Source organism: Schistocerca nitens, chromosome 9 (assembly GCF_023898315.1).
Source record: "Schistocerca nitens isolate TAMUIC-IGC-003100 chromosome 9, iqSchNite1.1, whole genome shotgun sequence".
NCBI lineage: Eukaryota > Metazoa > Arthropoda > Insecta > Orthoptera > Acrididae > Schistocerca > Schistocerca nitens.
In genome coordinates this window covers 294574309-294718487 of record NC_064622.1, presented here as the reverse complement: position 1 = coordinate 294718487, position 144179 = coordinate 294574309, and positions in this window count along the sequence as shown.

The window sequence follows — 144179 nt, the reverse complement described above, 5'->3', positions numbered from 1 at the left end:
TGAGGAAGGGTTGGACTTCTGTCAAATTGAACGGTTCTCTTCAGTCGTCGGTGGTCTTGTTCTTGCAGAATCTTTTCCCAGTCGCAGCGAGTCTGAGATTTGATGTTTTTCCGGATTCCTGATGCTCAAATACTGCAAGGCGAAATGACTGCAAAGAGATTGTACAACTTTGTCTAGAGAGTGAGTACTTAATTTACTAGCGCAACGATTTAGAACTGCCATAGCGAAGTTAGAATTGACGCAGCAAAAGGAAAGTTGAATTTAAGTGAACGCGAGCAGTCGTGCCATATATCTCTCGAAGCATAAAAGAGTAAGTAACTTGGCTTCTAGCTATTTGCAGTGTAAATATGTATGTGTACCCAGTCTGTTATGGTACACAAATAAAAGGCATTGAATAAATAGTCTGTCCATAGAACAATCTGTGATCTCCTGCCTCAGAACCGTAATGTATCTTTTCTGCTTGAAAGCACGCTCGGAATCGTGAAATATAAATTAAGGGCTGACAGCAGCGTAGGCAGCCATAAGGATTTGCGCGCTGTATGTGGATAATGCCATTGGACAGAGCACGGCGTGAAAGTTGTTTTCTGGTTTTATGGAGGATTGTTTTGACTTTACCGATTCTCGATGTTGAGGAAGACATTTGGAATTAGATGATGATCTTTCAACGCATTAATGCACAATGATCCTCGTCATTGTCCTAGAGAACTGTCAAACGTGATGAACTGTGATCATTCCACAATGGTGCGACATTTGCATGCAATGGGGAAGGTTCAGAAGTCGGGTGTGTGGGTACCGCATACTCTGAGACGTAATCACGAAAATCAGAGGGTCGCCATACATGCATCTCTGCTTGCTAGTCATCAATTGACTCGTGAACAACACCGATCATTTCTACGCTGTATCGTTACTGGTGGCAAGAGATGGCGTCTTTATCCTAACGTAAGGATAAAAAGGAATGGTTGAGCCCAAACTAAACAGCATCTCGTCGTATAAACACCAGCGCTCATCGACAAAAGACAATGTTATGCATCTGGTGGAACAGTGACGTGATGTATACTACGAATTGCTACGTCGACGTGTAACCATTACTGCTGATATTTATTGTCAACAACTGAGACGTCTTGTACACGCAGTCCAAGAACAACGACCGAGAAGACTGGGCGAAGTGTTGTAACTCCACGATAACGCCCGCCCGCATTCTGCTACACTGACAATAAATACTATGAAGGTGTTGGGTTGGGAAGTCGTTCTTCACGCACATTATTAACATGATCTTTCACTCAGCTTTTCCACTATCTATTGAACAACGTTCAAGGAACTTACTTTGAAATTCGCTCGATGAGTTCTTCGCCTGAAAAATAAATGATTTCTGAAGTCAAAGAATCGAAAAGTTATCCCACGGTTGGCAGACTGTTCAAATGGCTCTGAGCACTATGGGACTTAACATCTGACGTCATCAGTCCCCTAGAACTTAGAACTACTTAAACCTAACTAACCTAAGGACATCACACACATCCATGCCCGAGGCAGGATTCAAACCTGCCACCGTAGCGGTCGCGCGATTCCAGACTGTAGCGCCTAGAACCGCTCGGCCACCCCAGCCGGCCATACTTAAACAATCATATAAACCGTTCGCTCGACGAAGTATCCGTACCTAAAGAGTGGAAAGTTGCACAAGTCACACCAATGTCCAAGAAAGGTAGTAGGAGTAATCCACTTAATTACAGACCATATCATTAACGTTGATATGCAGCAGGATTCTTGAACATATATTGTGTTCGAACATTATGAATTACCTCGAAGAAAACGGTCTATTGACACATTCTCAACATGGGTTTAGAAAACATCGTTCTTGTGAAACACAACTAGCTCTTTATTCGCATGAAGTGTTGAGTGCTACCGACAGGGGATTTCAGATCGATTCCGTATTTCTGGATTTCCGGAAGGCTTTTCACACTGTACCACACAAGCGGCTTGTAGTGAAATTGCGTGCTTATGGAATATCGTCTCAGTTATGTGACTGGATTTGTGACTTCCTGTCAGAGAGGTCACAGTTCGTAGTAATTGACGGAAAGTTATGTTTCATTATGGAGGCGAGTACGAATATCTTCCGGGCGCGGATAGTGAGGTAAGCATATTGGAATGGGTGTTAACAAGAGAGGAAAGGCGAAAATGTGGAAGGCAAATAGCGCTGAGCTCACCAGAGCTGGTGGCCGCTGGGGAGATAATGGCGAAAGGGTTCGGGATCGGCCAGCGCGCAGCGCCGCCCACGATGGTCTTTGTGATACTCGGGGCGCGGTCGGTGGCCAGTGGCCAGCGGCGGGGAGCACAGACCACGATTAATGCAGGTGCGCTGACCCGTCCGGCAAACACTGGCTGCAGCCTGATTTTGTGCAGCCGATTACGGTAGAGTTCCGTCCCCCGCTAGCAGGTGGCCCACTGCCGCTAGCGTGGCCCTTGCCTCGGACAACCGATAAATCTCCGCCTGCGAAACTGCCAGCCAACGGAATTTTGCGCAATGCTCCATAAAAGGGCAGCCGTTGTGTTATTGCCGTGTAGAACGTTATATGAAAAGCTGTTATAATCGTACTGAAATGCGCTGCTTAACCCACAGGTCAGGACAGTTCGAATAAATTGTGGAAAGGGGCCAAAATACACTACTGGCCATTAAAAATACTATACCAAGAAGAAATGCAGATGATAAACGGGTATTCATTGGACTAATATATTATACTAGAACTGACATGTGATTACATTTTCACGCAATTTGGTTGCATACATCCTGAGAAATCAGTACCCAGAACAACCACCTCTGGCCGTTGAGTCAGAGCTTGGATGGCGGGTACAAGTACAGCTGCCCATGCAGCTTCAACACGATACCACAGTCAATCAAGAATAGTGACTGGAGTATTGTGATGCACCAGTTGCTCGACCAACATTGACCAGACGTTTTCAATTGGTGAGAGATCTGGAGAATGTCCTGGCCACGGCACCAGTCGAACATTTTCTGTATCCAGAAAGGTCAGTACAGGACCTGCAACATGCGGTGGTGCATTATCCTGCTGAAATGTAGGGTTTCGCAGGAATCGAATGAAGGGTAGAGCCACAGATCGTAACACATCTGAAATGTAACGTCCACTGTTCAAAGTGTCGTCAATGCGAACAAGAGGTGACCGAGACGTGTAACCAGTGGCACCCCATATCATCACGCCGGGTGATACGACAGTATGGCGATGACGAATACACGCTTCGAATGTGAGTCCGCCGCGATGTCACCAAACACGGATACGACCATCATGATGCTGTAAACAGAACCTTGATTCATCAGAAAAAATGACGTTTTGCCATTCGTGCACCCAGGTTCGTCGTTGAGTACACCATCACAGGCGCTCCTGTCTGTGATGCTGTGTCAAGGGTAACCGCAGCAATGGTCTCCGAGCTGATAGTCCATGCTGCTGCAAACGTTGTCGAACTGTTCGTGCAGATGGTTGTTGTCTTGCAAACGTCCCCGTCTGTTGACTCAGGGATCGAGACGTGGGTGCACGATCCGTTACAGCCATGCGAATAAGATGCCTGTCATCTCGACTGCGAGTGATACGAGGCCGTTGGGATCCAGCACGGCGTTCCGTATTACCCTCCTGGACCCACCGATTCCATATTCTGCTAACAGTAATTGGATCTCGGTCAACGCGAGCAGAAATGTCGCGATACGATAAACCGCAATCGCGATAGGCTACAATCCGACCTCTATCAAAGTCGGAAACGTGATGGTACGCATTTCTCCTCCTTACACGAGGCATCACAACAACGTTTCACCAGGCAACGCTGGTCAACTGCTGTTTGTGTATGAGAAATCGGTTTGAAACTTTCCTCTTGTCAGCACGATGTAGGTGTCGCCACCGGCGCCAACCTTGTGTGAATGCTCTGAAAAGCTAATCATTTGCATATTACAGCATCTTCTTCCTTCGTGGAGTAGCAATTTTAATGGCCAGAAGGGTAAGGGGCAGTCAACCTTATTATTTGATCAAACCTTAGAAGAGCCCAAAAAAGTTTTTAAACACGTATCTTCGATCTTTGGGACTTAATTACCGGTTGAATGCCACTTGAATTATAAACGGCTGAAGGCCAATAACTTAAAACGCAAGCATAATCAGAAATTTAGAAGGCAAGCTTTATCTGAAAACAGTTCTTTAGTTGGGGTGAAGTGAACAAGTTGAATTTAGATCGGCTGAAGGCCGAAGACTTAAAACTCCGAAACATTAATTTTTTTTTTTAAATACCAAAGTCCTTACGTGAAACAGTTCTTTAATTTAGGCTGAAGGCCTTAAGAACAAACAACTGGAACTCAAACCGGCTGAAGGCCGAAGACTTTAAAATTCAATAGGTTGAAGTAAAAAAGTTAAATTCAAATCGGCTGAAGGGCGAAGGCTTAAGAATTCTAAAAAATTTTAAAATGCCTAAGGGCTTACGTGAAACAGTACTTTAAACTAGGCTGATGGAATTAAGAGTAAAACAACTCTAATTTAAAACACAAAACCAGCTAGAAGTCATACAAGTACCAACAACAAACACAAAAAAAAAATAAAATAAAATAAATAAGGCAGTCCACACAAGGGCGCCCAGATGTTCGAGGGTCGGCCTTTAATTCAAAGACTAACGCTCACTTAGGTGAGACAGGCAGTCGGGCCAACCATTCACAATCCGACGACAACCCAACCGACCTACAGTCAGCGGACCCACCGACAAGATAACTTCCGCTTCACCCGACCAGGGCACAACAAGGAGTTCAACGGAACAACGTAGAAGATATTGGCACCCACAACCAATCATACACGGAGCTGACAAACTACACACCGTGCTGGACAGCAACAACACGATGAGGAAACTACACTGCCTGAAATTTACCTCAACGGCCAGGGCAGGTAACCGGAACGTTAACGGCCACAAGGCAAAAGATTCCGCTGGTGCACTTCAATTCAAATAACCAAATACAGTGAAACTCCACCGGTGGGTGGCTAGAATTTTCCAACTTGAAAACCACGTTGTTGCTCGCGGGAATATCCCACCAGCCGACAACGAACTCCAAACGACACAATGTGAACAGTGTTCACTTGCTGATAGGTGAAATCAAAACTCAACTTTCGTGTCCAGGGTCGGTGAGCCACGGACCTCGTAGCAATGGGAACAGCGCCACACACTCCGACACCTCGTAGAGACCACCAGCGGGTCCCGGCCCAACTACACCCCGCCGAGAATTCCTCGCTGCTCCACGCCAACCGACCGACTCCTCGCACACCGTCCAGTCGGAAACTATAAGCGCCAGGTCAAAGATAGTCCAAGGTGCGAATATCGATACACACCGCTGCTGCCACCCGAGGAAGGAGAGGATAATAGCATAATCGCGATAACCGCGAGAGACTAAAGACAGAATCGAAATGAAGGTTTAATCCAGCGCATAGCGTGAGCCACCCACGGCTCACTTACATTGTATCTTTCTCCCGTTGTTATTTGGTACAACGATCTACAATGATGGGTAAAAATCGCAACACCAAGAAGGCGTTGTGTAAACGGAAGTCGTTAGCGGTGTTTGTACCTCTGAAAGGTGTTATCTATTAAAATTTCGCGCCAGTCGCATGAGAGTTGCGTTAGTAGCACCATTAGGAGGACACGCTGTAGTGGTCGCGAGCGTTAGTAACTTTTGAGATTGGAGGAGATGAATTGATGTTAATCAAAAATGCCTTTACGGCGGCGACAAAGATGCCATTTTCAACACTTCACTGAGTTTGAACGAGGCCATGTAATACTGATACAAGAAGCTGTATGTTCCTTCTGCGTATCTGGAGAAAGACATGGAAGGAACGTACCGGCAGCGGCGGTTACGAGAATGTACGGCCGCAAGAAGTCAGGGCTCCGGAATACCACGTAGCACTACCGAGAGGGAAGAACATCGTGTTCGGCGTATGGTTCCTGCGCGTGGTACTACACCTGCAGCAGCACTGTGAGTAGCAGTTGACACCACAGTGACACAATGGTTACTTGAAGGACAGCTCCGAGAAAGACCCCTAGTAGGGCGCATTTCACTGACCTCAGACCACCGCCGTTTACGACTTCAGTGGTGTCAAGCAAGAGTTCACAGGCGGCCAGCGTGGAGGTCTGTTTATAGTGAAAGCTGATTCGGCTTCGGTGCCAGACATCGCCGTGTGTTGGTTAGAAGGAGGTCAGTTGAGAGTCTGTAACCAACCTGTCTGCGTGCTAGACACACTGGATCTACACATGGAGTTGTGGTCTGTGACGTGGTGTTCTATGACAGGAAGAGTTCTCTCTTGACTATCCCATGCCCCTTGATTGCAAAATTGTACGTCACACTGGTGATGCGACCTGGTGTGTTATCATTCATGAACGGCATACTAAGGCGTGTTTTCCAGCAGGATAACGCTCGCCCACTTCCAGCTGTTGTAACCCAACGTGCTGTACAGAGTGTCGACATGTTGTCTTGGCTGCTCAGTCACTAGATCACATATGGGAGATCATCGGACGGGAACTCCAGCGTCGTCCACAGTCAGTATTATCCGTCCCTGTATTGACCGACTAAGGGCAACAGGCATAGAACTCCATCCCACAAACTGACATCCAGCACCTCTACGACACAATGCATGCACGTTTGCATGCTTGCATTCGGCACTGTGGTGTTTACACCTATTATTAATGTACCAGCATTTCACATTTGTAATGGCTTATCTAGCACTTACATTATCTATGATCTTCCAATGTTGATCACTAAGTATTATATGCAGACAAATGTATTCGTGGAATTTTATTACTCTGCATTAATTATTTTTTGATGTTGCGACTTTTTTCCGCCAGTGTATTTTACTCCACGGCTAACGCGGAGCACAATTTCTGTTTCAGGTTGCTTATCAAATGGCTTCCAGGAGCAATAAGAATTTGATCTCCAATATTTCACACAATTACTGACCGAATTTTAACAATTTTAAATACTGACATTCTACTCAGTAAGAGCTATGATTTAATGTTAAAGGTTTAACATAAAAACTCAAGTAGTACTCCAGTGGTTGAAAATGCCACTTCAGTTGTACATTACCTTTATTACACTACCGGTTTCGGGTTCTCATAAGCCCATCTTCAGGCGTCATAACTGTGCTCTGGCCCCAGAACGCCGCGGTGGACGTGTACTAGGAGCGGTGTGCTACCTATGTGCACAGAATATATTCATTCAATATTTGACAATGAGAGTATCTAGTGAATTGCAATAAACTTTACACAAAACTGCAAACCTTTATAAAAGTTTCTCCTCGGTGACACCCCTCTGCCGCCTCCTCCACCATCCCCACCTCCAAAATAACGAAAGTCAGGACATGTATCGCTTACTGCATTTTCGCTGTTCATGCAGTAAAACCGCGGGATTAGGCATGGAGTGTAATTTATTAATTAATTTCTTATAATTTTATTCGCAGCACATTTTGCACTCAGTTTCCACACATGCGACTGAGCACAGCTGCAAAATTCATTGAAAGAAATGTCTCAGAAATTAAAAGAAACAAGAGATACAAACAAAATACATTTACTGCCCTTCAAAATAATCACCATTAGGTACTACACGCTCCTGACATCGATCGTAAAACTGTTAACTGTCGGCAAATGCTTGTTGTGGAATGGCTGGAAGTACCGTGGTCACGAATTATTAGATATCCACGTCGTTAAAGGAGGCGAGACTTGTTGTCAACAGTACGATCCGGAGACCAAGCAACAATCAATGGCTGACGAAGTCTAAGATTAAGACGATGTTGATCACCTTTTTCGTCAAGAGGGGCTTGATCAATCATGAATTTCTACACAAGGAAGACGAACACTTTGCAGATGGCTATCGCTTGGTGTCTGGATCGTGTTGGTCGCAACAGGTCTCATCTTCGATAATGATGCGGGTATTCAACAATGTGTGAACACGACGCTTCGAACGATTACATAAGAAGCTTTTGCTGACAGTATCCAGAAGTGTGCTGGTGCTAAAGGTGATTTCTTTGAAGGCTAGTACAGGGGTTTTGTTTATAACTCTTGATTCCTTTATTTTCTAAGACAATTCACTGAACTTTTCAGACGCGTTATCAGTATGAGTGTACCACCTACATTTTGGGAGACATGACGTTTCATACGTGGGAGATTATTTGAAGAACAAAAGGTGGGTGTTTACTTGTTTAATAACTAAACGTGTGTTGTTGCGGTATTCAGTCCAAATGCAGCCTTCCACGCCAGCTTCATCATCTCAGCGTAACTACTACATCACATATCCATGTGAACCTACTCTGGTCCAGCCGTGTTCTCCGACTACAATTTACACCTTCTCCATTCATCGTATTTGGCTGCATTACCCAACTGATGATTGCTCGATGTCACAGGACTCTACCGTCATCCGATCCCTTCTCTTAATCAATATATTTCTTTCCCCCCGAATTCGATCTAGTACTTCTTCATTAGTTATCCAATCTATCCATGTAACCTACAGAATTCTCCTGCAATACAACATTCCCTTCTTAGCTTAAGTGTTTGTCATCTGCGTTTCACTTCCGTGTAAGATTGCACTCCACATAAATACCTTCAAAATAAGACTGGCCGGCCCTTAAATTTATATTAATTATAAACAAATTTCTCTTTTGCAAAAGCAAATGTCTTGATATTTCCTGTCTGCATTTTATGTCCTCCTTACTTTAGACACTATCAGTTATTTTGTCACCAAATTAGTAAAACTTGATTATTATTTTAAACGTCTCGTTTTTCGTAATCTAATTCCAACTCCCCTCCCCCTCTTCTCCCAAATTATTCTTGTTTTTCTTTTATAATGTCTTTTTATTACACTATACACATGATCTCGATCTTACAGGTCCTTTGCCATCTCTGACAGAATTAAAATGTCATCGGTAAACCTCAAAGTATTTATATCTTCTCCTTGAACTTCAATTCCCTCTCCAAATTTAACCACAAGTTTCCTTTAATGCTTGCTTAGCGTACAGATTGAACATCACAGCGCATAGTTTACAATTCTGTCTCACTATGTTCACAGATACAACATCTCTTTCGTGTTCTTCGACTCTCACAACTGCTGTCTGGTTTCTATTTAAGTCGTTGAAAATTTTTTCTTGCCTGTATTTTTTACTCACAGCTTCATTATTTCAAATAACGTGTTCCGGTCAACGCTGTCAATAGTTTTCTCTAAATTAAACATAAAACACAAATCTGTGGAGCTTCTCGTGTTATCTACAATGTGTTTCATAAGCTGCCGTGTACAACCGTGGTGACACTGATAGCATTCAGCGCTATCAGCGACTTATTCATTTACCTTGTGTTAGTCCCGTATCTTCACGGTGTCGGCATGTCAATTAAAACATCTGCCAGTGTTTGTGGATGAGGGTGACCGGTCGCCTTTCCTGTCACCACCACGGCGGTACTGATATACGTCACGACCGGTTTCGTTCAAAAGGACACCATCAGGTTACCCTGCCAACAGTCTTCATAAGAAATCCTCCCAGCGGTCTACCGGTATCATGACTGGAGCTGTCTAATTATCTTACGTAACGATAAATGCAAATTCTGGAAGCAAACGATCAAATTAACACACTCCTTCGACCGCCTACCACGGCAAGCAGTGAGCGCAAGCAACATGATATTCCGCGTAAGCAACGCAAAACCGAGGCTCGTCGCACCATACTGCACTCTTCCAATCACTCACTGTCAGTTTAGTGCAATGTCTGGTCCATTCAGAACCTGCAGCTTCATGTTGGGTCTGCCAGGAGAAGAATAATAACATACTTTCACTGCCAAGAAGCATCAACATTTAAGTTCATGCTCCATCAAACCAGCGAATGAAGCACAAGAAGGGGTATTGACTGGAGAAATTAGCAGTAATGAAATGATCAGCTCTCAAGTCGATGAAAAAAATCTGTAAATCGCTGGAGGTCAATTGCTGCACAGTAAAATTCCTGCTGGATATTGATGGAACTTATTCACTGATAAATGTGGGTACTTACGAATTGCTGCAATCACCAGAATGCTGCAGGTCAAATTAAACATTCAATAGAGCCCTGACTGACCTAATGGGAAAAATGCCATCGGATCGCCACATTGTGTGCCGTGATTCGTCACTCCACACAACGTTTTTCCACTGTTCAATCGTCCAATGTTTACACTCCTTACACCAAGAGAGCAGTCGTTTGGCATTTATCGGCGTGATGCGTGGCTTATGCGCAGCCACTCGACCATAAAATCCAAGTTTTCTCACCTCCCGCCTGTCATAGTACTTACAGTGGATACTGATGCAGTTTGGATAGATGTCTGCCTATTACACATTACGGCCCTCTTCAACTCTCGGCGGTCTCCGTCAGTCAACAGACGAGATCGTCCTGTACGCTTTTCTGCTGTACGTGTCCCTTCACGTTTCCACTTCACTATCACATCGGAAACATTAGACCTACGGATGTTTATGAGTGTGGAAATCTCACATACAGACGTATGACACATGTGACACCCAATCACCTGACAGTTTCGAAGTCCGTGAGTTCCGCGGAGCGCCCCATTCTGCTGTCTCACGATGTCTAATGACCACTGAGGTCACTGATATGTAGTACCTGGCAGTAGGTGGCAGCATAATGTATGTAGTATAAAAACGTACATTTTCGGGGGTGTCCGGATACTTTTGATCACGTATGAAGAACAGACATGTAGGATGTGAATAACTTTTGTTTTAGTTACAAAGATTTAAGAGTTTTCACAAAAGAATTCGGGTCATTACTTTCCAGCACTTCTAATTTAAAGGAGGAAAATCGACAGATTTAAAGACAATTTCAGAAGCATCCGAAGGAAATATGATAGGACCGTCAGTGATTACAGTACATGTAATCATCTAGTGAATAATAACGGAAGCTCTATGAGGCTTTTCGCGCATGATGTTTTTGTCTTTAAGAAGGTAGCAACGCTAGAATACATCAGTGAGTTGCAGGAAAACCTGCAGAGGATCAATGAACAGGGCAGGGCGAGGCAATTAACCCTTGACGTAAGTAAATGAAACGTAATGGCGTACAAATAGGTGAATAAATCCAGTACTGTACGATTACAATATTGGTGATAAATTACTGGGAAAAGGAACTACCGGAAAACACCTAGGACTAACCATCTGGAGCGTCCTAAGATGGAATGACCCACATACAAAACTGCAGGAGAAGCAGGTGTCAGACTGAGAAACATCGGAAGAACCTGAAGGAAATGTAATCCATCCAAAACAGAAGTGTCTTACAAAAGTTCGACTGATTCTTGAGAGTTACTCATAAGTCACCAGGTTGGATTAACACAAGAGACAGGCAAGATCTGACGAGTAGCGGCGAGTTTAGTCCCTGGGTCGTTCAGTCGACGCGGGGACATGAAGGAGATGTTCAACAAACTCTCGTGGCACATGCTACAAGAGAGAAGTCTTGCATCTCTAAGAAGCTTATTGTTGAAATTCCAGGAGCGTACGTACGAAGAAGGACTGGGCAATGTATAACTTCCTCCTACATACTCCTCTCAATGTGAGCTACAACGAGACAGTCAGAGAAATTTGAGCTAATAGAGAAGTTTAGAGACAATCATTCTTCCCATACGCCATTCATGAATGGAAGAGTGAAAGGGGAAAAGATAATACAGGGAAACAAAAAAGAAATGTCTGCGGTATAAGATACATATTAGATATATACACTGAAGCCTCGAAGAAACTGGTATAGGCATGCGTTTTCGAATACAGAGATATATAAACATGCAGAATAAGGCGCTGCGGCCGGCAACGCCTGTATAAGACAACAAGTGTCTGGCGCAGTAGGTTGCTCGGTTACTGCTACTACAATGCCAGGTTATCAAGATTTAAGTGAATTTTAACGTGGTGTTATAGTCGGGGCACGAGTGATGGGACACAGAATCTGGCGATGAAGTGGGGATTTTCCCGTACGACCATTTCACGAGTGTACCGTGAATATCAGGAATCCGGTAAAACATCAAATCACCGACATCGCTGCGGCTGGAAATCCTGCAAGAAAGGGACCAAAGACGACTGACGAGAATGGTTTAATTTGACAGACGTGCAATCCTTCCGAAAGTTGCCGCAGATTTCAATGCTGGACCCTCAACAAGTGTCAGCGGACGAATCGTTCATCGAAACATCATCGAAAAGGGCTTTCGGAGCCGAAAGTCTAATTGTGTATCCTTGACGACTGCACGACACAAGGCTTTAAGCCTCGCCTGGGCCCGTCAACACCGACATTGGACTGTTAATGACTGGAAACATGTTGCCTGGTCAGATGAGTCTCGTTTCAAAGTGTATCGAGTGGGTGGACATGTACGGGTATGGAGACAACCTCGTGAATCCATGGACCCTGCATGCCAGCAGGGGCTTTTGTGAGCTGGTGGAGGCTCTGTAATGGTGTGGGGCGTGTGCAGTCAGAGTGATATGGGACCCCTGATACACCTAGATACAACTATGACAGGTGACACGTACGTAAGCATTCTGTTTGATCACTAGCATCCATTCATGCCCCTTGTGCATTCCGACGTACTTGGGCAGTTCCAACAGGACAATGGGACGGCCCTTTCCCCCGACCCCCCTCCCCCATCCAGAATTGATACAGAGAGGCTCCAGGAACACACTTCTGATTATAAACACTGGCCACCAAACTCCCCAGACATGAACATTATTGAGCATATCTGGGATGCCTTGCAACGTGCTGTTCAGAATAGACTTCCATCCCCTCGTACTCTTACGGATTTATTGACAGCCCTGCAGGATTCGTGTTGTCAATTCCCCCCCCCCCCCCCCCCCGCACTACTTCAGACAATAGTCTAGTCCATGTCAAGTCGTGTTGCGGCACTTCTGCGTGTTCACAGTGGGCCCTACGCGGTATTAGGCAGGTGTACCAGTTTCTTTGGCTCTTCAGTGTAAATTGATGATGTACATAGCCTAAAATGATTTTGTTTGAATAGACTCTGGTTCTCATGATAAACAGTTCTATAAAAAATACACTTTTTATTTCCATTGTACCCTCATTAACGCGTCTTTTTCGAAGTAAGGTAGCTGTACTCAATTTGGCCTGTGACTCAGTATCGCGTATTGCCTTTATCTTGGTAGCTGTGACAGGTATAAGAAAAATGGCACCTCAGGCGCATTTGGCAAACTACGTTAACTATCTCTGCTTCTCACAGAAGGCGCCGTGACTGTCAGCCATTTCACAGGTGAGCTTACTTTTTTGCCATTCAGTCGTTATTATTTTGCGCAGGTAAACTTAACTCATCACAGTTTTTTTATAAACGTGATACTATTTAGTTACTTCATGTAACTGTCCTGTTTGGACGTTTTTGTTACAGAAAATATGAGTTCTTCACGGAAGTCATGTGTTAATAACCTCGACGATTTCTGCTACATATTTTGTAAATATTATCAAGAAAAGCAACGACGAAACATAGATGATTTTGTAAAACAAAGCTATCGAACATATTTTTGAAAACTACCTGGACAGCAAGATAATTGTTGGGCCCGACACAACGTTCGAAAAACTTGGGTGGAGTCACTTCGACACTGGAGTCTTGGAGAACGAAGAGGCTTCCGTTTGGAATACCGCGAACCTGGACAGAGCCAAGAGATCACCTCGATGGTTGCTAATTTTGTGCTGCGAATGTAAAAGGTATGAATCGATACAAAAAGCGCTCTTAGGTTTATCCAAACGTACAATTTCACTAAGCCACCAGTATTGTATAGTGGAGATTTAAGAATGCCAGTATTTACTCTTTATCAGACAATTACTGTGGCGATGTCGAAATGTTAGACAGTCAGAGTAAAAGCATCAGTGAAAGTGAATCCGAAGAATGCACTCCTACACTGCAAGGCTTTTCTGAGGGCGAGCTAAACGAGTTGATTCGAGATTTAAATTTATCTAAGAAATCAGCTGAGCTTCTTGCTTAAAGGAAAAGAAAAACATTGTCTTCAGCATGGCGAATCAATAACATCTTATCGAACTAGAGATCGCAACATTCTTCCATATTTTAACGAGACGAATGGTATAGAATATTGTAGTGATATTTCTGGGCTTATTTAATGGGTCTTCCAGTATACCAACCAAAAGACTTTCTTAGGTAGGTCAAAAAAAAGTTTTGAATATGTATTACTGCATAATGAAAATAAATTAGCTTCGATCCCGATAGCTCGTTCAAATACTCTTATGGGAGAATATAAAAAAGTTAAACTTGTTTCACAGACAATTTCATTTCATCATCATCAGTGCTCAGTGTGTGTAGATTTCAAAATGGTGAACTTTTTATTGGGTCAGCAAATGGTTCCACTAAATATCCCTGTTTTCTTGTCTGTGAGACAGTCATGTGGAAAATGAACATTGGAGCAGGAATGATTGGTCGCTGAGAATGAATCTGGCTATATGAAAAGACAACACCGTTCATAAACCGTTCTTCAGCTGGGAGAAAAGATTATCGAGGAAAAATATCAAGGCCGCTAAGATCGGCATATGATATTAAACTAATGCTTGAACTTGATGAGAGACTGCCTGGATCAAAAACACCGAAGAAAAACCCGTACAGAACATTTTTCTTAATTCTTATTGATATATTTAAGTTTTTTTGATTAATTTATTATTAATAACACTTTTTTGTTTGAAATTATCTGATAACTCTGAAATAAACTTTTAAGAAATATACTACTCTTTTTTATTATAATTTAATTACCAATATAGATAGATTGTCTTTATCTCGAAAAGTATACTCAATTCAACAAAAAAATTATTTTCGTATTCAGTAGACCAAAATTACCTGAAACTGATTAGTAAATCCCATGCCACAGAATCAGTGTTACCCTGTGTAATGTTGCCGAAGGTACCCTCCGCCACACATTACAAAATTTCTTGCGCAATGTGGAAAATGGGGCTTAGAGTGTTTCATTAGCAAAAAAGGATACTAAATACAAAAGAAATTAAGTTTTGTTTCAGTAAAATAAGCTAAGTAAAACAGTAAGTAAATTCAAGCAACAGTGTTTCATACTAGCACTGGATTGCTGGCGTGAAGATGCGTGTTCATCGCCGCAGTAAATTGAAATACATACCGTTTGCGTCCCGACGGAGTCAGCAACAATGCAGTACCAAAAGAAAGCAGATGTCAGAGAAGTAAGTTACGGGACTTGTATATCTCGTGCACATTATATGAGCAGCATATATGATCAGAGAAAGACACAAAATTGTCTTAACATGCCACGTCCGGGTTGCTTGACGAGATGTTATAAATTACATCTCATTTACATAGCAAAAATCTGTTTGCTTTGTCTCTAGTAGCTCTCTGATGTCAACCTGCCAGAGGACTGTTATAGCTCTGAATTACGATGAGATCGTAAGTGATCCATACCACCTTGGGTCAATTTTTATTGCGTACTGCTGTATGTAATAAAATTTATGGCTCTGCACATATATTATGTAAAATGGTAATTCAAGACATTTGAATGAAAGATTGTGAGAGTTCTGATAAAACTCATCTTTAGTTACTTACTAAAAGAAATCTCCGCCCGAACAGGCCATGAAGGCCCAACGGTACCGACCGACCGCCTTGTCATCCTCATCACTTAGGGCGTCACTGGATGCGGATATGGAGGGGAATCTGGTGAGCACACCACTCTCCCGGCCGTATGTCAATTTACGAGACTGTACCGCTACTTCTCAGCCAAGTAGCTCCTTAGTTTTTCTCCCAAGGACTAAGTGCACCCACCTAGCCAACAGTGCTCGGCAGACGAGATGATAACCCATCGAAGTGCTATCCCCAGTCCGACATCGCTTAACTTACATTATCTGACGGGACTCGTGTTACCACTGCGTCGAGGCCGTTTCAGTTACTTAGACTGCAGAATAAGTAAAAAAAAAAAAAAAAAAAAAAGAATCTTCTCAGCATTCAGAATGTAATGGGTAATCGAGTGCTGGGCGAGAACTGGCATCATGAATCCTCCAGGGCTGTCCATAAATCCGTAAGAGTACGAGAGGGTAGAGATCTGTTCAGAATAGCTCGTTACAAGGGAGCCCAGATATGCTCAAGCGGAATTGTTTAAACTCAGAAGAGTGTTCCTGCAGCCACTCTGTGGTCGTGTGAGGTGTCGCATTGTCCTGCTGGAATTGCCCAAGTCCGTCGGAATTCACAATGGACATGAGTGAATGCAGCTGATCAGACAGCATGCTCACGTACGTCTCACCTGACAGAGTCGTATCCAGACGTATCAGGGGTCCCGTATCACTCCAACTGCACACGCCCCACACCGTTACAGTGCCTCCACCAGCTTGAACAGTCCCCAGCTGACATGCAGGGTCCATGGATTGATGAGGTTGTCTCCACTCACGTACACATCCATCCGCTCGAAACAATTTGAAACGAGACTCGTCCGACCAGGCAACATGTTTCCAATCATCAACAGTCCAATGTCGTTTTTGGCGAGACCTGGTGAGGCGTAAAGCTTTGTGTCGTGCAGTCATCAAGGTACAAGAGTGGGCCTTCGGCTCTGAAAGTCCATATCGATGATGGTTTGTTGAATGGTTCGCACGTTGACACTTGTTGATGGCCCAGCATTGAAATCTGCGGAAGGATTGCACTTCTATAATGTTGAAATATTTTCTTCAGTCGTCGTTAGTCCATTTTTGCAGGATGTTTTTCCGGTCGCAGTGATGTTGGAGATTGTATGTTTCACCGGACTGATATTCACAGTACACCCTTCAAATGATTGTAGGGGAAAATTCGCACTTCATCGCTATCTCGGAGATACTGTGTCCCATCGCTCGTGCGCTGACTATAACACCACGTTCAAACTCACTTAAATCTTGATAACCTGCCATTGTAGCAGCAGTAACCGATCTAACAACTGCGCCAGACACTTGTTGTCTTATATAGAAGTTTCCGACCTCAACGCCGTATTCTGCCTATTTACATATCTCTGCATTTGAATACGTATGCCTACAGCAGTTTCTCTGGCGCCTCAGTGCATACGTTTGATCACAACCCCATGTGTGAACCCAAAGTTACCTGCAAACGCCTCATAAATTTTATGAAGTGTGCTTAGCTAAAGAGCGTTATATTACCAGCTGAGGTGACTGCAATATACCGACTGGATTGCATGTTTCACTCTGTGCAAGACCATTCAGGTGTTTTTATAAATAGCAGTCAGTATTTACAATCTGCTTCCCTGCACTCTCCATCAATCACAGCCTTGCGGTATCAGCTAACAAATGCCTTACAGAACAGTTACTGTATAGTTTTTTAAACAAAATTCTACTGTATATCTAATGAGGTAATAGTGATACATCCAGCTTGACTGCTGTCATTGATATTTTCTGGGAAAAGAGATTAATCTGCCTTTAAGTTGATATGGACCTTCGTTAAAGATTAATGGAAAATAGATGGAGCGGTCAGTTGAGAGGGGTTGTAACTAGGCATGATTTAATGGTAGATTGATGATGCATTCTACAGAGACGGAGACGTTGCTGCAGGTCATTTATAGCACATTTAACCATTTTTTCCGTTGCTCTCTTGGGGTGCATCAGTTGTGTGGTATAACTTGCGATCGACTTATTTACAACTGCGTATTCTGTGGGTGATTTATAGCGCTATCTACCTGCAAACGTTAACAGAAAACGTCACCATAGCACTGCTAGGAGAGCGCTTCCAATACATATGTGATGAATCATGTTCATCGATGGGAAAACCTATTTCAACACCCCCCATCGACGAATGAAGATGTACGCGAACTACTCCATTTCTCTGTCACATCTTGGACATAAATCGAGTCTTCAGTTACGTATAGGTACGAAGCGACTGTTACTATAATTTTCATGTTCGTCCTATCCAAAATGCATGTATGTGGATCATCGAGCAGAGGGCAAGTCTTAGGATTTTTTAGTAGGTTGCTGTATAAGATGCGCAAATATTCTCGTAGAAAATCAAACAGCAATCGGTATGTCAGCAATATGACCATATACATGAGGAAAACTATGGAAGAAATGTGAAAAATGACATAAAATCGGTAAAATTAGAGGAGAACTTGGAATAATCGCTGAAAATTGATGGAAAAATACGCAGAAATTGAGGGAAATACGATGAAATATGTAGAATTGCGAAATCCTAGTAAATTTCTGAAAGCCGACTGAGAATACATAAAATTAGAGAAAAATACCGTGAAATGAATAGTGAGCAAAATCAGTAAAACTGCCTTTTCTGGAGGAGCAGGGAGCAGACTGATGCTACTTATACACACTTTAATAATGGAAAGAGAAGGCCTTCTTCTAGAGACGTGGCGTCAAGGTGAAACGGCTATATTACCCACACATTAGCAATACAACCTAACAACGGACCATGATTTCTGTGTGCAAGAGGAAGGTTACCAGTGTTGGTGGTGAACTACGGTAAGACTGTTACAACTACTCTGACTACCGATCGTGGTCTTTATGTCCTTGTAAGATGTCACTGTTTCTTTGTATGCATTTTCGGCTGCCAACGATTATTTTATAGGACTGTCGTGAACATATTATAATTTTCGAACAGTAATCAGTCTTGCACTTTGTAAACAACAGGCTTCGTACACCTCTGGAAACCTACGTAGTGTTTGTGTTACAAAGAATCGATGTTTTCTTTCGTGTGGAAGGTAGTAGTTTTATCACTTTACGGTTTGTCACCATAGTTTATTGAAGAGGAACTTGCAGGGAGAATGTATGTCATGCGCTGGAGATACATTTCTTACATTGGAATATTGACAACGTTGCATTCCACACGACTATTAGGCCAAAAACCGTACCGCTCTAGTATTATAGTATGTTAACTGCAGGGCCGTTTAGCCTTTGATATGTGTTTACATTCTTTGATAATTTCTTCCTTTCCAATATCTTCTTGGTATGGACACAGAACACCAGAACAATACTTCAGAATCGATAGCACACTTAATTTACGTAAAATGTTTCAAATACATCTTTCTGCAGCTCCATCATTCATAAACCATACGTTTCTTCTTAACCATCTGTTATTCTTAACCATCTGTTATTACCACAACGCTCGCATATCTACTATACTACGATAATGAGTGATAACCTCCTCGACATGCGCGCATCTGGAAATATCTTGTGCATTTGGATGGGTGCTGCGAGTTAAGACTGGTGTAGAACAATTTTCGCTGACACAGCGATTATGGTTTCGCTTCACGAAACGTGAAATCCAGCGCGTGTAGTGGCCTCCTACTTCTGAACAGCTGCAAATTAAATCGAGGACAGTGTTGCAGGCAAATTTGGTCAAAGACATTGTGGGGAGATCTTTTCTATCACATCCATCCACTGGTATGCAGTTGATTACCACATAATGATTGACTGATGCCACCTGTCTGAGTTGGACAGAGTGTCTTGGTGGTAGCAGCACCCTCTGGGGATGACCAGCATCGAAACAGCGATCGTACACTTTGCTGCAGTATGAGAAATCAGTCGAAATGGAACACTGAAACATCTGCTACCCCATAATCTTGGATCTGAAGTTAAATGTAGAGGTAATCGTGCCATAATACAGCACACAATTCCTATTTCCATATGTTGCGATGTCTTCCACGCTTTTTTGTCAAAGAAATACAGCATCTGTCTTTTATTTCCATCATCCTGTGTGTTTTGAGAGCAGCAGCAGCATAATTTATTCTCTGCGATGTCCAGCTTTCACCCAGAGCCAACGGATGGAAACATACTAATGTCAATTTAGCACCTGACACACACCTTCATGTCATGGTAAAAAAAAAAAGAAAACTGTGTGGTTGTGTACATAGCTGATGCATACACCACTCACCACTTCAATATGCTACAGCAAGTGTATCAAACAACAGCACAGGTATCTCTATTGTGACTGATAGTCTGCGGGGTATGGCCCTCCTACGGGTGGTAGAACGCTACACCAGTCCGTGGAAGCGACTTCGATCACTTGTTGCCTGCTCCAGTGGGCCAATACATGTGTATTTGATGGGATCATCACATATGGTCAATGTCAACATGAGGACTGTATTTATTTCCCGGAATATAGGAAGACACGGATGGAATAAAGTCCTATTGACTTCACAAGGGAGTTTATCGGAGTTTTTATAGTTTGTACTTTTGTCAGTTGGATGGTGCATAAGAACGATGATAGAGACTATCCTGAGAGATTCAGAATCCTTTCAGACTGCAGTACCTGTATGTAGGTTGGAGACACACCGCAACGCAGTAGCAAAATCCTCGTCCTTCTTCCAGTTCCTGTATGATATGGAGTCTTACTAACTTTCCCAACAAGAAACTGCTCTTACTGTCTTTTCTAACACCTCTTGTTGTAGGAGAAAGCTTCATCTAGCGCTGGCCTTATACATCGTACACGATTGGCGGAGCTATGACAGTATGTTCCCATTTCCACGAAGTGGTCAAAACATGGCCCTCTTGCATTAGCTCAGCTCATCCTGTTTCTCTACGGGATGCAGAAAGTCTTACATATAGTGCTCTCCGACTTCTGCTGAGTTCTGACTTACATTGGAACGATCACATGCACAAAGCTGCATGGAGGGCGGAGCAGAGAGAGTTACACGACAGTTACAAGATGCAGAGGAACTGACTAAAAATCACTCTGCAGTCTTGCTGTATGGGATCCTTAGCAAACAGGTTCGAAAAAGGTGACTTGTTTCGAAATACGAGAGTGGTACGAACATGATTCACCAGTGACTGTAATCAGTAAATGAGGTCTCCATAGCATCCAAGACAAGTATGTGGTTGAATCGATAGACTTAATTCCAAATCACAGACGGCGTTTCTACCAGAAAGCTTCACACTATCAGCGACACTTGTGTGTGCCTGTAGAAGCAAGACCGCTTTTTATGCAGGGTGAGGGTAACATAGTTGTTGTGATAGTTTTTTAGTACCGCGGTCCTTGCGCGAAATGTATGTTGCTGATGACAGAATCCGTCTGCAGTCAGCATCAAATGTCGGTTGTCAATTGTGTTCCTCAATTGAACGTTGTCTTCGCTCCATAAATTCCCATTTTAATTACCTGGTGAGTGTAATCCTACTGCTGAATAAAAAAAATTACTCGCAATGCAAAATTATTTTCATGATCAATTTAATTAATTAGACTTTCAATCTGATACCATTGACGTACCGCCTGGCAGATGGAAGCGATGGCTATGGTACCATGGACATGATTGTTTACTTGGGTCGGTAATCACGATTTTTTCGTTGCAATAACATCTTTTAACGAAATTGCAGTCTCCCACGTACATTTCGGGAGACGGCTATCCTAATAAAATCAGATGTATTACCCAATTTATGAAGTGATACATAGCACAAACTTGATACTTAGCACTTCTGTCTGCAGTTACCTTAAGAGACTTCGTATGTGGCGAGGCATTTGGATACTTTAAAAGTGTTCGAAAGTGAGAAGGCATCCTGTGACAGAGGCAGATCTTAGAACTCCGTCGTGAATAAAAAATGAGTTTAATATTTTAGTCCTGTGATGCATGACGTAACAGATATTGAGCTGATTATAATGGATTTTGTTCTGACTGATGAGAAAATAATTAGAGGAAATGTAGCCTATGGGATACTGTTGCATGATTTTCACAACTAACGACACTTAAGCAATGTGAAAACACGTGTATGTCCCGATTCGTTCTGTCTTCGAAAATAACTTGTACAAAAGGAAGAGTCCCACATTTCATGTCAGAATTTCGAGGCGTATGGGAAACAACATCGCTGTCTCGATTTGGGTTAAGTGGGCTTCTTAAACTGGGAGTCTACGTCAAGGTGGAATTGGTTAGAATTACTGTATATATTCAAGAAACAGCTGTTTGTTTCGTACTGCACAGTGGCTTGTGATAGGGGTGGTCGCGAGGAGTTGGTGACCAGAAGTATCGGCTTAGCTCAGCCTGTGATGGGTAGTTAGGTACAATGAATGCGCCGACCTGCCTGTTCTTGCCCGCGGTAGCGGGGGCTAGCGAATGAGCAGTGTGATGGGTGAGCGGCGATAGAAGTGGGCGTGTGTGTTGCGTGAACAGATTCAAAACGTCAGGTGTTTGCGCTGGATGCTTATTCCACCCATGCAAAGTGGTTGATTGCTTGGTGACGGTCTCTCTCTGACCTCTCTTTCGGTAAGGTGGGTGTGTGGATATCGGGGGATGAGCCTGCAGCTGCCAGCATAGAATATATGTCTGCCGATCTCTCCTCACTGGCCGTCCGCTGTGGCCGAGCGGTTCTAGGCGCTTCAGTCCGGAACCGCGCTGCTGCTACGGTCGCAGGTTCGAATCCTGGCTCGGGCATGGATGTGTGTGATGTCCTTAGGTTAGTTCTAAATTCTAGGGTACTGATGACCTCAGATGTTAAGTCCCATAGTGCTCAGAGCCATTTTTCTCTCCTCACCGGCGCTCACGAGACGTTGCGATGTTCCTACCGGCACCGGACGGCGCTACTGCTGCTCCTGGTAGTTGGCGGACGGGGCGCCCTTTGCGATCGTGAGTTTATGTGATCGCTTGAGTTTTTTCCACCTCATATATTTAATGGAAAAGTTATGGTGGAGGAGGGTGTGTGTGCTCTGAAATATCAGTGCATACAATACCTCAGGTAGGCGTACCGGTATGAAATGAGCGTTAAGATACAAATGTGTCGATAGGGAACATTTGTTGTGAACTAGCCTTAATTTTTTTTTGTTTGGTTGTTATGACATCTGTCAAAGATATTTAGTATACATCAAGTAATGGAACAAACAACATCATATGTTTTCATCGCTTTAACAATGTCGAATTTTGTAGCAGAAAGTGATGATTTGCGGAAAGCATTAATTTTTGTTTTCATTTTAAAAAAAGTGCTGCAGAGTTGCATCGAATGCTTGTCGAGCCATATGGTGATCATGCTCTATCAAAAGCAACATGCAAAAGATGGTTTCAATGGTTCAGAAATAATGATTTTGATGTAAGAAATGAAGAACGTGGAAGACCACCAAAAAAGTTCGTAGACGCCGAATTGCAAGCAATATTGGATGAAGATGATGCTTTGAGTCAGAAGCAAGTGGTAGCAATGCTAAATGTTGCACAACAAACAATTTCTGACCGTTTGAAAGCTATGGGAAAGATCCAAAAGTGTGGAAAATGGGTGCCACGTGAATTGAATAAAAGACAGATGGAAAACCGAAAAACCATTTGTCAAATTTTGCTTCAAAGACTTGAAACAAAATCAATTTTGCATCCAATTGATACTGGCGATGAAAAATGGATTTATCTTAAGAATCCTAAACGGGGAAAATCATGGGTTAATCCGGGACAACCATCAACATCGACTGCAAAACCATATCGATTCGGCAAGAAGACAATGCTCTGTGTTTGGTGGGATCAGAAAGGTGTGGTGTATCATGAGCTTCTAAAACCCGGTGAAACTGTGAATACTAATCGATGCAGACAACAAATGATCAATTTGAACTATGCATTGATCGAAAAAAGACCAGTGTGAGCCAGAAGACACGGCAAAGTATTTTTTTTACACAACAATGCACCTACACACAAAGCAAAATTGGTTCAGGATACAATCAAAACACTTGGCTGGGAGCTGATACACCACCCGTCGTATTCACCAGACTTGGCCCCTTCCGACTACCATTTGTTTTCATCAATGGGACACGCATTGGCTGAGGAACACTTCGATTCCTACGAAGAAGTCGAAAATTGGGTGTCTGATTGGTTTGCTTCAAAAGACGAACATTTCTATTGGCTTGGTGTCCACAAGTTGCCAGAAAGGTGGTCAAAATTTATAGAAAGCAATAGTCAGTACTTTGAATAAAATTTTTTTACTTTTCAATTCAAAATTAGTGTTTCATTTTCACAAAAAACGCCCATTTCATACCGGTACACCTTGTAGCCCTGCGACCTGTTTGTGGCAGAAATTTCATTATTTGATTTTAATAATGTTTGCGTGTGATGCTCAGACTTTGAAAATTTGTTTTATTACGAAGAAGGGTTATAATAAGGTGGAGCCGAGTGTTTCAAGCAATCTAAACAGCTAATTTGATAGGGTAGTGCAAATGTATTATTTCACTCTATTTTTTATATCGAAATTTTGTTAGTTCTCCCTTTGTCTCCAGCCTTAGTCAATAGGAAGACAGTATTCTGAGGAGAGATGAAAACCTCCGTCTGTGCGTTTCTAGAGTTTGTTTCACACAAACAAATAGTGAGTAGCCTCTTGATAAAGACAGGAGGCGAATCTGGAATTTTCCGATCAACCGAATGACGCCACTTGATGCTTTGTTTTGGGGCCGCGAGATCAAAGGAGGCCGATATCGGATCCGTGGTCCGCGTTCTCTGAGGAGAAAACTGGTGACTGAAACTTCATGAGAGCATGCTGCTGCAGCGAAAAACGTTTTTGTTTTAATGACTGCCACCCCAGTTCTTGCAACATGTCATTGACACTCTCTCCCCTATTTCACGATAATACAAAACGAACTGCCCTTCTTTTTCAATGTACTCCAACAATCCTATCTGATATGAATCCCACACCGCACAACAGTACTACAGAAGAAGACATAGTGTAAACAGTCTCTTTAATACACATGTCACATTTTCTAAGTGTTTAGCTAATAAATCGCAGGCTTCATTTTGCTTTCCCCAGAACATTATCTATGTGATAGTTCAAGTTTAAGTGATTCGCAATTGTAATCCCTACTCATTTAGTTGAGTTTACAGCCTTTGGATTTGTGTGACCTATCGTGAAATTGAAATTTAGAGGATTAATCTTAGTGTTCATGTGAATGACCTCATACTTTTCATGATTTAGTGTTAACTGCCACATTTTCACGAAACAGATAACTTGTCTAAATCATTTTGCATTTAGTTTTGGTCATCTGATGACTTTACATGACGATGGACGAAATTATCATCTGCAAACAATATAAGAGGACTGCTAAAGTTGTCTTGTAACACTTTTACTTAGATGAGGAACAACAGCGGTCAATAACATTTTTTTCTGGAACGCCAAATATTATTTGTGTTTTCTCGATGACTTTCTATCAGTTATTGCGAGTAGCAGGGAGATTGCAGCACCACCCCATTTATTATATGAAATTAAGATGAAAATTAATTAAATTGATCAATCAATTATCCTCCCACCACCCACCACCCAACCAACATGACCCACCTCCCACCTCTAGATGACGTCATGTGTTTTCCTGACCTTTCCCCCATCTACCCTATTGGCGCGAATTTCGAATTTATGGTGTGATTTTAGAATTTTGGTGGGAATTTCGAATTTTGGGGGAATTTCTTTGTCCCAGGGCTTTGATGACGTCCCACCCCACCTCCTGCCAAGAAATTGGCGGGAAATTAAAAATGATAGTACCCTTTCTGGGATTCGAACCGTGATCATTCTGGACAGAGAGCCGAAGCACACCTCTCAACACGTGGAAAACTGTACAGATGCAGGAGAGAAAGGTTAGGTTTAGTGTTCATTATTTGTTTTGGTTGGGACACTGAAGTAAAGATTGGTCCCAATTACGTAATTAATCATAAAGATAGGTCCTAGTTCCACAAGTATATGAGTAGCGCTACACAAGGAGGGCCTAAACTTGCAATACAGCTAAGGAAATTAACAATGCCATACAAGTGGCTTTACCCTGCTAGGGAAAAATTTCACAACACCACTCCACAATACGGGCAGATGCACTCAAACTACTCACCTACAAGCTGGCGGGAAAAGAGCTGGAGTGGAAGGCACTATCTTTATTATTCGGGTTGGAAATATATTCAACTGATGAGATGCTGGAGATGACAGAGAGCAATTTAAGAAGTGTATTACCTGTAAGCATACAGAAGAGGAATGTATCTATCGCTGCTTAACATCAGAGTTCGCTACAGACACTTGCACGACAACCGCCCTGCAGCCCAGGTGATCAAAGCCAATACACCATATCACAACTGAGGGAAAATGCTTCACTGCTCTAATTACACATCGAAATGGCCTTGAAAAAAAACCAACACTTGTAATCAACGAGTTATGATGCAACACATGTACTGCAGAAAATCATTTTCCCAAAAGATTGTAGACGGGGTGACAGTTGAATGTGCATTCTCCTTGAGATACAGTCGATAACCATTGGAAATATAGACAGTCCTACCTCCCCTCATCCTTCCCCCTTCCTCCATCCCCCCCCCCCCCTCCCGGCAGTTACAGTGGAGACACAGGACTTTTCAAGCAGCCAGCTGCACCCACTGCAGATCGCACCCTGCTTTACTGCCTACATCCGTAGCGCCGGCGGACGAGCTCGCGGTCGATGACTGCCTTGAGGCGACAGTCCATGCAATGGCCCTGCGACATCACAAAAGAAAAATTTAGTGGCACCAGTCAGCCGCCGTCCGCTGTGGCCGTGCGGTGCTAGGCGATGCAGTCCGGAACCGCGAGACTGCTACGGTAGCAGGTTCGAATCCTGCCTCGGGCATGGATGTGTGTGCTGTCCTTAGGTTAGTTAGGTTTGAGTAGTTCTAAGTTCTAGGGGACTGGTGACGTAAGATGTTAAGTCCCATAGTGCTCAGAGCCATTTGAACCACTCAGCCACACACGCTGCCCGCCAGTCGGAACACAGCTGCCTAAGACGACCACACACACACACACACACACACACACACACACACACACACACACACATACACTAGACCATCCCCAAACTGCCCCCGCAAGTGCCTACCATTCTGAATGTGAAAACACAGCACTATAAAAATTGAATTTACGTCAACGTATCTCTTATAATCGAGCATTTGTAAAAAAGGGAAACACACTTGCGACGATAATAACTGTTTTCTTCCCATGAAAATAGGTGTAGTCCACTTCTTTTAGTTTCATAAGAAAAATCACTATAGCTGCTGGTAAACCTTTCGGGAAGTGAGGTTGTAGTCCAAGAAACTCTTCTGTTCCTGACGTTTCGTCCAGGATTGCACTGGACATTCTCAGAGGCACTCCTCTGTTGACTCTTGCCGACTGACCGGTCGGAAGTCCGAGAACGACATATATACTGTAGGAAATGGGGCGTGTTCGAAGATGAGCAGAGATAGTACTCGTCACAGATAAAATCCAACTAGTTAAACTTAGCTAGTTGTCTCCTCATTTTGCAGTCATGTTCAAGATAACTCTTCTTGTCTTGACCATCGTCAGAAGGTGCTGTTCACAACATGTGCAAGGTAGTAGAAAGAAAAAGAGGTACGGTTATCTTATTCTACATCTACATCTACATTTACATCTACATGATTACTCTGCAATTCACATTTATGTGCTTGGCAGAGGGTTCATCGAACCACAATCATACTATCTCTGTACCATTCCACTCCCGAACAGCGCGCGGCAAAAACGAACACTTAAAGCTTTCTGTTCGAACTCTGATTTCTCTTATTTCATTTTGATGATCATTCCTACCTATGTAGGTTGGGCTCAACAAAATATTTTCGCATTCGGAAGAGAAAGTTGGTGACTGAAATTTCGATGGATTACGCTGCAACGAAAAACACCTTTGCTTTAATGACTTCCATCCCAACTAGCGTATCATATCTGCCACGCTCTCTCCCCTATTACGTGATAATACAAAACGAGCTGCCCTTTTTTGCACCCTTTCGATGTCCTCCGTCAATTCCACCTGGTAAGGATCCCACACCGCGCAGCAATATTCTAACAGAGGACGAACGAGTGTAGTGTAAGCTGTCTCTTTAGTGGACTTGTTGCATCTTCTAAGTGTCCTGCCAATGAAACGCAACCTTTGGCTCGCCTTCCCCACAATATTATCTATGTGGTCTTTCCAACTGAAGTTGTTCGTAATTTTTACACCCAGGTACTTAGTTGAATTGACAGCCTTGAGAATTGTACTATTTATCGAGTAGTCAAATTCCAACGGATTTCTTTTGGAACTCATGTGGATCACCTCACACTTCTCGTTATTTAGCGTCAACTGCCACCTGCCACACCATACAGCAACCTTTTCTAAATCGCTTTGCAACTGATACTGGTCTTCGGATGACCTTACTAGACGGTAAATTACAGCATCATCTGCGAACAACCTAAGAGAACTGCTCACATTCTCACCCAGGTCATTTATATAGATCAGGAACAGCAGAGGTCCCAGTACGCTTCCCTGGGGAACACCTGATATCACTTCAGTTTTACTCGATGATTTGCCGTCTATTACTACAAACTGCGACCTTCCTGACAGGAAATCACGAATCCAGTCGCACAACTGAGACGATAGCCCATAAGCCCGCATCTTGATTAGAAGTCGCTTGTGAGGAAAAAAGAAATGTTTAGGGCATCACAGCATATGGAAGTAGAACGAGTCTGCAGCATTGAGGAACACTGCGAAACAAATGTCTGAAGATGATGACCTGTACATGTAATCCCATGCTCAGCAGTGAGAAGTAGCAGATATTCAGTGTACTTCCAAGGCTGTCTCCTGCTCAGCCAAGTGGTGTAAGTCAATCATTATGTGATAATCAAGAGCATACCTGTGGACGGATGGGAAGAGAAAGACACCGTTGATACGGGACGATGTAATGCATTTGATAGTACAATCAATTTTAACAATTTTACCAGTGGTACCGTAATTTTAACGCCAGCCAATGACACAAGATATTGCTTTCCAGTTTATGTGTCATCGCTAAATTATCTCTCCAGTACGTTGCAAGTACCATGTACTAGATTGCAAATGCAAATAGACGACCGTGCAGTACCAACATTTGGCCCCATACATCAATGTATACCAGCTGTTCCATAATTTACACGGGAGCCCATGGCACAGCAGAATGCTTCCGAATTCTGTATCATGGCTAAATCACCCCTTCAATGTTTTGCAAGCACCATTACTAGATTGCGAGGGCAGATAGATGACTATACGCTGCGTCCATTTGGTAATATACATCAAAGTGTACCACTTGCTCCCTAATTTCAGCGCCTGCCAGTGACACAGCAGGTTGCATCTCAATTTCTGTATTATTGCTAAATCACTTCTCCACTACCTTGCAAGTACCATACACTAGTTTGCGAATGCAGATAGATGACTCTGCAGCACGTCCATTCAGCCATATACACCAAAGTACGCCAGACAGCGTCCTATACTGATGCAGTTAGGTTATTTACATATTCCCAGTGCAACGATCATAGTATAGAATTCACGACTGCCTATCTTTCCCTGTACGTATGGGCATCACAGAGTACTCTCGCATTCGTAGGATAAAGTCGGAGATTTACAGATCCCCTCACAATGTGCTTGACCAATCCTCCCTGCTACAGTAGTCTTACCCACGGCACCCATTTAAAGGCACAAAATCTCTCCAGACGCATGAATGTTTATTAGGGTAGCACCTCTTATCAGTGTATAATAGACATGAGAGTGATGCAGTGATATAACAGACGGTTAGGAAGAAATATATGGTTTTTACATGATGGAGCTCCAGATGTAAGGAATTTGAAACATTTCCTGTAAATCAACTGTGCTATCAATTCTGAAACATTATTCCACTGTCTGGGGTCAGTAACAGGAAGGTACCAGATTGAGTGAAATGACTGTAGAGCATAAACTCACAGTCTTATGGTTACATAGTTCGGCACCTAAAAATGCTATATTGTTAAAGCATTATGGTCTTTGAAGTATTAGTCGTGCAGAATGCAACGCTCTTAATACTCTAATGCAGGGTGTATTTGGCCAACATCAAATACACAACCATCCTACAATGTTCCTACCCCAAGCACTATAGTGACAAACTTTAAAATGATAAAACTACTTCCTTCTATACTATTCTGGTGTCCTAGGAAAGCATCATCAGTGTATACCCGGCGCTGGAGCTGCTTGTAAACCAACTAGAATGAAGTCAGGAAACTGCTGTACTGTCTTTTAGGAAATTAATGGATTTTATACGTCCTTTTACATCAGAAATGTACGTGCCCTCGATCACACTTCTCATGTTAGTCATGCTTATCATTAGTAGTAGCAGTATCGGTTTTGATGGATACGGCCTTGTCTCACTAGGAAATAGAGCGAGGAAAAAGCGACATGAATATTTTCGGTAGCTGAGGTACCACCCATGGCCTGCTGCACGAAAATGCACACCAAGAAGGGCAACTTACACTTGAGTAAGCACCACGATCAGTAGCCAAAGGGGGTGTAACAGTCTTATTTCAGCATAGCTCTGGTAGCATTCCTCTTGCACAAAGAAGTCCTGGTCTGATGTTAGGGAGTTTTGTTCATGTGTAGAATATTTTAACAATTTAATCCTAACATCACATCCGTCGAGCACACACTATTAAATGTGATACGTGTGACATCAGTCCACTCTCCTACAGAACACTGTAGGGAATGATAAATGCATTGATTCTTCTCCTTAATACTTGTTTGTAACAATCAACCATTAATTCGACAATACCTATATTCGACTTCATGTGTGAGAACGTAGTTACAGATTGGGATACACATGTTTTGCCTACATTAATATAGCGCCTAGGTGTAATACTTGCGTCGCCTTTGTTGAAGTGTGTGTCACAAAAACGCACGTAGTTTATGTGGGGAGGGTTAAAGGTGAATGCAGGCAGAGCATAATTTTCAAGTATTTCTTGGTTTTGAGTGTCCGAGTGTCACCGACGCACCTCAGTTCCCTGCATTTCATAGTACTTTTTCCCTAATTTTATACGTTGTCTGTCAATTTACGTAATTTTGCAAGTTATTTCGATTTTACGTATCTCGTCGTATTTCCCTCCATTTTTCGTATTTGCCAGGTTTTACTCGATTTTTACTGATTTTATGTCATTTTTTTCGATGTTTCTGTATGTATGTGGTCATATTGGCGGCCTATTCATGCGTTGTTTGATGTTGTACAAGAATATTTGCGTGTCTACTAAAAATCCTAAAAATTCACCACATCCCGGTGATCTACATGCATGCATTTTGGTTAGGAATCTCATGAAAAGTATAGTACACTCTCCTCGCACCTAGATAAGACTCAACGAGTGCTGCAGATTGGAAACTCTTAATCTGGAAACAAATTCGTTTACTGCTACAACACATCAGAGAGCTTGTCTGCAGACTCATGTAGCGATGGAAATTCAGAGTCTGGGACAGTTCTACGCGTTCATCTGATTTCCACTCTGCCATGCAGGGACCTGCAACAGAGTTAACTTGTGTTTAGAGTTGATTTCTGCTGCTGCTCTGATATTTTTTTCTTATAAGTATATGCTCTTATTGCTTACCAAATAAGCTTCTCTACTTTTGTTTATACTTTCCAACTCTGATGCATCCTCATAACCGTGTCAGGACAACTACAAACTGTAGATTTCAGGTATTTTTTATTCTAGTAATAAGTTATTCGTTAGGCGACAGTGTGTCGACAGCACTTAGTATTCTGGAAGATGAGAGGTTCCCCTTCCTATGCCTACAGAGTGCGCACCCCGTGCCATTGACAGCTCTACATACATAAATATAGGGACTATGCATGCATATTACAAATCGTGAAGTCTCGATTTCAACCAATTGTGTGTCATATTTGACAGTGTTGCAGCCCCGTAAACAGCAAAAAGTACTCGCAAAACGAATCTGTAGGGGATGTAAGCACATTTAAATTCATGTTGGTAAAGAGCATAACATCTTCGATGCAAGTTATGTAACTGATTTTTTATAACAATATTGTCTAGACTCTTCAGTAACAACAACAAATCAAGGTATCATGCTGCACCTATCACGCCTTCTTTTAAACTCTTAAAGATCCACAATGACAGCACATAATCATCCAGATTACACTATTTTATGTGCTAGATTAGATGGAAGGAGACAGTCATTCATGAGCATTATTCTCATGTGCGGTAAAGAACAGCACATTATTCGGAAAGTACAGCTCTGTACTCGAAAGCACCCGGGTGGTTTGGTACTGGTATACTTTGGTGTACACAGCTGAATGGACGCACTGCACAGTCATCTATCTGCATTCATAATCGAGTATATGGTACTTGCAAAGTAGCGGAGGGGTCACTGAGTGATTACGCAGAAATTGGGAAGCATTCTGCTGTGTCAGAATGAGATTTTCACTCTGCAGCAGAGTGTGCGCTGATATGAAACTTCCTGGCAGATTAAAACTGTGTGCCCGACCGAGACTCGAACTCGGGACCTTTGCCTTTCGCGGGCAAGTGCTCTACCATCTGAGCTACCGAAGCACGACTCACGCCCGGTCCTCACAGCTTTACTTCTGCCAGTATCTCGTCTCCTACCTTCCAAACTTTACAGCACTTGCCCGCGAAAGGCAAAGGTCCCGACTTCGAGTCTCGGTCGGGCACATATTTTTAATCTGCCAGGAAGTTTCATATCAGCGCACACTCCGCTGCAGAGTTAAAATTTCATTCTGGAAACATCCCGCAGGCTGTGGCTAAGCCATGTCTCCGCAGTATCCTTTCTTTCAGGAGTGCTAGTTCTGCAGGGTTCACAGGAGAGCTTCTGTAAAGTTTGGAAGGTAGGAGACGAGATACTGGTAGAAGTAAAGCTGTGAGGACCGAGCGTGAGTCGTGCTTCGGCAGCTCAGATGGTAGAGCACTTGCCCGCGAAAGGCAAAGGTCCCGAGTTCGAGTCTCGGTCGGGCACACAGTTTTAATCTGCCAGGAAGTTTCATTCTGCTGTGTCATTGGCTGACGTTGAAATTACGGAACAACTGGTATACTTTGGTATATATGGCTGAATGGACGTACTGAACAGTCATATACCTGCATTTTCAATCTAGTATATGGTGTATATGACCAAACAAACGTACCGCACAGTCGTCTATCTGAATTTGCAGTCTAATATTTGGTACTTGCAAAATAGTGGAGAGTTGATTTAGGATGACAAAAAAATTGGGAAGCAATCTGCTGTGTCATTGGATGGCATTAAAATTATGGAACCACTGGTAAAATTGCCAAAAATGATCATGCTATCAACTGCACTGTGTATTACAGTATGTTGTCCTATATCAATGGTGTCTTTCCTGTCCCATCCATCCACTGGTACTCTGTTGATTATCACATAATGATTGACTTACACCACTTGTTTGAGATGCAGAGAGCCTTGGAAGAACACTGGATATTTGCTTTTTTTTTTTAGCTGTAACATAACAGCACCTCCTTTTCTCTCTACTACCTCGCACATGTTGTGAACAGCATCTTCCGGCAGTGATCAACACAGGAACAGTAATCATATACATGACTCCAAAATGAGAAGACAATGATCTTCGAAATGGAACACTGAAACATCTGCTACGTCATCACTGTAGAAGATGAGATTAACTGTGTAGGTCGTAACTTTCAGGTAGCTGTAGGAAACACTCTAAAATGTCGCAAATTCTTCCAGTTTCCATTTGTTGCGATTTCTTCCACAGTTTTGTTGATCAGAAACATCGTCTCTGTTTTATTTCTACCAACCAGTGTCTTGGGGCAGCTGCATAGCTTATAACATGCGATGTTCAGCTTTCTGTGAGCATCAATGGATCAAAATATGTTAATGTCAGTGTAGCACATGAGACAGAGGTTAACGTAATTGTAGAAAAACAAATTGTCTGGTGGTGTACAAAGCTGAAGTCATACACTGCTTGGATGTGTTACAGCTGAAAAAACAATGTGTGAAACTGCTTATGAAGGAACAACATAGGGACACTCTCTTGTGATTGATAGTGTGTTGGATATGGTCGTCCTCCAGTACAATAGGATAACTCTACACAGGTCTGTGCAAGCGACTTCGACCACTGGCCACCTGCTCCAGTGGAGTGATACATGTATATGTAATATGCTCGATGTCAACATGTACACAGTATTTGTTTTTTTGGAAGAGAGAGATGTGGTTAAATACTATAGGAGGTTCTATTAGAAGGAGTGCTAAATGGGTTAAATTTTGGATGCAAATGGTTCTCTCAAAACTACACCGATTTTGCCCATAAAACTAACAGAAATCAGATGTATCCATTCTCTTGGAATTATGACTATTTATCTTATTATCGTATGGTTGAATGTTTAAAACTAGGTGTTATCGCAAGTTATGTGTTATTCCATACTTTATAGCCTCTAATTATAAAATAGACACCACTTGAATTATAGATTGTTGTGGAACCTAGTAATGATGGTGTTTTATCCCGACATGTGAGTACATTGTGTGAAACAGGGTGTGATGATCAAATTGCTTACAAAAGTAGAAAGCAAGAATCTGCTGCTATTGCGAATGATTGTTGTATGACAGAAATTTTAGATGCAGGTAGGTAAAGTTGGGTTATGGAGCAAAAATTTCAAATGTAAGCACGTATATGTTATTTGGTTTTGATGTAACTGTAGGTGGAGAGATACTCTAAAACTTTATGACAGCTTTTGTAAATGACAATGTGATATAGCTTCACTATGGCAAAATGATACTTGCCATAGTATACAAAATAGCACCGTTCTCTTGAATTATAACTTGTTGTTGTCAGATATAAGATAATTGTGTTTTTTCCTACATGTGTGCAAATAATGTGAAACACTGTACTCTCTCTAATGTTATTTCGCATGTCTCAAATGTTTGTAATACACACGTGCATGACAGTGTATTTACAGACACCCTCAGGACGTGTAACTTGTCCATCAAGTTGAAAGAACTTAATTTATCAATTTCATTATATTACATATCAATTTTATATCCATCTTCATATCACTATCACACACTGATTTAGTCACACAACTGAAATGATACTCCAGAGGCTCGCAATTTCATTAGAAGTCGTTTGTGAGGAAGTGTATCAAAAGCCTTCAGGAAGTGTAAAAATATGTAATTAATCTGAGGTGCCGTGTTGGTAACATTGATTACTTTATGATACTAAAGAGCTAGTTGTGTTTCACAGTAACCATGTTTTCTGAATCCATGTTGGCTATTTGCTTATAAATCGTTTTCTTTGAGGTGATTCATACTGTTCGAGAACAGTATACGTTCCAAAATCCCACTGCACACTGAAGTTAGTGATGTGGGTCCGTAACTCAGCAGGTTCCTCCACGAGGCTTTCTTTGGCATTAGTGTGACATGTGCAGGTTTCCATTGTCTTGGTATGGATCTTTCTATAAGCGAGTGGTTGTATATGATTGCTAAGTATGGTGCTATTATATCAGCATACTCTGAAAAGAACCTGACTAGTATACAATCTGGACCACAAGCCTTGCCTTTCTAAAGTATTTTAAGTTGTTTCGCTACACCGAGGATATCTAAGTCTAAGTTACTCATGACAGCAGTTGTTCTTTATTAGAATTCTGGAATATCTACTTCATTTTCTCTTGTGGAAGAATTTCGGAAAGCTGTGGTCAGTAACTCTGCTTTAGTGACGTTGTCATCAATGACATCAGTATTGTTATCCCGCTTCGAAGGTATTGATTGCGTCTTGCCACTGGTGTGCTTTACATACGACCGGAATCTCTTTGGATTTTCTGCGAGATTTCGAGACGGAGTTTCGTTGTGGAAACTATTAAAAGCATCTCGCATTGAAGTTCCCGTTAAATTTCGAATTTGTGTAATACTTCGCCAAGTCCGAGGATTTTGCAGTTTTTTAAAATTGTGCTTGCTTTTTTCGATGCTTCAGAAATAGAGTTCCCACCTGTTGTATGTACCATCTCTTATTAACTTATTTTGTTTATATCTCTCAACTGCCGTCGATACTATTTCTCTCAATTTAAACCACATCTGGTCTACGCTCACATAGTCATATTGGAAGGGTAGGAGACTATTTGAAAGCTATCTAGAAAATCTTTATATGCTTTTTTAAATAGATTTATTTCTCGTTTATTTTTGGGGGGTTTGGGTGTAATGGTGTTCAGTCTCGCTACCAGAACGTTGTGGTCACTTATCCCAGTATCTGTCGTGATGCTTCTTATTTGGTCACGATTACTCGTTGCTATGTTTTCGCAGCCACCTGATTCACAAAACTGCAATCCAAAATCCTTTACATCAGTTTGTTGCAGAATCCTAGAAAATGTTCTGAGCTCATATATAATGAAGTATTTTATCAAATAATTTTTTAGTGTAAAAATCTTGGTAAGCCTAGACCAAAATTTTCATTATACAGTTAACGCATGATGGGCAGTTTAGGTTGCTTTTCACAACTATATTCAGATCTGTAAACAAGTTGAGGAAAAGTAGCCTAAGAAAATTATGCACTATAGAGTAGGGTATAAAATACTATATTACAGCTGAATAAAACATGTAAGGAGAGCCAGTTCCAATAGTAAATGCACTTAAGACTGTTTTATAACTAATATGTTATTGCTTTTAACATCAGCTACCGTCCAAATCGTAAAAACCATCATCATTAACTAGTCGTGCAATTGCATCCATTAGTATTATGGACCAACAAAACTAGGTCGGTATGTGGTTGAAAGCTTCGTCGATAACGAGCCTGGCTGCGCCCATACTGAAAAAAATTCAAGACCAAGAATCTTAAAAATCTTGTCCCTAAATCCAAGTAACTTTAAAATTATAAAAATAATATGACAGTGCAGTTACATTTACAAGGGAGGCAACTGAGCCGTATCATCTTCATCTTTGCCTAGGTGTGGTGTGTCGTCTTCCGGAGCCTTGGCTTTGCTCTGCCGCGATTGGTCCGTTTGCTTTTAAATTTCGGAGGGCGCTGTGTTCTGGGGAGAGACCTGCTGACGACGAGAGTATCGAGTGCTGCTGCCGGAGTGAGACGGGGAGTTTAGTTTCCGGTTGTGTGGAAGCGCAATGTTGAGGGAAAGGTGGTACAACGTCCTCTGAACGCACGTGATCGCTACGAGCGTGTGTACTCCGGACGGCGGCAGTCGTTCTGGACGGGCTGTGTGATAAGGAAGCTCGGCGTGGCAACTGTTGACGCGGCGTGTCCGCGTTGCTGTGGCGGAACTGGGGCGATTGACATAACTCGAGTTGGTGCTGGTTGCAACCTGTCGCCGAATGTTTGTCTGCCTTCTGGACTAACGGTGAGAATTTCTTGCCTTGATGTGTCTCACTCAATTTATGCCCGTGTCGACGGCTGTGTTTGTCTCTAAGGTCGTGTGCCATGGTGTTTCGCAATTTTAGTAGGCTCAGGCGTGCCCGAAATCCCGATTCAATCATCTGCTGTTATATTGTCAAGTGTAACTATCAAAAAACGGCTCTGAGCACTATGGGACTCAACATCTTAGGTCATCAGTCCCCTATAACTTAGAACTACTTAAACCTAACTAACCTAAGAACATCACACATCCATGCCCGAGGCAGGATTCGAACCTGCGACCGTAGCAGTCGCGCGGTTCCGGACTGCGCGCCTAGAACCGCGAGACCACCGCGGCCGGCGTGTAACTATCACTAGAAAAGAGTGTTAACTCTATGAGCCTTAATAACTGAACCTAAAATATTATCTGTGGTTGAAATTTTATTCTGACCCAAGTGCAATAACGATCTTGTATTTTACAATTTGTTGAGTGGTATTATTATTTAGTACTGGCCGTCACATTTACTAAGTCGAAGATTTACGAAGACCAGTGGACGTCATTAACAGTTCCTGCCTAGATAGGCGTTATATTTTGAACCATGTGTTTCAATGTTTAGTAATTTTTATTTTATGTATTATAGAGAGTTGCTGTCATGCCCTATGTGGACGATTCGTCACGTTGGTGAAGTTTCTAGTTGTTCTGCTGGTCTGTGCCACATTGCTAAAGCAGGCAGTCCTAGCACAGCTGATTGAAAATTATTTTTCTAGCAGTGAGGAGCACGGGCTGGTTTTAAGTGCTAACTCACTAACTTCAACCATTCTCAAATATTTATTACTACTGACATTCAGGCCCTTCAGGCTTAGTGGCGACGTCACTACCCCTTTTTGGTTATTAATTTCATCTTGTTAGCTTATTTCATTAAAAAAAAAACTTATGGTATATGAATTTGTCTTTTGGTCTTTACTGCTCCTTTGGACGAAGTAAATTAACTGTTGGTTTTGCATTCTTGTAACATTATCAAAACAGCATTTGTGGTTATATTTGATTAGCCCTTCTGGCCGAATGATTAAAGTCATTCCTTTCAGTAACTTATTGTATTGGTAAATAATTAATGAAAGGTGTTGGGTCTTTCAGACCATGATTATCTCCTTATGTTGAATCTTAAGGTTGTCATTCTGACATTATAGTTGTGAATGTTCAGCGGCCCTTCAGGCCTGGAGTTTATAAATTTTTATTGTGTTTTGAACAAGTATTCAAAAGCAAGTGTTTTTTAATGTTTAATAAAATTAAATTGTGTTTCAAACTGTAACCTCATCTGGGTCTACGCTTTCACTCCCTGCAGCCTTTGAGCTCTGCTTACCTTACGTTTTGGTTAAGTTTTCCCATACCAAGACGTATCAGCAACAAGTCTTATACACTAACAAGCCAAAACATTACGACCACTGCCCAGCTCGACGTTGGATGCCGTCTGGTGGCATTGCGGCCACGTGATGCGGTAACTAATGTGTGTAAGTGGAGCAGACACGGACCTGGGCTCACCGTAACGAATACTTGGGATGCAAATGGGGAGATTCATTGGGACAAGCGACTTTGACAGAAGGCGGATTAGTATTAAGCAAAGTCTGCCAACGATTATTTGAAAACGGCGAAGCTGGTCGAATGTTCATATGCTAATGTCGTGAGCATCTACGGAAAGAACGTGGGGTTTGGAGGCTTGTATGCTCTCTAGAGTTAGGTAGATAGTGACCTGTGGCACCTCTGCCGAACGAGCACAGTGCTGGAGCACGCAGAAGTGTTTCGGAGCACACCATTCATCGTACATCGTTGAACATGAAGCTCCGCAGCAGACCACACCCACGTGTTCACATGTCGATCCAACGACATCGATAATTATGATTGCAGTGGGCGCGGGACCATTGAGATTCGACCATCGATCAATGGAAACGTGTCGGCTCTTCGGGTGAATCACAGTTTTGCTACAATAGGTCGAAGTGAATGGCGTCTCGAAATGTGCGGCGGTCCACGGACGCAGGCAGGTTGGGGTAGCTTTACGCTATGGGAAACATTCTTCTGCACGTGCATGGAACCTGTGGTAGTAATCTAAGACACGCTGATAGTTGCGAACCATTTGCATCTCTTCATGCGCGATGTCTTCCCCGAAGGCGATGTCATCTTTCGGCAGTATAGCCGTCCGTATCTCGGAGCAAGAACCGTGCTACAATGGTGTGAGGAACATTTAAGTGAACTCACGTTCGAATGTCGGCGATCAAATTCACGTGATGTAAATCCTATGGAACCCATCTGGGTCGCTATCGGGCGCCATTACCGTGTCTGCAAATCAGTGCCCCGTTATTTATACGCATTATATCACCGAACAATCAGTTTAATAAGCCACAGCTGCAAAATACTAACGCGAATTCTTTACAGACGAATGGAAAAGTTAGTAGAAGCCGACCTCGGGGAAGATCAGTTTGGATTCCGTAGAAATGTACACGTGAGGCAATACTGACCTAACGACTTATCTTAGAAGAAAGATTAAGGAAAGGCAAACCCACGTTTCTAGCATTTGTAGACTTAGCTTTTGACAATGTTGACTGGAATACTCTCTTTCAAATTCTAAAGGTGGCAGGGGTAAAATACAGGGAGCGAAAGGCTATTTGCAATTTGTACAGAAACCAGATGGCAGTTATAAGAGTCGAGGGACATGAAAGGGAAGCAGTGGTTGGGAAGGGAGTAAGACAGGGTTGTAGCCTCTCCCCGATGTTATTCAATCTGTATATTGAGCAAGCAGTAAAGGAAACAAAAGAAAAATTCGGAGTAGGTATTAAAATCCATGGAGAAGAAATAAAAACTTTGAGGTTCGCCGATGACATTGTAATTCTGTCAGAGACAGCAAAGGACTTGGAAGAGCAGTTGAACGGAATGGATGGTGTCTTGAAGGGAGGATATAAGATGAACATCAACAAAAGCAAAACGAGGATAATGGAATGTAGTCGAATTAAGTCGGCTGATGTTGAGAGAATTAGATTAGGAAATGAGACACTTAAAGTAGTAAAGGAGTTTTGCTATTTGGGAAGCAAAATAACTGATGATGGTCGAAGTAGAGAGGATATAAAATGTAGACTGGCAATGGCAAGGAAAGCGTTTATGAAGAAGAGAAATTTGTTAACATCGAGTATAGATTTAAGTGTCAGGAAGTCGTTTCTGAAAGTATTTGTATGGAGTGTAGCCATGTATGGAAGTGAAACATGGACGGTAAATAGTTTGGACAAGAAGAGAATAGAAGCTTTCGAAATGTGGTGCTACAGAAGAATGCTGAAGATTAGATGGGTAGATCACATAACTAATGAGGAAGTATTGAATAGGATTGGGGAGAAGAGACGTTTGTGGCACAACTTGACCAGAAGAAGGGATCGGTTGGTAGGACATGTTCTGAGGCATCAAGGGATCACCAATTTAGTATTGGAGGGCATCGTGGAGGGTAAAAATCGTAGGGGGAGACCAAGAGATGAATACACTAAGCAGATTCAGAAGGATGTAGGTTGCAGTAGGTACTGGGAGATGAAGAAGCTTGCACAGGATAGAGTAGCATGGAGAGCTGCATCAAACCAGTCTCAGGACTGAAGACCACAACAACAACAACATGACCTGTGCATACACATCTAATGCCACATATCTCCAAAGTCAACCTACAAACTGTCGGATCACTGATACGAAGAATCAGTGAAGTATTTCGTTTCAAATACGAACAAACAACCTGTTAAGCAGGTGGTTATAATATTTTGGCTCATCAGTGTATAGTTAATTGGCAATATGCTGTACATAGAAGACAAACCCTACGTAACTGCCAAATGCTAAAAAAACATCATATTAGAGTGTATCGCTAAAAATATGAACAACGTAACATAATCTCGCTTGATACATGTACTAAAAAAGGTAAATGGCCAGTTTCATTGGTAAAAAATTACATAAAATGACCAATATGTGCAACTGCGCTGCAGGTATTAAGTGAGAGAACTATCTGCAACAGTTGCAAGAACTGCCGACGGTTCTATAGCTGTGATCATAAAACCGAACAGTACGTAGTAGTTTAATGAACGAAGCTATGTGATCAAGAGTCATAAAACTAGAGAGAAATAGATCATCCTGGTGTAGAAAGGAATGATCCAAAATGGTTTATAAAATAGTCATCCTTATAAAATGTGCACAAGTTGAAGAGTAGAATTAAATTGTCGCAAGCCTAACCAGGTTGACAAGAGACGGCAAAACTAACTGGGTTATGCAAGGGCTCCTGCTTGCTGACCGGAGTAGCCAACAAGGCCGGCAAGTGGCGTGTGACCGCTTTCATTTACAAAGATTGACACAATAAATAATAAGTTGTTCCGTATGAGTAATTTCTGTCAGTGGAACATAGTAATAATTAGTAAAATTGAAGGTAATGTTCAGTTTATACCTGATGAAATACCACAGGGAATAATTATAAAAAAATGAGCAGAGATCGGATCATCATATAGGTGCGTATAAAAAAGTAAAATACTCTTGCAATGTTTTTCTTCATAAAAAATTTACAATGAAACGTAGAATATCCTTCGCGATGGGACGGCAGCTGATGTGACTGGCGCCACCTCACGTAAAGCGGGAGTTCGGCTATCAGCATTGCGGCTAGATGGCGGACGGCGACAGGTCGGAAGATATGCGGTCGCAGATTAGTAATGACTATTTTATTTTACAACATTTCATAGAAAATACCGAAAAAATATTTCTGACAACTGCAAAACCTTGTCAGGGGCCTTCTTCATACCGGAATAAATCAATAATTCTTCGAGGAAGTCAACTTTTCTTCTCTTTGGAGGGTGATGTAACATTGTCCTTGATCAATGTCCTGTACCATATGTCTTTCATTGGAAATATGCCAGCCAGAAGCTGTTTTAATAGTAGAATAGTTATAGTCCCTGAAACGTATATCAAACGAGGGGCCTGTCTGCCAAATATAGGAACTATCGCAGTCGTTGTAATTAATCTTGTAAACCGATTTATGGAACTTATTGTGCTTTTGGCCCATCCGATGACGTATGCGCGCCTTAAGCGTAGTAGTCTGCATATCAATCCTGTCTTGCTGAAACACTGACCAAATTTTTATGACCCATGACCATTATAGGTCACAGCTGTAAATTTAACTTTAGTTGTACGATTACTATTGACATTATAGACGGTCTTATTCTGGCCTGATTTTATTTTTTTATTTTTTTATCTTATAGTTCGTAACGTCAGATGCTTTGTAGCCATTGGCTACTGCTATTTATTTAAGGATGGAAATTTCCTTGTCAGCTACACACTGTTGTAACGGAAGCGACGATAACGATGAGTCATGGAACGCAAAAAAGACATTTTATATCTCTGTGGGTGTGGCGAGTGGACGTTAAGAATTATATCAGTAAACGCAGGTTTCCTGTGAATTCCAGGTATAACCTTGTGTTTTGTCTAGTAATAGTGAATTCTAAGTAGTTGATTCCAAATTTCTGTTCTATTTTCAATGTGAAACTGATTTTTGGATGTATGGTATAACTAATGATGCATAGTTATTAATGTCAGCCTCGTTCCCATTTATGAGAGAAGAATATCGTGTTCGTGTGACATTCAGTAGACTGTTTTCCTCTTCTAGTGCAGGGAATTTTAGTAGAACTTATTTCGAATATCCGTTAAGGTACCCTGTTAACACTATTTACACTATGAAGATCTCTATCAGATATCGTGTTAAACTTATTGATTTTAGTTTCTAAAATTATTTCTTTTAACTTATTTAACCGAAGTGTAGGGCAAAAACTCAGATCTTCGTGAAGTAACTCCTGTTCATCTCTAGAGAAATTCTACATGTGAAATTAACTACTCCATCATCACTGCCTCTTATGCTTAAACTGTAATCTAATCTATGCAGAAATTAGAAATATTTTTATCATGTAGTTCTTCATTTTTGTCATTACGAATAGGTTCAAGGTATCTTTCCACACGTCGACAATGTTAAGAACATCACGACTGAAATAGTCACGTGCTATAGTGTTCCGAAGTCGTCGTTCTAGCTGCCTGGGGTCCCTTGTCGAAATGTCTTTAATCTTATAGGACTCACGTATTTGACGTTTAAGCCTTATACGAGGGGCGTTCAGAAAGTAAGCTCCGATCGGTCGCGAAATGGAAACGACTATGAAAATCCGATAAAGCTTTGCACAGATGTGTTGGGTAGTGTCTCTAGTATAACCCCAGTTAGCATCACGTCGCTCTTCTCATTTCTGAGCTCGCAGTGAGTGCGTAAAGATGTCTAGAAAATAGTGTCTGCCGCCAAGTACGAGGGCCTGGTGAGAAATTTCGCCTGAAGCTATGCAGCTAACATTACATAACTGTCGTGCTGTTTCTTCTTCAAGACAATTCTCAGCCACATTCTGCAGGGGCAATGAAGATGCTCCTGCATCGTTTTCAAATGGAAATGTGAGATTACCCACAATACAGTCCGCAATTGTCTCCCCTTGCGTTTCATCTCTGGTCACATGAACCGCTGTCTTTGAAGACAACATTTTGACACAGACAACGAGGTGTAGGCCAGCGTGGAGAATTGGCGGAAAGCACTGGCGGCTGCCTTCTATGATGAGGCTATTGAAAAGTTGGTACAACGCTATGACAAAAGTCTAAGTCAGAACGGCGACTACGTAGAGAAGTAGCTGAAAGGTGTAGCTAATTGTTACAAGTAAAACATTTCTGATGTTCACTGTGGTTTCAATTTGGCAATCAATCGGAGCTTACTTTCTGAACAGGCCTCGTATGTGGGTAACGCCCAACATACTTGCCTTATTAAAATTACTTTTAGCACAGACAGCCGTCTGACAGTAATTTATAAGTTGGTGAGGCTTGTGAAATTTTTTAAAATCTTAAACTTGTCCATATTTTGTGTGGATGACTACTTTATACGCCATGATGGATCACCCCTTTGTAAGCCAAGATGTGGTACATCTCCTTAATTTTATGACTATTGATCACACAGCTTTATTTATAAAATTAATACGTACTGCTTGGTTTGTATGTTCACGGCTTTGGAACAGCTGACAGTTCTTGTAATCCTTGCATATATAGTCTAAGACACACACAAAAACACACACACACACACACACACACACACACACACACACACACACACACACACACACACACACAAATCTTTAAAATAAAAAGATCGTTAGAAGTGATGTACATGTACAGATAAACGAATGATTACAGCTTCAGAAAAACTGGATGATTTATTCAAGAGAAAGAGCTGCACAAATTGCGCAAGTCAATAAGGCGTTGGTTCACCTCTGCCCGTTACGCAAGCATTTATTCGGCTTAGCATTGATTGGCATAGTTGTTGAATGTTCTCCTGAAGGATATCGTGTCAGATCCTGTCAAATTTACGTGTTACATCGTCAAGACCCCGAGCTAGTTAGCGGCCCTGTCCAAAAGACTCCAATAATTTTCAACTGGATAGAGATCTGGCGATCTTGCTGGCAAAGGTAGGGTTTGGAGGAACGAAGACAAGCAGTAGAAACTCTCACCGTCTGTTGGAGGGCATTATCTTGCTGAAATGTAAGCCTCGAAAGGTCTGCCACGAGCCGGCCAGAGTGGCCGAGCGGTTCTAGGCGCTACAGTCTGGAACCGCGCGGGCGCTACGGTCGCAGGTTCGAATCCTGCCTCGGGCATGGATGTGTGTGATGTCCTTAGGTTAGTTAAGTTTAATTAGTTCTAAGTTCTAGGCGGCTGTTGACCTCAGGAATTAAGTCGCATAGTGCTCAGAGCCATTTGAACCATTTTTGTTTGCCACGAAGGACTGTGCTGTGATGGCGCCGTGGATGACAGCCAAACAACTCCCGGTATTAAATGAAATGGCACCCCAGTCCATGACTCCTGGTTGTCGAGCCGGTGACTGGTTGGTATCTCACAGCTATCCAGACCTGGCTTCGTTGGTCTTTGGGGCTCAGTTCGGGCTGGCCTCATGAGTGAAGACAATATTACCCCTGTCAATGAGTTTCCAGACCGAATGTGCCCGACATCATGGCAAACGGGCTAATTGGTGTACAGAGGTCAATGGTAGCCGGTGTAAAGGGCGCCGTCAGCCCTCCTTTCTGCGAGCAGCCTTTCATTGGTCCTTCTGGTCATTAAACCACCAGCTGCACGGCAGATAGGTGGTGATGATGAATCCGGGTCTCAGAGCGTCTCCCTGGCGGTTGCTCGTCCTGATTTCTGTCATATGTCTATGGCAACCACTTCCTTCTTGACGCAGTGTTAGGTCACTGTTCACCCATTCCTGTCAATATCATCGAATAGTGGCATCGCTTCTATCCAACCGCCGAGAGTTTTGCCATTTACTCCAACCGACAACTTTGAGCCCAACTACACGTCCTCTCTCAAATGCTGATATGTGCTTGTATTCATCTGACAGTGTGCCAATCTAAGTACACGGAATGAAATTCCCAAAGACTTTATTCTCTGACACGGACATGTCCCTTGTTTACTATCCTTGCCAGCTCCACCGGTCGCTGTGGCCATACGGTTCTAGGCGCTTCAGTCTGGAACCGCGCGACCGCTACGGTCTCAGGTTCGAATCCTGCCTCGGGCATGGATGTGTGTGACGTCCTTAGGTTAGTTAGGTTTAAGTAGTTCTAAGTTGTAGGGGACTGATGACCTCAGATGTTAAGACCCATAGTGCTCAGAGTCATTTTGAAATACATCTCGTTGTTGTTGTTGTGGTCTTCAGTCCTGAGACTGGTTTGATGCAGCTATCCATGCTACCCTATCCTGTGCAAGCTTTTTCATCTCCCAGTACCTACTGCAGCCTACATCCTTCTGCATCTGCATAGTGTATTCATCTCTTGGTCTCCCTCTACAATTTTTACCCTCCACGCTGCCCTCCAATACTAAATTGGTGATCATCCCTCAATGTCTCAGAACATGTCCTACCAACCGATCCCTTCTTCTAGTCAAGTTGTGCCACAAGCTCCTCTTCTCCCCAATTCTATTCAATACCTCCTCATTAGTTATGTGATCTACCCATCTAATCTTCAGCATTCTTCTGTAGCACCACATTTCGAAAGCTTCTATTCTTTTCTTGTCTAAACTATTTATCGTCCATGTTTCACTTCCATACATGCTTACACTCCATACAAATACTTTCAGAAACGACTTCCTGACACTTAAATCTACACTCGATGTTAACAAATTTTTCTTCTTCAGAAACGCTTCCCTTGCCATTGCCAGTCTACATTTTATAACCTCTCTACTTCGACCATCATCAGTTATTTTGCTCCCCAAATAGAAAAACTCCTTTACTACTTTAAGTGTCTCATTGCCTAATCTAATTCCCTCAGCATCCCCCGACTTAGTTCGGCTACATTCCATTATCCTCGTTTTGCTTTTGTTGATGTTCATCTGATACCCTCCTTTCAAAACACTGTCCATTCCGTTCAACTTTTCTTCCAAGTCCTTTGCTGTCTCTGATAGAATTACAATGTCATCGGCGAAGCTCAAAGTTTTTATTCCTTCTCCATGGATTTTAATACCTACTCCGAACTTTTCTTTTGTTTCCTTAATTGCTTGCTCAATATACAGATTGAATAACATCGGGGATAGGCTACAACCTTGTCACACACCCTTCCCAACCACTGCTTCCCTTTCATAACCCTCGACTCTTATAATAGCCATCTTCTGTCTGTACATATCGTAAATAGCCTTTCGGTCCCTGTATTTTATGTCTGCCACCTTTAGAATTTGAAAGAGAGTGTCCCAATCAACATTGTCAAAAGCTTTCTCTAAGTCTACAAATGCTAGAAACGTAGGTTTGCCTTTCCTGCCTCACGTGTTCCAACATTTCTACGGAATCCAAACTGATCTTCCCCGAGGTCGGCTTCTATCAGTTTTTCCATTCGTCTGTAAAGAATTCGCGTTAGTATTTTGCAGCTGTGACTTATTAAACTGATTGTTCTGTAATTTTCACATCTGTCAACACCTGCTTTCTTTGGTATTGGAATTACTATATTCTTCTTGAAGTCTGAGGGTACTTCGCCTGTCTCATACATCTTGCTCACCAGATGGTAGAGTTTTGTCAGGACTGGCTCTCCCAAGGCTGTCAGTAGTTCTAATGGAATGTTGTCTACTCCGGGGGCCTTGTTTCAACTAAGGTCTTTCAGTGCTCTGTCAAACTCTTGACGCAGTATCATATCTCCCATTTCATCTTCATCTACATCATCTTCCATTTTCATAATATTGTCCTCAAGTACATCGCCCTTGTATAGACCCTCTATATACTCCTTCCACCTTTCTGCTTTCCCTTCTTTGCTTAGAACTGGGTTTCCATCTTGATATTCATGCAAGTGGTTCTCCTTTCTCCAAAGGTCTCTTTAATTTTCCTGTACGCAGTATCTATCTTACCCCTAGTGAGACAAGCCTCTACATCCTTACATTTGTCCTCTAGATTTGCTTTGATTTGTTAAAAAATATTGTTAAAAAATAAACTGTTTTGTTAGTGTTAAGTCCCCTGTCCACTTTCACGACACTTCCCTGTAAGTAGCAATGAAGTTGATTGTTTCTCACGCTCGAGAAGGTGTTAGTCATAAATCAAACACGCTTCAACTTGGAAACTTCCGCTTCGAAAGGCAGAGTGAGATGCTGCAGCTCGGTAATTCTGTGATGAGCTGTTTACAACCATCTATCTGGCATTTATGACACTTTTGGGTGTTAAACTATGTCACAGTGATATGTAAACAATTAAGTATTAGCTGAAAAAGGTGATGCTTGCACTGTGAAACGATTATTTCCAGATGTATACAAACAAGTATGAAGTTTTATACTCATATGATTGTACACAGGGCTACGACAAGCTAGGAAATCATTGCGCGGACCTGAATATGTCAACATGTCTGCGTTGGCTGGAGCTTTGTCTGATAGTAATGTTGAGAAATAATTATTTTGCCTCGCTTTACTGGTGTGTCTGGGACCAGCCCTTGGCATATCTAAGACGACCTCAGTGCAGTGCTCATAAATCATAAGCACACATCAAAATACTCTTGTATTTAACATTTAAACAAGAATTTTGGCAACCTGCTTTGCAATGGAAATACCGAGACGAAAAAATTATAACTGCTATGGCTACATTTATTTTTTGAGGGTCGCGTAACCAGAAACAGTGGCAGGACAAAAGTTTGGTACTGAGATTCAAAGCAAATCTGAATTACATAAGTCATTTGTTTACTAAAAATCTCTACGTTTACCGCATTAAAATGAGAGAAAATACTGAAGAGACAAAGATACCGGTACGCCTGCCTAATATCGTGCAAGGCCCCCCAGGCACGCAGAAGTGCCGCAAAACAACGTGGCATGGACTCGACTAATGTCTGAAATAGTTCTGGAGGGAATTGACATCATGAATCCTGCAGGGCTGTCCATAAACCGTAAGAGTACGATGGAGTGGAGATCTCTTCTCAACAACACGTTGGAAGGCATCCCAGATATTCTCAATAATGTACATGTCTCGGGAGTTTGGCGGCCAGCGGAAGTGTTTAAACTCAGAAGAGTGTTCCTGGAGCCACCTCTACAGCAATTCTGCACGTGTGGGGCGTCACATTGTCCTGTTGAAATTGTTCTAGTCCGTCGGAATGCAAGTAATCAGACAGGAAGCGTAAATACGTGTCACCTGTCAGAGTCGTATCTAGACATATCAGGCGTCCCATATCGCTCCAACTGCACAGGAACCACACCATTACAGAGCCTCCATCAGCTTGAACAGCTCCTGCTGACATATAGGGTCCATGGATTGATGAGGTTGTCTCCATGCCGTATAGGTCCATCGACTAGATACAATTTGAAACGAGACTCGTTCGACCTGGCAACATGTTTCCAGTCCTTGTGTGTCCAATGTAGATATTGACGGGCCCAAGTTAAGCGTAAAGCTTTGTGTCGTGCAGTTATCAAGGTTACACGAGTGGGCCTTCGGCTCCGAAAGCCCATATCGATGACGTTTCGTTGAATGGTTCCCACGCTGACACTTGTTGATGGCTTAGCACTGAAATCTGCAACAATTTGCTGAAGGTTTGCACTTGTGTCACGTTGAACAGTTGTCGTTTGTCCCGTTGTAATCTCCCCACAATAATTTAAAAATCATTAATATAAATAAATATCGTCATTCAGTGTAACCTCCCCACAAAATAAAATAAATAATATGAATATGATTCTAATTTTGTAACCACAAAACAGAAAATATTAACATAAATAATATTCACATTTAGTGTAACCTCAAAACAGAAATATTCCTAAACCTCTCAAAGGTAAAAATTATAATTATGTCATTCACATTCAGCGTAACCTCCCAATAAAAAATGAATTCAGTAACCTGGTAATAAAACAATGTAACTAACCTCACAATTAAATTGTCGCTCACTTATGACTTTTCAATAATTCACTGTGAATTTAACCTGGTTAATTTTGGACGACAGCAGTGCTGCGTCATGGCCCTGAAAGATCATTCTGAATATAAAAAGGAAAAAATTCTTACCTCAATGAAGTCGCCGGATATATCTGCTCTTACAATAAATTTTTCCGGCGCAGGTCTGTGCAATGCTGGCCGAGCTATCTGTCATTTATGAAAGGAAGTAACTGATTTTTCTATTGCAATAATCGGGATGATCATGGATGGGAGAAATTAGTAAATTCTTTAAATTGAAATGAATGGTTGTTAAAAGTTACTTTTTATGAGGAAGATTATTATTACGGGAGTTTTAAAACATTGACATGCGACTTGAGATAACATTACTACATATGTGCGAGGCTGCTTTTTACCTTATACAATAATACTCAGGCTCCGACATCGCTGCACCGCGACCGGGCCAGCCAAGACGATACACCATACCAGACCAGAGCAGACTCCAGACTAGCAACAACTTACTGCTACAGCTACACAGTTCCTACTGCAGTCAACACTGCTCTCTGGTCAGAGATTTTCTTATGCCTTGAATATCGCAGGCAGCGCATGAACAATACATAGAAATTACATCTGCTCGGACCTCTTACATAACCCTCCACTGGGGGGGCAAAAATTTGGCAGCGATGGTGAGTCAATTGGACTTGCCATAAGCAACAAATTTTTCTAAAATCTACCAAATTAACTAAGTTTACATCACAGAGTATATACATAAATATATAAGTGCAGAACATGAAATGAAATAGAGTGCACATGCACAGAGTACAGAACATATCAAGCAATGACAAAATGTATACGCAATGAGTACAAAACTCATTAACAAATGACATAAACTGCACACGCACTGTATATATTTTTTACCTTTTTACAAGAACTAGGATACGCAATGAGTACAAAACATATTAATAAATGACATAAAGTGCACACGCACTGTATATATTTTTTACCATTTTACAAGAACTAGGATACGCAATGAGTACAAAACAAAGTGCACATGCACTGTATATATATATATACCATTTTATGAGAACTAGGAAAGGAAAGCGAAGGATTGCATCATGGTTGTAGCACAGTAGGTTGAACGTAGCTGCACTGAAAGTCCATATCTTTCTAAAGAAGCACAACACCAAGTGAGACAATCTGAAGTTCTCTTCCCTGAAGTATTAATCAGTGTAGCCAAGACACTGATGTCGTATTAATATTCAATGTTATCATTTTGGTAGTACATTAGGTACACCAAACAGTGGGACCATAATAACATCTCCATCGTTCAAGGTGGTGGACAGCATGATGTGTCAACACCACATTCTTGTAAGATACACCAACGTAGAATTAGTGCAAAAACCAAATATAGTGCTCCGTGATCATGAGGATAGACAGGACAAACGGATATTGCAGTAATTTCTGGTAATTAGGTCAGAAGGCGAAGGACATTATGTATTATGCTAGTCATCATAGAGAATTACACTAGTCTATCAACCGATTTGAGTAATTGTTGGCACTCATTGCCTAGTTACTAAACATTTCTGTACTATGTATGGAGTATTACAGAACATTATTCATAAGTCATCTGATTACACTAAATATTGGCACTCATTGGCCAGTTACAAACCATATTTATGCATTGTTCAGAAGTCATCATTCAAAGCAAGAGTTAATTAATGGCATAGCATTAACATAATTCTTCTAGTTATAGTAATCATTGGCACTCATTGGTCAGTTACAAACCATTTTATGCATTATTCAGAAGTGATCATTCAAATCAAGAGTTAATTAATGGCATACCATTTACATAATTCATCTAGTTATAGTAATCATTGGCACTTATTGGCCAGTTACAAACCATTTTTATGCATTATCAGAAGTCATCATTCAAAACAGGAGTTAATGAGTGTAGCATTAAGCTATTGGTATTCATATATGATATCATGTAAGTGATATAAGACAGATTTAAAAATATAAAAACACAGTGGCATTAATTGACCAGTTACAAAGTATTCATATACTTTTATAAAACATTATTCAGTATTATTCAGAAGTCATCATTAAAAATGAGAGTTAATTATTGGCATAGCATTTATAGAGTATAACAAAAATATTATTTACAGAAGTTATTGGCATAGCAGTTATGCATTATTACAAAACATCATTCAGTATTAAGACATATTTAAAATGCAACACACTGCAACTATTACTGAAGGTCTGTGGTCCAATAACACATAGACATAATGTATTCAATACATCTGAGAAATCTGCATTATATTTAGTACTATAAACATCTCTTAAACTAGTAGCATTATTTGGGACTGGTAATACTTTTTTTTGTGCAAGCAATGCATTGCTTTGGGATCGATAATTAATTGCTGTGGCATGAAAATATTTGCTTTTGACTTATTGCTGCAAATAAGGATTAATAACGTCATGAGTCAGCTGTAGCAAGGTTATGAAACAAGTGGAGTATATGTTATCACATTCATGAATGACACACACAAATGGGCAAAAAAATGCAAGTACTAGAACAGGTTTAATAACTAACTGCTTATAGCACATTAATTTCATGAATAGCTTTTCCTGGAAAAAATACAAAATGGATTTTTGAGCTGAAAGAAGAAACGCATATTATGCTGAAAAGTAGTGAACTTCGAATTAACAGGTAATGAAACGTGTACTCAATATGTATGTACTCTAGCTGTCCTTTCCAAAACATTCAGTCATTATACCATGCGATATAAGACATACTGTCAAAACGAACTGCAACAAATACTTAAATAACTACATAGCATCTCTTAACTAATATATAAACTTCATCATTATTCTCATCTGCAAAGAAAAACTTAAAAGTGGTGCGTTAAGTGGCCATATAAAATTCATCACTATCATCAGCTGCAAAGAAAAATTTTCATTATTCATATTAGCATATTCTTCATATAACTATTCATCATCATTCATTATCATCTGCAAAAAAGACACTTCATTATTCATTATTCATATTACCATTTACTTCATATAACTGTTCATAGTATAGAGTTTCTTATTTATGGCATATTTCATCACTAAAACTAAGATGTGTAGTCCTGTCTGACAGCCTGCATCAGTCGCCTCATATTCTGAAAGAAAAAAAATTAGTTAAGACTGCTATCATACGATGTGTATAGTATATTCTTGTTAATGCTTGTTAATTCTGATCCATTTACTCTTCATCACAAGGTATTCCATTTTCTTTTGTTCATTCCGAAGGTGAAATTCCCATTTCATAGTAATCCACTGTGGTTTGTTTATTTCTTTTACACGTTATTGCTTTCTGAAAATGATGAATAAGGATTAATATCTTGCATTTAAATCATATACTCATTAAATAAAAACTTGTTTCTAGTGATATAATTAAGCATACAGCATAGCATGACAGAAAACGTATTATGTCAAAAACATAGAGAGTGTTCAGGTGCAAAAATGTACACACAGTCTCATAATGCAGAAGCCAAAAGTGTAGAATACTCAAGATATTGAGATATCATAAGGAAAAATGTTAAAGTCAACTGGTGTTTGTTATATCTGAAAGATTTCGTAGTGCATACAAACAAAACAGGAAAACAATCATACATACACGAAAAATGGAAAATGTGCACGGTCTGATATATAACGACAAGAAATGACTTTCTTTGTGTTCAGCTTGTATGTTGTGTAGTTGATAGAGGCGAGAGTTGAAGACCTTAATGGAGAAAGAATTTGATAAAATTAATATGTCACTAGATAGAATTGCATGATTGGTCATAAAATATGTAAGTTTATCTGGAAAAATGTGCAGGGTCTGATGTGTAACGACAAGAAAAGCGACCTGCTAACCTTACCTTGCCGGGCACTTGCCAAGAAAAAACACGATTATCAAGTGTTCATATAAATATCTGCAAATGGCATTACAGTGCGGCAAATCATAAAGTATGTTCATTCAATGAAGGGTTTAATATTGGAGACATGGTGATTGCCTTTACTTTTTCTGGTTCTCAGAGTTTCGACGTGTACTACATTGGGGTGAGGAATGCTGCGAATTCGACACGGACCTGCGTATAAAAGCTCAAATTTACTGCATCTACACTTTCCTCTGTTGGATAAATAATGGGTGCGTACTAATATCTTCTGTCCAATGTGAAAGTCACGGCGTGTACAAACCTGTTTTTGCTGTCTTCTGCGGCGCTCTGCGGCACGTTTGATGTTGTTCAGCGCAATGTCAATTATTTCATGGTGTCGTAGTCGACGAGATGTAGGAAAGGATACTAATTCTTTAATTTTGTTAGGTGGTTCAACATTTTTCAATATAACAGTCGGAGATATGGTATGGAGTTAATTACATCCTGGAATGACAGTATGTGTGTATCCCAATCCATATGTTTTTTTATAGCAGTATATTCTACATAGTTTAGCAATTTCTTTCATTAGTCGTTCACAACGGTTCGAAGAAGCGTGATACCTGGATATATACACTCCTGGAAATTGAAATAAGAACACCGTGAATTCATTGTCCCAGGAAGGGGAAACTTTATTGACACATTCCTGGGGTCAGATACATCACATGATCACACTGACAGAACCACAGGCACATAGACACAGGCAACAGAGCATGCACAATGTCGGCACTAGTACAGTGTATATCCACCTTTCGCAGCAATGCAGGCTGCTATTCTCCCATGGAGACGATCGTAGAGATGCTGGATGTAGTCCTGTGGAACGGCTTGCCATGCCATTTCCACCTGGCGCCTCAGTTGGACCAGCGTTCGTGCTGGACGTGCAGACCGCGTGAGACGACGCTTCATCCAGTCCCAAACATGCTCAATGGGGGACAGATCCGGAGATCTTGCTGGCCAGGGTAGTTGACTTACACCTTCTAGAGCACGTTGGGTGGCACGGGATACATGCGGACGTGCATTGTCCTGTTGGAACAGCAAGTTCCCTTGCCGATCTAGGAATGGTAGAACGATGGGTTCGATGACGGTTTGCATGTACCGTGCACTATTCAGTGTTCCCTCGACGATCACCAGTGGTGTACGGCCAGTGTAGGAGATCGCTCCCCACACCATGATGCCGGGTGTTGGCCCTGTGTGCCTCGGTCGTATGCAGTCCTGATTGTGGCGCTCACCTGCACGGCGCCAAACACGCATACGACCATCATTGGCACCAAGGCAGAAGCGACTCTCATCGCTGAAGACGACACGTCTCCATTCGTCCCTCCATTCACGCCTGTCGCGACACCACTGGAGGCGGGCTGCACGATGTTGGGGCGTGAGCGGAAGACGGCCTAACGGTGTGCGGGACCGTAGCCCAGCTTCATGGAGACGGTTGCGAATGGTCCTCGCCGATACCCCAGGAGCAACAGTGTCCCTAATTTGCTGGGAAGTGGCGGTGCGGTCCCCTACGGCACTGCGTAGGATCCTACGGTCTTGGCGTGCATCCGTGCGTCGCTGCGGTCCGGTCCCAGGTCGACGGTCACGTGCACCTTCCGCCGACCACTGGCGACAACATCGATGTACTGTGGAGACCTCTCGCTCCACGTGTTAAGCAATTCGGCGGTACGTCCACCTGGCCTCCCGCATGCCCACTATACGCCCTCGCTCAAAGTCCGTCAACTGCACATACGGTTCACGTCCACGCTGTCGCGGCATGCTACCAGTGTTAAAGACTGCGATGGAGCTCCGTATGCCACGGCAAACTGGCTGACACTGACGGCGGCGGTGCACAAATTATGCGCAGCTAGCGCCATTCGACGGCCAACACCGCGGTTCCTGGTGTGTCCGCTGTGCCGTGCGTGTGATCATTGCTTGTACAGCCCTCTCGCAGTGTCCGGAGCAAGTATGGTGGGTCTGACACACTGGTGTCAATGTGTTCTTTTTTCCATTTCCAGGAGTGTAGATCGGAGAAATGTTTCTTGTTCGTAACATACGTGTCCATATAGCAGATCGAAACTGTGGTCCATTGTCAGAAATTACTTTCAATACATTCCCTTCATGAAATAGAAAATGTTTTACAAATGCTTTCGAAACAGATTCAGCAGTAGCTTTGCGTAAAGGAGTGAAGGTAACAAATTTCGAAGTGAGTTCAACAGCGACAAAGATGTAGCAAAAACCTCTATTAGATCTCGGAATCGGACCAAAAATGTCTACAGCGGCCATGTGTCTCAATTTAACAGGTACAATGGGATGTAACGGAGGAATATGTGAAGTCGTGTCTGACTTAGCTTTCTGGCAGATTTTACATGACGCTAAAACTCGTCGTATACGTTTCTCCATGTTGGCAAAATAACAGTTCTGTCTCAGTATAAGAAAACATTTTCTGGCTTCATAATATGCATAACTTAAATGAGTATACCAAATTAATTTGTTAACAAGTTCGTCAGGAATGCATAGTAACCAGTTGTTGCTGTCAGGGTGAGAGCGGCGAAACAGAATATTATTGCGTACAGTGTAATGGTTTCTGATGATAACATTATTCCTATCTTGCCAAAGATGTTTAATTTCTTTCCATACGTTGTCTTTACTCTGCTCTTTTGCTATGTCTCGTAATGACGCCGAAATGAAATTTTCAAATGCAACTTGTTGAATATACATGACGGTAAAATTTGCTTGGCAGAAGTTGGTTGCGATGTCTTGCTGATTGTTGCTGAGAGAACGGGATAGTGCGTCTGCTACAATATTTTGTGTACCGGGAATGTGAACAATTGTAAAATTAAATTCCTGTAAATAAAGTTTCCATCTGCTTAACCTGTCGTGTGTAAATTTTGCGGAAAGTAAAAACTGTATAGCTCTATGATCTGTGTAAACGGTAGTGTGTCTTCCATAAAGAAAATGCCTAAATCTCGTAAATGCCCATACAACACATAATGTTTCAAGTTCTGTGACAGAATAATTGCGTTCAGCAGGTGACAAAATGCGACTCGCAAAGACGATGTTTTTAATTGCTGTAGAACCATCTTCTTCAATTTCCTGAAAAATGTGTATGCCTAAAGCGGTGTTAGAACTGTCGATGGCAATTGAAAAATTTCTAGTAAGACCTGGATGTGATAAAAGTGGTGCATTCAACAAAGCTTGTTTCAGATTGACAAATTCAGACTGCGCTTGGCTATCCCAGGACGAAATAGTGTTTTTACCCGTCAATTGATATAATCTAGGGCTGTCTAAAGCAGAGTAATGAATAAATTTACGAAAAAAGTTAATTAAACCCAAAAAGCTGCGTAGTTGTTTCTTCGTCGTAGGAACAGTAATGTCACGTAAAGCTTGAAGTTTTTCCGAGTCATGCGCAATGCCTTCTGCTGAAATTACATGTCCAAGAAATTTTATAGAAGTTTTGCCAAAGTGCGATTTGCCAAGATTAACTGTGAGTCCTTGTGCACGAAAAGTTTGCAACAGCTGTTCAAGAATCAGATTGTGTTCAGACCAGTTAGCTTCTGCAATAAGAATGTCGTCTACATACGTTGTGATTCTGTCTTTTAATTCTGTCGGAAGTATACTATTCAAACCGCGAATAAATGCTGCTGAAGAAATAGTTAAGCCGAACGGTAATTTACAAAATTGATAACAGTCACCAAAACAGACAAAAGCCGTGTACTTTCTGCAGTTCGGATGGAGCTGAATTTGCCAAAATCCCGATTTCAAATCTAATGTGGAATAAATAGCAGTACCATGAAATTTCTGTAGAAGTTCTTCTACTGTCTGTGGGCGATCTGTTTCATTAATAATAACGTCATTGATGTGACACGAATCAAGTACGAGGCGAAGTGAACCATCCTTTTTCTTAACAATATGGAGCGGGTTTATGTACGGACTAACTGCCGGTTCAATAATACCTTGGTCAACCATAGCTTGCAATTATTTCTTAACTTGTTCTGTGTGAATATGAGGAATGGGATAATGTTTGGCTTTAAATGCGTCGTGCTGTTTAACTTGAAATTCATACATAAAACCGGACATAGTACCAGGGACGTTGTCAAAAACTGGAGCTTGCTGTAAAAGAATTTTACGTAGCTCTGAACGTTCGTCGTCTGTATTTGCACTGCTCTGTTTAATTTTATCAGTAATCATCTGTATAACGTCATAGTCGGCTTCGTCTCGAGTATTATAGTTGTGTACGTACGTATCTGTGAACAATGTGAAATGACAGTCTAGGTTACGTGATGCAGAAATGACCTCTGTACGATTAATTGTTTGTTCTTCTGCAGATAAAGAGTACTGAAATTCTAAAGCCAGTTGTACATTTTCATCCTTTAACATTAAATAGGAATTTTGAAAGTCAATAATTGCGTCGTGCTGTACTAGAAAATTCGTACCTAAAATAACGTCTGTTATCAATAAGGGAACAATCCAAAAATTTGAGTGAAACGTATGACCTGCAATACAAAACGATAAGTATGTTTGTAATTTTACATCTACTCCTTTACCAGATACTGCTCCTTTTACTTTAGTTTTGCCTAATGGTAACGTAGGATAGGTATTCTTTCTGTTACTTTCGTTGAAAGTTTCCTCATTTATAACTGACATAGGTGATCCAGAATCGATTACTGCTGAAAATTTGGATGATCCAATATTTACTTCAATGACAGGGTGTGAAATGGTTTTTTGAATAATAGGTTTTTCATGCAAAAGAGTGTCTCGGATGTCGTCCAAAGTAATAACATTTTCGTGAACAAGATTCTGTGTGTCAAAAGTATTGCTTGCGTTGCTGGAAGATGCAACCTGTACTGTATCTAGTCAAATTCTATCTGACGTGCTATTATTTGCGGGAGGATGCTGTGCCATTTCGGCTATTTGTACTGTTCTGTTATTTCGTCCTGACGCATTAGGTTCGGGATGATACCGACTGTCTGGTTCATTCATGATAATTTGTTGTTGCGGATGATTTTGCTGCTGGTAAGACCGACTGTTATTAAACGTACGCTGAAAATTGTGCTCATTACTTTTAAGTCTGTCATGATAGTCATTTCTATACGGTGCATTGCGATATGAATTGAAATGGTGTGTTTTCTGTACGTACTGATTTCCTTGTTGCTGTGCGTCACTATTTGGCGGAGCCGACGCTATACGTGCAGGCGGCGAAGCACTAAAGCTTGGTTGACCTTGCACATTACATTGTTGGTTAGGTATGCTAACCGGCTGGTTTTGTTGCTGTTGTGGGGTAAAGACTCTATTGTTGCATAAATGTGTCTGCGATTGCTGATAATTTTGACTATACTGATGATTAAAATTTGGTCTGATATTAAAATTACGCTGATAGTTCTTGTCATTTCGGGGGTGTCTAATGAAAACTGTCACTTTCGGTAAAACTTGTCATGTCAGGTTTTCTTTACACATTCCTAATACTAGATAGATCGATAGTTGAAGAGTTGTTTGATAGACATAAAGGATAGTAAAAGAGAAGGCAGCAGTGCAGAAAACTAAAGAGGAAACAGCACTACTACGGCTTAGGGCCCTGTGCACGCTACGGCACATATTCATCGAAGCGAAATGAATCCCCTGAGTTCACTTACGTGCTGCAAATAAATTTTAGTTTCTGCGTTACAGGCAATGACGGTGAAAATTCAAAAGCAAATTGTTGTATCCAGTCCAAAGCGTGTACGTGTGCTCTGTCATTTTTAAATACTTTAAATTTCCTAACGGATAGAAAGTGCTTGTAATCAAAATTTTCGTTTCTGAATAGGTTCATGATTGTATGCTAGTCTGTTTGTTTGTGACGGTTCGGAATCTAAGTCACGTACTCTCTGTAAATTACCTAAATTATACTGGCTGTGTGAGTGTGAGAAATGTTCCGAATGTGGCGTATGCTGTGCCGTGTTAGAGGCTGAAATATTTTTCATCTCCGTCAATTCGTGCTGTAAAGTTGACAATTTTCTACGTAATGTATTATTGGACGAACCTATCTCACTGATCGTCTGCTGTAAATTTGGGAATTCGGGTGTTTGATTAAACGAAACAGGTGACGTATCGTCTGATTTGGTGTCATTATTACTTTCGATAACGTCAATACGACTAGCCAATTTATCATATTTTTCAGTCAGTGCTTTTACCTGATCATCGTTTTTAGTATCACAAGCATTAATTTGTTTTTGTATTTTACGTGTGGTTTTTTTCAATTTTTTAACGTCTGTTTTGATGGCATCGGGATCCTGTATTAGTTCCAACTTTTCAAGTCTGTTGGTCATTGTCTGAAAGTCTAATGTGTGTGTGTCTGTTTTTGTTTTAAGATCGGAGATTTCGTCATGCAATTCGGTGTTCAACTGTTTGATTTCGTCTGATACTGTAGCAATAATGTTGTCTACGTATGTTTTTGCTTTCGTAAACAATTTACGCTTATTTTCCTGTCTTTGTGCAGAAATTGTTTCCATGACTTGTTGCTTTACTTTATTCTGTTCCTGTATAAATTTACTGTAACGCGTTTCACTGTTTTGTAGGTGGTGACTAAAATGTTCGTCAATTTGGCTATTCTGTTGGTCAAATTTCGCGTCTACTTTCGCATCCAGTGTGCGTGAAAGTTCTGCTGACATTAATTTAAACTCGTCGCGTAACTGTGTTGCGTTTTCAGAACATTGTTTAGCGACTGCATTAATTTCGTCTCTAAGTAATTTAGTTGTGGCTGCATGTGTATTACTTAATTCTTGAGCCACAAATCTAATTTCTTCACTACTGCTCCTAGCACAAGCCTTAATCTCCTCACGTAATTGTTCTTTAGTATCACGACATTGCGCGGCAACGGCTGCAATCTGTTCACTAAGTTGTTTGTTCTGTTCATTAAGTTGTTTGAAATTGTTATCTTGCTTATCATTCGACTGTTTGGAATTGCTGTCTAGTTTTTCATTAAGTTGTTTGTACGATTGATTAATTTGTAGCAAATGCCATAACTTGATCCATGCCAACATTACCTACTCTATTCTCTGAGCTGTGTATTGATGTATCTGCATTTGTCACGTTTTGTGTAACCATTTGGTCATTTTCTAATTCTTGAAAAAGTTCGCCAGTTGGATGTGCACTGTTGGTCACTACACCGGAATCAAATAAATCTGACGTATTCTGACTAGATTGTTCATGTTCATGAGAAAAATTTATCTGTTCACAATTGAAATTTTGCAAACCGGGTATGTCAAACTGGGCAGCGTTCATTGAATCGGAACGTGCCGCGTCATCAATTGTTAAATTTACTGTGGACATAATTGAATTTGTTTGCCCATCATTAGAATTAAAATCATTACTAGTGATCGGCAGGCACTGATTATCTGTAATTAGAGGATTATCACTATTACACTGAGTGTCGCAAGAATTATCGGTCAAATTATTAGAGTCGGCTATTTCACTCATTGCACATCGCGATGTACTGTTAACAGTTTTTCGCGGCATTTTCACTAATCAAAATTAAGCACAAAATGAAACAAAGACAAAGCAAAAATGGAACAAACACAACTACAACAAAGAGCAATAAATTGCCGATGATCTGTGAAAGAAAGAGTGACAAATTAGTAAATCCGTTGCGCCAGATGCAAACTACATTTAAGTAAATAAGAGCAGATATATGACTACTTTTCAGAAATCCACAAAGAAAATACAATCCTGGCCGGTTGTCGCCAAGTGTAATCTCCCCATCATAATTTAAAAATCATTAATATAAATAAATATCGTCATTCAGTGTAACCTCCCCACAAAATAAAATAAATAATATGAATATGATTCTAATTTAGTGTAACCTCAAAACAGAAAATATTAACATAAATAATATTCACATTTAGTGTAACCTCAAAACAGAAAAATTCCTAAACCTCTCAACAGTAAAAATTATAATTATGTCGTTCTCATTCAGTGTTACCTCCCAATAAAAAATGAATTCATTAACCTGGTAATAAAACAATGTAACTAACATCTCAATTAAATTGTCGCTCACTTATGGCTTTTCAATAATTCACTGTGAATTTAACCTGGTAAATTTTGGACGACAGCAGTGCTGCGTCATGGCCCTGAAAGATCATTCTGAATAAAAAAAGGAAAAAATTCTTACCTCAATGAAGTCGCCGGATATATCTGCTCTTACAATAAATTTTCCGGCACAGCTCTGTGCAATGCTGGCCGACCTATCTGTCATTTATGAAAGGAAGCAACTGATTTTTCTATTGCAATAATCGGGATGATCATGGATGGGAGAAATTAGTAAATTCTTTAAATTGAAATGAATGGTTGTTAAAAGTTACTTTTTATGAGGAAGATTATTATTACGAGAGTTTTAAAATATTTACATGCGACTTGAGATAACATTACTACATATGTGCGAGGCTGCTTTTTACCTTATACAATAATACTCAGGCTCCGACATCGCTGCACCGCGACCGGGCCAGCCAAGACGATACACCATACCAGACCAGAGCAGACTCCAGACTAGCAACAACTTACTGCTACAGCTACACAGTTCCTACTGCAGTCAACACTGCTCTCTGGTCAGAGATTTTCTTATACCTTGAATACCGCAGGCAGCGCATGAGCAATAATAGAAATTACATCTGCTCGGACCACTTACACCGTTCTTGCAGGATCTTTTTCCGGCCGCAGAGATTTGAAGTTTTATCGGATTTCTGATATTCACTGTACACTCGTGGAATGTTCGTACGGGAAAATCCCCACTTCGTCGCTACCTCGTTGATGCTGTGTCCCATTGCTCGTGCGCCGACTGGTAACACCACGTTCAAACTCACTTAAATCTTGATATTCTGCCATTGTAGCAGCAGTAACCTATCTATCAACTGCGCCAGACACTCGTTGTCTTACACAGGCGTTGCCGACCCCAGCGTCATATTCTGTCTGTTAACACATCTCTGTATTGGAATACTCATGCCTATACCAGTTTCTTTGGCGCTTCAGTGTAATTTTCCAGTTCAATTAACATAGCGACCACCAACTTGGACAGTGTCTTGTTGATAACTTGGGTCGATTGTTTCGCAGGGTCTACGTCACACTCGAACGCTGCCATCATCTCTTATTAGCTACAATCGGAACTCAGCCGACCTAACCAATGTTCGGCTGTCGTGTAGGGTCCATCCGATAGCGTCACGATCCCAGGAGAGGAGCTGCAGGCGATGTCGCGCTGTTAGCAAAGACACTCGCGTAGGTCGTTTGCTGCCATAGGCCGTTAACGCCAAAGTTTGCCGCACTGTTCTAGAGGATAAGTTTATCACGTGTCGCACATTGATTATTGCGGTTATTTCATGCAACGTTGCTTTTTCTATTAGCACTGACAACTCTACGCAAACGCCGCTGCTCTCGGTCGTTAAGTGAAAGCAATCGGCCACTGCGTCGTCCGAAGTGAGGAGTAATGTATGAAATTTGATATTCCCGACCCACTCTTGACATTGTGGATCTCGGAATATTGAAATACCTAACGATTTACAAAATGGAATATCCATGCCTCTAATTATTCCGCATTCAAAGTGTGTTAGTTCCCGTCATGTGGTCGTAATCAGGTCGGAAACCTTTTCACACTGGTCACCTGAATACAAATGAGAGTTCTACAAATGCTTTGCCCTTTTTTGCACTGTGTACGCGATACTATCGCTATCTTTTTGTGTTTGTATCGCTATCCTATGACTTGTCACATCAGTGTATGTTGAGGTCCAAAACTTGTTACGGCTAAGCTAAGTGTAAATTAAGGCAGGACATTGTTTTTCTTCTTTCCGCCCCAGTGCTCTGATTCAGACTCCCGGTGTCGCCACTCGCATTACGAATGGGTCAGCTCAGACAATTTACTAACCTGCTGTCCACACGTAAAACGGAAACAGACTCATCAGCTGAAGTAGAGTGGCCAACCACTTACCTGACATAAATGATACATAAACACAGAAAGCTATCAGCTATTTCACCAAATCTTTTGACACTGCGTGTTGAATGTGCCCATCTGGAAATACACGAGACAAGAGTCTCACTTAATCCCATTCGACGAAGACGTAGCGACGACCAGCGTTCGGAGCAGTATTTTTCCGCGACGTGCGGTCGGCTAATTGAACTCTTGGCGGCTAGACTCCTGACTGGCCGCCTCAGCTCAGAGCTTTGCGAGCAACAACAAAGATATGGCGCGCACTGCCTTGTAAAGACACCTCGCTGGCAGACGAGTTCACCAGCGACCGAGTGTGTCTGAGGAAACAAATGCCTCGCGTTTGGAGCGCGAGCGCGCGTAATATGAAAGAGGCAGCACAGGAAAGCAGCCGTGTTATAGTGTCTCTTAAGAAAGCGTCTCTAGGAAACGAATAAGATAGTGATATGGCCAAAGGTATATTCTGTGGGCTGAGCAGGCACTTTTACAGAGAGGTTCTCGCTGCGAGGCCCAGTCGATCGCAGGCTGGAAAGAGGCAGCGACGAGCGGCGGCTAGATGGTGTCTGATGCGACCTGCTCTGAGGGGGAACGCCGTGTTAAGTGGATGCGCGAGATGGCAGATACCGGGGCAGCCGGTATACGGGCATGGAAGTGCTGTCGCAATGATGTAGGAACCCTCTCTGGCGATAGCGATCGGCAGTACGGCCGGTGCGGGGAGCGAGCGCACGCCATTAAAAAGCGCTCTGGAATGCGCGGCAAATAACGCCGGCCATATGCGGGGGAACCAGCCGCGGCACAAGCTGACGTACAGAAAATTCTCTGTCGCATACTTTTCTTGTTTTATTCAGGGAAATATACACTCATGTTTGCTTGTTCTCTATGTCCCTTGGAGCCATACTGGATGTATCAAAAAGTAAGTTACAAGGCGGTATATTGGCGCCCTGTGAGCATATTTTCCTAATAACGCATGTTCCAAAACGCTTCGTTTGCGGGCAAATATCTCTGAAATGTGGAGGAAGACATAGGCAGCTTGGACCATACAATCTACGCAAGGAGCAATGTACACTCTAAGATAAAAGAAAAAGACGCTCCACGAAGGAGTTATCCGAATGGGACGGAAATCGGTAGATATGTCGTACATGTACAGGAAAACAGAAGATTGTAATTACAGAAAAAAATAAATGATTTATTCAAGAGGAAAGGTTTCCCAAAATGAGCAACTTAATAACTCTTTGCTGCACCACTGACCCTTGTGCAGGCTGTTATTCGTCTTGACTTTGATTGACAAAGTTGTTGGACGTCCTCCTGAGGAATATCGTGCCAAATTCTGTCAAAATCTCGAGCTGCTCATAATACTCGAAACGTTCTCAGTTGGGGAGAAATGCGGCGACCTTGCTGAACAAGGTAGAGTTTGGCAAGCAGGAAGACGGGCAGTAGAAACGCTCGTCATATGTGGGCAGCATTTAGCTTGCTGACATGTAACACCAGAATGGCTTTCCATGAAGGGAAACAAAACCGAAAGTAGAATATAGTCGAAATATCGCTTTTCTGTAAGGCCCAATCAAAGGGGACCTGCGATGACAAAATTGGTACCGCAGACTGGTTGTTGAGCCGTATGGCGGGCGACATTCATGTTGACATCCCATCACCGTCCAGGTCGTCTCCAGACACATTTTTACTGGTCATCGAGGTTCAGTTCGAAGCGGGCCTCATCCCTGAAGATATCTGTACTCTAGTCAATGAGATTCCAGGCAGAAGACGTGTCTGGAGACGCCCCGGACAGTCGTTAGATACCAACATGACTGTCAAATAAGGCCCGAAAACCAGGAGTCATTTCCTAGCAGGAGCCTGTCAGTTGTCATGCACAGCACAGCGGCACGTCAACGATACTCTACAACCCGTTGTATTGCCCTTCGTTCAAAGTAGTTCAAATGGCTCTAAGCACTATGGAACTTAACATCTGAGATCATCAGTCCCCTACTTAGAACTACTTAAACCTAACTAACCAAAACGTGACACACACCCATGCTCGAGGCAGGATTCGAACCTGCGATCTTAAGGCGGGTCCACACTGAGCGCGCCGCGCTGCGCAAAACGGCTCTGCGCGCTCAGTGTGGACGGCGAACCGCGCTGCGCCGCGTCGTTCCGCGCAGTTTTCCGGCTGTTGTCGGTACATCAAAGGAAGTGGCGCGTTTGCGCGCGCTCAGTTTAGACGGGGCTTCGCTCGCTCCATCTCCAGACCGTGCGCGCGCTCCAACTGGAACAGAGTGCGCGCCTCGGAGCGGGGCGCGGACGGCGCTCTCCTCTCTGCTACAGCTGTGCGCGGGGTGCAGCAGCGCGGCGCAGCACGGCGCGGTGCGCTCAGTGTGGACCCGAATTTAGAAGCAGCGCGGTTTCGGACTGAATCGCCTAGAACCGCTCGGTCACAGCGGACGGCTTGCCCTTCGTGGCGTGCCATCCTGGGCTTACTTTTCAGCAAGGTAATGCCCGCCCGCACACGGCGAGAGTTCTACTGCGTGCCTTCAGGCTGGCCAAACACTACCTTGGCCAGCGAGGTCGCCTGATCTCTTCCCAATTGAGAATGTTTGGACCGTTATTGACAATGACCTCCAACTAGCTGAGGACTTGGACGATGTAACACGCCAGTTGGACAGAATTTGACACGATGTCCATCAGAAGGACTTCCAAGAAGTCCATCAATCAATGCCAAACCGAATAACTGCTTGCGTAAGGGCCAGAGGCGGACTAACGCGTTACTGACTTGCTCAATTTGTGAAGATCCTTCTCTTGAATGTCCGCCCCGGCCGTCTGTCACGCCAAGAGGCCCGGGTTCGATTCCCGGCTGGGTCGGACATTTTCTCCGCTCAGGGACTGGGTGTTGTGTTGCCCTCATTATCATTTCATCATCATGAGTGGAAGGCAATGGGAAATGTGGTGGACCTCTCTGACGAGGCTTCATCCCTGACAATACCTGCTATAAGGCAGAACACAAGTTCTCTTGAATAAATCATCAATTTTTTCCAACACTGTTATCACTTGTTTGTATGTAAATGTTGTAACCTCCCCACAAAATATTGTTAAATGGAAATGTGCCAAGTGTAACCTCCCCACAAAAAATAATGATTAAATGAATTTTTCTAATATTGTGACCTCTGAACAAAATTGGCTCCCATTTATAGTCTGTGTGCAGAAATGCATTCACATTTAATGTTACCACAAAAATTCTATTCTCAAATGGTTCAAATGGCTCTGAGCACTATGGGACTCAACTGCTGAGGTCATTAGTCCCCTAGAACTTAGAACTAGTTAAACCTAACTAACCTAAGGACATCACAAACATCCATGCTCGAGGCAGGATTCGAACCTGCGACCGTAGCGGTCTTGCGGTTCCAGACTGCAGCGCCTTTAACCGCACGGCCACTTCGGCCTCTATTCTCATTTAAAGTCAAGTTCGAAACAGAAAAATTCCTAAACACCAAAATAATAAAAAAGTTTTGTAACCTGATGAATTTTATGAGGACAGCAGCGCTGCCCTTCGGCCCTGTATTCTGAATAAAAAAAAACAAAAATTCTTACCTCAATAAAACTGCAATTATATCTGCTCTTAATTAGTCATTTTTCGACACAGCTTCGTGCAATGCTGGCGTAATTTTTTTGATTCTTGGAAGCAATGATAATGCATTGGAAAAATTCTTTAAATTGAAATGAATGCTTTTCTTTAAAAGAGTTACTTTATATTATAAAAATTATTATTGGGGCATTTTTTTTGAACAAATTAAATTACAATTAACATACATTATTAAATATGCGCAAGGCTGCTTCTTTACCTTCTACAACAACACTCATCCTCCAGAATCCTGACCAGAGTCGCGAGCAGAGCACACAGCCGACGCATGCCGACTCCCGCCGACTCACGCAGACTACTACTGTCGACTCGCGCAGACAAGCGCAGACTAGCGACAAGCAACAACTAACGATAAACTACTCTCTGGTCAGAGATTCTGTCATGCCTCGCCCATCGCCGGCAAAGCATACGTCTTACAATGTGTAGCACATCTACTGATTTCCGTCTCATTCGAATAACTCCTTTGTGGTGCACCGTTTTGTTTATTTATTTTTGAGTGTAAATTTGAATCGCCCTATGGCGACAAACCAACATACAAAATAGCAGAGGGCATACTGTGTGTACCGTGAAGTCAGGGTATTTACGAGTGGTATTGATCCATTATTTACGTGACGCACATAGCACTCCACAGTCTTTAGTTGACAACGCTGGAGTACAGTACTGTTACGTGTTCCCGTGGCTATCGTGAAACGGAGATGAACAGTGGTGGTCGTATGAACAGCTGTAGAGGACATCCGAGATGCTTCTCGTGCACGGTGAAGGCCAAAGAGACCCTTATTGGCTTAATGAAGAACGTTACCACAAAAGGCGTCACCTGGTCCGCACGATGCTTGCAAAGTTGGGGAGGAGATTACTTGAAACGGGAAGTTTACATGCTAATAGTCGCCACATTGATGGCTCGCGGACACGCAGTACACCAGAGGTTGAAGAAGCTGTATTTTAGCAATCTGCATCCCAGCCTTATATGAGCATCCGGTCTGTAGCACACACCATGTGTGTGAACCACGTCGCAGTTTGGCACACACGGATCTAGAGAAATGTTCGATACCACTCTTCAGCTTTGACAGTGACGCCATGGCTTCTGTGACGTCACGTTTTGGTGCTTATTTTGAATAGCGTTTCTGTGTAACGTTACATTCTATGGATCGTAATATCATTTGTTTAGAGAAAAATTAATTTTTTAATCTTTGTTGTTTATCAGAAACGAAAGTCTGGACTAAACATTTCTATGAGCTGTCCACGCGCTGCTCTTTTTTGCGAGCTAACAGCTGGAATATACGAATTACTCGCGCTATTTCTACATATATTGGTTGCGCCGGATATTGACGTTTATGATATGTATACATAAAGGTTCATTTTGGGCACTTCTAAGGTTAATGTGAACACTTTAACGATTCTTTTGGTTGAAATAGATATTGATGTATACGTCTAAACTATGAAATATTTGTACTAGTGGTTGGTTGATACTAGTTCATTGTATATATATTAATTTGTATGCTTGAATGTTGCTGCTGAGCCAGCCGTTGTGGACGAGCGGTTCTAGGCGCTTCAGTCTGGAACCGCGCGACCGCTACAGTTGCAGGTTCGAATCCTGCCTCGGGCATGGATGTGTGTGATGTCCTTAGGTTAGTTCAGTTTAAGTAGTTATAAGTTCTAGGGGACTGCTGACCTCAGATGTTAAGTCCCATAGTGCTCAGAGCCATTTGAACCATTTGTTGCTGCTGATTTATTTTGAAATGCGGAGAGCTATGTTGGTGACGGCTGCTATTAGTTATTCGCGTTTTAAGGACACCCCTTTATTAATTTTCTAGTTTTGCTGCTTTTTTATGTGTAGGCGATAGCAATTTGTCGTTTTTTTATGTTGAAGCAGTTATTATGAGGTCTGTCTAAGTTAAGGAAATTTTTGCTTAGTGTCAGTTTGATCAGACGTAACTGGTATACAATAGTGAAACTTCGTTCCGATGACAGATGAATTACGTGCGCGCTGTATATGACCCTTTCTTGAGTTCCTGCTGTCACAACACATTGGCGTTTCTCTTACTGATATATGCAGCATTTCCTGTGGACAAATGTTATTAACGATTTATTCTGAACTGTGGAATGTTGTTTTGGCTACAAATTGCTTACTCGTATTTTACGGTAATCTTCTAGCTTTTATGAATCTAGACGTTTTTGCTATGTATTTGGTGCTTTTTATGTTGCAATAGTTATTATGGGATTTCTCAAAATTAAGAAATTTTTTGTTTCGTGACACTCTGATCTGAAGTAATTTTTATAAAATACGCTATTTTGGTACTGATGACAAACTCTCACAAATTATTTCCGTTGAGTGGCTAGCCGTCTTGCTATTGCAGAGTCCTGGCATTTCTATTTTCACCTGTAGCCTAGCCCCATGTCTAGATTAAGTTGGATCTCAACAATTTGATTGTGAGTTGGCGAATCCAACGAATATGAAAGCAAACAGACTTGGTTGTGGTAACAGGCTGATCTGTGGCGTAGCCCGAGGTCTAGTTTAGCCTGGAATGCAACAGGCAACAGGCGAAGCCAATTAACGTGACAGCGAAAAACTCGTCTGTGGTAGCAGACTGATCTGTAACGTAGTCCGAGGTCTAGGTTAGATGGGAATGCAATGGATTGCTCGTAAAATCCAAGAAAACTACATGTGCTGAGAGACCCACCGGTAGCATAGTACGTGGTCTGTGTTAGGTTGCGTGCGAAAATATGACTGTGTGTTGTCGAAGGAAACGAATGCCAACACGAATGTACGATTGCCTGGTTTATCTGTATCGTATCTCGAGATATATGATACTCTTTGCATTTACCTATTTGTATTTGTGATTGTGCCCAATATTTGGACAGTATGGTTCAACTAAACGTAATAGTGCAAAATAACAGCTGACGAGCATTGTTATTGGCCAAGGACAATGTACTGACGATTGGACGTATTCCCGTTGATGGTTGTGATGCTTATTTGAATATTATTTCCAAATATGTCTTGATTTACGAGGTTTTCCGTGTCATAAATATTTAGCTATTTCCGAATGTACAGTAAGCCGCATTTATTCTGGAAGCAAATAATATTCGAGAATCTGATTGACTGTCTATATGTGACTGATCGGTCGTGTTGACTTCCTTTCATTCATCGCGGGAGCCGCTATCAACAATAACAGACATTTTAAAGGACCCCAAGACCGTAAGTGCAGTTCTAGTTTACTTCTTTTGTGTGCCAACTTTGTCCTCTTTCGCTTACTAGCGCGTTTTTATTTTTCAATTTCATGGAGTGTATTTTGAAAAAATATCCGTTGATTTATTTACTTTGGTAGTTTCTGTCATTTTTAACCGATATCCAGATATTGGTTGTGATATTTTTCGTTAATGATTCGATTTAGTACCCAACAGTTTATCCACATTGTTTGTAAATTCGCACTAATAACGTAATTATTCACTTCATTATCACATTCGTAATTCGAAGTATTTATTTGGTGATCTGGTAGCTTTTCTTACTGAAAACTGTTTCTCTTTATTACGGTCATGAAGTCGACACTGATATGACGTCAAGATTGGCTTATTATGTACAATGTTTGTCGCATTTTTCCTGTGTCACTCGCCAAAACCGACGACTCATATCGAACATTCCAATATGTCCTGTTCATCACGTTGAGCACTATCATCCACACAGACTCAAGTTATGCCGATGGGTGCTGAAACAAAGTAGGCAGGATCTCAATTCCTATGATCTGTCGTGTTTCTGATGAGTGCACCTTTACCAGGAGCGACACGTTCAATACCAGAAACAGCACGATCTTGAAAGAAATGAAATTCTCAGGGGCTGCCTATCCGAGGCCACTATCGTCTCTTTTATGTCAACCGCTTACATCAGTGCTCACTCGGTCTGCTGAGGTACTTTAACGTCATGCCCGGGAACCACTCCAGCTGTAGCCGTCTGTGTTGTGACGTTAATGACAGCCTAAGCATGGGACGGTAGCTCGGTAGTCCGGCTGTTGCTAATCCGCGACCAATGGTGCTGCCGATGGTGTTTACATCTACAAAGTTATACTGACATTCCATTTTGGCTAGTCCAGAGGCACCCTTTGGTACTGTGCCGTGGGGATTTAAATGGGTACCAACACTTTAGACATGCACTCGCAAATAAATATTAATTGAGTAATTCTGTATCTTCGAGGTTTTGGACAAACGATAAAACACAGAGGGGATCGTAATTCTGTTTCATCCTCTTAATTTGTATCATTCAGATATTGAAACAAATGCGTAGTTTTAAACGAAGCGATATACGTTTTAAAAACTTTCGTGAGCTTTTAAAGCGACGAGTATACTGATACAGCGCTTATTAAAATTGGCTTTGAAGTTTTTGGAAAAATGTCGGAGAAATGCGCTAAAACTGGAAGAAAAAGCGACTGGAATCAGCTATTGCTTTTCAAATTTTGATCGTTTCTGTTTTTCTGCAAAAAGTTTCAACACCAACATTAACATGACTTATCACTCACACACGTTTTCCAGAGCTCTGAGATGCCGTTGGAGCTGAGAGACTTAGACGTGCAACAACATTACCTGCCTCTCTGTGTTATATCGTTTACGGAAAACCTCATTTCTATATTTTAAGCTGCTCAGGCGAATATGGCGACCAAGGAATTAACTTGAATTTGCTGTATACTACTCAACCCACTGTACCGCAAATCTATCCTCTTGGCTCGAGCAGGTATGCTATTTGGAGATGACACCACCGTCGGGGAAGACATCAATCACAGAGGGATGCAGGTGGTTCAAATGGTTCAAATTGCTCTGAGCAATTTGGTACTTAACATTTGAGGTCATCCCCTAGAACTTAGAACTACTTAAACCTAACTAACCTAAGGACGGCACACACACATCCATGCCCGAGGCAGGATTCGAACCTGCGACCGTAGCGGTCGCGCGATTCCAGACTGAAGCGCCTAGAACCGCTCGGCCACTCCGGCCGGCGGATGCAGGTGGTCCCGGATGAAGTGCCCGTAGCCCTCAACTGTCATGCTACCTTGGATTGTCGTCACAGGTACCATGGAAGCATAGGTGAGAGCCTCCCATAGTATAATACTGCCCCCACCAACAGCTCATGGTTCAAATTCAAATGGCTCTGAGCACTATGGGACTTAACATCTGAGGTCATCAGTCCCCTAGAACTTAGAACTACTTAAACCTAACCAACCTTGGGACATCACACACATCCATGCCCGAGGCACGATTCGAACCTGCGTCCGTAGCAGCAACGCGGTTCCGGACTGAAGCGCCTAGAACCGCTCGGCCACAGAGGCCGGCCATCTCATGGCACGGTGCATATTACGAGAAGACGTTCACTGCTCGAAAACGCATCCAGACACGTCCTTAAGACCAGGTGGAACGTTTCTATTGATCCACGGTCCATTATAGATTATCCATTGCCCACTGAAATAGAAATTAACGATGTCGTTGCGTCAACATGGGAACAAGTAGCGGTCTCTCGCTGCGGAACCCCATGTTCAACAACGTGCTTTGAACGCTATGCTCCAAAACACATGTGTTTGCACCGACACTGTACTCTGCTGTCATATCTGCCACAGATCGCCGCCGATTCTGCTTTACAGAGCGGGCAGGCCTCCGATATCCACGTTGCTTCATCTACTCTTAGTTTCACCGATCTTAAAGCACATAGCATGAATGGTCACGGCAGTAGCATCTGAACAGCCGACCACCGTTTCCGGAACGATGGTAGTTCCCAGGCACTGAACCAGAGCAATCTAACTTCCGTTAAAGTCCTTCTTATCAGTTATTTTTCCCATTTGTGGCCCTTATCCTCGCTAGGATGATTCCCCATTCTTGCCTGTTCTGCTTTCCTCACCTTGTTACGTGCCCGCAACTCCAACAGGTGTCATCCGACCTGAAGTCACATGGAAGTCTCTTTGAAGATAAGAGGTCGTCTTCTGTTGAATATGTTCACTAATATTTTGTCAGAACTAGAAAGAAACATTTCAGTCTACGCTTAAACGATTTATCAGAACCACAGAAAACCCAAATAAGGATAGAAACGCTTCTCCAAAAGACTCGAACAGCCGTGCTATATTATAGCCGTATTGCATCATCGAGTAATAGACTTTAAATGGGCGGTCTAAGCTAATTATATTTTTTTCGTTCTCATTTGTACATTTTCTCTTACAAGTGTGTCGAGAGTGTGTGTGATGAGTGCGTCTGACTGCAAAAGTCACAGTCGGAGTGGGGGGTGACAGCTTTTCTAGTTCCGACCATTACAGTAACCAAAAATATGGATTGCAGCATTCTGAGACCGATTACTGAAACTAGCACTGCATAATCTTGACTAGAATGCATGTTTAGATCTTATCGAATCTCAGATAATAGGTATTACGAGAGCATACAACTTAGATAGTTAAAGGATTACAGGTATAATGGCGGAAAGAAAATGCTAACGACACTAGACCGCACGAAGCTGGTAAAGTGTCTTTGCCCTAATTGATAGTATCGCTACAGATGACCTTTCTCTCTCTCTCTCTCTCCTCACCTTCCATCGCCCATTCTCTCTCTCTGCCTGTCTTTCCTTATCTGCATACCTACCGCACCGAAAATCCCCGTCCCAGCTTCTAAGTGGAGTTTTTCGTTTCGTAATAGTTTTCTGCGGTTTCGTTTCTTATCCACAAGCTGCTCAAAACGTTGCAAGACGTAACTCACAGGCACGAGTTTTGCTGACGCTCCAGTGTCTAAAAGTCAAATGGGACTCCCTATCGTGGACAAAGTTCGATGCTGATTTATGTGAGGCTAAGTGACTACAGAAAAAAATAAAAGTAAAAAGGTTGCTTTGACCTTCACAATGTTTTACTAGACAGTGTCCTATTGCATTTTCCTTCTTCTGGCTGGGAATCAGCTTGGACAATTACAAAAGACACAGAGGAATTATAGACATTAGCCACCAGTGGTCACTGATTTGCATCAATGGGTCAGTTGAAAATGTGCCGAATCAGGGTTCGAACCTGGGGCTCCTGCTCGCTAGGCGGATGTGCTGACCACTACGCGCTGCTCTAACTACACTAACATGCCCCAGTCAGACCCAAATTCTCACACTACAGATGTAGTGCCTTTTTCCTAGTACCCTCGTTACACGCGGCATTTCGAACTTGTTGAGCATCTGCACTGAAGAGATCATTGGCTGTCCTCGCCTTAAAATATAGGTTGTCCCAAAAAGAATGATCCGATTCTAAATAGAATTATTTATTAGGAAGAAGGGCATAATACCAACAAATTGCGTACTAAATTACTCAGAAACGACAGAAGTTTATAAAAATCCACCATAAATGTTCAATATTCCTCCATTGGCTGCACGGACGACATCCAGCCGACAGCCGAATTCATGCCAAACTGAGCGTAAGGTGTCTTCTGTCACTGAAGCTACAGCAGCTGAAATTCTGGTTTTCAGTTCATCAGTGTCACGAGGTAAGGGAGGAACGTAAACACATTGTTTAACATATCCCCACAGGAAGAAATCAGATGGTGTTAAGTCAGGGGACCTAGGAGGTCAAGAGTGTTAAGCCTTGTCTCACAGTCCTGTACGCCCAATCCTACGTTGAAGCACGTTGGCATTGAGGAAACTGCGCACGTTGTTGTGCCAATGCGGTGGTGCTCCATCTTGCTGGTAGATGAAATTGTCAGAGTCAAGTTGTGGGAATAACCAGTTCCGTAGCATTGCAAGATATGATTGTCCTGTTACAGTTTCTTCCATTGTTTGTTCCGGCCCGCGTGGCCTGCCAGGACTTTTGCCTTTACAGAGGCACCCTGTTTCTCAAACTGTTTATACCACCGTCGAATGTTCTTTGGTGATGGTGGTTTAGCAAGAAATCGAATATGAAACGCCCGCTGAACTGCAATCACTGGCTGAGTTCGACTAAATTCAATAACACAATACGCCTTCTGTTGGGAAGACGCCATATTGCGCGAGACTGGCTCCACGCTCGTAGCGACATCTAGCGGATTTTTTCTGAAACTCTAGAGCATGCCGATTACATCTAGCGCTGTTTCAGTTACGTGGTGACATTTGTCTCAATATTATTACAAGTTAAAATAAGGTCATTATTTTTGGGACACCCTGTATATATGTGCTGTTGTTCTTTCAGACACAACATATATAATTATGGGAGACCTCAACTATGATGAAACTACATATTTACACATAAACAAAGAGACACAAGTACATTAACGTAAAACTGAAAAATATTCGAAAGAGTAATTGTGAATCAAGCGTCACACATTAGGCTTTGTAGGCCATTAATCACACTGCCAGCAATGACTAGGTGGAAGTAGTGAAAAGAATAAAATTAAAACTGGAAATTCATAGTTCACTATTTATGATGTGAGAAACATAAGTTTAAAGTAACAGAGCGCGTTTCAGTGTAGTGATAATGAGTGAAAATGTAGAAACAAGTACATAAATGCGTAAAGTTTATTGGAATAGTCATTTTTCGAAAATACTGAGACCTTCTAGACACTGCTATGTGTATACTCTTTCACTGAACCTCAAACAATGTTTTATTAAGGTCAACACCCAAACGGTGTCAGGTTTCGACAGAAGTGTTCATACAGCAAGGTCTGGAAAGGCTGAAAACAGAAATTTTCGATGTGAAATGGTGTCGATCTTTCGTAAGTCGATGAGCGTCTTTCAACCTGTGACCACATGAGAGGAAGTACGGAGCCCGTCAGGTCAGGCAACAAGTAACTAGCTTCTACAGTAGGTGTTATTCATAAAACAGGCGAAACGAGTTGCGGAAATTAAATATTAATACTTCATCATCAAATGGTGTGTCCGCCCCCGGTAGCTGAGTGGTCAGTGCGACAAAATGTCAATCGTAAGGGCCCGGGTTCGATTCCCGGCTGGGTCGGAGATTTTCTCCGCTGAGGGACTGGGTGTTGTGTTGTCCTAATCATCAGAATTTCACCTCCTTCGACGTGCAAGTCGCCGAAGTGGCGTCAAATCGAAAGACTTGCACCCGGCGAACGGTCTATCGACGGGAGGCCGTATTCACACGACATTTACATTTATCGAACGGCGTTACGTATGTACGTATGTGCCAGTCAATTGTGTGGAAACAGCCCAGTAAAAGTGTCGTTGCGATGTGACTGAATGACAGAAAGGACCTATCCTGCTTGTACTTGCTCATGACTATACAATGAATGAAGTCCCCCTAGTTGTCGGTGTATCAACGCGGGCTGCCCAACGTGTCTATAAGGAATGATGAACCACTCTCACCCACGTAACAGCGTACGAACAATGGTCGTAAAAAGTCCCTAACGGACGCGGACCGGAGTCTAGTGTCAATGACAATCGGTTTCAAAACCCAACAGGAATGCCGTTCCATCTCAATTACGTTTCGAGCGAAGATTGTGAATGGAACTACATGCAGTAGACATTTGGGGCCAGGTCCTCACAAACGACAATTGCTCATAGCGGCTCGTGAAGTTGTACGTCGTCAATGGGTCAGCAATACAAAAATTAGACAATAGTTGTATGGAGTCGTGTAATGTGTTACGATGAGTGCATCGTTACGACCGGTATTGGAAGATTTTTCCTTGCTATTTTGATCCTGTTCGGAAGGGTGTTTTCCACCAGAGCAAAAGCCGCATTAATTTTCAGAGTTAGGAATGTAAGATATTTATTTTATTTCGACCGCAGGTTCGTTTTTGGTGAAGTTGAATCACTGTAGATTCCTGTAAATTTTTTGTGCACAGATATTTCTATTGATGATTTCTATCGATGCAATGGACAGCACTTCGTCAGTATTTACATTTGCGGAGTAATCGTCATAACTAATACGAGTAATATTTCTTTAGATTGGTTAGTACCTCCAAAATACAAGTGGGACAAGCAAGCCATTTTTTTTTTCCTTCCTCTGGGCAGCTCGACACGTATTGAAGTGAGGATTCGTGGGCGCTAAACGGATTGTCTATAGCAGGGCTTCCCAATGTGTGGTCCGCGGACCCCTTAGGGGTCCGCCGGCTCTTTCTAGGGGGTTCGCGGCCACCCTTCACCAAATCGTGTAAAATAATGAGTAAAATTATTGAATAAAAATGTGAAAATCAAATTCATCACCATTTTCTTTATGTGAAAAAAATGTGTACTGTTACTTCAGGTCGTATTCCGAAGCAGCCTTTGCGGTTCCTAAGTGAGAACGCATACACAGTTTAGTGCCGGAGAATGTGGCTTCTCTGATCGACTGTTTCGCAACAATACGGGAGTCGTTTGTGCGCAGGCTCACGGTGGTAGATGCGCTGAAACCTTTTACGCATGCGCGGAGCGAGCTTTGTCGACGAATCACAGCACTCGCTGGCACGTATGCGGCCCCAGGCATCGTTAAATGTTAAACTTGCTTTGTCAGTGCACTACCTGTTTCATAAGTCGATTTTTGACCTTCAAGGTGTTTTCATTCACCTCTAAACCAAAGACTATTGATACTTCGGGTGGGGGGGGGGGTCATTAGGAACATGGAACTTGCATTAAGAAGCTTACAGCCCCCATGGGTTTCGCTCTGAAATTTGAAGTTACTGTGCTCTTGACGGACTCGGGGTCCGCCATGGATTTTCGACTGAAGAAGGGGTCCACCAACTGAAAAGGCTGGGAAGCCCTGGTCTATAGTGACCGGCGTAGCCGACTTCGTGGCACAGTTACGATCGTAAAGAAAACATCAGGTAGTAAATTTTGTGATGTGTTTGCGGGAAGACTGCTAGATGTAGAGAGAAAATGAGTAACACACTGAAGTGGGTAAATGTTAAGCTACCAGTGATGACCATATCTGTACCTGAACCCCCTAAGACTTAAAAATTGACATTATAGGCATTATAGATGTACTTTTTTTCATGCACAATGCAGTCAGAGTCGGGGAAGATATATTTGGCTTTCTCGAAGGCTCTGGTAGATGTATCTATTGTCAAGCTATCGTAATGACTGCGTCAGTCATTCTAGCAGACGAATTAATGCAGCAGCTCATTATATGGCCAGCTGGTTCATTTACTCTATATTTCGAAACTACACTGCTGGCCACCGTAAATGCAACACCAAGAAAGACAAGAGGTAGCACAACAAGATTTATTTTGTAGATAACATGTTGATCAAGTATCAAATGATTACGTTTACAGACGTCTGTGACATGTGGTTCCTGCCAGAATCAGTAGCCAGAGTAGCCGCCATTGTTGGAGATCACCGCTGCCACACGTCTCGGCATTGAGTCAAAGAGACGTTGGATGTGTTCCTGGGGTACAGCAGCCCAAGCAGCTTCCACACGTTGCCAAAGATCATCTGGTGTGGCAGCTGGGGATGTAATCTGGGTCACTCGTTGAGCAACCATGGACCACATGTTTTCTATCGGCGAAAGATCCGGAGAGCGAGCCGGCCAGGGAAGCAATTCAATCTGGTTATTGACGAAGAACCTTTGGACAAAGCGTGCCACGTGTGGTCGCGCATTATCCTGTTGAAATATGGCTGTGGCCGAGCCCTGAAGGTAAGGAAGGACAACTGGCTCCAGCACCTCGGATATATAGCGCCGGCTATTTAGAGTACCGGCAATGCGTACTAGAGGCGTGCGAGAGTAATATCCAATACGGCCCTATACCATAATACCTGGTGCAAGACCAGTGTGGCGGTGCATAATGCAGCTGTCCAGCATCCTCTCTCCACAGTGTCTCCACACTCGAATCCGACCATTGTGGTGCTGCAGAAAGAAGCGTGCCTCGTCAGTAAAGACAACGTCATTCCATTCTGCCGTCCACATCCGTCTGTCATCACACCATTGGCGACGGAGACGTCTGTGGTTCTGCGTCAATGGTAGACGAAGCAATGGACGTCTTGCGGACAGACCACTCTGCTGTAAACGGAGTCGAATGGTACGCGCAGACACTGGATGATGCGTTACAGACGCAATGTGATGCGCACAATTTGCCTATCAGCACTTGCAGTGGTGCACTGAGGTGAATGTGATCGACCACGTCGGTCCGTCGTACCCTCCTGCATCCAACGGTCACATATCCGCATTACAGTTGTTTGGTTTCGTCCAACACGACTAGCGATTTCTCTGTATGATAATCCACAATCTCGGTAAGCCACTATCCTTCCTCTGTCGAACTCGGATACTTGATCAAAAGATGTTCGCTGTTGTCTACGAGGCATAACTGATCGTCTTGTGAAACAACCACAAGGTAAACACATGTGCCGAACGTACACTCGTCGAAATCGCCAAGGCTTAAATGGCACTATGAGGTGGCGCCACAGGCGCGCGTGATGTGCGTCTGTGCTGAAATTCTAATCAGTTGCATATCTCATCGCTGCAAACCCATGGTGTAAATTTCACTTGATTCGGATGCTTCCTTCAGGGTGTTGCATTTACGGTGGCCAGCAGTGTACTACTATCTTTTCTTTCTTTGCAACTGCGAACCTGGAAACTTCATCCCCTTTATTTAATAGCGGTACTTATCAAGGAAAGTATAAAGGGCGTTCAAAAAGTTTTGCATAGTCGTCTCTAACTTTTTATTTTTTGCAGGAGGAGAACAAAAATGTTGTGAACATACTTACAACATTTCGATGTACATTGAGCCTGCTCAGTGTAGGCTCCATCAACTGTGACGCATCTGGCCCAACGTTCTTTCCATGATGTAAATGCAGTTTGGTAAAATTCTGGGGATTGATTTTTACACCATAGCTTGACACAGGAAATAAGGGCTTTCTCACTATCAAATGTTTTACCGCGCAGGTGGGCCTTCAGACGACCAAAGAGGTAGAAATCAGACAGAGCCAAGTCCGGACTGTAGAGAGGATGAGGAACAATTATCCAACCCATTTTCCTGATTTTCTCCTGCGTCATAAGGGCTATAGGGGGTTTGGCATTGTCATAGTGAAGTCTGATAAACTGACCCTGAAGCTGTGGTCCGTGGGTCTTGATGGCACGTCGCATCTTGTCCAATGAGAAACAGTAACTGTCACGGTTAATTGTGGAGCAGTTCCATAAAGTCAATGAAAATGACACCACACTGATCCCAGAAGAAGGAGACCACCACCTTTCCGCCTGCTGTTCGTGAAAGTCTTGGTTTCTTCTTCCGAGGGGAGCCCGGATGACGCCACTCCATGGATTGGGTTTTGCTCTCAAGTTCGGAAAAAAAACCCAAAAAAAACCTATGTTTCATTCTGGGTAATGACGCCGACAAAACACTGTTTCCACTCTTCAGTAAAGGTCCTCATGAGACCCCCGCACACATTCTTCCTCATCGTTTTCATTTCTTTTGTCAATACTCAAGGCACCCACCGTGCACAAATTTTTCTGTACCCTAGTGACTGTATCAGTGATACCTCACCACCGAATGACAGACGAGTCATTCCAGCAAGCTATCCTGTCGTCACACATCAGTCATTTTGGATGATTTGATCAACGGTCTCATTCACATCACTCATTGCCGTCGATGGTCTACCGCATCGTGGATTGTCCAGTAGAGGGAAACCACCTTGTTTAAACCTCTGCAACCACCGCTGCATACTGCTGCGATTCATTGTGTCCGCCCCATAAACAGGGAGCAACTTCCTGTGAATCGATGTGGCAGAGTCATCACCGGCCTTGAAGGGGAACTCCATCACCGACCGTTGTCGCAACCTGACATCTACTTCACGCTCCATTATGGCTCACCTGTAAATAAAAGAAAATACTTTTATACACCAACTTATAGCTAAATGTTCCAAGTATGTTCACAAAAATTTCATTCTTCTCCTGCCAAAAATAAAATAAATTAGAGACGCCTGTGCAAAACTTTTTGAACGCTCTTTGTACGTAAGGGGAAGCTACACCAACACTTAATAAATGTGCTGGTAGTGTGAAACATGTTGTAATTTGTGCAAAGACAGTCCACAGCCAGGAAAGCAAATTCTTCCTCTGCACTTGGAAAGTAACTGAAACGACGAGATAGAACAAAAGTAGGAACATTTATGCACCAGTATCAGAATGTATTTCGTCTGCACATGAACCTTAATTGAAGACATTATTGTTCAAAGAAGAAGTCTCCTAAAATAACTAACTTGTAAATTTTCTTTTATACTTTGTAGACAACTGAGATCTGCAGGGAAACCTCACCAAATCGACGACATATATAAGAGCGAAAAAGCTTCCATGCAAGATACCAGCCCCAGCAATCGATACCGTCCCTACAATTTGGGCCATAACTCTGTTACTACGCACTTATGACCTTCCGTGTGACCTTTAAATTTCTCGCGCAATGGTTTCTCGTGAGTGGCTCCTCTTCAGTGCAGCCGCCTGATGTCAGGAAGAAAAATACTGTACAGTGGAGTGAGTAAGTGGCTTGTGAAATACTACTGTGACATTGGTAAGAAAAAGTTATATTATGTCAAAGTGCACGGTTTCTAGCCTGTAGCTTGTGCCAGAGAACTATTTGCTTTAAACATGTTAGTGTATTGATTCACAAATGCAGTGTAAATCAATGAAACGAAGGGGTGTGCCATTAAACAAGTAGCTGAGCGCTATTTAATTATTAACAGCATCGTTGTGCGTTATTTTCTTTCTCAGGGTACCGAAGGCTGGCTTGAATCCGAACTGGAAAGCACTGAGATATTTAGCGATTCACGGAACGTATGTCAGAAAAACAGATTAGGGGACTGTTCATTGACGTTCACGAAAATATTGTCTCTACTGAGGTCAAAGCTGAGTCTGGGTATGAAATTATCTGGTCGCGTATGACAGGTCTAGGTGAAACCAAATTAATTGTTGGATGGTTTTACCGGCCACCCGAGTCTGCTGTGACCGTTCTAGAGTCATTCTACAGTCAGTAACGGGTAAATACCCGGATCGTACTAGTTGGAGGTAACTTCAGCGTTTCGATTATCGATTGGGATGCCTAAGGATTCATTGCACGGGCTTCATACAGATAATCTTGCGAAGTACTTTAGAAGACATCTTATGAAAACTGTCCTGAGAAGCTAGTTCGACAGCCCACACGCAATGGATATGCGCATCTTAGACCTCGTAGCTACACATAGGCCGGACCTTATCGACGTCAGTATAGGAACGGGGTTGAGCGATCATGATGTCATTGTAGCAACTATGGTCACGAAAGCTAATAAACCAGTTAAGAAGGCTAGGAGAGTGTTTCTGCAAGAAAGAGCAAATAAGTAGCTCACTGCCCGCAGCTCGTGGTCCCACGGTAGCGTTCTCGCTTCCCTAGCACGGGATCCCGTGTACAATTCCCGGCAGGGTCAGGGATTTTCACTTGCCACAAGATGACTGGGTGTTGTTGTGTCGTCTTCATCATCATCATTCATCCCCATTACGGTCTGAGGAAGGCAATGGCAAACCACCTCCACTAGGGACTTGCCGAGTACGGCGGTGTGTGGGTCTCCCGCATCGTTCCCTTACGCTCTGTCAAGGAGTATCGTCATCATCCTCAGTATCTCACTTGTTGTGTCGTGGTCTTCAGTCCTGAGACTGGTTTGATGCAGCTCTCCATGCTACTCTATCCTGTGCAAGCTTCTTCATCTCCCAGTACCTACTGCAACCTACATCCTTCTGAATCTGCTTAGTGTATTCATCTCTTGGTCTCCCTCTACGATTTTTACCCTCCACGCTGCCCTCCAATACTAAATTGGTGATCATCCCTCGATGTCTCAGAACATGTCCTACCAACCGATCCCTTCTTCTAGTCAAGTTGTGCCACAAGCTCCTCTTCTCCCCAATTCTATTCAATACTTCATCATTAGTTATGTGGTCTACCCATCTAATCTTCAGCATTCTTCTTTAGCACCACATTTCAAAAGCTTCTACTCTCTTCTTGTCCAAACTATTTATCGTCCATGTTTCACTTCGATACATGGCTACACTCCATACAAATACTTTCAGAAACGACTTCCTGACACTTAAATCTATACTCGATGTTAACAAATTTCTCTTCTTCAGAAACGCTTTCCTTCCCATTGCCAGTCTACATTTCATATCCTCTCTACTTCGACCATCATCAGTTATTTTGCTCCCCAAATAGCAAAACTCCTTTACTACTCTAAGTGCCTCATTTCCTAATCTAATTCCCTCAGCATGACCCGACTTAATTCGACTACATTCCATTATCCTAGTTTTGCTTTTGTTGATGTTCCTCTTATATCCTCCTTTCAAGACACTGTCATTCCGTTCAACTGCTCTTCCAAGTCCTTTGCTGTCTCTGATAAAATTACAATTTCATCGGCGAACCTCAAAGTTTTTATTTCTTCTCCATGGATTTTAATGCCTACTCCTAACTTTTCTTTTGTTTCCTTTACTGCTTGCTCAATATACAGATTGAATAACATCGGGGAGAGGCTGCAACCCTGTCTCACTTCCTTCCCAACCACTGCTTTCCTTTCGTGCCCCTCGACTCTGATAACTGCCATCTGGTTTCTGTACAAATTGTAAATAGCCTTTCCTTCCCTGTATTTAACCCCTGCCACCTTCAGAATTTGAAAGAGAGTATTCTAGTCAACATTGTCAAAAGCTTTCTCTAAGTCTACAAATGCTAGACACGTATGTTTGCCTTTCCTTAATCTTTCTTCTAAGATAAGTCGTAAGGTCAGTATTGCCTCACGTGTTCCAATATTTCTACGGAAGCCAAACTGATCTTCCCCGAGGTCGGCTTCTACTAGTTTTTCCATTCATCTGTAAAGAATTTGCGTTAGTATTTTGCAGCTGTGACTTATTAAACTGATAGTTCGGTAATTTTCACAGTAATTTTCGCAGTACCAGCACAGCAAGGCCGTTCTGGTTAATGTTGCAAGGCCAGGTCAGTCAATCATCCACACTGTTGCCCCTGCAACTACTGAAAAGGCTGCTGCCCCTCTTCAGGAACCACACGTTTGTCTGGCCTCTCAACAGATATCCCTCCGTTGTGGTTGCACCTACGGTACGGCCATCTGTATCTCTGTGGCACGCAAGCCTCCCCACCAACGGCAAGGTCCATGGTTCATGGGGAAGGTATCTCACTTAGACAATGAATTAACGTCCCTTAGTTCCACTAGGATGGAAGTAGAGGAATTATGGGCAACGTTTAAGCAGATTGTAAATGGTGGCCTGGAGAGTAATGTGCCTAGTAAGTGGATTAAGGAACGAAATTCGACAAATACTGAGGAAGCAGATGTTGTTTCACGCTCTGTTCAAAATGACGACAAACGAAGGTTAGTAGAGATTCGTGCGCCTGTGACAAGATCTATGCGCGAAGCATACAACAACTACCACGTAATACCTAAGCAAAAGATCTGACAAAAAAGAAAAATTGGTGCTATGTAAAGTTGCTAAGTGAGTCTATGGTTTCCATTCAGTCACTTATTGAAGATAACAAAATGGAACCCGAAGTTTTAAATTCCAAGAAGTCGTTCACGCAGTATAATCGTACAAACATATCGTCGTTTGATCATCGAACAGACTCCCATGTGAACGACACACTAATAAGCATTCCTGGCACAGAGAGAGACTGAAAGAGTTGAATACACGTAACTGACTAGGTCCAAATGGAATACCATTTCGGTTTTTAAAATAGTACTCTCCATTGGCCTCATTCATACCTTGCATTTATCGCGAATTTCTCGCCCAGCGCAGAGTCCTATGCGACTGGAAAAAAAAAAAAATAACGCAAGTGACTCCTGTATATAAGAAGGGCGAAAGATCAAACCCGCAAAATTACAGACGAATATCCCTAAAATAGGTTTGATGCAGTATCCTTGAACATATTATCAGTTCGAACACAATAAATTTTCTTCAGAACGAGAAGGTTATGTGTACGAATCAGCATGATTTCAAATAGTATCGCTCGTGCGAAACGCAGCTTTAGGTTAGGCTAGTGTTGTTTAACGTCTCGTCGACAACGAGGTCATGAGAGACGGAGCGCAAGCTCGGGTTAGGGAAGGATGGCGAAGGAAATCGGCCGTGCCCTTTCAAAGGAAACATCCCGGCATTTGCCTGAAACGATTTAGGGAAATCACGGAAAACCTAAATCAGGATGTCTGGAGACGGGATTGAACCGTCGTCCTCCCGAATGCGAGTCCAGTGTGCTAACCACTGCGCCACCTCGCTCGGTGAAACGCAGCTTGCCCTTTTCTCACATAATATACTGTGAACTATGGATGAAGGGCAAGAGGATTCCGTATTTCTAGATTTCCGTAAAGCTTTCGCCATTGTGCCCCATTGCAGGCTGTTAAAGAAGGAACGAGAACATGGAATAGGATCACACCTATGTGAGTTGCTCGAAGACTTCTTAAATTACTGAATCCAGTACGTTGACCTCGACAGCGGGTGTTCATCAGAGACAAGGGAATCGTCAGGAGAGCCTCAGGGAAACGGATACGAGCGCCATTATTCTCTAAGAACATAATGATTTAGCTGACAGGGTGAGCAGCTGATATTTGCTGGTGATGCTGTGGTGTACAGTGAGGTGCGCGATGAATGGTAGCTATGTCTAAATGTAGAAAGATATAAGGTGATGCAGATGAGTAGGAAAAACATACCTGTTATATTGGGATACAGCTTTAGTAGTGCCCTGCTTGCCACAAAAATGGTTCAAATGGCTCTGAGCACTATGGGACTTAACATCTGAGGTCATCAGTCCCACTAACCAAAGGACATCACTCGCACCCAAGTCCGAGGCAGGATACTAACCTGCGACCGTAGCGGTCGCGCGGTTCCGGACTGAAGCGCCTAGAACCGCTCGGCCACAGCGGCCGGTCCTGGTTGCCACAGTCAAGTCTTTAAAAAATTTGGGCATGACGTTCCAAAACGGTGTGAAATGAAACGAGCATATAAGGATTGTGGTAGGGAAAGTGAATGATGAACTTCAGTTTATTGGGAAAATTCTAGGAAAGTATGGTTCTTCTGTAAAGGAAACCGTTCATATGACGCTAGTGCTATCTATTCTTGAGTACTGCTCAGCTACCGTAACGAAGAAAGAAAGGTATGAAGACTGATGTTTAACGTACTGTCAACGACGAGATCAGTACGTTCATGTCCTGATTGGAGAAAGATGGACCTTCCCGGAATTCGGTTTAGGCGATTTAGGAAAACACCAGAAAGCCTAAATGTGGTTTGGAGGAAAGGAATTTGAACATAGTTCCAGCCAAATGCGGACTAGTTACTCAGCTAATGTTCCACCTTTCTCAGTTGTAACGAAGATAGGATCCGAAGTACGGTCCAAAGAATTTTTTTCAGAGGTCACGAAATGACATGCTGTTGACGTTAGGGAAATAACAGCGGAAATCCTGAAGGATGGGATACTGAGAAGCCTCCACTGCCGTACGGGCAGTCCCGTTGCAGATCGTGAAAGCTAAAGCGTGTTCTCGAGCGCTGCGTAATTGGCACATTCGAGCGAAAGCAATACTGCTGTTACAAGGGGGGAGGTGAGAGGGGACACGTGTTGGTGGTATCAATTAGCAGCGATACATACAGCGAGTGTCGCCTAGCTTACACGATGCTGTGCGGCGTACGCTCTAGTTTCTGTTTTCATGTGACGGTATCGGGACAGATTCGTTACCGGGTTCATGACTTTTTAAGAGATGGAACTCAGCATGTTATTATTATCGGAATGTATATCTTCTGCAGTATCCCAATGAGGGTTACAGGCGGATAACATCTTTAGGTTGCAACATCAGAAGGTTTTAACGAAATGCAGAAATAGTAGCAGAGTATCGATGATTGATGAAGGAACTGGCAGTTGACCCTAATCATCAATAAATGTCACATATTACACGTAAATAGGCGAACAGATCCGTTACTGTCCGATTATGTTGTGAATGGAAAATCTCTGGAAACAGGAGAAACCGTAAAATATCTATGGGTGACGGCCCGGAGCAGCCTCAAGTGTATTGACTGTATAAAAAGATTGAAAAAGGCTATACCAGCCTGAGATTAACTGGAAGAATCCTAAAGAAACGTGATTCTTCCACAAAAGAAGTGTCTTACAAATAATTTGTTCGGCCGATCCTAGAGTATTGTTCGTCAGTCAGGAACTCTTACCAAGTAGGATTAAGAGAAGAGACAGAGAAGAGCGGCACGTTTCGTCACAGGATGGCTTAGTAAGCGTGAGGGCGTTACGGAAACGCTCGACGAACTCTAGTGGCAGTCGCTGTAACAAAGACGTCGTGTATCACAGAGCAAGTTACTGTTAACATTCAGAATTAGTTTAATTTCCTGTTCTGTGGATCATTTGTACGGTTAATAGTAATGATGTGCAACAAGTTATTTCACATTCACATTATACATTCTTATGCACAGTAAATATGGCTGCATGCTGATCATCTACAACTTATTTTTAGGACTGTTGTGCGCTAATAATGCTATGTAAGTGGTTGGCTGTTCTACTTCAGCTAATTGATCATTGATAATTTGTTTCCATTTTTGGTGTAGACGTAGTACAGTAAATTGTCTGAGCTGACCCCTTCCTATTGCAGGTAACGATACCGGAAGCCTGAAACAGAACAAAATGGGAAAAAAGAGAAAAAATAAACACTATCCTGTCTTAATTTAATCTTAATTTAGCCGTAACAAGTTTTGGACATGAACATACACTGAGGTGAAAAAAAGACATGGGATAGCGATATGCACAAATAAAGATGGCGGTAGTATTACGTACACAAGCCAAAACGACAGTGCGTTGGCGGAGCTGTTATTACTACTCAGGTAATATAGCCACGCAACGGGAATTAACAAACTTTGAACGCGGAATCGTAGTCGGAGCAAGACGCATGGGACATTCCATTTCGAAAATCGTTAGGGCATTCAATATTATGAGATCTACTGTCAAGAGAGTACCGAAAATACAAAATTTAACCAGGAACAAGGCGATGGACGACGGCCTTCACATAACGACCTACAGCAGCAGCGTTTGCGTTGAGTTGTCAGGCCTAACAGATAAGCAACATTCGTGAAATAACCCAGAAATCAATGTGGGACATACAAGACACACGCACGACGAACGTATCCGTTAGGACAAAGCGGCAGAACATGGCACTATGGGCCATGGCAGCAGACGACAGACGCGAGAGCCTTTGTTATCAGCACGACATCGCCTGCAGCATCTCTACTGTTTTCGTGACCATATCGGTTGGACCCTAGAAGGCTGGAAAACCGTGGCCTGGTCACTTGAGTCCAGATTTCAGTTGGTGGGAGCTGATGCTGCGGTTCGAGTGTGGCGGAGACCTCACGAAGCCATAGACCCGAGTTGTCAACCAGGTTCTGCGCAAGCAGGTGGTGGCTGTGTTTACATGGAATGAACTGGATCCTCTGCCGGCCGAAGTGGCCGTGCGGTTAAAGGCGCTGCAGTCTGGAACCGCAAGACCGCTACGGTCGCAGGTTCGAATCCTGCCGCGGGCATGGATGTTTGTGATGTCCTTAGGTTAGTTAGGTTTAACTAGTTCTAAGTTCTAGGGGACTAATGACCTCAGCAGTTGAGTCCCATAGTGCTCAGAGCCATTTTTGAACTGGATCCTCTGGTCCAACTGGACTGATCATTGAATGAAAATAGTTATGTTCGGCTACTTGGAGACCAAGTGCAACCATTCATGGACTTCATGTTCCCAAACAAAGATGGAATTTTTATGAATGATAATGTGCCACGTCACTGGGAAAAAACTGTTTGCGACTGAATTGAAGAACATTCTACAATACGAGCGACTGATTTGGTGACCCATATCGACTAATATGGGACATACTCGAAGGACTGTACGAGCACAAATGTTGCACCGGCATTGCTGTCGCAATTATAGAAAGCTGTAGAGGCAGCATGGATCAATATTTATGCAGGGGATTTCTAACGATTTCTGAAGTCCAATGCCAATGCGAGTTGTTGCACTACTCCAAGCAAAAGGAGGTCAGACACGACATTAGGAGGCATCCGGTAACTTTTGGCACCTCAGTATCTATTCAGGTAATTGAAAACATTTCTGGTGCAAAGGCCGTATTTTTTCTTCCGCCTGTATCGTGAACAAATGAAAATATATTGTGTGACTGTAATTCTTTAGTCACTAATAATATTAATAAAACAATGTAGTTAATATAATATTATAATAATATAATTAAGACACGTGTAGTATAATTTTTAACGTAGCAAATTCATTAATGTTTAGTGTTACGTCACAGGAAACGGTGGGAGTTGAAAGTTGGTTGGACATTGTGTTGGCGTAAATACATTCCAAGTTTTAAACCCGTTATTAATAAGATAATCCAGCAAATCGGAGCACACGAGCAAAATTAAAATGCAAGGAAAAGTACCAGCACTTCATTCAGCAAAATCAACTTAATATCTATCATAACATACCAACAAGGTAAAGTTCCTATCCCCTAAAATAAATGTAGCTGCACAATATCAAGAGGGGTACAAATAGTAGGCAACCCTACAGCTGACTATAAATTTCGGAAGCGACGACAAGAAAAATAAACTAGCTAGGCTTTAGATGTGGATACAATAGGCAAAAATTAACTAGAGCTGACTCAGGAAACACTGATACAGATACAGCTAATTAACAAGAAATAATAGTAAGTAGACACTTTAACCAAATGGGACCAGCCTACAAAATTCTGGCAAAAGGACAAAATAAACTGGTCCAATAATTCGAAATAAGGCCAAATGCCCAACTTATTGTTTGCAAGGTAAGTTATTTAAGCAGAACTAACAATAACACAAGGTAAAGCTTGAGGCTCTCATTCCTATAGAATCTACTCCTTCTGGAACGTATTTCGGATAACGACACTAGGACTCGCAGCTGCCCTGCTGTCATGACAACAATTAGAACAGCTTAAGCAAAAACACAGCCAGGCAAGCCGTCTGCACACTGATGTTTCTGACGAGCACATCCAGCACGACACACTCTTTGCGCGCCGCCGCTCAGGAGCACACACCAAGTTGCGTGAAGCCCAGACGCCACCAATCGGCCCCCGTTGGTTTCTGATCTAAGTACTCCGTCTGTGAAGTTGATTCCTGTCTCAGTTGTTAGTTTGTTATGCATCGTTGCCAGCTCCAATTCCTTGCTGGCACCAAGTGTCAAGCAGTGAAGATTGCAACTGAACCGTGAATCGCTATTTCACAGCACAGCGTGACAGCGGCAGATGCAGTGTGAAATGCGATTGCAGGATTGCCCATATATCAGAACAAGCTTTTACTTAAGGCAGAATGACAAATCAATTGTTTTTGTTCTAGTGATTTCTGTTTATTTATGTTTTCGGATTATTGGGCCATCTTTGCGAAACAACTGTGTAGCGTCCGCATGGGGCACCTTTTCACAGATAATCAAACATTATAAATAATTATTTATTGCGTTTTATATTGTTCATTGTCTGAAGTGTAATGTAGAACGCTAAGAAAAAGTTTCGTGCACAACATTTTGTGCAAGTGGATTGTATCTTGGTTATAATATTTGATTACTTAAGAACTAGTGTCTCTTGCAGACACTAATCAATTGTCTCCTGAAGATGGCCCAAAAAGACGAAAACTAGTTTGAAATAAATAAAAATGAGTAGAACAGAAGCAGTTTACTTGTTATTCCACCTGAAAGATGGAACTGTTCTACCAAGAACTGACAGAAGAATCCATAAACAAACTTTCATTATTACCTGGATAGAGGGTTGAATGTGGGAATTTTATCTTGGTTGCTAGAGCTAAAATCGATAGGTCTATGTGAAAATCGTAAAATTAACAATTAAAACTCTCCATCTTGATTGTTCTCAGTTCCATTACTAACACTACCACCGATAAAACATTCGGACTCGTTTATTAGTTTGGACCAAAAGTTGTGCGGCAAGTTCATTTGTGTCTCGATCTTGCAATGGATGCGTTTCATGATGTGATATACTATTAGCTGAAATGCATACTCTGAAGAACCATCAATATGGTCTTAAAGGAAGAAAGATTGCGAGATAACAGACATAGAAACACTAGAAATTAGGAATATCGCTGATTTGTGGCCAAGATCATGTGAGAAAACCAGGATATCTTTATTGTATCTTTTACAGACGAACAATCACAAATAAAAATTGTGAAAATGTCGAAGTTAGAATCATCTTTCTGTTTTCTTCATTTAAACACAACTCTGATCACAAGTTACATACAGGTTAAGAGTTTGGAGCACCGCGCAAACTTTTGGCTGGCTGCAGTTATACGAGGAATACTTACTGCGAAATACTGCGAGTGAAAAAACAAATCTCAACTCCTTTGTACTGTTATCAGAAATCCTGCCAAGGCGGGACAGCAAACATAGGCCAAGCAAGTAGTGGAGCTCGTCAGCAAAAGAGTAGCTTACATGTGTGTTGTAAGCGTGTAGGCTGAATACATTAACTGGCTGTCGCTGTGCAGACAGGGTTATCCCACTTCGGAGCCCACGGGATAGTGCCATGTAAGGTGACAAAGGAGGGTGTGCACCCAACCCTTCGTGGTGAGCTCATTGCCTGCCTGCGCTTGTGGCGCTGCTGGTTGTTGGAGCCAGTAAATGAACTACTGACTAGAACACCCCTTCCCCTTGAGACAGAACACAGGGCCGAAAACAAAGAGCTTCTGCCTCTAGTGGGGGGCTCAGTTCGATCTCCTAGATGGATGGTTGGACGAGAATCAGAGGTCTGGGTGCGGTTGTGTGGTCACCTGCGTCACATTGAGGGTCGACGCTGTGCTCCGTCACGCCTGGTACCGTCGGGCGTGTTTTCGTCTGGCTGCAGATGTTAATGTCTCAGACGTAGCTCATAGTTGGCTCGAGCGAAGACCTCTGATGCAGATGGTTTCGGTGACGTCCCCAGAGTAGTCCGTTGGCGTCGACTTTGTAAGTGGCAGTAAATGGCAGCAATGAGTGTGATGGTAGTGTAGGCCCATCCAATGCTGCCTTTCGAACGCCCGCGCCCTTACCAAACCTCCCTTGTGGAAGTTGAGGTTAAAGTTTTCTTCGTCTCTTCCTTGCAGTGCACTCACGTACTGGAATATACAGGGTGGTCCATTGATAGTGACCGGGCCAAATATCTCACGAAATAAGTATCAAACGAAAAAACTACAAAGAACGAAACTCGTCTAGCCTGAAGGGGGAAACCAGATGGCGCTATGGTTGGCCCGCTAGATGGCGCTGCCATAGGTCAAACGGATATCAACTGCGTTATTCTAAATAGGAACCCCAATTTTTTATTACATATTCGTGTAGTACGTAAAGAAATATGAATGTTTTAGTTGGACCACTTTTTTCGCTTTGTGATAGATGGCGCTGTAATAGTCACAAACGTATAAGTACGTGGTATCACGTAACAATCCGCCAGTGCGGAAGGTATTTGCTTCCTGATACCAGTGTTAAAATGGACCGTTTACCAATTGCGGAAAAGGTCGATATCGTGTTGATGTATGACTATTGTGATCAAAATGCCCAACGGACATGTGCTATGCATGCTGCTTGGTATACTGGACGACGTCATCCAAGTGTCCGGACCGTTCGCCGGATAGTTACGTTATTTAAGGAAACAGGAAGCGTTCAGCCACATGTGAAACGTCAACCACGACCACGATGATGCCCAAGTAGGTGTTTCAGCTGCTGTCGCGGCTAATCCGCACATCAGTAGCAGACAAACTGCGCGAGAATCGGGAATCTCAAAAACGTCGGTGTTGAGAATGCTACATCAATATCAATTGCACCCGAACCACATTTCTATGCACCAGTAATTGCCTGGCGAAGACTTTGAACGTCGTGTAGAGTTCTGCCACTGGGCACAGGAGAAGTTACGGGACGATGATAAATTTTTTGCACGCGTTCTATTTAGCGATGCACTATTGAGCAACGGAAAATCCACGATGGCTGCAACAAGTGGAACATCAGCGATCTTAGCGGGTTAATGTATGGTGCGGCATTATGGGAGGAAGGATAATTGGCCCCCATTTTATCGATGACAATCTAAATGGTGCAATGTATGCTGATTTCCTACGAAATGTTCTACCGATGTTACTACAAGATGTTTCACTGCATGACAGAATGGAGATGTACTTCCAACATGATGGATGTCCGGCACATAGATCGCGTGCGGTTGAAGCGGTATTGAATAGCATATTTCATGACAGGTGGATTGGTCGTCGAAGCACCATACCATGGCCCGCACGTTCACCGGCTCTGACGTTCCCGGATTTCTCTCTGTGGGGAAAGTTGAAGGATATTTGCTATCGTGATCCACCGACGCCTGACAACATGCGTCAGCGCATTGTCAATGCATGTGCGAACATTACGGAAGGCGAACTGCTCGCTGTTGAGAGGAATGTCGTTACACGTATTACCAAATACATTGAGGTTGACGGACATCATATTGAGCATTTATTGAATTAATGTGTTATTTACAGGTAATCACGCTGTAACAGCATGCGTTCTCAGACATGATAAGTTCATAAAGGTACATGTATCACATTGGAACAACCGAAATAAAATGTTCAAACGTACCTACGTTCTGTATTTTAATTTAAAAAACCTACCTGTTACCAAATGTTCGTCTAAAATTGTGAGCCATATGTTTGTGCCTATTACAGTGCCATCTACCACAAAGCGAAAAAAGTGGTCCAACTAAACATACATATTTCTTTACGTACTACACGAATATGTAATAAAAAATGGGGGTTCCTATTTTAAAAAACTCAGTTGATATTCGTTAGACCTATGGCAGCGCCATCTAGCGGGCCAACAATAGCGCCCTCTGGTTTCCCCCTTCAAGCTAGACAAGTTTCGTTCTTTGTAGTTTTTTCGTTTGACGCTTATTTCGTGAGATATTTGGCCCGGTCACGATAAATAGACCATACTGTATTGGCAGACAAGCTGGGTCTCACTTGCTCATCTGTAGCTTCATACCGGAAAACCGAACAGGAACATGTATCCATTCTAGCTTCCACAGGGAGTCAAAGATACGGCTCTCAAAATGTGGATAATGAGGTGAAATTATTTTTAATGCTGCATGATAAAATTAAACGTATAGCTGGGATAGGCAGTATAAAAATTTGTTACACGCTGATAAGAGAAAAGGCAAACAAATAGATAGAAGTATCCATTGTCCAAGCTTTACGTTTTTAACACTATTATTCTATACGCGCCACCTAGTTCTTCCATACACTGTAGGAATGACGAGCGACATTAACTGACCGGTACCGCAGCTGGCGCACTTTATAGCCGCCATTATACACTAACAAGAGGAGTTTGTTGTAAAGTAGCCTGACGGCTGAAGTAGCATGCACGGCTGTGCTTCACTTTCTAGGAGCTTCTACATCTACATAATTACTCTGCAATTCAGAATTAAGTGCTTGGCAGAGGGTTCATCGAACCATATTCAAGCTATCTGTCTACCGTTCCACTCTTGAATAGCGCACAGGAAGAACAAACACTTAAATCTTTCCGTGCGAGCTCTTATTTCTCTTATTTTATTATGATGATCATTTATTTCTATGCAGATGGATGCGAACAAAATATTTCCGCATTCGGAGGAGAGCGTAAGAGACTGAAATTCCTTGAAAAAATTTCACTGCAACGTTAAACGTTTTTGTTTATACTAATTGCCTGTCCAACTCGTGTACCGTATCCCTGACAGTCTCTGCCATATTTCGCGATAATACAAAACGAGCAGCCCTTCTTCGAACTTTTTCGATGTAATCCGTCAGTCTTCAGTGATGTGGATGCCATATCGCGCAGTGCAGCAATACTCTATATCTACATCTACATACGTACTCCGCAATCCGCCATACGGTGCGTGGCGGAGGGTACCTCGTACCACAACTAGCATCTTCTCTCCCTGTTCCATTCCCAAACAGAACGAGGGAAAAATGATTGCCTATATGCCTCTGTACGAGCCCTAATCTCTCTTATCTTATCTTTGTGGTCTTTCCGCGAAATGTAAGTTGGCGGTAGTAAAACCGTACTGCAGTCAGCCTCAAATGCTGGTTCTCTAAATTTCCTCAATAGCGATTCACCAAAAGAACGCCTCCTTTCCTCTAGAGACTCCCACCCGAGTTCCTGAAGCATTTCCGTAACACTCGCGTGATGATCAAACCTACCAGTAACAAATCTAGCAGCCCGCCTCTGAATTGCTTCTATGTCCTCCCTCAATCCGACCTGATAGGAATCCCAAACGCTCGAGCAGTACTCAAGAATAGGTCGTGTTAGTGTTTTATAAGCGGTCTCCTTTACAGATGAACCACATCTTCCCAAAATTCTACCAATGAACCAAAGACGACTATCCGCCTTCCCCACAACTGCCATTACATGCTTGTCCCACTTCATATCCCTCTGCAATGTTACGCCCAAATATTTAATCGACGTAACTGTGTCAAGCGCTACACTAATAATGGAGTATTCAAACATTACAGGATTCTTTTTCCTATTCATCTGCATTAATTTATATTTATCTATATTTAAAGTTAGCTGCCATTCTTCACACCAATCACAAATCCTACTGCACTCAACGACGACCCCTTCCCGTACGCCGCCGGCCGCGGTGGTCTCGCGGTTCTAGGCGCGCAGTCCGGAACCGTGCGACTGCTACGGTCGCAGGTTCGAATCCTGCCTCGGGCATGGATGTGTGTGATGTCCTTAGGTTAGTTAGGTTTAATTAGTTCTAAGTTCTAGGGGACTTATGACCACAGCAGTTGAGTCCCATAGTGCTCAGAGCCATTTGAACCATTTTTTTCCCGTACGCCACAGCATCATCAGCAAACAGCTGCACATTGCTATCCACCCTATCCAAAAGATCATTTACGTAGATAGAAAACAACAGCGGACCTACCGCACTTCCCTGGGGCACTCCAGATGATACCCTCACCTCCTCAAGAGAACAGACAAGCGTAGTTTAAGCAGTCTGTTTAGCAGACTTGTTGCAATTTCTATGTGCTCTGCCAATAAACTGCAGTCTTTGGTTCGATTTTCGCAGAATTTCTACGTGATCGATAGGCTAAAGAGACAACTGGGATGTTACTGTGTCATACAGATACACTGCTTCTGCCCACACAGTTTTAAAGCTAATACGAACGCAGTTACTCTATATTCAGCTGGGATGACTTACGATAGTCATGTGTCTGCCCGCCTGAATACTTCTTATAAGAAACGTGACGGGATCTTAACTAGATGTTTTGAGAAAGTGAATCAGGGTATGGAGAATAATAGTTCCTGTGAAAATGAAGAATGAAGAAAGAGATGTATGAACTCATATCAATTATATAGAATTGTTACGCCATGAAGCATCAGTGTAATATTTATCAGGCTTTCTGGAGATGTTCGCCACAAGTAGCGTATTAAAAGAATAAATTTCATTCAATGTGGAACTGATGTTCATTATCAGCAGCATGTAGATGTACATGTATGCCCTATGGGCACGAATACTGTTGTATTCGTTGCAGAATGGAAGTAAACCGCCTCCAAATGTCATGTTAGGAATTACTTTACCTGCCATGCCTTAGTCTCATTCTACGCAGTGCATAAAGACTTCTGTGTGGAGCCGGTATGGAAGCAAACATCCTCTCGTAATAAGCTAGACATGTACTACGGCTGATAAATCAGGTCATGCCAATGAAGGGTCTGTACATTCTTCATGTCATTTTAGGTGCGAACTACAGTGAGAAGTCTTGCATTATTCTACTGATTTATGCCCTTTGGTGATCAGGTCGTGAAGGGTTTGACAACACTGTTTATCATGTTTCTCACATACTGGCAACCATTCAGCCTCCCTTCGACATTTACCAAATCATTCTTGTTACGAAAGTTTGGAGGAGTAGGAGAGATAGGGATCTCGAGAATAGCCTGTTTGCCGTGACCTCTGATCGAGCCGTCTCCGGATACGATGCCGTCGACCTGACCACCACAGACAGAAGCGATACTCGTCGCTGAACGCACAGACACACTCAATGTCCCAGTTGCCTCTGGTTCTACACCATGCAAGTCTCATTTGTCTATGCTATATGTCAGCGGTAGACGACACATGGTACCTCGAAATCTCATCCCAGCTTCCAGTAAATTGTTCGCGATGTTTCGTCGTGACACACTGCCTATAGCCTCTACGCAACTGATCAACACTATCAATTCAGATTAACGTGACTACTATTATAACTTCCTTGTACGCTTTGTGGTTCTGTAGTCGATACAAGAGCGAGGAACAGATGCTGCTCATAGCCAGAATTCGGATATTAATTTATTCCACATCTAATATCAAACAGTAAACATAATACAAGACTTTGTAGCTGCCGTTGCAGCGTCAGTCGTCAGCAGTAGCTTTGAATTTTGAAACATATACCGAAACCGCAGATTTACAAATCATTCAGTCGACGTCCAATTGCAGTACTGGCGTACAAATTGCAGCCTTCGTCGCCAATAAACAGCAGTCAGCACGGAGGCCCATACGCAGCAACGCCGTTGAGTGGACACTGTTGATAGCTACCTGATACATCCGGGCGGTTAATTGCGCAACAGTTCCACATCTATATGCCGGTTCACATCTCTTCAGTCACCGTTCACTCATGTCATCTGTGGCGTGGGGTGCTCCACAGCCGCCTGTTTCAGATAGCGCATTCGCCTACACGTTAAACACAATCTTCCTTTCTTCTGTACATGGTGGCAGCCAGTAAAAGAATATTTTAGGGAACTGGTTTAAAAAAAAAAATTATTTCAAAGGCCCAGTGAAATCTTTACAAGTTTTCTTCTAGAGTATCTTACGCTGTACCTACGTGACAGAACCGAGGCAGCTCTGTCCAGTTAAAGCTGCTGACAAGAGACGCCCTGAGCCCTCTGCTGAAACTGCTAGCGAACTCACGCCATTGGTTTTAGCCAATAGCGTGCATGGGATACAAGTCACGTGTGTGGACGCTGGAGTGTTCTGCGGTGCGGAACACAGTGGCCTCTCACTCTTGTAATCCAGACCTCGAGCAGAACAGACGTTTTCTCGGAAAGCTGAGCCGCTGACTCTGCTTTTCACGACCGGCCACCAACGTAAGTTAACACGAACCACTTCCCCTCCCGTTGCCCATTTCAGTTAATTGTTCGACCTGCTAGACTGGCCTAAACCTGGTAACTTCCGACCCTAGGCGCGCCCCTTGTACACTGTACACTGAAATGTATTCTCTTTATTGTGCCTAATTTCCTGTTTTGTCATATAACGGCAGCCCTGGATGTCCACTCTCACATCCTGACCGCTCGACGTCCTGCACACGGCCGTCACCTTCTCCCCCCTTCCCTGACCGTATACATTAACATTGGTGACCGGAAGTGGGATCAAAAAAATGGTTCGAATGGCTCTGAGCGCTATGGGACTCAACATCTTAGGTCATAAGGCCCCTAGAACTTAGAACTACTTAAACCTAACTAACCTAAGGACATCACACACACCCATGCCCGAGGCAGGATTCGAACCTGCGACCGTAGCAGTCCCGCGGTTCCGGACTGCAGCGTCAGAACCGCACGGCCACCGCGGCCGGCTAAGTGGGATCATATACATTAAAATTGGTGTCAGTAGTTTAACAGTTCCTTCCTTCCTTCAGATAGCGCCTTTTTGCTCTTCACTCTACGTCTTAACCACAGCAGCATGCGAACAGTTTACAAAGTTAGCTGTTTCGGAAATGCATCCAACCTTAGCCTGAAAGCCAACGATCATCTCCCTTTTGGCGTTAGATAAATCGCTCCGTTTCCGCAGTAAGAAATGAGTGCGCTGTTTTTAGCATCACTCCGACACGGTTTATATACTCTCCATCGCTAGTGCTGCCACCTGCCATCTGTCAGTGGTTATTGCACGTTGACGTGGAACATAGTCAGAGATCACATTAATGTGACTGGACAATGTGTATCTTACCTGCGTAAGCCAGCATCTCATATTAATCATTTTGACAGGATGAATGTTAGTTTAGTAGGGGAAGCTAAATATCCTTTGTCACTTAAGTGAAAAAATACAGAGTAGTGGTAATATTTATGATAGCAAATCAGTGATGTTTACTTGTATGTAAGTTGAATTTTTAGTGTGACTTTAGGACATCAGTCAGACGCGTTTCGCCTAATTTGTTTTGAAGAATTCTCGGTGGCCAACAGTGCGTTGTTGTAATCAACAAACAGCATTGTCCGGTGACTGCAATTAGCTTCATATCCCAGATAAAGTGCTTGGAGGGGAACGAGTAGTCAGTTTTACAGCTGCGCTCACAGCCTTGACACGTCGTGGCAAGGGTCTAGAAGGCTCTGGGTACATTTTCGTGGAATGCGCCCCCACGCTGTTTCCACGCCATTCCACGAACCATCAAGACGGCTGCCACAGGAGTAATTTACGATTAAATGTACACCACACATATCTGCTGTTGAACTGTAATGGCCAGAGAAGCTGTCGTACTCGTTTTTTTCCATGAATTGTCCCAGATTCCTCGGCAGTAGTCCTGCTGAAATATCAAACAGCTGCAACTCGGAAGCACGAACCGCAGACTTTTCTCACCAACGTCGCCGGCCTACCCTTAGGCCAGGCCCAAGGATAAATTTCTCTGTTAACTGGATATAGGACATCCTTAGAGACAGAACTTAGCACCTCATTCTGAGCGGAACAAACTCGACAAATGTAAAGGTAACTTACGGTGTACCGCATGAGAATTTCGCAGGGCTGCTTCAACTTACAAGAAAATGTTAATGGGATAGTGGATAAGAGGACGGATGCAACGACAGCACACTGTAGCGAAATTCAGCAAGATCTGCAAAGAATCGACAGTTGATGCGGGATCTGGCAACGTAACTTGAAGGTAAATGAATTTAACGCACTGTGCATAGATAGGCGAAGAGATCCATAACTGATTAATTTCTCACGGGCCGAGTTCACAGTCATGTAGAATTTCTTAACAGACACCGTATTCCCCGTTGACTGTAGAAATTAATTATTTCACAACTGCAGTTTCGACCTTTGGGCCAATTTCAAGTGGTCTTACAAAAGCTAAAAGAATGTAAAAATCAACAACATAATGTATATAAAGAACTGCACAAACATGTCATGTAGACAGCAGTACATTGCAAAATGGTGAAAAATAGGCTTTCACGTACATTTTGCTTTAGCACATGTCAGACTTTACAATCCTCCGGAATATATACAGGGTGAGTCCCTAACTATTGTGTCCAAGAATTTTTCCGAAAGTATGATAGGAGCTGAAAAGTCTATGCTTAAAAAGTTGCATGCGACAACGGCGGCCATAATATGACATTGGTGTTTTGTTGCTAGATGAGGTCGCTTCAGAGATATGAAGGTCAACATTGTTTTTTTAAATAGGATGCTATAAAACTTCCTGGCAGATTAAAACTGTGTGCCCGACCGAGACTCGAACTCGGGACCTTTGCCTTTCGCGGGCAAGTGCTCTACCAACTGAGCTACCGAAGCACGACTCACGCCCGGTACTCACAGCTTTACTTCTACCAGTATCTCGTCTCCCACCTTCCAAACTTTACAGAAGCTCTCCTGCGTACCTTGCAGAACTAGCACTCCTGAAAGAAAGGATATTGCGGAGACATGGCTTAGCCACAGCCTGTGGGATGTTTCCAGAATGAGATTTTCACTCTGCAGCGGAGTGTGCGCTGATATGAAACTTCCTGGCAGATTAAAACTGTGTGCCCGACCGAGACTCGAACTCGGGACCTTTGCCTTTCGCGGGCAAGTGCTCTACCAACTGAGCATTCAGGATGCTATAGTTCGGTAGTTATTTTCTGATAGCGGCTATCGAGACGAATCCAATGATGTGAAAGCTGAAAGTCAACGAAGGTCACAAAGGTGACATGAACGTCCATTTACAGAAGGTGTTCGAAGTGATAACCATTTGTATCAATGCAGTGCTCCAAACTTCTTATCATGGATTGAGTGGTATTCCTTATCACATCGGCATTTATCGAAGCACACACTCTAACAGTTCTCTCTCGCATATCTTCAGCTGTAGTTGGAACGTCTCTGTAAACAATGTCTTTTACGAATCACCACAAAAAATGAAGTTATAATGAAATCTAGACCTATCGCTGCTTACAGGCGTTGATAAATATCAACGGGGACAGTTGAAAAATGTGTGCATTTATCAGCATCTGTAAGCAGCGAAAGGTCTAGATTTCATTATAACTTCACTCTTCGACAGCTGCAAGATCACCAATGATATCTGTACTGATACTACCTCCACAAAATAAGTCCAGGTGCGTCAAGCCTGGCGAACGAACCGACCACGACACATCTCCTCCGCGTCCAATCTTACCATTTGGGAATTGTTTCTGCAACTCATTTCTAGCTATCGGCGTAAAATGTGCCGGACACTCATCGTGTTGATATCACATTATGTTGCTTGTCCTAAAGGTATTTCTTCCAATAACAGATCTAGTGTTTCTTGCAGGAATGTCGTGTACTTTCTACCTTTAAGATTTCCTTCGATGAAATAGGGGTCTGTAATTCTGTCCTCTAGAAACCCGCATCATACATTCACCGACCACGGTTTTTGGTGTGCAACTTTCCGCAGCCAACATGGATTTCCAGTTGCCCAATAATGCATGTTATGCAAACTAACATTTCCATGGTTCATGAATATAGCCTCGTTAGTACGAGGGCTGTCCAGAAAGTAACTTACGATTGATCGCGAAATGAAAATCACAGTGAAAATCAGAAATGTTTCATTTGTAACAGTTAGATACACCTTTCAGCTACTTCTCTACGTAGTCGCCGTTCTGACTCAGACATTCGTCGTAGCGTTGTACCAACTTTCTAATACCCTCATCATAGAAGGCAGCCGCCAGTGCTTTCCGCCAATTCTCTACGCTGACATAAAGCTCGTTGTCAATGCCAAAATGTTGTCTTCATAGCCAGCGGTTCGTTTGAGCAGAGATGAAACTCAGTGGGAGACAATTACGGGCAGTATTGGGGTAACCAAACATTTCCAATTGAAACGATGCAGCAACATATTCATTGCCCCTGCAGAATGAGGCTGAGAATTGTCTTGAAGAAGAAACCGCACGACAGTTATGTGATGTTGGTTGCCTAGCTTCAGGGGAAAATTCTCACCACGGTAGACACTACTTTCTATAACATCTTTACGCGCTCACTAAGAGCTCAGGAATGAAAAGAGCGACATAATTCTACCTAGAGTCATACTAGAGACACTGCCCAACACATCTTTCCAAAGCTTTATCGGATTTTCATAGTCGTTTCCATTTCGCGACCGATCGTAACTTACTTTCTGGACAGCCCTCGTGAATAAAGTCAAATTATTAAACGTGTCATCCCTCTGAAACTGAAGTTGAGCCCATCGACAGAATTCAATGCGACGCATACATTCCGTACCAGTTAATCCTTGGTGGAGAGTGATATTGTAAGGATGATATTTATGGCGTTCCAGGACACGAAGAACACTACTCTGGCTCATGCCTGATTCCCTTGCTATTTGACGCGAACTAACAGAAGGATCTTGAACCACAGTAGCAAAAGTACCAATTTCGGTTTCCTCGTTAGTAACTTTTCTTTTGCCGGATATGCTTCCGATGCGTTAAAAATCCAGTTGTTCTCAATTTATCATACACATATTTAAATGTACGACGAGTAGGGTGAATACGTTGAGCATACCTTTTAGCGTATAAGCCTCTAGCTCTCACTGAATTTCGTTGGTATTCTGCGTAAATGAGAAGCATATCGACTTGTTCTTCGAAGGAATACATCATTCACATTCGCTTTATTCGACGATACTATTATTACCGTCCTATTAGTGTTGTATTGCGAAACCGTCGAATGGTGTTTACATGACAATGGCACGTGAGATGGACACGCCATATTCGGCGAATATTTACTATTTGACGATACACGAGAAAGAATTGTCAGAGCGTGTGCTTCGATAAGTGCCGAAGTGATAAGGAATACCATTCAATCCATGATAAGAAGATTGCAGCACTGCATTGATACCAATGGTCATCACTTCGAACGCCTTCTGTAAATGGACGTTCATGCCTCCTTTTCGACCTTCGTTGACCTTCAAAGACCTTACCGTTACTTACAAATAGCTTCGTCTAAATAGCCGCTATCAGAAAATAAGTACCAAACTACAGAATCCCATTTAAGAGAAACAAAGTTAACCTTCATATCTCTGACGGACCTCAACTAACTATAGAAAATCAACGTCATATTATGGCCCCAGTTGTCCCATGCAACATTTGTCCCACAAACTTTTCCGCTACTATTATACTGTTTACATGTAGATTATGGCCGTTGGCGCGAAAATACACTCCTGGAAATGGAAAAAAGAACACATTGACACCGGTGTGTCAGACCCACCATACTTGCTCCGGACACTGCGAGAGGGCTGTACAAGCAATGATCACACGCACGGCACAGCGGACACACCAGGAACCGCGGTGTTGGCCGTCGAATGGCGCTAGCTGCGCAGCATTTGTGCACCGCCGCCGTCAGTGTCAGCCAGTTTGCCGTGGCATACGGAGCTCCATCGCAGTCTTTAACACTGGTAGCATGCCGCGACAGCGTGGACGTGAACCGTATGTGCAGTTGACGGACTTTGAGCGAGGGCGTATAGTGGGCATGCGGGAGGCCGGGTGGACGTACCGCCGAATTGCTCAACACGTGGGGCGTGAGGTCTCCACAGTACATCGATGTTGTCGCCAGTGGTCGGTGGAAGGCGCACGTGCCCCGTCGACCTGGGACCGGACCGCAGCGACGCACGGATGCACGCCAAGACCGTAGGATCCTACGCAGTGCCGTAGGAGACCGCACCGCCACTTCCCAGCAAATTAGAGACACTGTTGCTCCTGGGGTATCGGCGAGGACCATTCGCAACCGTCTCCATGAAGCTGGGCTACGGTCCCGCACACCGTTAGGCCGTCTTCCGCTCACGCCCCAACATCGTGCAGCCCGCCTCCAGTGGTGTCGCGACAGGCGTGAATGGAGGGACGAATGGAGACGTGTCGTCTTCAGCGATGAGAGTCGCTTCTGCCTTGGTGCCAATGATGGTCGTATGCGTGTTTGGCGCCGTGCAGGTGAGCGCCACAATCAGGACTGCATACGACCGAGGCACACAGGGCCAACACCCGGCATCATGGTGTGGGGAGCGATCTCCTTCACTGGCCGTACACCACTGGTGATCGTCGAGTGGACACTGAATAGTGCACGGTACATCCAAACCGTCATCGAACCCATCGTTCTAATATTCCTAGACCGGCAAGGGAACGTGCTGTTCCAACAGGACAAGTCAACTACCCTGGCCAGCAAGATCTCCGGATCTGTCCCCCATTGAGCATGTTTGGGACTGGATGAAGCGTCGTCTCACGCGGTCTGCACGTCCAGCACGAACGCTGGTCCAACTGAGGCGCCAGGTGGAAATGGCATGGCAAGCCGTTCCACAGGACTACATCCAGCATCTCTACGATCGTCTCCATGGGAGAATAGCAGCCTGCATTGCTGCGAAAGGTGGATATACACTGTACTAGTGCCGACATTGTGCATGCTCTGTTGCCTGTGTCTATGTGCCTGTGGTTCTGTCAGTGTGATCATGTGATGTATCTGACCCCAGGAATGTGTCAATAAAGTTTCCCCTTCCTGGGACAATGAATTCACGGTGTTCTTATTTCAATTTCCAGGAGTGTACATTCATAAGTTAGAATGTCTGCATACTTATAAAGGTAGTATATTCCATCGGTAGCAACTGCAAGCTTCACATCATAACATCTTTTTACATTGAAATTTTAACTCAATGTAGACAAGTGTAATGTGCTGCGAATATATAGAAAGAAACATCCTTTATCATTTAGCTACAATATAGCAGGTCAGCAAATGGAAGCAGTTAATTCCATAAATTATCTGGGAGTAGGCATTGGGACTGATTTAAAATGGAATGACCATATAAAATTAATCGTCGGTAAAGCAGATGCCAGACTGAAATTCATTGGAAGAATCCTAAGGAAATGCAGTCCGAAAACAAAGGGAGTAGGTTAAAGTACACTTGTTCGCCCAATGCTTGAATACTGCTCACCGGTGTGGGATCCGTACCAGATAGGGTTGCTAGAAGAGATAGAGAAGATCCAATGGAGAGCAGCGTGCGTCGTAACAGGATCATTTAGTAATCGCGAAAGCGTTACGGAGATGGTAGATGAACTCCAGTGGAAGACTCTGCAAGAGAGACGCTCAGTATCCCGGTACGGGCTTTTGTTGTAGTTTCGAGACCATACCTTCACCGAAGAGTCAAGCAGTATATTGCTCCCTCCTATGTATATCTCGCGAAGAGACTATGAGGATAAAATCAGAGAGATTAGAGCCCACACAGAGGCATACCGACAATCTTTCTTTCCACGAACAATACGAAACTGTAATAGAAGGGAGAACCTATAGAGGTACTCAAGGTACCCTCCACCACACACCGTCAGGTGGCTTGCGGATTATGGATGTAGATGTAGATCTGTTGAGAACATACCTTACAACATACAGTCGTAAAGCACAAGGGAGCAAGAGAGCAATATTTATTGGTAACAGAGTAACGTAAAATACACATGCTACAGTCACGTTCTTTGTGAGTACTCAAGCCAGAGTGAGAACTTTGGAACAGGAAACGTATTTGTTTTTACGCTACTCTGTTATGAATATAAATATATTCCCATTGTACCTTACCACTATGTCATAATGTAAAAAGCTGTATGTTCTCAATATATGTACAAAGATGATATGGTATGAAGCTTACATTTGTTATCGCTGGAATATATTATTGTCGCAGCGATATTTTTTGGTGCACTTGCGTGAAAGGTCAGGAAGCGCAAGGTGTTTCTCTGGTTGGTGTTGTTTTTTATCTTTGCCACCATGTTACACATTTTCTTAGCGTTTATTGATTCTAATTGTCGCTAACTAGTTTTGGCAAGACCATAATAAAGAGTTTCGTTTACTCATTATTCACTACATGTATTCTATCTATGTCTTGTAGGTCCATGTCTACATAACTGGTACCCTACGATTAAGGATTTTCAGACTTTACTTTGCTAAGACTATGGTAAACCTAAGCAGTTGGAACAATGAACGACGATGGCAAACGACACTGTTCGATAACGGATGAAATAGAATGAAATTGAAACCGTGCAGCTACATCTTTAAGAAGATACGAAGTTTAAGCATTTGCCGTACCAAAGAATTGATAGTTCAGCAACACCAGCACAGCCTAGTAAGGTCATATCGTGAAATGCGGTGACGACTGCTACAGCACGACCATAGCGAGAAACAGCAATGGATCAACCCGCTGGTTTCAGCGTTTCACCCACTAGACGGTTGTAATTACGAGCACCTTCATTCATGCCCTTCCAGTCACATACATGGTTCGCAATAACAGGAAACATGTTTCAACAACAGAGTGTAGTCGACGTTCACGAAAAAAATTTTCAAATGTGTGGAACCAAACTTTTGATGTCATCGGTCCCTAGACTTACACACAACTTAAACTAACTTAAGCTAACTCATGCTGAGAACAAGACACACACCCATGCCCGAGGGAGGACTCTAACCTCCGGCGGGAGGAGCCGCCCAATCTGTGACATGGCGCCCTAAACCATGCGGCTCGACGTTCAGGACAAGTTCATTTCGGTGATAAGTAACCTGGACCACCAGACCTCGGCAATAATATGTGACGTTATAGCGAACCCGCCTAAAGAAGGAGCACACGACAGACTGAAAGAAGTACCACTTTCTCGGTGCCTGAAGTCAGTTGACATGAGAGTCAGACAGGCACTGCACCAAGTGGACCAGGGAGAGAGGGCTCCGTCGGGATATCGGCGAGATTTGCGGAGCCTGGCAGTTAGTTCAACTGCCTCTGAATGGCAACAAAAGATGGCAACACAAGTAAGGGCTGCGCTAGCCGTATACGAGGAGAGACCGGCTGGCGAGCTACTGCTTGCTGCGGGCAGAATCTACGAGATGCACGAGCCAACTTCCACAGCCGCAATGACGCCAACAGATCCCGCCCATGATAACCATCATATGCAGCAAGACGAAACCGGAGCCACAACTATAAACTGCGCCGCAGTCGCATCTCGACACACAACAAACATTTCAAACGAGCTTAGAGATTTAAAAGCTGCAATACAGGACCTGAGAACGCTACTGGGCACGCAGCAGCGATGACAAGTTAACATTAATCAGACGTGAAATAGGGCTAGACGTGAAACATGAAGCTAGCAAGGGGATGTACAAAAAGAATCTTGTTACCATAAATGTTTCTGGAGAGACGCTGCGAGATGCATATCGCCGTGCTCCTACTCAAGATCCAAAGTATTTGCAGTAACAGTACACTGTTCTCATGACAGCAGCAGCAACCGTCTCTACATACATCTCCTTCTGGTTCGAAGAGATACGTATTAGATATAGCGGCACAAGGTTTCTGGTGGATACCAGGGCAGACATCATCTGGCTTCCTGTCAGTCACGCACCATGCAACGCAACGAAATGTACGGCCACGCCTGGAAGCGGTGAATAACTTTGTGATTAATACGATCGGCATAAAGTGTGCAAGTTTGATGTTGGTTTCTTCAAACAATTTACGAGGTCTTTCGTGATAGCTGATGTACCGGAACCTATACTGAGAGCTGATTTTCTAGCACAGGAGGTCGATTTACAGGGAGAACGTTTTTTTTTCTTTTTTTTTCTTTTTTTAATATCTGACAGATAACAGTACGATATTAGGCACCAAATGGCATACAACTTGTGACAAGCAGCAGGCGATTAGCAACTCTGTCTCTGAGGAGCTACGTAACGAAGAGGAAAACCAGAAGCTTTCGGACGACAAAGCAATATAGAAAATACACGACTAAAATGGCTCACTGCAAAAGAATTAAACGTAGTACATTACACTATATCCGTATCATGCTGGGCCAACCACTTTCACGAGGAGCACAGAGAATTGAACCAGAGAGGCTGACAGAAACAAAAGCGATATTCAAAGAAATGTGGCAGTCGGGACCAATTCGGCGGTCAGAAAGCCCGTGGTCTTCACCCCTTCACTTAGTACGTATGAAGGACGGTCCATGGAAGATATGTGTGAATTACCGGGCACTGAATTAGAGGACCACCCAAGATAGACACCCAGTACCTAACATACAGGACTTCCCATGTTCTCGGCCCAGTGTGAAAATTTTTAGCGTTTTCAGCTGCAAGAAAGCATACAACCCTTTCCCGGTAGGTCCAAGAGATGTCCTGAAGACGGTTGTGATTACGGCATTTGGGGTATTTTAGTTAGTTTGTGCCTTTCGGCCTTAAGAACACAGCACAGATTTGGCACAATTATATCGACAAAATGATACGGGGATTTCATTTTGTTTTGCTTATCTCGACAACATTTTTATGTTCTCGGCGATACTCAAACGTAAGAACAGCATCTGTGTCAAATTTCCAGGTTACTTCTTGACTACGGAGTGGTATTAAACGAAAATAAATACACTGCTGGCCATTAAAATTGCTACACCAAGAAGAAATGACGATGATACACGGGTATTCATTGGACAAATATATTATACTAGAATTGACATGTGATTACAATTTCGCTCAATTTGGGTGCATAGATCCTGATAAATCAGTGCCCACAACAACCACCTCTGGCCATAATAACGGCCTTGATGCACCTGGGCATTGAGTCAAACAGAGCTTGGATGGCGTGTACAGGTACAGCTGCCGATGCAGCTTCAACACGATGCCACAGTTCATCAAGAGTAGTGACTGGCGTATTGTGACGAGCCAGTTGCTCGGCCACCATTGACCAGACGTTTTCAATTGGTGAGAGATCTGGAGAATGTGCTGGCCGGGGCAGCAGTCGAACATTTTCTGTATCGCGAAAGGCCCGCACAGGACTTGCAACATGCGGTCGTGCATTATCCTGCTGAAATGTAGGGTTTCGCAGGGATCGCCACGGGTCGTAACACATCTGAAATGTAACGTCCACTGTTCAAAGTGTCGTCAGTGCGAACAAGAGGTGACCGAGACGTGTAACCAATGGCACCCGATACCATCACGTCGGGTAATACGCCAGTACGGCGATGACGCATACACGTTTCCAATGTGCGTTCACCGCGATGTCGCCAAACACGGATGCGACCATCATGATGCTGTAAACGGATTCATCCGAAAAAATGACGTTTTGCCATTCGTGCACCCAGTTTCGTCGTTGAGTACACCATCGCAGACGCTCCTATCTGTGATGCAGCGTCAAGGGTAACCGCAGCCATGGTCTCCGAGCTGATAGTCCATGCTGCTGCAAACGTCGTCGAAATGTTCGTGCACATGGTTGACTCAGGGATCGAGACGTTGCTGCACGATCCGTTACAGCCATGCGGATAAGAAGCCTGTCATCTCGACTGCTAGTGATACGAGGCCGTTGGGATCCAGCTCGGCGTTCCCTATTACCCTCCTGAACCCACCGATTCCACATCCTGCTAACAGTCATTGGATCTCGACCAACTCTAGCAGAAATGTGGCGATACGATAAACCGCAATCGCGATAGGCTACAATCCGACCTTCATATAAGTCGGAAACGTGTTGGTACGCATTTCTCCTTCTTAGACGATGTATCACAGCAACGTTTCATCAGGCAACGCAGGGCAACTGCTGTTTGTGTATGAGAAATCGATTGGAAACTTTCCACATGTCAGCTCGTTGTAGGTGTCGCCACCGGCGCCAACCTTGTGTGAATGCTCTGAAAAGCTAATCATTTGCATATCACAGCATCTTCTTCCCGTCGGTTAAATTTCGCGACTGTAGCACGTCATCGTGGTGTATCAATTTTAATGGCCAGTAGTGTAAGTCTTACACAAGATCCAAGTCACTTTTTTCGGACGTACTGTATCGTCAGAAGCTGCCTCTTTCAGAGAAAATCGCGGCGATACGGTCTCTGCCAAAGTCGGAAAACTACCGAGAGCAGAGACAGTATACGGGAGTGATAAATTCTTATCGACGTCATCCGCCAGAAACGTGTAAGTACCTCTCACCGATGGACTCAAGGGACGCGACGCCAAGGTTTGATGCCAGATTAGGTAGACACCAGAGATAAACAAAGCATTTACTGATCTCCAAGCAAGCCTCAGCCAGACGGTGTTGCTCGCTCACCCAGTTCACTAGCACTGTTAGTTACTGTTGTAGGCGCGAGAACGTTGGTAGTCGGTGCACTGCTTCACCAGTTTGTAGAAGGGCAACGACAGCCACTGCGGTTTTTCTCCAAGAATTTGCACGCATCTCAGTGGAAGTCAATCGCGTATTACAGGGGATTATTAGCGGTCTATGAAGCAGTTAGATACTTCCGCCCACAACGAGAAGGTAGATCAGAGAGCGTCTTTAAAGACCATAAACCTATGGTATTTGCCTTTGAAAACAATGGCGATAAGTGCTCAGAGAAGTACTAGGGCTATTCAGAAAGTAAGGTGCGGTCAGGCGCGAAAAGGAAACGACAGTGAAAACATGACGAAGCCTTGCACAGATGTGTTGGGCAGTGTCTCCAGTACGACTGTCGATCGCATCACGTCGCTCTTTACAGTTCTGAGCGCACAGTGAGCACGTAAAGATGCATAGATAAGTAGTGTCTCCCACAAAGTATGAGTGCCTTTGAAAGATTTCGCCTGATGTCATGCAGCCCACCTAACATATATGTCACGCATTTCTTTCTTCATAACAATTCCTGTCCGAAAACTGCAGGGGCAATGAGGATGCTCCTGCAGCGTTTTCGATGGAAGGTGTTTGGTCACTTGCCCCAGAGCCCAGACGTGGCTCCCTCTCATTGTCATTTCTGCTCACATGAACCGCTGGCTATAAAGACAACTTTTTGGAGAAGACAACGAACTGTGGACCAGTGTAGAGAATTTGTGAAAATCACAAGCGGGTGCCTTCTATGACGAGGATATTGAAAAGTTGGTTCAGCACTACGGCAAATGTCTGAGTCGGAGTGGCGACTACGTAGGGAAGTAGCTGGAAGGTTAAGCTAGCTGTTGCTACTAAAACATTTTTGATTTTCACAGTGGTTTCCATTTCGTGACCGACTGGACCTTACTTCCGGAACAACCCTCATAGTTCTATTATACTGAGTTCGTAAGCCAGTTCACAACAGACATACGCCACGAATGAGGCGCAGTGAATTTAGTAGCTGATTATTTTTCACATGTTTGTGGGATTTCAGAGATAATAGATTGTGATAAGCTGCTATGGGGACAGGCCGCGGATTCAGAACTAAAGCAACTGTTAAACGACCTGTCTACAGGTCTGAAGTTCGAACAAAGCTGTGGTGCGACGTTTCTCAAGGCAGACCAAGACTTCCACCCACAAATAGAAGCTAGATCAGAGGAGTTCCGAGGACTTTATTCAGCAGTGCTCACAGTCTATCGTGCCTAGGAGACAACACCACAATCAAGTTACTGACACACTGCTTTGTGTGGCCTGGTATGAAAAGAGAGCCGTGTTGCAACTCGCGTTGCTGCTGTTGTAGGTTTCCGTCCTCTATGGGAGGACATGGTTGCGGTTGGTTGTCTTCTTCTTATGTTGACTGGCGTCACTTGGTTTAGCAATCGTTGCCTGTCCACTAGTGGCAGCAGCAGCGTCATCGATATGTAGTAACTGTGGCCCTATCTTTGGGATGACGTCGTTGTTCTTCTGGGTCGTGTGAGTGAGCAGTTCGGTTGGGGACTCCAGAGGAGCCAAGACGGCAGCACGAGAACACGCCAGGACTGCTGGTGGCACGCATGCACTGCCGGATGGAAGGACTGTGGTCGAGAAGGTTACACGACCTAGTCGTCAACCGGATCCAACAAGCTTTAAGTTGAGTGGATTTTAACCCTAGTAGTGAAACCTCCACCATTGTGAGATCTCGTGATTCTCCAGCGACTTGGGTTTGTGTTGCTGCTCGCAGTGTCGCCGAGACGAAGAGCAGCGAGTGGAGTGCTTGGGGAAGGCGGATTCAAGTAGTTTTCCTCGACTTCTTACTAATAATTGCTGCGTTTTATGTGTTACTATTTGTTAAGTTCAACGAGCAGTATTTTTCCTGTCTGGTGGCAGCTAACGCCCAGGTGACGTGCCCCGGAGGCTAATGTATGTAACGGCAGTGTACGTTTCCTCGCCTTGCCGCTGATGTCCAGTAAGGCGTGTAGTTGACAGTTTCCTTGATTTGTAGGTCAGCTGGTGCCTCTTCTACTCTGGTAGTAGTGCTTCCTTTCTCCTTTTGGACGCTCTAAACACAGCATTGTGAGGACGTAGTGCTGACCGCCAATTCCGGCTTTGGTGTGGTGTTCCACCGTTGCATTGGTTATCGGGCGTTAAGTAACTTCAGCAGATTATCATTAGTCATTCGTTAGACTACCACTAGTCTGAGTTACCATCTTGTGAAGCTAATGCAACACTTGGCTGCGTTTCTCATCGCTCGCAGAAGTGTTTTTGGCCTGACCTACTCAGAGGTCGATTCCTGGAACACCGTCTGTGACTAGCCCTTGTGTTTTACGAGGGTCGGTCAAAAAGTAATGCCTCCCATTTTTTTTCTACTTAAAGAAATTAAGTTAAGTGAAAAATTTGAATTTGGCGCCATTCCTCAAACCTTCTTCTGCAATCCACTGCAGTAGTAACTTTCTGTGTCAACAGGTGGCAGCACAGCAGAAGTTTGTAAGATGGCCGACATCGATGTTCGTTTGAGACAGCGTTGTGTGATTGAATTCTTGAATGCAGAAGGTGAAACGCCCATACGCATTCATGAAAGACTGAAGAAGGTGTATGGTGTTGTGACAGTGGATGTCAGCACTGTTAGACGATGGGTTCGTCGTTGTAAGGAAGCTGAAGGGCAAACACCGTTGACTGACGAAAAGCGGAGCGGCAGGCCGGTGAGTGCAGTGACTCCACACAACATTCAGCAAGTTGATGACATCATTCGTGGTGACCGTCGGGTGACTGCAGATGAAGTGTGTCGCATTATTTCTCTTAGTAAAGGCAGTGTGATCACGATTATTAAACAATTGGGGTACTCAAAAGTTTGTGCACGGTGGGTTCCAAGAATGTTAACCGATCAGAATAAAGAGGCAAGGAAAACAATAGCCTCCCAACACTTGCAGCGCTTCCGTTTGGAGGGAGATGAGTTTCTGAAAAAAATTGTGACCGGGGACGAAACATGGGTGCATTTTTTTGAACCCGAATCAAAGAGGCAGTCAATGGAATGGCGTCACACAAGCTCGCCGAGGAAGAAAAAATTCAAAACTGTGCGATCGGCAGGGAAAGTTATGGCAACAGTTTTCTGGGATACAGAGGGTGTGATTCTGGTTGATTTTTTGGAGCAGGGATGCACAATAAATTCTGTTCAATACGTCACAACCCTCAAAAAACTTAAAGCACGTCTTCAGCGAGTTCGCCCAACAAAATCAATGGCAGATGTTCTTCTTTTGCATGACAATGCAAGACCACACACCAGTCGTCACACCTCTGACGAGATTGTCAAAATTGGATGGGAAGTTTTGCCTCATCCCCCATACAGCCCTGACCTGGCACCATCAGACTTCCATCTGTTCGGGCCACTAAAAGAAGCTCATCGTGGGATTCATTTTGAAGATGAGGAGGCCGTCAAAACATCCGTGCGTCAATGGCTTAGGAAGCAGAGCTGTGATTTTTACCGTGCTGGGATACATGCCCTTGTTCAAAGATGGACCAAAACTGTAGAGATGGGCGGAGATTACATTGAAAAATGACAAAATGATCCTCAATGTTGTGGTTTTCAACCTATGTAATTGCATTTAAATTTCCTGACAATTAAACGTAGAAAAAAAATAGGAGGCATTACTTTTTGACTGACCCTCGTATTATTGTGTTATTATTTTATTATTGTATTACCGAGTTACCATCATTTGTCTCACCTGTTTGGTGATCAGTTGCTTGTCCCTTCGAATTAACCTTGTTATTATATTTGCTGTTTTATTGTATGCTTCTAAATATTTTTAATATAACGGCCGTTCTTGGCGTTAAAGCAAGTTTAGACGGTTGTGCTACCAAGTTTATTATCATTTTGTCTCACCTATTTGGTTATCAGTTGCCTGTCGTTTAAATTAACTTTTGCTATTGCCTTGCTGTTTGACAGTATGTTTGCTAATTTATTTGTTTTTTTAATAATTGCCATTCTTGGCGTTAAAGACCTTGAGCCGCGACTGTCGCTACTTGTCTTAAAATTCTAATGCGGCAATTGTATTTTAGCTGCTAACCTTTAAGTCCTTGGTGATTTTTTTTCAATATTTTAATAACTGTAGTTTGTAAGTTGCAATGAGTTAAACAATTCTTAATTTATTGCCATTAAGGCCTTCAGCTGTGAAACAATTGTTATATTATTGCCATTATGGTCTTCAGCCGTGAGTGTCGTTACTTGTCTAGAAATTTTAATTTGGCAATTGTATTTTTGCATCGAGCTTTAAGACCTTGGTCACTTGTCTTTTATATTTTAATAACTATAATTGTAAGTTGCAGCAAGTTTAATCAATTCTTAATTTATTGCCACTAAGGCCTTCAGCCGTGAAACAATTGTTATATTATTGCCATTATTTTAATTTGTTATTGATTTTAAATAAATTGTGTGTGATTAAAAGAAAAGCCAACCAATAGTAACTGATTACCGCCACGTCATAACCGAATCCAGCCTTCCATGAGCACAAGGTCTCAAAGTAAAGTGGGCCGACATGAACATGCTGGTATTGAAAATTTTAAAGGTACCTCTGCTAGAGTGACACATGTTCATGTGGACCTCGTCGGACCTCTTCCACAGTCAGACGGTTACTGGTATTTCCTTACGGCCATAGACAGGTGTACAAGATGGGCAGAGGGAAGCCCATTAAGCGATCTATCAGCCGAAACTACACCGAAGACGTTTCTGTCTACGTGGGTCTCACGCTTCAGGTGCCCTCTCCACATTTTATCTGATCAACGACGTCAGTTTGAGTGCATATTGTTCTTAGAGCTGGCCAAAATATGCGATTTCCAACGCCACCACGCGACTAGCTGTCAACCCGCCAGTAATGGTGTGGTGGAACGGTGGCACAGAACTCTGAAAGCGGCAGTGATGTGTCATCAAGAGAGATGGACGGAATCTTACCATTGGTGTTGTTAGGCCTGCGAACAGCTCACACATTGGTGCGCCAGTGGCTGTGGTGGTACGGCGAACCGCTACGGATTACGGCAGCCTATTTAATACCACTTTCACCATTTTATTATGCACTACTTTCTACATGACATGTTTGTACAGTTCTGTATATACTCTCTGTGCTTTATTTTTCTATTATTTTAGCTCCCGCAGTAACACTTGAAAATGGCCCAAAGGTCGAAATTGAAATTATGAAATAAATACGCTGGTGTTCAAAATTAAAGCAATAAACTGAAATTTTGCAAGGTTATGTTTATTTTGCCACAAAACAGTACAAACAGGTGACAGTAAAGTAGAGACAATGTAAAGAATACAGAACATTAACAACTTCAATATACGTAACGGTGGACACAAATGTTCTTCGTTCGTTCCAATTTAACGGATTTGCGCACACATTCCGACAACTGGTTAATGTGCTCAGTATGGGATGTGATCACCTATGGCAGCAATACAGGCCTGACAACGACGGGGCATACTGTGAATGATATCATCAATCTCATGCTGAGGCAATAAGGCCCTTTATTACTGGGAAGCTGATCGCAAGTCTTTGGGAGTGGTTGGCGGATGATGACATGATGCAACTCGTCTCCCTAGTGCACCCCAGCCCATCCTCTACGAGATTCAAATCGGGAGAGCGAGCAGGCCACGCCATGCGTGCAATATCTTCCGTTTCTAACAAGGGAACCTCCCCATCGCACCCCCCTCAGATTTAGTTATAAGTTGGTCCAGTGGATAGGCCTTGATAAACTGAACACAGATCAGTTGAGAAAACAGGAAGAAGTTGTGTGGAACTGTGAAAAAATAAGCAAAATATACAAACTGATTAGTCCACGGGTCGTATAGACAACATCATGGACAAAGTGAACTCAGGAGCGTCGTAGTCCCGTGGTAGCGTGAGCAACTGCTGAACTAGAGGTCCTTGGTTCAAGTCTTCCCTCGAGTGAAAATTTTATTTTCTTTATTTTTGCATAGTTATTATCTGTCCGTTCGTTCATTGACGTCTTTGTTCACTGTAATAAGTTTAGTGTCTGTGTTTTGCGACCGCATCGCAAAACCGTGCGATTAGTAGACGAAAGGACGTGCCTCTCCAATGGGAACCGAAAACATTTGATCGCAAGGTCATAGGTCAACCGATTCCTCCACAGGAAAACACATCTGATATATTCTATACGACACTGGTGACGGCATGTGCGTCACATGACAGGAATATGTTGCCGACCCACCTAACTTGTACACTTGGCGAAGGGGTAAAAAGATTCTTCTATCTTGCCCGATTTAGGTTTTCTTGTGGATGTGATAATCACTCCCAAAAAAGTGATGAAAACGTAAGAGTTTGTCACATAAACTGAAAAGATTCGAACCAAGGACCTTTCCTTCCGCAGCTGCTCACGTTACCACGAGACCACGGCGCTCCTGCGTTCAAAGTGTCCTTGACGGTGCCTATCTTCCCATGAACTACTCAGTTTGTATATTTTGCTTATTTTTTCACAGTTCCACACAACTTCTTCCTGTTTTCTCAATTGATCTGTTTTCAGTTTTTCAAGGCCTATCCACTGTGGCAACTTATAACTAAATCTGAGGGGGGTGCGATGGGGAGGTTCCCTTGTAAGTAAACCTCAGTTGCTTTTGCTCTGTGACGTCGATCATTATTGTCCATCAGTACAAAGTCTGGGCCCACACCATCTCGGAACAACCGCACATGGGGTCCCAAGATCTCGTCATGATACTTGACAGCAGTTGAACCTTGCTGATTCAACCATACAATTTCATGAAGAGGTGTTAATGTAGTCAACATAATCCCTGCTCCCAACATTAGAGATCCTCCTCGATATCGGTGTATTTCCATTACGTTTGGGTCTCTAAATCGTGCTCCACGTTCCCTCCAGATGCGAATCTCTCGAGAATCACTCTCCAGACCAAATCGTGGCTCATCTGTGAAAGGAACATTGGCCCGCTGTTCGATCGCCCAGATGGCAACTTGACGACTCCACTCTAGACGTTCCCTTCTGTGAAGACGCATCAGAGGTACACGTATAGTAGGTCGCCAACAATAAAGGCCACTTTGCCGGAGCCTCCTGTACACCGTTTGTCTGAATACAACACATCCAATGGATACTGCGAGGTCACAAGCCAGTTGCCGTGCAGTACTAAAGCGATACTGTCGTGCCATTACATCCAAATAATGGCACTCTCTTTCTAATATCACACGTGATCGGCCCAGCCCTGGTCTTTCGGATACTTTTTTGGTCTCTGTAAATTGTTGCTACATACAAGAAACAACAGAAATATTCACATTAAGCCATTGGATCTCATCACTTTGCGATTGTCCTGCTTTCGTTCTTCCCATGGCCCTCCACTGCAGAGTCTGGTAGACGTCTTCTTCGTGCCATACCGCACCGTCGTTGACTGTGTACACAGCAACTGTGGATGAGGGACTACCCAGAAAACACTACCCAGTATGACAGGTGCCCAGACGTCATCGTTGACGTGGTTGTCCATTCAATGGAGTGCCATTTTCTGTGCAGAACACGATTTATGGAGATCTATTGACAGTTTGTATGATTATTCGGCGAATTTGACACAAGACGGGGATATAGCAGTATGTTGCATTAATTTTGGATACCAATATAATTTCTATAGTCAACGATGAATATAGTTTAAAAAGTGCAGTTATTTCTGGCTGACACTGAAAGACAATCGGGTGGCCAGTGCAGCACGACAAACACGCCGCAAGATCTAATCATAATGTATGTTCTTTTATAGAAATTACAATTAAACGTTTCTTAGATGTCATTGTTTACATAACAAAGGTAGCTGAAGTGTAGGAACGGAATTACCTTAAAAGCGGGTACCACAGGCCTCAATACATGTATCTTCAGTGCGCCGAGAGTTACAGCTACATCATTAGGCACTCAGATCAAGACAAAGCGCTGATGAAATGAAATAAATATCAAATTTCATTGCAGTTGGATAAAAAAGCTATAATTTGAATATTGCTCGACAGACTGGGATCCATGCCACATAGGAGCCATAAAGAAAATAGAGAAGATCCAAAGAAGAACAGCACATTCTTTTGGAGGATCATTTAGAAAGCTCGGAAGCAGCACGGAGATTCTTGACCAATTCTCGTGGCAGACGCTACAAGAAAGGCGTTCTGCATCACAGTGAGGTTGCGGCTAAAATTCCGTGAGCGGAGATTCGGAGAAGAGTCAACCAACATATACAACTCTACAACATGGGCAGCGATAGCAGTTGAAATTCATGGTAAATTGAGCTAGTATAAAACCGCAGACAGCTGTTAATTGATGAGTTATTCACCCGATCGGTTTCACTGGATTAAAGCAGCATTTTCAGATGATACTACACAGAAAGGAAAGCATCCTTGTAATCTACACTCCTGGAAATTGAAATAAGAACACCGTGAATTCATTGTCCCAGGAAGGGGAAACTTTATTGACACATTCCTGGGGTCAGATACATCACATGATCACACTGACAGAACCACAGGCACATTGACACAGGCAACAGAGCATGCACAATGTCGGCACTAGTACAGTGTATATCCACCTTTCGCAGCAATGCAGGCTGCTATTCTCCCATGGAGACGATCGTAGAGATGCTGGATGTAGTCCTGTGGAACGGCTTGCCATGCCATTTCCACCTGGCGCCTCAGTTGGACCAGCGTTCGTGCTGGACGTGCAGACCGCGTGAGACGACGCTTCATCCAGTCCCAAACATGCTCAATGGGGGACAGATCCGGAGATCTTGCTGGCCAGGGTAGTTGACGTACACCTTCTAGAGCACGTTGGGTGGCACGGGATACATGCGGACGTGCATTGTCCTGTTGGAACAGCAAGTTCCCTTGCCGGTCTAGGAATGGTAGAACGATGGGTTCGATGACGGTTTGGATGTACCGTGCACTATTCAGTGTCCCCTCGACGATCACCAGTGGTGTACGGCCAGTGTAGGAGATCGCTCCCCACACCATGATGCCGGGTGTTGGCCCTGTGTGCCTCGGTCGTATGCAGTCCTGATTGTGGCGCTCACCTGCACGGCGCCAAACACGCATACGACCATCATTGGCACCAAGGCAGAAGCGACTCTCATCGCTGAAGACGACACGTCTCCATTCGTCCCTCCATTCACGCCTGTCGCGACACCACTGGAGGCGGGCTGCACGATGTTGGGGCGTGAGCGGAAGACGGCCTAACGGTGTGCGGGACCGTAGCCCAGCTTCATGGAGACGGTTGCGAATGGTCCTCGCCGATACCCCAGGAGCAACAGTGTCCCTAATTTGCTGGGAAGTGGCGGTGCGGTCCCCTACGGCACTGCGTAGGATCCTACGGTCTTGGCGTGCATCCGTGCGTCGCTGCGGTCCGGTCCCAGGTCGACGGGCACGTGCACCTTCCGCCGACCACTGGCGACAACATCGATGTACTGTGGAGACCTCACGCCCCACATGTTGAGCAATTCGGCGATACGTCCACCCGGCCTCCCGCATGCCCACTATACGCCCTCGCTCAAAGTCCGTCAACTGCACATACGGTTCACGTCCACGCTGTCGCGGCATGCTACCAGTGTTAAAGACTGCGATGGAGCTCCGTATGCCACGGCAAACTGACTGACACTGACGGCGGTGGTGCACAAATGCTGCGCAGCTAGCGCCATTCGACGGCCAACACCGCGGTTCCTGGTGTGTCCGCTGTGCCGTGCGTGTGATCATTGCTTGTACAGCCCTCTCGCAGTGTCCGGAGCAAGTATGGTGGGTCTGACACACCGGTGTCAATGTGTTCTTTTTTCCATTTCCAGGAGTGTATATATGAATGAAATAGTGAACGTAAATGAAAAGTACTTACAGTAGTGTCACACGGGAACGCGCCGAACGTTCGTAGTCACAGAATCCAGTCCCATAAAGAGGGGAAATAGTCAACAAATAATAACGGCAAAAAAAAAATAAAGGCTCTAAGCACTATGGGACTTAGCATCTGAGGTCATCAGTCCCCTAGACTTAGAACTACTTAAACCTAACTAAGGACATCACACACATTCATGCCCGAGGCAGGATTCGAACCTGCGACCGTAGCAGCCGCTTGGTTCCGGACTGAAGTGCCTAGAACCGCTCGGCCACAACGACTGACGCACGCTTGTTCGGTGGCTCTCGACCCGGGTAAGCCGTTTCGAATCCTGGGATCGGAAAAAACTTTCACTGCAAACATTTGGCCGGCAGGAGGAGGAGAGGTGATGACGTAAAGTTCCTGATCACGAGACATCACGCCAACGTCGTGGTTTGAACCATAAAATGAGGGTGTGTGACACTGTTAACGGTGATCCATCTGTTGGATGGGGATGTTAGGCTCGGCGGCCCCCTCGATGCTATTCGCGAGGAGTAGGCTGTGTACCGGCACCGGGTTTCACCCTCTCTCTTCTTTCATCGTCACCATCATCATCATCATACAACACAAATATTATACCACACACACACACACAAACACACACACAAAATACATACGGTACAAAGAGTGCGTAACGGGACTTCTTGTAAATTAACAAACAAAAGAAAAACAGTAGTTAATCAGAAAACATTATTAAATGCAATGCAAGTTGCATAAAATAAGATACCGTCAGTAGAGCGCCTGTCTGAGAAACGTAACCCATTAACCAGCCCCGTTACCACAAAGATAAAAAAAGGAAAAGAAAAGAACAAAAACAAAAAAGGAAGGAAAAAGTTATGCAAGATGAAAAATCGGCAGGCGAGAAGTTAATTAAGTTATTGAGTCTACATGTTCATCCATGTCCAAATTGAATGCAGATGATGGACCAAAAGTATTAAAAAACCTTTATAAGATCATAAACCTTATTTAACACACTCACCAATGACAAATTATTCGAAACCGAGAGTAAACATATCAGACGGTAAGAGTGTGTACTGTTTCCTTCTCTTCCTGTATGCGCGAAGCTGATTGTTTTTGACTTACTACTTTCTGGTTTTTTAATATCGCACATGGTTAAATAAAAAGGAGAACAGTTCTGGAAAGTACAGTCTTCCATAAATATTCTCTCCAAATAAATTATGCGTGGAAGACAAAACCCTATAATCTTAGTGATTTTACGAAATAATACAAGTAAAACTAATCTAGGGACAGAAACTGTACCATGTACCACCATCTAATTCTATGTTTGAACGCTTTCTCTCGTAGTTTATAGTTTCTGGCTAGAGCGGTCTTTTCCTATATGTCAACGTGTCCTGTCTTTTCGCATTTAAACGTAAATCACCTAATCTAAAATTTTATCTTGATCATTGCCGACTAGCTCATAATGAAAGCCAAAGATGTCAATTATTGCTCACGGAAGCAGTTACTCTGGCAATTGAAAAACACTTCGCTGTAAGGCTTTGGTCCCGCAGTATTAACATAGTTCCCATTGAATCACGTTTAAAAGACTGTGCTCCATTCATATAGCTCGGGATATCTCGACCATCATTGGTATAAAAAATGCTTTATCCTGTTTCGTATACTTTCTTGCTATATCGAAACTGGTGCTGATATCTTGAATCTTTGCCGTTCACACCTTACGATAAAATTTCCCCACACTACTTGAAGGAAAGCAACTTGGTTTCAAAACTGTTATATTTTCTTTTTTTTCAAACACAGACAGGACACTATATACGAAACACAAGACACAAGACACGAGAGACACGAGGAAAAAAGAGTTGAAACAATGCCTTACATCAGTATACATATTAAAAAAACAAAACATTAGTCACAGCTTCAAATTCTTTAGCCTTCGTTATTCTTAGTCTTCTCAACACTTCTTATTTCAATGTTAGTTTTTTGAAAACTAATAGAAGCTTGTCTCACGACATACGCTAATTAATCAGAGCAGTAATTTCTATTTTTTCGCCGAAATAAAAGAGTGGTTACAAGATCACGTTTAAAATGGCAAACATAGTAAACCAGAATAACAGATTAATTTGTTCGCTGTCCTTAATTTTTAATTTATATATATTACAAGGATGCTTTCCTTTCCATTTAGTGCCACACGAAGGTTCCGCTTTAACGGAGTGAGAGACAGGTCGTGAGAATAAATCATCAACTAACAGCTGTCTGTGGTTTTATTCAAGTTGGATTTACCATCGACCCACATAGTTCGTCCTCTTATGTATCTCGCAAAAAGACCATGAACGGAAAATTAGAGAAAACTTACCAACAAGCGGTCTTCGCGAATGTAACATAAAAAGGGAAAAGTGACATTGATACCGTCCACCATACGCCATAAGGTGGCTAGTGCAGTATAGATGTAGTTGTACGTCTTTGGTGTGTGTTGAGACTTGGAATACGGACCAGGGCTCGGTTGCTTCGGCCTGCGCTCCTTCGATCTGTTTTATCTGGCGGCGCACACAATGGAAGCCAAAGATAAAGTGCTGCACTAATGAGATACCTCCAATAAATACCGCCCTCGTTAGTAGCGAACTTTACAATTTCCGGTATCGCTCTAATGCTCCTCTGTGTGGGATCTGCGAACAGCCGGCAGCTGCTTTCGGGATACGGGTTTGCTGCTCGTTAAGATCAGCGACTAGGCTGTAGCGGCCGGCTATCTGCTGTTGCATCTCAGCTGTAGAATTCGCACCTTCCGTATGTAACTGCACCGCACCGGTATAATGCTCGCTGCATGTTTCGTAATCACCACTCGATCGCGTTAGTCGTTATTCAGCACGAGAACCAGGAACGTCGGTTCTGCACCGCAGTCGGTCGACTACATCCACACTCAGGCAACGAATTGCCACGAGAGAGAGGTAATACATTTTTGTGGCACGTACAATACTAATAGTGTGGAAAGAAGACATAGCTATGATGAAGCAATATCTCTTGTCAACAGCTATGTGTGGGGTGTACATCGCTTCGCACCTTATTTCGCTGTTTCGCGATCGTGTTTTTATGATTCTTACACAAAAATGTATGCTGGAGACCATAGGATAAAGAACACTGTTTCTCCAAAATTATCTAGTAGTCTTTTGTGGCAACATCGACTTGTTTCAAACAATTCCCACAACCACACCGTCGTTCGGGTTGACCCGGCCGAGTTTAATTGTATGCTAACTACTTCAGAGCGCCCTAGAATTTGCCGATAGTTGTAAACGTCCTTCTCGACGGTTTTTCAAATATGTTCCATTTCTCGAAAATCAGGTGGCCTTTGGGACTACGCAAGTATTCTCTCTTCTGTAGAGTGTTCATTGAGGTACTGTACCTTGTAAAAGTCCTTGCACTGTGGGACAGCTGACTGTCGATGGCCAAATATGTCTCCAACAGGAGTTGCTAGCAGACACGTGTCCAGGATCAGAACATGGAATCACGTTTCTCGCGGTTAATCGTCGATTCAGGTACTGCTCACTGCCCGTCCTCACACTTTTACTTCTGCTAATACTTCTGTCTTACTTTCTAAACTACACAGAGGTTCTCCTGCAGTACTTGCGGGATTAGTATTCATGAAAGAAGGAATGCCCACAAAGGCAAGATTCCACGTCCGAATCTCGATCTAGCACACAGTTTTAACCTGTCAGGAAGTTTTAAATCAGCGCGCACTCCATTTCAGATTGAAAATTCATTTTGGAAATAGTTCCCTAGGCTGTGGACAAACCGTTTTCCCATCATATCCTTTCCTCCAGTAGTGATAGGCCCGCAATATATGAACTTGAGTGAAGACTGGAAGACAGGGGAGAGGTATCAGCAGAAGTAAATCTGTGATTTAGAGTCTGAGTCGATCTATGATAGCTCGATTAGTAAAAATATTTCCCGCAATATGCAAGTTTCCTGGTTCGAGTTCTGGCCCGGCACACAGTGTCATTCTGTTACGAACTTTCAGATCAGCGTACAGTCCTCTATAGAGTGAGGTTTTCATTAGGTTTTCAATGGATTTCTGCACGTTGGTAAACGAGGATCTGTATTTGTGCATGTGAATGAGAACGTACAAGGTCTGCATTTGATCTCAGACAGCCATTTCACTTACGATGGTACTATCAAAGGACGTGTGCTATACCCGCTAAGAAAAGTGTCCATCGCCTCGAGTGTTCTTGAACTATTTGAGCGTGTTCGAAGAATATTGGTAAATAGTATGCTAAAACGCAGAAAACAAAATGTACAACGTCCCTTCATCCGCCTTCAAAGAACTCTTAAATACTCACAATTCACTCTTCCGAGTGTTTGTAAAGTTTCTTTACACTTTCAGTGAAGGCTTAAAAGAGAATCGATCGACATACTGATGTTACACGCAGTAGCACTTCTGTTCAAATGTGACTCTGATAACTGTACGCTGTGACCAGGATATTTGCCTACTCTAAACGGTATCAAACTGCTAGTATCATTAGCTCAAGGTATCATTTACAACGATTATGGTTTATAGAAAAGATGGATCTCGGTTACCTGTGTCAAAGATATCTTCAGCAGTTCTCCCACGTGTTGTCAGTCAGTTTGTGTGGCACACACCCGGAACAGCACTTCTCCTTGCCCAAATTATTGAGGCTGACGGCAGCAGCACTGTCTATAACAATGTTAAAGAAAATCTCTGATTTTGTGCGGCATCGGTCGCACTACCTGGAACTTGTCTGTTGTGATAATAGTCGGCCTGAACTTCTTCTGTTTTATCATCAGTCTTCCGACTGGTTTGGCGCGGCCCGCCACGAATTCCTCTCCTGTGACAGCCTCTCCATCTTAGAATAGCGCTTGCACCCAATGTCTCAATTATTTGTTAGATGTATTCTAATATCTGTCTTCCCATACAGTGTCAACCTTCTACAGCTTTCTGAAGTACCATGGAAGTTATTCCTTGCTGTCTTAGAATATGTCCTATCACCCTCTTCCTTCTTTTTTTCAATGTTTCCCCACGTGTTCCTCTCCTCACCGATTCTGCGGAGAACTCTCAAAAAAAAAAAAAAAAAAAAAAAAAAAAAAAAAAAAAAAAAAAAAACCAGTTCAAATGGCTCTGAGCACTATGGGACTTAACTACTGAGGTCATCAGTCCCCTAGAACTTAGAACTACTTAAGCCTAACTAACTTAAGGACTTCACACACAGCCATGCCCGAGGCAGGATTCGACCCTGTGACCGTAGCGGTCACGCGGTTCCAGACTGTAGCGCCTAGAACCGCACGGCCACTTCGTCCGGCCCTCATTTCTCATAAGTCCACCCAATTTTCAAGATTATTCTGTAGCACAACATCTGTCACGTTTCGAATCTCTTTTTTTTTTTTTGCATTTTTCCATAGTTCTGAACATAGTGCATTATTATCGATTCCATGTCTCACACTAAATCATTGAAACGACTCGTAAACACATTTTAAGTAGGCTGTTTAGGTTTTTATGTTGGTAACGCCACGTAGCGCTCTCTTTTAAAATCCCTGAATGCGCTGTGTGCAGTCTGTGGCTGGCTGGACTCGTTGTTGGAAGTTATTCGCTAATGTAGTGTTGGACAGTTGGATGTGAACAGCCCGTAGCGTTGGGCAGTTGGAGGTGAGCCGCCAGCAGTGGTGGATGTGGGGAGCAGAATTTTAAGAGCGGACGAAGTGGACGTGTGTCTGTCAGAAAAAGGAAAGCTGTTAAACTGGATGTGAAGAATTTATGTACATTAGGACTTTTGAATATTATTAAGGTAAATACATCGTTTGTTCTCTACCAAAATCATTCATTTGCTAACTAAATGCTTATCAGTAGTCAGTACCTTCAGTAGTTAGAATCTTTTATTTAGCTGGCAGTATTGGAGCTCGCTGTATTGCAGTAGTTCGAGTAATGAAGATTTTTGAGAGGCAAGTGATTCATGAAGGGTACAGCTTATTGCTAGTCAGGGCTATTTTATTTTGTATGGATTGCGTTGAGCTAAAATATTGTGTGTGTCAGTTTAGTGATGATCAGAGTAAGGAAAGAGAAAACAATCTCAGTACGTTCAGTTTCACTCTGGTGTTTGAAAATCAAGTAACGTAGAAGTTTTACCAGCACAGTCTTCTTTTCATTCAGTGGGGTAGTTTCAACATTTATGTCCACGATTTCTATTCTGCATTCCGGCAACAACTTCAAAAGCGTCTATGGCGGTGTTTTTGCAATTAGTAGTCAATCTCGAAGTGTTCGATATGAATCTTTGCAGGCACTACGTTCGACTGACCACAACAGATAAGTCTGCTTCAGTTGAGTGTGTTCGAAGCTACATTGCTCTTTTGCACTTTTCCCTCCATGTATCCTCCTAAGCGTACATTTTTAACATACACTGCTACTTAGATATCAGTCCATAACTGAAGTTTACAAAACAGATCTTGTGTAACAGAAGGTTTATTAATTAGTGACGTGAAATGTACAGTGTTCTTTAGATTTGAGCTACAGAACTAAAAGCTATTAGCGTCATAATTATGAATTATTTGTAGTTTGCTGCTCACAAGGAAACAGCTCATTTTATAATGGAATAATAAATAATGACATACTACCTGCATGTATTGGATAAATATATTATTAGATGGGAGCTCATACCAATCCCACTGAAGACAGAAATGGCAGCATTCCACAAGGGCTACAAATATATACCAACTATTATCCATAGATATATTCAGAGAATATATATTACAGACTAACAGTACTCCAACCTTAGAAAAAAATCAGCAAAAATAAAGATCCACTGTAATTGATTAGAAGACTAACTAGAACTTTCTGGAAAGCCAACTCAATCACTCTGAAAGCAATAGCAATGGTCTTGGTTTGTTCAGCCACGCGGGGTAGCCGAGCGTTCTGAGGCGCCTTGCCACGGTTCACGTGCCCCCCCCCCCCCCCTGTCGGAGGTTCGAGTCATCCCTCGGGCATGGGTATGTGTGTGCGTGTGCGTGTGTGTGTGTGTGTGTGTGTGTGTGTGCGTGTGTGTGTGTGTGTGTGTGTGTGTGTGTGTGTGTGTGTGTGTGTGTGTGTGTTGTCCTTAGCGTAAGTTAGTTTAAGTAGCGTGTAATCCTAGGGACCGATGACGTCAACAGTTTGGTTCCATAGGAACTTACCACCAAAAAAAGACTTGATTTGTTCATCAACGTAGTACTGTTCAGCGTTTGACTCAACAGTTCCCACTGGCCCAAAACATGCATAACATACCTCCCTGCTGAACCTGTGGTACTGCACAAATATGTCGTGCATTGGTTCCCAGATACCTTCACATTCTTCTGTGACGATCCTCAGGTGTCAGGCAAATCCGCTGTCCTCGGCTGTCAATACATCTGACAGCATTTATCTACGCTCCATTTCAGATATTCCCTTGCGCACCTTATTCATGCACAATAGGGGTGAGAGGGGGGGGGGGGGTGGTTGCTATTGGTGGTGGGCGCTGAATTGATTACGTAGGGACGGTTGCGTAATTGCTCATTCGACACAGCACTTCCAGTTGCTTCCAATGGCAGCCCGTAGATCTGTTGCGTTGTCATCGAGGTTCCTCTGAGCAGTAAATAGTATTTGTCTATAGTATTCTCCTTTTACTATTTAATAACCATGGTAATGATGTGTAATGGCCGACAGTAGTCAATCAACGACTGTATACATATTGTAAACATACTAGACGCTCTGTTGGTTACTCCTTGCATGTTGAATCAGTTTGTGAACATGTATGAAATGTGGCAGTTACTGAATGGTCAAGAGAAAGAGCACTGAAATTCAAGGTCATTATCACGAGATCAATGGTGAGACTCCTGTTCAATTACACCGTCTACTCGTTTTATTAATCACGAAGTCGTTTTCAGGTGGTACGGATTCTATCGGAAGTTGGATGCCTGCAACACGGTCGGCGCTATTTCACTGCTCCGCCACAAGAGCTGTCAAGTTTCACTATTTGGGACCGCATTATACATTGCGGAGTCTCTCTGACTATAAGTTAGTCTCTTTATTTACAGATTCTGTTGACGTACCAGGAGATTCTGCGGAGCGGTCTAACGATCGGTGGACGTCGTTGTAGTTTACGCCAGCTCGACAGGCAGTTCGGATGATATCCCTTCCTGTCATAAAATAAGAATTTGCGTACAGTTTAAACGTGGAAACGCTTCGGTGGAAGTTGGCAGACTAGACACACTATACGAGCAGCATCATCCTGCTTGTGATTTTAGACACGGAGGCTATCAGAAAAATTTTTTGTGCAGTTTATTTGTGATAGGCAAGGATAAGCAAAAGCTAAATGAATTAACTCAAATTAATGGAGGTGAACACTAGGAATGCTGATTTTACAGCAGTGCATTCCCCAGGTGAGAGCAATCCACCCAACTTTGGTCTGATGCAGTTCTCCACAATACTCTACCTTGTGCAAGTCTTGCCACCTCTGCAACCATTTGAACCTGCTTAAAGTGGTCAAACCTTGGTCTCCTTCTACAATTTCTGTCTCTTACTTTCTCTCGAACTGTCTCATATTGTGTCCTGTCAACTAATCCCTTCTTTTAGTCAGACTGGGCCATAAACTGTTTTTTTTTTTTTTTTTTTTTTTTTCAAGATCGTTTGACCATTTTCTCGTCAGGTGTCCGATCTAGCCATCTAATCTTCATCGCTCTTCTGTAGCACCATATTTCAAAAGCTTCTACCCTCATTTTGTCTGAACTGCTTATCATCGTATCACTTCTGTACAAGGCTACAGTGTACACAAAATAGCGTCAGAAAATACTTTCTAACAGTTAAATTTACGAACAGTGTTTCAAGCCTACTACTAACGGCATAGACGTACTTTGAAAATGCATGATGTCACAATGCTGTCTTTGAAATTATTTATTCAAAATGTACTTTTTACGACATCACATTTTTCCATCTTAAATTTGTATTCGATGTAAACTAATTTTTCTTTTTCCGAAATGCTTTTATTGCTTTTGCCATTCTGAATTTTCATATCATTTCAACCTTCAACAGTTATGTGCATGCCCAAATAGCAAAATACGTAGACTACTTTCAGTGTCTTATTTCCTAATCCAATGTAGTCAGTTTCCCCAATTTCTTTTTATTACATTCCACTATCCTTTTGTTGTTCTTATTATAACCTCTTGACAAGCCACTATCCATTACGCTCAACTGTTCTGCCGAGTTCTGTTATATCTCTGACGAATTAAATATCACCAGTAAGAATAAAAAAAAAATTTTTTTGCTCCTTTTTCCATGCGTAATACAGCAGCTCGACGTGGCATAACTTAACAATTATTTCTCAGCACATCCTACCATGCAACACCCTTACAGCGTTTCAGGATGTTTCTGACCACCCTGCATAGAACACCAGTTTTGGTTTTCCCAGCGACAACATCCTACCGAGTAGTTCCTGTCACCGAAATATTTTACCCAAGAGGGTAAACCATACAATGAGGTAATGAAAGTCATGGGATACCTCCTAATATTGTGTCGGATCTCGTTTCTCCGGCGTAGTGTGGCAACTTGACGTGGTATGGACTCAACAAGTCGTTGGAAGTCCTCTGCAGAAATAATGAGCAATGCTGCCTCTATAGTCGTACATAATTCCAAAGTGTTGCCAGTGCTGGATGCTGTGCACCGAGTGAACTCTCGGGTTATACCAATAAATGTTCGATGGGATTCATGTCGGGCTACCTGGATGGGCAAATAATTCACTCAAACTGTCCAGAATGTTCTTCAAACCAGTCGCGAACAATTGTGAGCCGATGGCACGGAGCATTGTCATCCATGAAAATTTCATCGTTATCTTGGAACATGAAGGCGGTGATCAGTTGAAAATGGTCTACAAGCAGCCGAATATAGCCATGTCCAGTCACAGATCGGTTCAGTTGAACCAGGGCACCCAGTCCATTCCATGTAAGCGCAGCCCACACCTTTATGGAGCCACCACCAGCCTGTACAGTGCCTTGTTGACTACTTGGGTCCATGTGACACTCGAGCCCCTGCCATCAGCTCTTACCGAATAAAATCGGGACTCATATGACCTGGCCACAGTTTTCCAGTCGTGTAAGGTCCAACCGATATGTCACCGGACCAGGAGAGGCACTGCAGGCATTGTCGTGCTGTTAGCAAAGGCACTCGCGTCGGTCGTCTGCTGCCGTAGCCCATTAACGCTAAATTTCGCTGCACAGTCCTAACGGATAAGTCCCACATTGATTTCTGCGATGTTGTTTTTCTGTTAGCACTGAGAACTCTACGCAAACGCTGCTCTTCTTGGTAATCGCCCACTGCGTTTCCAGTATTGAGAGATAATGCCTAAAATTTAGTGTTCTTGGCACACTCTTGACGCTGTGGATCTCGGAATTTTGAATTCCCTGTCGATTTCCGAAATAAAATGTCCGATGCGTTTAGCTCCAACTACGATTCTGCGTTCGAAGTCTGTTAATTGCCATAAGCAAAATCATTTGTACTCCGGTGATTCATGTGAAAAGGTAACTTTTCACATGAATACCTGAGCGCAAATGACAGGTCCTCCAAAGCATTACCTTTTTATACGAGGGCTATTCGGAAAGTAAGGAACGATAGGACGCGAAATGGAAACCACAGCGAAAATCAAAACTGTTTTATTTGCAACAGTTAGCTACAACTTCCAGCCACTTATCTCCATAGTCGCCGATCCGACTTAGACGTCTGTCGTAGCGTTCTACCAACATTCCAATACCCTCGTGATAGAAGTCAGCCGCCAGTGCTTTCCGCTAATTCTCTACGCTGGCCTACAGCTCGTTGCCTGTGCCAAAATGTTGTCTTCATAGCCAGGGGTTGGTGTGAGCAGAGATGAAACTCAGAGGGGGCTCTGTTGTGGATAATCAAACATTACCAACTGAAAACGATGCAGGAGCACCTTAATTGCCCCTGCAGAATGCGGCTGAGAATTGTCTTGAAGAAGAAAGCGCACGACATTTATGTCATTTTGGCTGCATAGCTTCAGGCGAAATTTCTCACCAGGCCCTCGTACTTGGCGGGAGACACTATTGTTCTAGGCGTCTTTGTGTGCTCCCTGTGTGCTCAGAACTAAAAAGAACGACGTAACGCGATCGATGGGCATACTAGAGACACTGCCCAACACACCTATGCAAATATTCATCGGATTTTCACTGTGGTTTCCATTTCGCGACCGATCGTTCCTTACTTTCCGAATAACCCTCGTATCTGCCGCCATCTGTGAAATTGGTTACCGGTGTCCCAAGATTTTTGTCACCTGAGTCTATATTTCTTTCAAAATTTCTTTTTGTTTTCCCTCACAACTGGTCCACTGTTACTTCGATTATCAGTCAAATGCTGGCATTTGGAGGGTTGGGTGCCACACTTTCAGCCCGGACGCCTGACGCTGGAGGTCGGTAACCGCAACCGCGCCCCGTAACCGGGACTGCCCTTCCCTGGGGCCGCTGGCCACTGGAGCTGAACGGAACGCCGCCAGTGGGTGATATACCGGCCAGGCGTCTGCTGCAGAGGCGAAACTAACCCAGCCTCATTAGCGACGGTCGCGCAACATCCGCCCCACCGAGTGAACACAAAACGAACCCAGACCGCAAGCTGCACCCGTCTCGTACGTGTTGCTGTACCTCTTACATTGAAAGAAACTTGCACTCGCACACAACAGGTTATGTACAACGTTGGCGCAGGCCTGGAAAACCAGCCAGTACCTGGTGGCCATTAATCACTGAGAATCTACCGGGCTCATTCTTGGACGTAAAATAAAAGTCACCCTCAAAATATTGCCAGCACTGAATAAAGTACGGGACGTTTCAAACAGATTCATCCGGTTTCACAAGTATTAATCTCCTACATCAATGAATTGAGGAAGTTGTAGGTACGACTGCAGGGTTATTATTTTCATACTAGCTGAGTACTCGACATTGCCCGGATATCTGTTTATTCCAATTCTACATTAGCCCACTCTCCTTCACCTTTTCACTGCACATGTTCTCCTCCTCCCTGTCCTCCTTCTCTCTGTTCATCTCCTCCAGCCCCTCTCTCTGTTCGACACGTCCCCCCTTCTCTCCGCTCATCCCATTCTTACCCTCTTTCCGTCCAGATACTTCCTCATCTCTCCGTGAGTCTCCTCGTCTCCCTATCTCTCTCCTTGTCTCTATCCATAACCTTCTCCTCCCTCACTCTGTCTATCATCTACTTTCTCTCTGTCCACCTCCTTCAAAAAAATGGTTCAAATGGCTCTGAGCACTATGGGACTTAACATCTTAGGTCATCAGTCCCCTAGAACTTAGAACTACTTAAACCTAACTAACCTAAGGCCATCACACACATCCATGCCCGAGGCAGGATTCGAACCTGCGACCGTAGCAGTCTCACGGTTCCGGACTGCAGCGCCTAGAACCGCAAGATCCACCTCCTTCTCCAACTCTCTGTCTACCACCTCTTTGCCACTATCTGTGTCCATCTCCTCCTTCCCTCCTCTCTGTCTCTCCATATCGTCTTCCGCCACCCTTCTCCGTTCATCATCCCTACCAAAACCAGATTGGTGGATTTAACCCCCATAACATTTTTCTGGGCGGGAGAGAACTTGAGTACCAAGTTTGGTTGAAATTGATCTAAGGATTTAGGAGAAGCCATTTACCCATGGCTTCAGCAGTGTACGCACATGTCAAAAATATTTAAAATATTTCACTCATATTTGTACATGTATTTCACCCACAGCTCTAGCGAATTTCGCCCTGCAGTTTCTTTACACAGCTCAATGTTTATTACGTCATATCTCCTGAACTTTGTATCATACAGTGTAATAATTTGGCAGCGAAGTCTGGTGACATCTTGTACGATATCTGCAAAATATTTTGCGAATAGTATAACAGAAGTTATGAATTAAAATGTCATGCAGAATACGGCAGCTTTTCAAGCGTCCCAGCATTTATGATGCCATATCTCCTGAACTACTTGTCTTTCAATGATATAATTTTGTAGGTAGATACAGAGGTATATGGGAATACTGCCTGCCAATTGCGCCCTAAATAGAGTTAGTAGTGAGGAGTAATAAATTGAAGTATTATAGCTAATACGGCAATTTTACTGCACAAACAACGAATATGTAATAAGCCATAAACGTCATTCCCTTTCGTCATTTTGTGGAGGATGTTAACGAGAAAAGGTTTGGTTAGGATTTTAATTTATATATAAAGTTTACTGGAAGTCACTGAGTGCTTTCATTCTCAGACAATGAATGAAGAAAGTCTGGGTATTCACATGCCATAGCGTACACCGCTTTTTAGCGCCCACCCCTTTAATAGGTAGGTGTTTCTTACCGGCACAGCGTTTCTTTCCAGCCTGTAAGTGATGAGTGTAACAATTTTGGTTCAAATCAACCCAGTGGTTTAGCAGAAGAAGTGTAACATACATACATTTTTATAACGTGTATGGATACGGATAACCATCCGATTTCAGAAAAGTACAAGGGTGGTTGTAAAATTTTAACTGTTAAAATTGGCCTCAGTTCTGATCTACATATTCACCTTCAATAAGAAACATTTTTCACACAGGCAGCAGACCTTTTAGGGACTTTGGTTGTAGAGGCGTGCATTTAGACTGTTTAGAAAACATTCCATCTCAGAAATCACCTCGTCTTTATTTTGAAATTGCCTTTCACGCTATGGCCTTTCGTCCGAGAGGAGTATGTCACCGCGTGCCATGACAGGAGTATACTGGGGGGATTAGGCAAAACTTGGCCGCCCGAAGCAGCAGCACGCGAGACTGCGTCCTGTGCAGGTGGAGCTGCGGCGTTGCCGTGAAGCAAAAGCCTGCCCCTTTGGGCAGCTTCTCACTATGCTCCGTCTCGACAGTCTCCCGTAACCTCGTCAAGATATTTCGACAGTGTGCTCCTGTGACACTTCGCACCTTACGATTATAAACTGCCAGCACCACGTCACGGTCGTCCCTAAAAAACACTGAGCGTCACCTTGCCCTATTACGGTTGCGTCTTCACCGTTTCTGGCGGTGATGAATCCACGTGTTTCCACTGATTCTGTTGCCCCTTTATATAAGGGTCATCGTGAAACAGCCATCAGTGGACCATGGTGTTAGGCGGCTTAAGAAATCATCAAGATTCGCCTGCTCAGCTGTTAACATCTCTTCGGCGAGATCTTTGAATGCGTTTGAGCGACCTTAGTAATTTTCAAAATGTTGTACAAGATGCTGAAAACTGATTCAGCACTGATTTTCACTTTTTATCGCTTCGATTTTGATACGCCGGTCTTCGAGCACCTGCGCATCTGCCGTTCTTGTGATTCTCCGTTGTTTACAGAGAAATGGTCTGCCACTTCGTTCTTCATCATTCTGACTTGTCTCACCACACTGATAGAGTCTGCCTCGCCTAACCATTGTGTCATATAAATATCTCGGCCGTGAGCCCTGGTAATGGACAAGGCGGTTGTTCTGAGAAATTCCACACTAGTGTTTCAATCACTTATCATAAATAAGACATTCAGTTACACCTATTGTGATTTTTTTAAATTCAGGTAAGTCATTGTTTTTCAATAACTCTAGAGTAACGACTTATTTTTAAAGTCGTTAATTATACCCAAAATTTTATTCTTAAAATATGTAAGTGGTTATGTAATTATAACTTACGCATGTTACTGGGGCGATATCCGCTTATATTTTTTTTTGTGATAGCCAAGATCGTTTGATTTTAAAACCTTTATTCCAATTGCTAGTTTCGACAGAAGCGTGCCGTCATCTTCAGATTTATTACACTTTGCGTATATGTTCACACGCATGTATCGACGACATTTTGACAACCAATTCGACAGTTCGAGAACAAAATGTAAATACACTAAAAGAACTCTACATGATTTGTCATTGATAAAACAAAGTATGTTTATACTTCGTTCTCAAAATGTCAACGATACATGTATGTGAACATGTAGGCAAAGTGTAACTCCAGTCTGAAGATGACAGCATGATTCTGTCGAAACTAGTTACTGGAATAAAGATCTTGAAATGAAGCGATCTTGGCTATCACAAGAAATATATAGTTATGCAATATTGTCTGCTTGCAAACTGAGTGCACTCAACTTCAAATAACGTTGACGTACCACTTTTTACTTTTTTACTTGCTGGGACAGTTACCGAAACAATGCCGTAAAAAAAAGAAAAAAAGAAAAAACCTGTGCATTGTTTCAGTTTCTGATACTGTGAGATTTGCATTACCTATTTTAGAAATAACGAAACATAAAATGAAAAATAAGCCAGTGATTTAGCACAGCTTTAAGGATAGCCCTTAATATTTCTACTGCTATACTGTCACGTAAATTCACATGAACTAGGATACGGGAGACATCTTAACATTGATTACTAAAAAAAAATTATTCACATTTACCAGATTAGCAACAGCCTTTGAAACGCTTTTGCATTCAGGAACACGTTAGGATTTTTATCTGAGCCGCAGTTATCCACATCACCCTCAGATCATTCTCAGATTCCTACATATTGTCCATAGAAAGAATTTTTCTTGCACGAACCTGCAGTCGTTACTACTGCTAGCAGGCATGTTTCTGGAACATACCCCTGTTTACATGCACACATCCTGACAGATCTGCCATGACTGAGGATCTGAAATTAGATGTCACGGCACAAATATCAACTAATAAGAATAAAGCACACCATGTTTTACATGAAATAAATCTCTTTCTCATTGAGTGTTCCTGATCATCGTTTACAGACGAGGTCTTCATATGATGGAGCACTGTGACTTTGCACTTCCACCGGCTCAGAATGGACTGCAGCGTTACTGCTCTCCAAATGGAAAACAACGAATTATCGCTCTATACTCAGCTGTATCAGAAGATTGCAAGTTTCCGTTTTGGTTGCTCTAGTGACGTGCCACTGTTGAGTGGCGAGGGGTTTTCGGTTTATATCAGAACTGCAGGCATCTACACTCCTGGAAATTGAAATAAGAACACCGTGAATTCATTGTCCCAGGAAGGGGAAACTTTATTGACACATTCCTGGGGTCAGATACATCACATGATCACACTGACAGAACCACAGGCACATAGACACAGGCAACAGAGCATGCACAATGTCGGCACTAGTACAGTGTATATCCACCTTTCGCAGCAATGCAGGCTGCTATTCTCCCATGGAGACGATCGTAGAGATGCTGGATGTAGTCCTGTGGAACGGCTTGCCATGCCATTTCCACCTGGCGCCTCAGTTGGACCAGCGTTCGTGCTGGACGTGCAGACCGCGTGAGACGACGCTTCATCCAGTCCCAAACATGCTCAATGGGGGACAGATCCGGAGATCTTGCTGGCCAGGGTAGTTGACTTACACCTTCTAGAGCACGTTGGGTGGCACGGGATACATGCGGACGTGCATTGTCCTGTTGGAACAGCAAGTTCCCTTGCCGGTCTAGGAATGGTAGAACGATGGGTTCGATGACGGTTTGGATGTACCGTGCACTATTCAGTGTCCCCTCGACGATCACCAGTGGTGTACGGCCAGTGTAGGAGATCGCTCCCCACACCATGATGCCGGGTGTTGGCCCTGTGTGCCTCGGTCGTATGCAGTCCTGATTGTGGCGCTCACCTGCACGGCGCCAAACACGCATACGACCATCATTGGCACCAAGGCAGAAGCGGCTCTCATCGCAGAAGATGACACGTCTCCATTCGTCCCTCCATTCACGCCTGTCGCGACACCACTGGAGGCGGGCTGCACGATGTTGGGGCGTGAGCGGAAGACGGCCTAACGGTGTGCGGGACCGTAGCCCAGCTTCATGGAGACAGTTGCGAATGGTCCTCGCCGATACCCCAGGAGCAACAGTGTCCCTAATTTGCTGGGAAGTGGCGGTGCGGTCCCCTACGGCACTGCGTAGGATCCTATGGTCTTGGCGTGCATCCGTGCGTCGCTGCGGTCCGGTCCCAGGTCGACGGGCACGTGCACCTTCCGCCGACCACTGGCGACAACATCGATGTACTGTGGAGACCTCACGCCCCACGTGTTGAGCAATTCGGCGGTACGTCCACCCGGCCTCCCGCATGCCCACTATACGCCCTCGCTCAAAGTCCGTCAACTGCACATACGGTTCACGTCGACGCTGTCGCGGCATGCTACCAGTGTTAAAGACTGCGATGGAGCTCCGTATGCCACGGCAAACTGGCTGACACTGACGGCGGCGGTGCACAAATGCTGCGCAGCTAGCGCCATTCGACGGCCAACACCGCGGTTCCTGGTGTGTCCGCTGTGCCGTGCGTGTGATCATTGCTTGTACAGCCCTCTCGCAGTGTCCGGAGCAAGTATGGTGGGTCTGACACACCGGTGTCAATGTGTTCTTTTTTCCATTTCCAGGAGTGTACATGCAAACAACGAAGAATTTACATAACTTTATTCTTTCAGGTGTACGAGTATAATTGAAACCCCCTCGTACATCTTATACATGCATCGTATGCAGGGAGTGGACAAAAAGTATGGAAACATCACAAATACAACATCGTGCCCATACGGTGTCGGAGAGCCCCTGGCATTCAAAACAGCTTCCAGTCATCTGGATAAATACTGTGCATCTATAGTTTCCAATGGCAAGTTCACGTAACGCTTACGGAGGTCGATAGCTATCACGCACCATTCTGTCGAAAGTAGATCACAAAGGCTCAATAATACTGAGATATGGTGACTGTGGTGGCCACCAGAGATGTGATAGTTCATCCTCGTGCCTCACAAACCCAGTCCTGGACGATGCGAGCTGTGTAAACAGGGGCTCTGCCTTCTTGGAACACATAATCATGATTTGGGAAAAGACAGTGTATTATGGGATGGACAAGATCAGCCAAAATGATCACATAGTCCTTGGCAGGGATGTGACCTTGCAGAGGAACCATAGAGCCCATCCGATGTCACGATACAGTTGCCCAAATCACCTCGAACACCCGTCGTATTTCAGACTCAAATCCGGCCAAAAGCTGGAAGTTGTGTGGAAGAAGACTCATCCGACTAAATGACTTCCAGCATTTACGCCTTCGGCTCTGCGTTTTCCTGTTACGGGCATTTGCATCACTGATGAGTGAAATTCAGCTCACCGTGCTATTCCCTGCTTATGTGGTTCCCTTCGTGCTGTTTTGGCACTGATAGAGTTCGCAAGTGCGACATTCAGTTCTGCAGTGATCTTTACAGCTGCTGTCCTCCTTGGTTTCGTCACAGTCCTCTTCAATGACCGTCTGTCACGATCACTAAACACACACTTTCGTTTGCCTTACGATTTAGTGGACGATGTAGTTCCGCTTTCCCTCTACGTGGTATAACTCTTCGAAACGATTCATTTTTTGAACATCAAACACTTCGTCTATCTTTATTATGGAAGCACCCACCCATACAAGCACCATTCATTTGGCCACGCTGGAGTTCACTTAGCTCCACAGTAATGCACTCACAAGTACACAGAACAATGTTTTGATCACAGGTGAAACATCCAGCGTACTGAGGACATTACAAAGGTGTCGTTCGTGGTCAAATCCTGCAGCACAAGCAACAGGCTTGGCTAACATCTGTATTTACGTTCAAGCATGCATTTCGCGCAGTGTCTCCATATTTTTGTTCAACCCCTCTACAATCTTTGGATAGGTTAATTACTACGGTTTAGATTAAGTTCAAAGTCTTCGATTATCTTCCACAAATGTCCACAGTGTCCTCCAACGGAAGAGCGTGACTCATTGAGACAGCAGTAAAAATCATTCCATTGTCGTATCAAACGCGCTCGCATTTGAGCTTGTTTTTTGAAAGCGGGAAACCCACAGACGGAGTCCTTCACAAACCCTCATTAAAAAAATCATCTACCGTGAAATCAGGCGACACTGATAGCCAGTTGTGCAGTGCGAGATCCGTATGAACCTTACTGCCAATCCATCAATGACGCAGCTCATTCATAAGAAGTGCTCTTCCACATAGGTGCGAGTGCAATGGTGTTCCATTAATTTGTTAAAAATTTTTTTCGGAATGTTCTGGCAGCCATGGGAAAAGCCAGCTCTCCAACATTTGTAGGTTCGTGATTCCTATAGCTGAGCGAATGAGCCCTGGGAGATACCTTCCAGCAACCAACTGACTCTAACATAAACTTTTAATTTTTGACACTTAAGTTGACATTTAGGCTATCCAAATCTATGTAGAAGATACAGTCTTCTGAAGTCGCATGGCTCTTTTTAATTATCCTTAGTGTTTAGGCCGGATTATTCACAATAAACTGTCAAGTCACATTATTGTGATCACATCCTGTATGTGACTGTTGGAGCTCATGGTTAAAAACGTACTTATCGATAGGTACATCGGCGAAGCAGGTTCACAAGGACACTGAAAGGCTGGTTAGGAGGAGGCCGTCGTTATTACCGCCAGCAAAGGCAATCGAACATTGCAGGATACAACTCAGTGACACATAAGAATGCCACGATCACAAATTCTTTTTTCTATATTAATGAAGAGTTAAAAATACATTGTTTTCAGATCTTTGGAATAAAAATACGTAGATCAAGTGTGCACGACTTACAGAGCCAAAATCAAGCAAGAAATGGCAATGCACAATACAATAATTATCATTTGGATTGTGTAGCTCTTCTTATTTTCCTTGACTACTAAGAAAAATTGACGTAAATTCTGTCTTACGGTTGACACCGCTTGGTTAGATCACATAACTAATGAGGAAGTATTGAATAGGATTGGGGAGAAGAGAAGTTTGTGGCACAACTTGACTAGACGAAGGGATCGGTTGGTAGGACATGTTCTGAGATATCAAGGGATCACAAATTTAGTACTGGAGGACAGCGTGGAGGGTAAAAATCGTAGAGGGAGACCAAGAGATGAATACACTAAGCAGGTCCAGAAGGATGTAAGTTGCGGTAGGTACTGGGAGATGAAGAGGCTTGCACAGGATAGAGTAGCATGGAGAGCTGCATCAAACCAGTCTCAGGACTGAAGACCACAACAACAACAATTTGACTGAAAGCCGCCGCTATGGGCTAATCTATACAAGGTCTGCCACGCTCCCCAAGCAGTGGGGCAGTGAGTCACCGACAGGTGCAGTTTGGCAGGAGTAGGCGGCAGCGGAAGCCTTAAATAAACGGCGGACCGGCGATGCAAGCTCCGAGGTCGCCCACGCTGCGCAACGCCGCTTCCGATCCATTTCTGGCGATGGAGAGCCGGTTCACTATCCTCCGGTTGCTGCCGCGGGTCGGCCTTCGGCATGCGCTCTCAAATTCTGGCTTTGACTCAACACGAAAACTTTCATCACTAGTCCCGCGTTTGCAGATGGAAACTGATCTAGCTACAGTAATACAACTGATGGTGAAAACCAAACCTAGGGGAATTTGAAATAGCTGACGAAGAAATTTACCAATCAAGTGAATAACACTCATATAGCTAAGAGCTGCAAGGTAGGGCTGTAAAGCAACAGAAGAATTGCTGAAAAACATTTTATTTCAAGAACACACATCTTTACTTGTCGTTACTCTCAACATACTCCTGTTCACTATCCCTACAACGCTGCAAGTGAATTTTTCATTGATGTAAATAGTGCTGGAAATCTTCGTCTATGACATTCTTCATGATGAGTCCCGCTTTCACAGCTTCATCCGGTTGAAGTATGTTGCTTTTCATGCAGATTTCACCTTTGGCAATATATAAAAGTCATGGTGATAGGTCAGGCGAATTACGTGGGTGGCCTAACACTGGGATGCTGTACTTCGCTAGAAATCCATTAACAGACAATGCAGTTTGAGCCAGTGAGTTGTCTTGGTGCAGAACAGATGACTTGCTAACAACTGGGTGATTTTGGAAATCAGCCTTATGCAAACACAATTAGTTTATTTTTTATATTTACCCAGACATTTTACGACACCAATGTGTCATCTTCTGTGGGTCAAATTGTATTACTTAAAATTACATTTCTAACTGAATATTATCATGTGTTGTCAGAAGTGTCTGTGCAGATCACATTTCGTCATATTTTGTGTAAGTGCATTGAGGTGAAGTAGTGAGCGGAAATTTGTGATAAACTGAGTGAAAGCAATGCACTAAATAGCAGCTGATTGAGATACCAACCAGGGACACGAAACAGGGCGGAAAATTATGCAGATGACATACTGTCAAAAAATCGAAAACGAGCACTAAATTGATGTATAATGATAGAGTTCAGTTAGCGATGTAATTTTAAGTAATAAAATTTGACCCACAGAAGATGACACATTGGTGTCGAAACATGTCTGCTTAAATATAAAAAATGAACTAATTGTGATTTCCAAAACCACCCAGTTTTTATATCGCAAACACGGAAGAAAAACAGAGAAGCTTCAAAACTTAGTAAAATGAGTACCATGACTTGCTCTTCCAAAACATGGTTCTTTTCTTCTTATTTTCACACTGCGTTGAGCAGGAACCTCAATGTAGTAATGCTGATTAATAGTTTGACCTCCAGGAACCCAGAGAAGATACAGAATTCCATGATTGTCGAAGAAAACAATCATCATCGCTTTGAATCTTCATTTGCTCATTCTAGGTTTTTCCTCTCCCTATGAAGTTGGTCCCTTTTAATGCATGGATTGGCGCTTGGTTTCTGGATCATAAGTGAATAGCCAAGATTCGCTACATGATATCAGTCTTTCCAAGAAATTAATATCATTTTCAATGGGATTCAAAGTGTCAGCACAAACATTTTAATGAGCTTCGTTTTGCTCGATCGTGAGAATTTTTGGCACCAGTTCGCACACTCTTATCTCAATTTAAACTGGTTGTACAAAATTTGAAAAATGCAATCTTTGTCAATTTCTACATTATCCACAATCGATCCAATACTGAACTGATGACCACATCGCATCAGATTACTCACGTTTTCGATATTTCCATCCGTTTTTGATTCTGAAGGCCGTGCCGAGAGTGGGTCATCTTCAACGTCTTCTCAGCCATCTTGGGAATGCTTGAACGGCTCAAAAACGCGCGTACTTGATGGTCTTCGCCATGTACTTATTTTAGTAAAAGATAGGTTTCAGTAGCAGTTTTTCCAAATTTCATGTGAAACTACACGGCACTTCGTTTCTCTTTTATTACTTTTGTCATTTATCCGGCAAAACGAAGTAATAGCTCTTACACAAACGAAGGTCTACAGACACCAGAGATACTGCATTCACCTGAGAAGGCTTCACTTTCCACAACTGTTGGTCGTTCATCTCTGGCGCATGCGTACGTACTCAGTGACAGCATCAATCCCGTTATTTTATAGCCACGTCTCGTAAGAACCCATGATATTATTACACCAATATACACAGCATAATTGATGAGCAAACGGAAAAAAATAAGGTGATAAAAACGACAGAACTCTTGGCAACTGAATGTGATGACAGTCAATGTTTAGGGCAACACGCTCTCTGCGTACTCATTCCCGCGCGTGACATATAACTATTTACACTTGTTTTATGAATGTCGGACACGTATGTGTCCTATTTGTATTCCGCTGCTTCAAATCAGAACACTGAGAATCTCTAACTGTCCATCACCCACCCGACATCTAAAGATGTGCTTGTCCGCGCGCAGAAGCAGCATTCGTACCGAGAATCCATAATTCCTGATGTGACGCAGCAAATTTATTAGTAAGATGTCGAATGCTCAATAACCCACTAAATGATTAGCGAAGGCTAACTGGTACGTCAAGGACAGGGTGACCAACTTTCCCGTATTTCCCGGGGTCTCACGTATTTAAATATATTTTTTCATAATCTCTTGGCTCCTGTATTTTGAGGCTCATTGGGCATTTTATACAGTTTTAACGTAATTTTTTACGTATGTACAAATATTTTTAAAGCATTTAAATTTTTCGAGCACGGTCAGAATTCGTTGAAACGTTGGACGACAGAGACAACTGATTCTGTATCGTTATTATGTCTGTCGATTATTTTAGAAATGGTCAACCGACGCATGGCGTTTCGACCTGACTTCGTTTCAATGTCTGTGCTTACTGTGAATCCTTGTTCAAGATTTTATGATGGGCAGCGAGGACGAAGTTAAGACGCCACCAAAAGAGAAAACAAACTATATGTGCACGTATCTTACGAAGTGGGAAGCTTTATATTCCTGGATTGGACTAGCACGGTCAAATGCTTATAAAGCAAACTGCTCAATCTGCAAACGTAATACCGCACATGGCGGCAAGAGCGATTGTGTACAGCACATGAATACTAAAGGTAATAAAGTATTACTACGTATTTTAAAAGAGTATATGTCTTACTGTTCAGCACGTAGTGATTAGTTATTGGCAATTTTCTGAGTCAACTTCTTGTATTTGCTTGTAGGTCACAAAATCAAAGCAAATGATGTCAGTACTTCATCCAAGATAACTACTTTCTTCAGCTCTTCTCCCCTTTACTAAGTCGTAAGGAACGACGACGTGAAAACAATTGCTGGTGAACTTTCATTAGTCTACCACACAGTACAACACAATCGAAGCTATGAGAGCTTGGACTATATCAAACTTTCGAAAAACGTGTTCAGTGAATCTAATGCGTCAAAGAAAATATCTTGCGGGCGAACTAAAGCTGAAATGATCATAATGAACGCATCGGCCCCAAGAAGTGTAAACGATTTTTTGGAAGTTTTAAATGACCCAAAAGTGCAGCACTCATTTCTTTAGCTACAGATGCCTCCAAATACCTAAACAGGAAATTTTTCCAGTTTTAATAGATATTTTGACCCCTTTAGTGTAATTCAAAACAAACTGTTGGACTGCATAGAACAGGCAGATGAAAATGCAGTAGATGTCCATAGGTTGTTAAAAAATTCACTGAAGTTAAATAATTTGTATGTCAGTAATATATCATCATAATGTGCTTATGAAGCCAACACAAATTACGGAAAGCACCATTCAGTAATGAAAATATTAAGTAATGAGAATGTAAAAATCCTCAAAGCCATTTGTTTTAACCATGTGCTACATAATACCAAGAAACTTGCATGCAGTTGTTTACAATATGTAGATGTTGAGGTATTAATATTGAAAATAGTCACTTTTCCTGTTCTGCCAAACTGAGGAAAACGTTAAAATCATTGTCTAAATTTGTTGATGTCCAATGGGCTGAAATCCTGCTAAATGTAAATACTAGATGGTTATCCCTGACGCCTGCTGTAGAAAGGATTTTAAAAAATTGGGATCCTATAAAAAGCTATTTT